We start from the raw sequence: 137858 nt of genomic DNA, 5'->3' as shown, positions 1-137858 counted from the left end.
GTATCATTTTACGGTTATGCCATTTGGGCTATCCAATGCTCCACAGACGATGTCAAAATTGATGGACAAAGTTATTCCACCAGATCTGAGAAATGAAATATTCATTTATCTAGACGATTTGCTGGTAATTTCGGAGTCATTTGACAAACACGTCTCAGTGTTGAGAGCTTTAGCCGATAGGTTAACTCAAGCCGGACTCACCATAAATGTGGAGAAAAGCAAATTCTGTCTGAAAGAGGTTAAATATTTAGGACATGTTATTGGTCATGGTACAATCCAAACGGATCCCGATAAAGTGGCAGCCATTCGTGAGTTTCCTGTTCCGCGATCGTGCAAGCAGGTGCGAAGGTTTTTAGGAACCACTGGGTGGTACCACAAGTTCATAAAAAATTATGCAGAAATTGCTGCTCCAATTTCAGATACCCTTAAGCAGCGAAAATCATTTACTTGGTCCGACGAAGCGCAAAAGGCTTTTGAGAATTTGAAAGAGCAACTTTGTATGGCCCCTGTACTCCATAGTCCTGATTTTGCTACACCATTTGAGATACATTGTGATGCCAGTCACTCAGGTGTTGGTGGAGTATTGATGCAGAAAGATAAGGATGGTAATGACGTTCCAATCGCATTTATGTCTCGTAAATTGAATCGATGTCAGAGAAATTATTCAGTCACTGAGAAGGAGTGTTTGGCAGCGATCATGTGCGTAAAAAAATTTCGAGCATATGTTGAAGGGCATGAATTTGCCATTCATACCGATCATGCTTCATTGAAGTGGCTCATGTCTCAAACAGACTTAAGCTCCAGATTGGCTCGCTGGGCACTCAAGCTGCAAGGTTTTGCTTTTAAGATCGTTCATCGCAAAGGCAGCCAGAACATTGTTCCCGACGCCTTATCACGTGTGCACACTGAAGATTTGTCATCCTTAGGTGTGGATACCTTGATAGATTTACAGTCTGAGCAGTTCGAGTCAAAAGAGTACCAAGAGCTTAAGGACAAAATAAAATCAAACCCGTCTCAGCTACCTGACGTTAAAGTCATCGATAAATATATTTATCGTCGTGCAGAGCACGCGTCCGGCGATCAAGTCGCTGATGATTTGCACTGGAAGTTGTGGGTTCCAAAAGATCTTGTGATAGAGGTATTAAAACAAAGTCATGAGCCTCCTTTAGCGTCTCATTGTGGAATCAATAAAATGTTGGAAAAAATTCGGCGATATTATTATTGGCCAAATTTAGTGTGTGATGTTAAGTCATTTGTAAACGGTTGTGTGGTGTGCAAATGTACCAAACATCCCAATCGTTCGTTACGCCCACCATTAGCTCCAGTAAAAGAAACGCAGCGAATATTTCAAAAGATTTTTATTGATTTCTTGGGACCCTATCCTCGAAGTAAGTCCGGAAATGTTGGTATATTCGTAGTGTTAGATCATTTGTCCAAATACCCATTTTTAAAACCTGTAAAAAAATTCACCACTGATGCTATTATTCGCTTCATGGAAGAGGATTTATTTCATTGTTTTGGTGTACCTGAAACCATTGTATCAGATAACGGTGTCCAATTTAAGTCACATAAGTTCAAGGCTTTGCTCACCAAATACAATGTGCAACATTTTTATACGGCTGTACACGCTCCGCAAGCTAATGCGTCAGAGCGCGTAAATCGATCAGTAATTGCTGCAATCAAGGCTTACGTTAGACCCGATCAAACAAATTGGGATGAGCAACTTAGCCATATCAGTTGCGCATTACGGTCCAGCAGACATTCAGCAATCAATGACAGTCCCTATCGTGTTGCTTTTGGACAACACATGATAGTTAATGGTAATACCTATCCTCTTCTACGAAATTTAGAACTTCTAGAAGACCGTACAGTTAGTTTTGATCGAGAAGATTCCTTTGATATAATAAGGAAAACTGCACAACAGAGTATACAACGGCAGCACGAACAAAACGAAAAACAGTACAATCTTAGAAGTCGAGAAGTAGATTTTAGAGTTGGTCAAGAAGTTTATAGGCGTAATTTTCAGCAAAGTAATTTTGCAAAAGGCTTTAATGCAAAACTGGCCCCAACTTTTGTAAAATCTCGTATTAAGCGTAAGCTTGGCAATAGTTATTACGAGTTAGAAGATACCCAAGGGCGATTCATTGGAAAATATCATGCTAAAGATATAAAACAATAAATCGGGTAGCCAGGAAATTCGTCCAAGCGAGTATCACTCTTTGGAGTGATGACCCCAAAGTGTGATTTTGGCAGGGGGGATTGTAGTGGTCGCTTGGACCGCCAACATTTATTGGTTGGGCCTAAAAGTAGGCAAAGGTTTTTTTTTTTGCCAAGTAGAAAAAAAACATGCCAGCGCCACGGCACTAGTTGTAGAAAATAGTAGTTAATGTAATATATTTATTACAGTTATGTTTATATATGTTAATAATCCAATTTTTGTTAGTTAAATGTTAGATGTATAATAATTGTTTAGTGTTAGTATAAACTTGTAGGATATATGTATTTTGTTAGGAAATATTAAATAGCGCCCTCTGTGTGTGGGGCTTAGCAACATTGCTGAAAGATTTTCGCGATAGATGCATCTTAAGGCAGCGAATGGCAAAGAACGGGGAGATAAGAATGCATCAAAGTTTAATGTCCGTTTTGACAAGGCTTAGATGATTCATTCGTGCTAGTCATTCTCTCGCAAGTCACCTGTTTATTTGTTTTATGGCAGTTCTCAGAAACTAGAGAAAAAAATATATTATACACATATATCGCCAAAAATAAGACAAAAGTGACATACATAAATAAATAGTGAACAGTGCGGGAAAAAGTAAAAAAAAAATATAATATATACATATTTGTGAAATCACCCCCCCATTTCGGCCAGCAGCCAACCGGCGACAGGCGGATAGAATTTTTGGAGTTTTATATGGTGCCGTCCAATAAGGCAGGGTAAATATTACTGACGGCAAATGTAACATTTACAAAAATCATATTAACGCTCTGATTTTTCTCTTAAAATCAGACGGCACGCAGTGTAAAAATTTTCTTTTGGATGTTGTTGGTGTAGGCGTTAATTTAAGCCACCCAAACAATTTACATCCACGCCACATCGTCACCCGGCAGCCAAAAGTTTGGGCGAAAGCTTTGAAAGCTTTCGCACGATCGCTTCGAAAGCTACAGCGGATCAGCTGATAGCTACCAGCGAAAGGCAAGCTCTGCGTCTGGCAGGAATTAGGAGGAGCGTTTTGCAGCGATACTGCGCAGCCGCCACCTGAAATTCCGTTGAGATTTGTCCCTGAGAGGACTAGCAAGGAGGACGCCAGCATCACCACAGATGCTGGATTGGTGCTAGTGACCGTGCGACCACCTGCGAAAGTGTCGTAGCACAACCCAGAGAGAGTTGGCGCAGCTGATGTCCGCGCCTATAGATGTTTTGCTTTGTTAGTTAATATATATCTACGTTATATCTTTTGGGCCTTCTGCCATTTAATTAGTGCGTTTTTTTTTGTATTATATTTTGTTCATTTAATGTATTGGTTGCGTACATGTATATATGTTGAATAACAAACTGTGTTGTAAATTTACTTATGATTACGTGGTATAACATACTATGTATCAGAGGTAAATAAACTTCATGAGTTACAATAAGTTGTCCTACATATATCTTGGCCGTCAATATTTATGTTCTCTGTCAAGATTTGCAATTTTTAAAAATTAAGTCATATTTGTTTATCAAAACAATGGAACATCTGGCATAAAAGCTCAGATCACCATGCTAGCATAAAGCTTTTGTTAGGGCTTTAAACTTTTGCTCCACAGCTGAAACAACAACAACAATAACAACACACACACACATATCACCGGCTGTGAAAGATCTTTCGTCGCTGGAGAATGATGTAAGTGAGCTTTTTCTTATGCATAACTTTTTATTGAAATATTGTACGCATTAGAGCTTTTTGTATTGCATCTGTTGAATGCAGAATTTATAGCCCAAACGAAGTTTATTTTCATTTGTTTTGCTGGCAGCTTCGTTTCGCTGCGCCTGAGAAACCTTAAGTTTCTTAGGGCTGGGCTTTTGCCGATGGTCCATTGCCATATAATGATATGGATTACTAATTAAATAGTTTTTATAGTGCATAAAAACTATCTATTATTAGCGATCCATATAAAAATTGCAATACGAAATATTGGCTAATCATTTCTATTAATCATATTTATTTCTATTTATGTATTTATTTAGTTTTTAAGTATTTATGAAATAGATTTAAATTAGCTTTAATATTTCAACGTCTTTATTTCATATTCCGTCCATGTTATCTTTTGTTTATTTGCCTTTTCTTTATGTTTCTTAATTTAAATAAATTTGTTATAATGTTTAGTATGTGCGAGTAAGTTTGCAAATTTGGAACCATGCAGCATTTGTATGGGGAGGGTTGAGTAACGAGGAGCTTCTCCAAGGGATCCTGTCATCTAAATTGATTTTTACATTGGCCTTGCAGGATCATGGTAGGGTGGGCGTCTGCACCAATGAGTGCACCGTAAAGGAGAAGTGTTCCAAGTCGAAGGTAGATCCCTAACTTGTCTTTCTTCTAGTTTACTTTCAACTCTTTTGTTTACTGTCCTTGTATGTCTCTTCCCCATTTTCCCCCTTCCTTCAGTACGCGAATTTATTAATAATGTAATTAATCTACGGAAGCACGTAACGGAAAGGATTTTTCCCCTTTAGCCCACTCCCAGCCGACCAGACAACAGCCGTAGCGATCGCGTACACCTTTCGTATCGTTACAAGTACACCAGCTTCTAAAACGAACAAGCTTCGTTACCCGTTACAGGCTAATGCCGCTCTCTCTGTTTGGGCTAATTGAAAAAGTTGCAATTGCTGTCAGACGCAGGCAAAATGGAAAATGGCAAAAGTAACAAAAAAAAACATAATATATAGAAAAAAGAATATTGCATAAATAAGCACAAAAATTGCAGATATCAAAAAAAGTCGGTAATGCCATAAATTATTTTAGCTAGTCTATTTAAATCCTCTGCTATACACTTTACAGAGACAATTGACTTTATAGCCTTGGCCAGACCCAACGTCTAGTATCTGCTTAATTCATGCTGTTTACCTTTTTATCGGTGCCGAGCTTACAAATTGTTATTACGGGCCGTACGTAGAGAATAGACTCGAGTCGAGTCGAGTCGAGTCTAGAGTAGACAACAATGCGATATTGTGGTCAAGTTCTCTGAGCCAGACATTTGCATAATAAGCCTGGGCCGTTGGCCAAAACGGACTTTGGCTACTGTGTGTGTTAAGCAGTGCATGAAATTGTTCTCTCTCTACCTACCTAGATTAGACAACTCTCCCCAACTCCCCAACTCTCTGCCTCCCCTGAGAACAAAGTGTGCCGAGTGTAGCTTAAGCCAAAACGGAAAGCATAAATTCTGGTACGATATGAGAACAGCCAACAAACATCCGCACATAAATAAATCATAAATATTAAATGAAAACGAAAATGAAAATGAAAAATGTGCAGCAGCAGCACAAGTTATGGTCTAGGGAAGCGCACAGAACCTGTCAGCGAGTTGTGGCTCCCAACTCCAGCTCCCAGGGAATAATAATGCAGCAGAGGCGATTGCATGATTAGCGGCAGTCCAAAGCAGCAGAATTACTATATATAAGGAAACCTGACTCACCAACTACTGCTGTTGCTGTTGCTGTTGCCTTGGGCAAACGCACGTTATTCTCGCACACAAGCAAAAATTACTAAATTCGATATGCAATTTATAAGCTCACTCTTTGGCTCCTCCTCCTAACTCATTCTCTACACTGTCTGGTTGCCTGGTTGCCAGCATAAAACGTGTCTAGCCCTTTTGGCAATGTTGTCTGCAGTCAGTAGATTTGGTAAGTACTGTTTGTTGATATCTCTAGCCAAAGCTTAAGTGCAGCCAAAGGCAACAAAAGCCAAGCTATCGCAGAGTGGCAACACAACACAACAGAACAGAACACAAGGCACCAAGCACAAGGCATTGGGAAAAACGTTATGCTTTAATGCGATTTAGCCAAGTAGAAAACGGCCAAGTGCTGCCTTGTTATTTGCCAGTTGTCCATAAGCTGCATACAACTAACTCTTCAAAGTGCATCTTATTGTACCCTGTAAAAGTTCTAAGGAAACTAATTTAGGGTAGAGTTAGGTTAGTGTTCCGATATTATACGACTTATGATATTTTTATTTAATCATAAGTATTTTAAAACAACTCTTCAAAGTGCATCTTAATGTACCCTGTAAAAGTTCTAAGCAAACTAATTTAGGATGGGGTTAGTATTCTGATTTTATAGGATTAATTATCTTTTTATTTAATCATACGTATTTTAATAGAACTCTTCAAAGTGCATCCTATTGTATTCTGTAAAAGTTGTATGCAAACTAATTTAAGGAGGGGATAGGTTGATATTCCGATTTTATACGTTTAATTACCCTTCTATTTATTTATAAGTATTTTAATAAAATTGCAATTGTTTGTTTGTTTTAATTCTGTTTATAAAAGTTAGACAAAACAAGTATTCAAAAAAGTATGGTATTTAAAATGTAATTAGACAAAAATTCTTCAGAAATCGGATCCACACCAAATAAAATCGAAAACAGAGAATCGTATTCAAAAATCTTTACAATTTAATTATAATTCTAAGTAGAAAAATATATAACTCATGTTGACATGAAAACTTGTTGAAAACTTTAATACAAAATACGAAAATAAATGGAAAATTTGAATATAATTTAAAAAACATTAGCACATTAGCAGACATATTTGGAGAATAAAATTAACTTTTTGAGTCAATGACACTTGAATTATATTATTATAAATTTAATACCATTCAAAACGTATAGAAAATATACAGTTCATGTACAAAACCTCATGAGTTAGCAAAATCAAAAAGAAAGTTTAAGCATACTCCACAAAAACAAATTAAGCATTAATTTGTTAAGCATAAAACTAAAGCAATGAAATTATTCAAAAACTTTGCAGGGCATCTTCTAGTGATACAACTCCTCCAATTCCTCTCTGTTATTTATCTGTATTCTTTTTAAATATTTTCTATCCGCCTGCCAAGCTGAGCAAAAGATAGCTCTGCTCAGTTTCTACAGCAAATGCAAAAAAAAGTCGGCTTCTGTTTTTTTTCTTCTCTGGCGCTGTTTTAATGCAGTTCCAACTCAATTGAATACTTGTGGTCATATAGTAAAACTTAATTATTTTATTGTTTTTATATTCTTTGCTTTCTTTGCCACTTCCTTATATTATTTTTTTGTGTTGTGTTTCCACCCGCACTCTATTATTTATGATGGCCACAAAAATGCCCTCATCCTGCATTTTAATTTAAAGCCACTGAAACATTCAACAACAACAACAATAAAGTACAAACAAAACTCGGCGCCACGCACAAGATGATTTAAAAAGCGTTAACATATTTTCAAGCGCATATTTCTGCAGATATTGCCTGAAAGCTGTCCTGAGACCAGGTCGCAACACACGCAGCCAAAAACGAAGGAAAAAAAAAATCATAATCATTAATCATTTTTTTAACATGCCCCCAAACGAGAACGACGACGATGGCGATGAAGCTTTGGCTGTCCGTGGTTGCCATTGGTTGTTCCATAAAAGTTTGGAGTTTGTGGGTGGACAAAGAGGAGAAGGGGCGAGGAATGGCTCGCCAGGTCGGGTCATAACGCATTAACTTGGCGGAGCACTTGTAAAATCCGCATGTGGTTCACACTAACTGTGATATTATCAACTTGAAATGCGACCACAGCCACGCCCACTTTTTGGGTGTGTGGGCTCGACCGCGACAAATTTGAAAAATGGCCCAAAGTTTTATGGACCAACTCTCCCCGCTATCCGCACTCCGCTCAACTCCATGTCGTGACATACGAGCTGAAATAAATATTTTTTCGCCTGGCACGTTACAAATGCTTTGCGTCTGTTGTACAAAACTTTCCCGCTCCCCCTGACTCTCTCTCTGTGTGTGTGTGTTTTCAGCCTGGTCATATAAAATGGCCAAAAAAAAATGTAAACCAGGAAAAAAGTTTTTAAGATGCTCTCTCTTGCTCTTGGTCCGTTCGGTTATTTCGCTTTTGAATAATGCAGCGTTTTGCTCAAATTGTTATTTGAAATTTAAATGCACGCAACATGAAAACTTCTCGCAGAAAAATCTCTGAAGAATTTTCCAACTGAATTTTACTGAATGCCATGCATAAAATTTCACATGACATTGCCAGCTTTGTTCGTCGACAGTCTCGAGTCTCCACAAGTCCAACCACCCCACAAGTTGCCAGACTATTATCAGCTGTTTGCTGTGGCCCCCTTACGCTTCGCTGCTTCTGTGGTTTACTGCCACGACTCGGCCAACGGGTCGGATGCTTGATGCGTTTGGCTGCTGCGTTGAGGTAGGCGACTCGACGTTGTCCGTCATTAATTTGCACGTTCGTTGTGTATATGCAATGTAAACACACCAAATACTGGTATAAATCTCAGCACAACATTTCTCTTAACTTTTCTCTCTCTCTCTCTCTCTCTCTCTCTCTCACTCGCTCATTCTCTTTATAAGAGTTATGCGCCTGCGTTAGAAAGCATTGTGCGTTCACAGCAGCTTCCGTTGTTTTCCGGATGTTTTATTTATTATTGTTTATTCTAAGTGAATTTAATTTTGAATGTGTTTGCGGTTTTTTGGCAATAGGAACATGTATACACTGCACAACAGGATTTGGGGCTGCAAAGCAAATGAATCGAGCGCAAACTACGAACGTATTAAAAGTTCTAATTAAACACGAGTGCCGGAAATTGTTTTTTGGATACAAAAAGTTGTATGGTTTCTATTCAGCAAATACTTTAAACTACACGTAAACATAATTTAGAAATTTGTGGCAGAGGTGGAGATAGTTATTAGCAGCTCATCATGAATTTTAAAGGGTTTCAGGTAGCAGAAAAACAACATTTTAATTTTAACTATGCATAAACTTAAATTACAGATTTTCAAATAAGACCATTTTTTTAAAATATTAAAAAAACAGATAACTCATATTTTTAAATTTAATATATACATATATTTTAAAATGTTTCAGTATCATAAAACAAATTTTAATTTTCAATGCACCATTTGTATCTAAAAAGTTTATATATAAAATATAATAAATTAGCAGCTTAAAAACATGTAAAGAAATTCACAATTCCTTTTAAATGAATTAATAAATTTCAATTAATGAATTTAATCTTTAAACATACAAATATTTAAGTATTTAAGTAAACACATAAATACAAAATATTTAAAGTGCTTCACTACTCCTTAAAGAGGCTTAAACTTTTTAAATTTAAACCTTTCTAAGGGCAAGTTTAATCTAACTAATTTTCTTCAACATATTGCCCCCACTCTATTGCTGCCTATTAAAGTAAAATATCCTTCCGCTGTGCTTGATCCTTCCATGGGGTAGCTTTATTCGTCACCATAAAAAACTTCTTTAATGATTTCCTTGCGTTAAATTCAAGAGAGTCCAAAAACTTCGTGCCCAAACATCAAATTCACGCTGATTTTTGTCATTAAAATGAAGCAAAAACTTGAAGAGCAGCAGCAACTGGAGACCGACAAACAAATGACACTTTTGCTACGTCCAATCCACTCGCTGCCCCCGCTTCCCGCTCCTCCACCCGCTCTTCACTGCTTATATATCAAACAGACCAATGGGCACTTAGCCACTGCGCGTTTTTAATGGTCAAAACTTTTATGTTTATTGTTTATGCTTTGAAGCAAAAATTTTCATGAACTTTTCATTGTTCCGGTTTTGCCGGCACAAAAACTTTTCGCACACAATGCACTTTAATTTCGCCAGAGCAGCGAACGTTCCCCCGCCCCACTTCCCCTACTTCCCTTCCCTCTCCCTCGTCGCCAAGAAATGCTGCAAAACAATGCGAAAGCAAATGTTGCAGCTAAACTTTATGCGACAAAAACTTGGGCCAATGACAGTGACATGGTCAGAGGGCAGCGCTAAAATGGCCAGAAATAACGGAGCAACCGAGTAACTGTTGGCTGGCAACAGTTGGCGTAGGTGGAGCAGACAGAACAGACTCTAAACTCAAAAACTTTAACTTCAATTCCAATGTCAATGACTGTTTGGCGCATTTTATGCACATTGCCAACTTTGCTTTATTGGCTGCCAAATGAAAATGCACTAAAAAAAATTACTTAGCATGCTTAACAGAAATTCTCACACAGCAGGCGGTCAAAATCAAGTTCGCTGCTAAGTTAACTTTAGTTGATTTTCTCTAAGGCTCAGCCTCTTTGTTGTTAGCTTCACAATGAAGTCGACTTCAAGCTGGTTTCCTGATCACTGCTTCAGGCTGCTGCTGCTTCTTGTTAACATTTATTTTCTCATGCGCTTTTCGCACTGATTCGCTTTTTATACCAGCATACCTTAAGTTAGAGGGGTATTCTATGTCTGTGCCAGCAGTTAGTGTATATAACAGGCAGAAGAAGGCTTTTCTGACCCCTTAAGGGTATATAGTAATGCCCTTTGAGACTATAAAATATATATCAATAATTTTTAATTATACAATGTAGTATATTTCAGTATTTTTTCGGTGTATTCATTTGGAATATTTAAGTGCTAACACTACAATGTTTTACTATCATTAACAAGTACTACAAAAGATAGATTTGTAATTATAATAATTATACAATTCGGTATATTTCAGTATTTTTTCGGTATATTAATTTGGTATATTTTAATGTTAAAACTGCACTATTTTACTTTTATTAACGGGTACTATGAAATATAGAGCATTGATTTAGAATAACATAATTCAGTATATTTCTGTATTTTCTTTCGGTATTTTAATTTGGTATACTTTAATTTTAAAGCTATAACTTATAATTCTGCAATTCAGTATATTAATTTGGTATATTTAAATAATAATACCGCATTGTTTTAGTTTTATTTATTAAAAATAACGAGCTACATTTTATAATTATACAATTTTGTATATTTTAGTATTTTTTCAATATAATAAATTTGGTATATTTACTGTATTCCCCTATTTTACTTTTACGAGTATTGAGAACAGATACCGCGTAGTCGGACCCACTCAACTGTAGCTTCCTTAGTAGTTTTTTAATTCAAGACGTGCAATAAAAAGTTACCTAAAACTTTTATATTCGTTTTTTCTTTGTGTTCATTGTGCGTTGCAGTTATTCAGCCAATTTTCCAGCACCGCTAAAAATAGAACTGAATTTGTGTAAAATTAAATTTGCGGTAAGATGACTCTTATTTTTTTCTAATACAATTTCTATTTATTCCCCTCCATGATTAATTGTCATCTGAGCATGTGTTCTAACACCTAAGCTCAAAGGTTGTGTAGAGCTTACTAATACATGCACAAACATACATATATATATGTATGTAAGTACGTACATATGTGTGACACAATGTTTGCTCAATCCGGCAGAGAAATCTAGCCTAGAAGGCATGCAACACATTGGCACTTGATATGCCACAGCTGCTGCCAAGGTGCCAACAAATTGGAGTCAGCTATTTGCAAGCAAACCTAAAGCATCGAGTGTGTGCTGGTGTGTGTGTGTTTGTGTTTGCCATGGCATATTTGTGAGAAAACACTTAGCATTAAATGACATAATAAATTGCCAAAAATGTCGACAGGAAAACAATGTTGAGCTACGTCGTATACACAACATGAGATTTTTCGCCTTTTCAAAGTGTTGTTTTTACCATTTTTTTCATTCTTCTTTTTGTTGCGTTTTGTGTTTGCTGTTGTTACATTTGTGAAATATTTTACAGTGGCAAAGTGAAGTGTAAATATGCCCCAAAGTGGTGTGCAACATCTCCTGTCGTCGATGTTGTTGTTGTTGTCGCTGTCAGTCACAGTTGTTGCTGCTGTTGCAGTTTTTGAAGTGAAATGTTTGTCAGCAGCTTAACGGCAAATTGTTGACATTTTTTAGACAAAACTAAAAATATGCAAACAAAACATACAAAATACAAAAATTCTATGTTTAATTTATGACTTAAAGTTTTGCCCAATAATTGAAAATTTGCCGCAGGACTATTGGTAACAATTTTCTAGTACAGCTGGCAGAGGCAGCGGCATCACATATTAGATTGCACATGCGAAATTGGCCCAGCCGAAATTGCATAATAATTCCTTATGGTCGTATCATGTGTGCACATATGAGAGCACCATCAGAGGCATGCGGCAGTGGCAACAAAAATTGTGACACAAAGTTATGACAATGATGAAATGGAAACGACATAGACGAAGGACACACAGACAGCACACGAGGACGTCGACTGCTCCTGCTGCTGCTGCTGATGATGATGATGAGCCGCAGCAGCAGCAGCAACAGCAGCGTCGCATCGCGTTTCCATGGTCGCCAACTGGCAACGTTGAAAATAAGACATTTCTCTCTCCCTTCCTTCACATTTCACTTTTTTTTTTTTTGGTGGCACTTTTTACTTTCGTTTCAGTTTTTTGCGACTCTTTGTTGTTGTCGTCGTGCTCATGCCACAAAGTACAATTTCATTTTATATCCTTTAAATGTGTGTGCACATACACATCATACACACACATACGTGCCTGTGCCCCCGTGTGTGTGCGACGAAATTTTCGCACATTTACATAAAAAAGATGTTGAATATGTGGGCTACAAAAAAGAAAAAAAAAACGAAAACGAAAAGAAGAAACGCCACACGCCAGCAATGCAGTCAAGTTACATGGGCTGAGGCCAAAGCCAAAGCGCTGAATTTCGCATAACATGCTCATGCGCTACACCTGACAACCGCGTTAGGCATATTCATTTTATGAATATGTATATGAATCATTTATATTTATATGTGATACTCATATTGCAAGCTTGTCAAATGGTTTTTGCGATTCTTACATCGCATTTGCATTAGGCAAAAGCATTGTTTTTGTTTTTAGAGTGACTCTAATTCGCAGTGATTTATTTAAATTTATTTTTGTAAACTATACAACTCTTTACATAGATAATTCTGGTTGAAAATGCAATGAAAGTCTTATTAGAATTGGTAATTTCATTAGCAGAAAGTCATTGAGTTCTTTTTTTCTCAGTTAAATTTCAACCAAATTCTTAAATATTTACAAGTAATTTTATTTCAAGAGTTTACAATATTTCAGTTACAATTTGTCCTCTTTTTTAATAGCGAATTCTGTTGAAAATTAAATAAATATTACGGAAATTTTTAAATATTAAAAATTGTTTTTAACATTGCCCTTTTCTTGGCAAACAAAATTATTAAGAAACAAAAATAAAATTGCTAAGATTTACCTAAATATTTATCAATATTTGTAGATGTATAAAATGGAATTTTTTTATATATATTTATTCCATTTAAGGCTATTTTACGAGTATATTTTATTAACCTTAGTACCATAAATTAAATAAATTTATATCGTTGTTAACATACATTTTTTGTTTACTTTGCAAAGACAATCTATTCTTGATAATCTAAATTATTTGCTTAATACATCATTGAAATTGCAAATCCTCAGCTCTTCCTTAACCACAATCAGCATTAAATAAATTAGATGACAATAAATTATGGTATTTCATCTTAGTGTCAAACCACAAATTAATCGTTTGCATATTATATAATGTGGCTTATAAGTTAATGAAACCACAACGAGTATACGCAATGTATGCCACACACACTGCCATTAGATAATAATAATAAAGTATTTCTAATTACAGCAGAAGTCACATGCAGCACATGTGCGAAGTAATAATGCAGCTCATTGACAATTCTTGCAGCTGAAGCCACATGCCAGCAAGACAATTTTCTAAGACATTGGCAAAGGCAGCCAGCAATGTTGCTTCCCCTCCTCCTCCTCCTTCTCCACCTTCTTTCCCTTCTTTCTCTACTGCAAGCACCCGCTGCTGACATTGCATACTTTCACTAAGTTGGCTTGAACCAAGTCGAGTTGAGTTGAGTTGAGTTGAGTCGAAGTCGGAGTCGTCACAAAATTTGCATGCCAATGCAGAAGGAGGTCGCTCAGACATTCCCTCAGTCATTCAGTCAGTCATTCAGTCATATGTGACATTACGATGCGGCAGCTTGCAAAAGAAAGAAGACTAGAGAGCGAGAGAAGGTTAAAGAAAAATATAAAACAAAACTTTACGAGAGCAGCAAATACACTTAAAAAGTAATAAAATATTTTATTGCAGCACACAAAATGCGAAACGAGGAAACTATGAAAATGGCTTTTTCTCTTCCTCACCCTCGCCCTCGCCAAGAAAATATATACTATATGCAAATAAATTCATTTGTGCAACACTTGAAAATTGAAAATAAAAACTCATTTCATTTTATTACAAAATGTGATGATGTCTGGCCCCTTTTTATATATTTTAGTGTGTGTGTGTTTTGCACTTAATAAAATAATCATTAGAGCTGATAATGCCATGTCATGAGGCATGAGGCATGTGGCATGAGGCATCTAATGGCACATCCTTTAGCACATAATGCTGTAATCAATAAATGAGAAAAGCAGCTTTCGCTTCAAGAAGTTAATTTTATGGAAGCCACAAGCGTCACACTCAATGGAGGCAGTCGACATTGTTGTTTGTATAATGCGTGTCATAGCGCTTGTGGTTAGTTGGGGTCGGAGATTGGGTTGGGTTTGAGTTTGGGTTGGGGTGGCACTCATGTTCCATGCTGTCTCGATGCGCAGTTCATCAATCAAATCACTGGCTGTTAGTCAGTCAGGCAGTCATGTGATTTGATTGATTCACGCTAAAAATCCGCACCCACGCAGAGCATCAACTTTACCCAACCCAAACACTACTTACTGTGTATGACAGAAACAGAGAGAGACAGAGACAGAGACAGACAGCAAAGGCGGAAGCTGGCAGCAGAGATCCATTCCACAAGCGCCATCATCATCGCAGTCAGCCAATTCATCCTTGTCGCCGCCATTTCCAGACCGCATTTAGCGACGTTGCCTTCACATTGTTTATGCTCCCCCCACCAACGACAACCAGAACGAGAGAAAGAGATAACGATGCCAGACTGAGAGACTGAGTGCAGCAGCAGCAGTAGCAGTGGTAAACAATGTTTCAAAACCGCAGCTGCCACTTGCCACTTGCATTGATTTCACGCTGCTACCGCTGCCTTCTGCTGCTGTTACTCGGAATCGATAAACTTGCCAGCGACAGGCAGCTAGAGCTACTTAAACAGATCCTTAACCAGCCAACTGAGTGTATTCATTTGTCACACCAAACAGTAAAACTCTAATATATAAATTATTCAAGGCAAACACGACTTTAAAGGTCTTGACATGTAACTTTTGGCTGCCTTCCTGAAAATGGCTCCCCGGTTGCCATTTTTGGGCTTACAAAATTTGTTACGTCCATGTGAAATTGCCCAATTTTATGTTCAATCAATAAATACTCGCAATAGCAATGGCAGCAAATATATATCGATGGCAGCGGCAGCGGCAGAAGCAGCTACTACGTGTTGGCTGCCTCAATTTATTTGATATTCATGCAACATTAACATGGATTTTTATTAGTATCATTTTTTGAAAAGGGTTTTGCACAGCCAGCCCCTTCAACTAATAAAAAACACTCCGACTCTCCGTCTCACACACACATAGACAATAATAAAGCACGATTCCTGAGCCTCAACCTGGACTAAAGCTACTAAAGGCTTAGCACACTGGCTAAGCGTATTTATATTATGCCAACGTGGCGTTGTAGTAAAAATAAGATATGTGCATATAACTAAGGTATTATGCGACCTGTAGATACCACGTGGAAAATGATAAAAATTTTATGTAGTTTAGGAAAAATTTCCCAAGTATTCTCGATTATTGTCACAACTTTAAATGCTATACGTCTAACATAACGTGTACGGCCTGTTGAAATAGCTTATTGTACTATAGATATCACTTACCGAATAAGAATTTGATATACTCTTACTTAACGACTTGAACTGATCAAATACTTCATAACCAACATTACGTATACGTAATGGTTGCCCTTTGGCAAAGCTTACTATCTTCTAAATATCAGTCTACAAATAATCACTTTATATACTTTCTACAATAATTGCTCAGCTATTCACAGCTATTGCTACGACTAAAACTGATCAATTGAATCATAACAAACATTACGTATACGCCCCGTTGAAATCTCATATTAACCTATAGATGTTAGTCTTCAAATAATCATTTAACATGCTTTACGCAACATTTCAAAAGTATTCACAAAAATTGCCAAGACTCCAAATGTTGAAAATTGGAACTTTAAATGCTTCATATCAAATATGACGTATACGCCCTGCTGTCATTGCTTATTGACCTGCATATGTCACATTCAAAATAATAATATGACATGCAGCAATTTCACAGCTATTCACAGCTATTGTCACGATTCAAAACGCTCAAAAACTCCTTTTCACACATAACGCATACGCCCCATTGGAATCGCTTACTTAAGGGTATTTGCAAAAGGTAGACAGGTGATATAAAATGCCAGCTGGGTTGCGACCTCTGCTGTTGCCTCTGCTGTTGCTGCTGTGTCAGGTGTACGTGACTGTTGCCCCTTTTGGGAGCTGCCACAATTACCTGGCGTCGATGTTGCAGCTGTGAGCGAGGCATAAAAACAAATCAATATGCCCCTTTTGATTGGCACTTTGAATTTACAAAATTAAAAGGGAAAAAACTTCAAACCAAGTCTTATTTGATATGGCAAAACTAATCAAAGTATTAAATAAGTAATAACGCAGACCAAAACAGTTGAAGTTCGGCTGGCACAAATTTCGTGTTTGATTTTAAGAGTCTGAATTAATTAAACTTGTAGCCTGTTAAACAGCCAAAGGGCGCGCCAAAGTCCAACACCAGAATCTACCTCAACTTTCAGTTTGTTTCGTTTCATTTCGTTTGTCGGCAGCGACTTTCCGTGTAGGCCAACAAGTGTCTCAAGTTTTTGTGGCTGTCGCTTTGACTAACTTCCTGCGACGACTTCTCCTTCCACCCACAGATATTTAACCATTTGAAGAGTGCGATTATAAGCGCGAGCTGCGACCCTTTTGGCCGGCATTAAATGTCTCACGTTTCAGCCACTTCTCTACCATAATTAGAGCCAAGAGCAATTTGAAAAACACTTGATGCTGGCAATTAAAAAGTTGAACAACATTTTTCTTTTTAGCTAGCCAGCTAGCTAGCTGGCGTTTCTCTTCGCCCCCTCTCTGAACCAATAGCGTCAAGCTACCCACAGTGTGTTTGGCCACGCTGGCACGCTGCTTCCGGGCTGCAAGTGTAATTAATTAGTTTTCAATTTCACTCAGCTAAATATGCATAAATTATGTGATGGTGACTGGGCAGGATAACCAGGAACACGGCAAGCAAGCAGGTTTTAGTAGCAAACATTCAAACAGCGGCGAGCAGCGAGCAGCGAGGCAAAAGCAGGCAACAAGCGAGTCAACCTTCTCATGGTCATAATAAAATTTACTAGCCATTACTGCAGTTAGCTGCTGGCAATTTTATACTTACTTTTTCTGCTGCTGTCGCTTCTCGTGTTGTTGTTGTTTTTGCAAGTATCTCTTCTTGTGCTTCAGTTACACTTCTGCGAGAGCCAATTTGTGCGCCAATTACTTTGTTTGTATGCGAGAGGACAGCGGACACACAAACAGCCAAAGGAGATGCTGCTTGCTTGCACTTGGGTTGCTGACTGCGCTTCCTCTATTTCCGTAGCAAACATTTCCGTTTCGCATTGCAGCAAATTTATTGTTTCCGTGCGGTTTTGCCATCTCCATTGCTAGATAAAAATATAGCATACTTTTCTGCGCTGTTTAAACTAAAACATCTTAGGATATGACTGAGATTATCAAGTGCTGTGACCTGTCACAATACCCCCGAAAATAAATAAAAAAAACAAAATGACAAACGTAACGGATGTGCGACTCACACACACTAAGATATTGCCTCACGCACAATGACGGCGCGCCCTTCCGGCCGGAAATACGCATTTAGTTGCATGTAGAATTGTTACGTTTTTGTCAACAAGCAAATTATACGAGTATTTTCTTATTGCGCTGCGCCTTCGCTGTTGTCGTCTTCGTCGTCGTCTTGACTATGAAAAATGAAACTGTCGTTTCGCATAAATCATTTCGGCAACATTCCAAGTAACTTTTGTGTTTGCTGTCCTCTACTTTTCTGCCGCTGCCATCGTCGTCGCCGTCAACGGTTTGTACTTATTTCCGCTTCCGCTCTGGCAGCTAGCCTGGGCCGAGGACATTTTTGTGAAAAGCTGCCGCTGCCGCTGCCTGTGTATGCAAAAATAGTATGTACGCGAACATTTTCTGCGCCGTCATTTCAACTGGCATAATTAATTACCAGAGCGCGCACATTTCCCAACGGCATCGGCATCGCCATCGTCTCGTTGCGTGCCACACACAGCGGATAGGTCCTAACCTCAATGCCTCACTTGACAATCAACGCCCCGGAAACTGGGCCCCGGACTCAGGTGCGGCTGTTGCTGACAGCTTGGCTGAGAGTTATGCGGAAAACAAAAATAAAAATAATATAAAGAAAACCCAACGGTAATTGGATCATTTTAATTATACGAATTTATGCGATGGCATTCGGCGAATGCCAAATGCCCCCAAGTCATTGTTGTTGTTTCTAATCGAAAAGTTTCGCAGGCCGCCCGCCTACCAGTTGCTTAGCACATCAAATCGCATTATAATATTAATGTATTTAAATTTCTCTTCTCTTCCCTCTTTTTTGTTTTTTTTTTTTGTTTTGGCTTCTCACATTTGCAATTATAATGAGTTGAATCGTTTTCAACTGATTTTTGTTTATTTTGCAGTAAGTGATTACTTACGCTTTAATTTCAGCAAATTTGTCAAATTCTAAATACGTTTTGCATTTCGCATAATTTGAATATAATTCATTGGCAATAAATTCGTATTAATTATGCGAATGTAAGTTGGCAAATTTGTTCAAATGAAATTTGAATAATTACAATAGCTACTCTAAAAATGAAATGCACGCATTATAATTGCATTAAACTTACTCACATATTTAAATGTTTTCAGTAAGTGATTTAAATTAAAAGTGATCAAATTTTGAATGCTGAAAAGCTTATTATTAAAACAAAACAAAAATAATACATTGCAAAAAAACAAACGAAATTTATGATTTTATTTTTTCTTTTTTGTTAAAAGAGTTTTATACTTTAAAGTTTATCATAATTCTACTCTCAAGTATAACAACTGCCGAAAATTAAATACTTACAATATTTCATAGAAGTGCTGCCTTAACAAATATTAATATTATTATGAGACAGTATTTAATTCCTTACATAGTTTTGTGTTATCTATCTATCTTCACAACCATCAACCCATCAACAAATGAAAACAAGTAAGAAAGCTACAGTCGGAAGTGCTCGACTGTGAGATACCCGCTACCCATTTTTAATAAAAGCAAAATATTGCGGTATCATTTTCAAAATATACCGAATATACTGCAAAAATACTAAAAATATACCAAATGGTATATTTGGTATATCGATATAGTACACCATTCAAAATATACCATAGACGGCACAATGTACCAAATTGTCGGCCAAAGCAACTCAGACCCTAGTAAGTAGGCGCTTTTGCCCATACAAAAGTATTTCTTTAATAACTTCCACAATTTTTATCTGATCGTAACCAAATTTTCAGGAATCATAACTACTATAGTTATTATTGTATATACCAAAATTCGTAACTCTAGCTTTAAAATTACGCTTGTTATTAGATTTTTTTGATTCGCGGGGGCGGAAGTGGGCGTGGCAAAAATTTGAAACAAACTTGATCTGCGTGCAATCATAACAAATGCTGCCTCCTTCTACCTGTTACATACATTTCCTGCCGGCACAAAGTTATAATACCCTTCTACCCTATGGGTAGCGGGTATAATTAAGTTTAAATAATATTGTAAAATAACTCAGATACCTTTGCAAACATAATCTTAGTAAGGTTTGCAGGTTAACGCTTTACATATGTTGATCATAATAAATAAATTTAGCTAAAATATACTTGTCATAAATTATTATTATCGATTATGTAAAACTAAGACATTTCGCAACATTTATTTAGGTATAAAATATAAAATATTCGTTAATAATTTTGTGAATTTTGTTGAGAACAAATAATACCAAACGGGGATAGAATAATGTTGACTCAGAAAGATCAGAGCGCAATTGACCAATTAACGGCACTAATATCCGGAAAGAATGGTCAAATAGATGTAGAGCTTCTCTTTTTACAGCTACGGCTGTAACACCAGTTCGACGGAAGTAAGAAACGAATAGTAATCTTCAGTACATTCTTCTAATCGACGATTAATTTCGACAGTTTCTCGTTGTCTGCAAATAAGTGTCTTTTCCCGACTCCTTACGAAAAGACTCCATGAGAAACCAATTTATGGGTTCTATTGATGATGATTTGGATTAGGGTCCGATTCAACTGGATAATGCTTGTCCGGGAAGAACTATAAATAAACAAAATAAAATATTTAAAAAAAATATTTACAAAAATGTTTACAATCGACATACTTGAGAAATTGAGGAGCATTTTACTTAAGTAGTTTTATTTGAACTGACTTTGAGCTCTGCACTCTCTAGACTATACATCTAGTCTATACAATCGTCTAGATAACCTTACTAAGATTATGTTTGCAAAGGTATCTGAGTTATTTTTCAATATTATTTAAACTTCATATCGAGTTGTCATTTAGATCTAGATTCAATGACAACTCGAAATGAAGTTTAAATAATATTGTAAAATAACTCAGATACCTTTGGAATAATTACCTCAATAATTTGGAAGAAACGAAATCATACTCTAGATGCAGGGCACCATGGGCATTCAGCGGTACATCATCCTGTCATCAGGGCTTTCGCAGCCGCTTGTTATTCGATTTTTTTGATTTGCGGGGCGGAAGTGGGCGTGGCAAAAATTTCAAAATAAACTTGATCTGCGTGCAAACATAACAAATGCTGTCGAAAAAAAAATTATAGCTCTATCTCTTATAGTCTCTGAGATCTAGGTGTTCATACGGACAGACACACAGACGGACAGACACACAGACGGACAGACGGACATGGCTATATCGTCTCGGCTGTTGACGCTGATCAAGAATATATATACTTTATAGGGTCGGAGATGCCTCCTGCTACCTGTTACATACATTTCCTGCCGGCACAAAGTTATAATACCCTTCTACCCTATGGGTAGCGGGTATAAAAAAGAAAACGTTTTATTGCGTAAATTTATTTTTTGTTTTGTTACGATCAGATAGAAATTGTAGATGTTATTTAAGAAATACTTTTATATAAAAAAACGCCTATTGCAAAAGGGTTTTAATCTGGTTTATTTTTTAGTCGTTGTTATGTTGTACTATATGGAAATACTAAGAATAGCCCTTTCTATATTTTTTTTATTAATTCGGTATATTGTTAGAATATGGGCTTTTATTCGATTGTAGACTTCTTACATGTTGATTAAACAATTTGGGTATTATGAAGTTAAATTATTACAACTCAAGCTAATTATAGATTTTCAACATTTTATATAGAGAGAAATGGTATTTAGAATTCTGAAAAGCAGATTTTCTTAAACGCTAAACAGCATTTTTTAAAAATTCTTACTTTCTTTCAAAAAAGTATCAACATTTTTTCTGTCAAATTAGCTACGTTTTTGTCTATTTAAAGAACACAAACATGCATTTCTATTGCTTGTCGTGCATTGAGTTTTTTATTTATAAACCAACATAGTACCAAAGGCAAGTGAAAGAGAGTGTGTGTGTGAGTTTTTTATCTTACATGAAGTAGCGCTAACACATGGCTGAAGGCATTTCGCTGATAAGTAGTTGGCAGAAAAAGAAAACTACTGACTGATTGCTTTGCTTTGCTTTTGGCGTTTGACGAACAACACTTTTCAATTAGGCGCCGCACTGCCGCATGGCAAGGCGACTCCCAGTGGCGCAGCCATTGACGCAATGCAATTCAATTAGATGCTGCTGCTGCTGCTGTTGTTGGGTGCAGCTTACCCAAAAGGTCTGAAAAGATGCTGGAATGAAAGCAAGCGGGTGTCATGCTTCGTTGGCAAATGAAATATGCTGGTACCTTAAGCTGGACTCGCCTCGCCTCGCATATGGGAAAACTAAACTACATATATGCTTGTATAGTTCTCTATATACTGATGTGTGGGTACTGTGTGCTTGCCTAGAATTGACACCATGAAATTGAGTGAGCTGCAGTTTTGCAGCCGCCGCAGGACTTTGCCCAAGTTGGACTCCGTTTAGTCGACATCGTCGTCGTCTCGTTTCGTGTCTCTTCAGATGAGTTATCACAACGGTCGCATTGATTTATGCAGTCGCTGTGCAGGCGACCCGCATGGCTGCTGAGATAAGAATTAATTGGCAAGTGCAGTGCGCATATAAATTGCGCATAGCCCGCCAGCCACACCCACACCCACACAGTTACGAGCACTCAGAGGAGACTGCATCCAATGCATTTGCCAGGTCCCATTGCCACTGCCACATTGGCAGTGCATTGCGTTGCTCTTAATGTAAATGTGACAAATGTTTTACGACTGGCTGCGCCTGCATCGACGATGACTCCTGTTGACTCTGGGCAAACACCTGTAAATGGGTTTATGCCACAGCACACACACACACACACACACAGGTACACAAGCAAACACACACCAACACAGAGATGCATATGGGAACTACTAGCAACGTCAGCTTGTTTGCATTTCACGCATATTTTAACCAGCTCTCTCTCTCTTTCTCCTCTGCATTTTTGAAGCACTTTTTGGATTTACAGAGAGACAGAGAGATAAATCCCCTATCTCTACCATGTGTAGCCCACTTACCAAACCTACATTCAGTTAATTAATTGCAGCTCCTATTGCCTTAATTCTAGCTAAACATTTAAAGCTATTTGCACTTCAATATGCACAATGTTGTGCAACTATAATACGCTTCCACTGCCCTGATTGGCATATTATTAACAACATTTTCATTCACGTTTAATATGCGTTATTTGCGTGTAAGTGGGCAATATAACCCGCATCAGTTACATATGTAAATTTCATATTTGTCTTTGAATTAATGAACGTTTATCCACAGCAGCATTTTGTAATGCGAAACTGCTGCATTTTTATACCCGCTACCCATAGGGTAGAAGGGTATTATAACTTTGTGCCGGCAGTAAATGTATGTAACAGGTAGAAGGAGGCATCTCCGACCCTATAAAGTATATATATTCTTGATCAGCGTCAACAGCCGAGACGATATAGCCATGTCCGTCTGTCCGTCTGTCCGTCCGTCCGTCCGTCCGTATGAACACCTAGATCTCGGAGACTATAAGAGATAGAGCTATAATTTTTTTTAGACAGCATTTGTTATGTTTGCACGCAGATCAAGTTTGTTTCAAATTTTTGCCACGCCCACTTCCGCCCCCGCAAATCAAAAAAATCGAATAACAAGTGTAATTTTAAAGCTAGAGTTACGAATTTTGGTATATACAATAATTACTATAGTAGTTATGATTTCTGGTTGCGATCAAATAAAAATTGTCGAAGTTATTTAGGAAATACTTTTGTATGGGAAAAACGCCTACTTACTAGGGGTCTGAGTTGCTTTGGCCGACAATCTGGCACATTGTGCCGTTTATGGTATATTTTGAATGGTGTACTATATCGATATACCAAATATACCATTTGGTATATTTTTAGTATTTTTTAGTATTTTCGGTATATTTTGAAAATGATACCGCAATATTTTGCCTTTATTAAAAATGGGCAGCGGGTATCTCACAGTCGAGTACACTCGACTGTAACTTTCTTACTTGTTAAATTGGCATTTGGGTTAATATTGCAAATTTACTAACAATGAAACCGGATCAAAAAGGTAAATAAGAAAGAAAAACATTTTATATTTACATCAAATAAATTTAAAAAGAATTTCTATATATATATGAAGGTTTACTTTTAAGGAGTTGAGACGCTGAAATTAAAATAATATTTCTAAGAATTAGATAACAACCTTAAGGAATATTTAATTTATTTTCTCTATAAATAAGATGAATTTGGTTTATTCTTTATATTCCCGCTTCGCATAAAACTACGACTCCATAATGTGAAATAAAGTAAAGAAGTGGTATATTTTAGTACTTTAATCATTCCCACAATTATCTTATTCAATATTCCCATACTAGAATCGTCCAAAACAGCACTTTTTAATTAAAAATCTTTTATTTTAAGTCCATAAATTCCACAGCCTATTAAGTACCATTAAGAATATTGCAATATGCATCGATTATATTTGAAATTTTATCAGTGCTATCCGTTGCAGCGACACTTTGATTAACGGACTCAAAGAAGGCCAGAAAAATGTGCAAATAAAAGGGCGATCGACAAAAGGTTTCTCTTAGCTGCCATTGACAGTAATTTCCTGACGTAGCCTGGGCGCTCAAAGCGAAATGCAATTTCCGATTAAACACGCTGGCCCTTTTTTATATGCTCCAAACATTCATGCCGTGGACATCACAAGTAGTGGAAGCATCGGCATCGGCAGCAGCAGCAGCAGCTGCATGTGTCCATGTTTTATGGCCCCGAGTTCATAACTGCAAGCGTAACACTGAGAAGGAGTCAGACACCGAGACACACACACACTCGCAGGTGAAAGGCAAGTTGGGCTCACACATGCCCAGGATATATGCACATAAAAGGATGACAAAGAGCACCACAGCAGCAAAGCCAAAAAGAGCTCGACTGCAACTGCCACTGCGACTGCGACTTCGACAGCGAGTCTTAACCATCTGACCACAGCTGCCAACACGCAAATGGTAATGGTGCATCAAAGGAATACTCAGCATATGCAGAGAGTGAAAAGACTAAAGACTAAAGGACTTCTCACTCCTTCTGCTCCAGCCACGTAAAGCACTCAGTTGCTGCTGCACGTGGTTAGTTGGCTTGACTTGCAACTATGCCATGATTAAATCGTGGCTAGTCTTTGGTTTTCTATTGCATTACTTACACTGAAAGAAATTATAAAAGTTCATAAGTAAATAAACTATTTTGAGAAGCTTCTAAGCTTTTGTGAGATAATGGAATTAAATGCTTAGAAAATATTTAATAGATCAATAGTTTGTTTAACTAAAAATCACAAATTTAACCCAACTAAAATATTGAAATATCTAGATAAGATTGACAATGAGCAATTATATTTTTAAGTATTATTCCTAATAGAACAAAATGTAAATATTAGTCTTAAAAAAAGGTTTGTATTAAAATGCTGATGTTTAACCTCTGTTTTTGATAAAAAACATTCGCAATGCCAGATTATATTTTTTTACTTTGTATTCTTTAGCATAAATTCAACATACTTATTTATAAACATATCAATAATTATTTCTATATATACTTATAAATCTATTTGTATTAATATTTCTAAATTGTTTCCTACTAAACAAATTTGAAGAAAAGTTTAAGCACCATCCCAAAATTTCATTGAAATTTGAATTTTATATAAAGTTTCATTTAAATTCTTTTTCTCTATTTCCACAAACCAACTTTAAATTCGCTAGCAACTTTTTCTATCATTTTATATAAATAACTTTAAATCAAAACAGTGTAGAAAAAAACACGACATTGAATTTAGTATTGAAGAAAGTTGCTTCACTCCCTTCTTCAGAATAGAGATATCAGTTTATTCAATCGTTTATCAGTCTGTTATTGTTATCAATTGATATGAGGGAATTGTACATTTTAGAAAGGTGTACAATTGTGGTATGCTTAAAAGACTAAACAATGCGTGTATGTGTGTGTGCTCTGTGTTTTTATTTCTGGTTAACATCACTTGCATTTGTTGTTTGATGATGTTTTGTAGTTTTAGTTATTTGTTGAAAATACACAATAAACGATCACAGTGCTTGTTGTTTGCACACACACATTTGATGTGTGTAGTATTTATATTTGTGGCCAATTTGTTGTCACCGCTAATTGTTATTAACGCCGGGCTGCAAATTGCAAACTGCAAACTGGAAACTCAGAAATAACTCTCGCACTGCATCTGACGTCGCCAGTGTGGCCAATCCGCACAGCCCACAGACTGTGAAGTTTGGACGAATCCTTTGCCCGGGGCACAATTGAGCAGCAGGGGTGTGGCATTAACACCCGGGCACATGTAGAATTGATTGGGATCCAGCGTTGCCCACGGCTGATGCTGTATTGTTTTCGCTATTTGGCTGCCGCTGCCGCTGTCACAGTCAACAGCCGACGGGGCAGCCGACGTGGCGGTAAAGTTGAGGCTACGACAGGCTGGCCATTGGTCGTAGGGCAGGCAGCCCAGATGGCCGAGGCCATTGAAAAATCCACGTCCCTGCGGACAGTGGAGTTGCAGGGGCATTTGGTCCGCCGCAGTGCATACGTAGAATATGTTGGGATTGGGATCGCCCCACATGTTCGTGGCATGTTTGCATGTTCTGTTCGTGGCCGCAACGGATGCGTTTGCATTCCTCATGCACATCGCCAGCAACAGCAACGGCAACAGCATCGTCATCATCGTTGTCAGCTCCATCATCGTCATTCTTATTGAAATTGTTGTTGCTGCTGCATTTCTCATAAATAATTTCATTGGCACACTCGCACTCACAACACAAAAATTCACTTTATTGTTATTGTTATTCCGTATGTGTTATTATTATTTGATGCGTTCATAAAAAAACATTTATAACTGTATATATGTATATATATGCGAGACCCTTTAACGCCGCTGTTTTTGCACCGTGCAACACAAACACATTGACTGATTGATGCGGCGCCATTGTCATTCATTTTTATACTCTCTCTCTGTGAATTTTATCTTATATTTTATCAGGCACTGTGAAGCTGTGACGTTCGATACTTTTTCTGGTTCTAACAAGTTATCTGATATCTTATCAAATTTAGAGTTTGTTGAAGTTTGGGTTTTTCTATATTTTTGACCAGCCCATAAAAATCAAAATGAAACAATTAACTCTGCGTTTTTAAGGGCATGATTTTTCACATGAGTCACGTTCATTAAAATCGCTTAACGACAGCAGACAAAAGGCGACAATGGCCTTATCAATGCGATAGCATAACATTAATTGCCTTTCAAATGAAGGTAAATTGGAAATTATTGCTGCAGGCAATCAGACGAAATTTAATTACAAAACTCTCGGCTACATGACAGGCCCAAGAAATGCCAAAACACTTGTGCATCTCTCGCACACTCTTTGTGTCTGCCTCGGCTGCATAGCCCAGGCCAGCCCAGCTAGCTGCTGTCAAAAGTTCTAATTGATTTCGCTTACAGCAAAATTCCAGCCACCGAAACGGGCACAACAACAACAACAACAAAACAGCCATTGAACTCTCGACATCAGCGAAGCCCAGCTGACGACGGCGACGATGTCGAAGACCGTGAGTGTAGGCCATAAACCTGGGCAAGAAAAAATAAGAAGCGAAGAGCCAAAAAAAAAATATATATATATATAATAATAGAAGAAGAAGGAAAGTTCCCAACAAACCATTCAAATAGCATCCGGCTTTTGTTCTGCTTTGTTGAGTCACGTTGTCAATTGAACTTTTCTCTCTCTCTCTCTCTCTCTCTCTTCTGCCTCTTGCGCGCACTTTTCGCAGTCTATTTTACGCGAGCCAAGTTTAAATAGAGAAACTTCTATGCCGCGCAGCAAAGTTGACAACATAATCGACATAAATTCCAATAGGCATGTGGCCAGCAAAATTTCTATTAAAACTTTGCTCATGCGCAGCAGCTGCCGATGATGATGATAATGACAATGCCAATGATAATGACGTTGTCAGTGCGCATCAAAATCGACTTGTATATTTCTTTGGAATTCACCCAAACCACTTCATTTCAATTGATAACTAGCCCAAAAAAAACCGAGCACTGACTACCCAAAACAACTAAATAGAATAGATAGTAAACAAATTAAGGCAGTTATCTAGCGATTACGGTGCGTATGAGCAATGTGTAGCATCCGCATAGCAGACACTCAATGGGCTCATTGACAAGGCTACTTATCAAAAGATAAGTCGCCCGATTACAACGCCAATAGGTTATAAATGTCCATCCATTGGACGCACAACAATTTAGTCTATTTTCAAGTGCTCAATAAGAAATAACTTTGAAGAGAAATTCAAGTGTCTTCAACATGCAAAAAGGTAAAGGCAAAAAGGATTTTTAATGGCTACAAAGTGTTTACAAAATGTGTGTGCGTTGTGCTTGCAGTATTCTGGATATTCTTAGGCCTTTTGGCTCTAGGACTGGCGCAGCAGGATTCAACTACGCCTGCTGCCACAACGGAAGCTCCTCAAGTGACTACTGAAATTCCTGCTGCCACTGATGTAACTACGGATGTGACTACTGCTGCTCCTGTTGTAACTACTGAGGTGACTACTGCAGCCACTGATGTGACTACAGCTGCTCCTGTTGTAACTACTGAAGTGACTACTGCTGCCACTGATGTAACTTCTGATGTGACTACAGCTGCTCCCACCACCGCTGCTCCTGTTGTCACTACTGAAGTGACTACAGCAGCTCCTACCACCGCAGCTCCTACTACTGCTGCTCCTACTACCGCTGCTCCTACTACTGTTGCGTCTACCACCGCTGTTCCTACTACCTCTGCCTCTACCACCGCTGCTCCAACTGGCAGCACCACTCCACTCTCCACCACCGTTGCTCCTGGTACCAACACCACTCCGCTCTCCACCACCGCTGCTCCAGGAGGCACCACGGTGACGCCTGAAACTTGCGTCTACGAAACACAAACATGGGGTGTGCCCCAGCTGAATGCGTTCAAGTTCTGTGTGGATGGTGAGGTCAAGACCACCACATGCATTGCCAATCATTACTATGTGAGCAATACCAAAGTATCGGGTTGTATACCCGCTGCCGATGTGGATCCCCTGTGCATTGATACCACGATTACGGCACCTGTTTGCACTGGCAACAATGTGAGGCAGATGCAACGCAGCAGTTCGCTAACTAGCTACTATCTGTGCACTGCCGAAGGTGCTCAGCCCGATTTGCTGCCCTGCCTGAACGGCAAGATCTTTGCCAATAATAACGGTTACCTTGGCTGCTTTGAGTGGCCGCAATGGCGCACAGCGAGTGGCTGCGTCACTTACACTCTGCCTACTACTGAGTAATACAATAATTCACCCGACGACGCATCAATGCGACAGTTCAAATAGATAAGCCAACCAGAAAGTGTCAAGCATTTTAATTACGTTTTTATTTACCTGACTTTATCATGATGCAATATGAAATATATAAATTTCCCAATTTCCCAAAATTGATTATAAAATAATTAAGTCAAGCGCCGTTTGGCAAATTGTTAATAATCAATAGTTTGATAAGATAAACTCAACGAAAAAGGTTTTTCAAAATACATTTATACCATATACAATATTACAATAGTAAAGTGACTCGCAAGTCTTTCTCATTTCGTTATTCCTCTAATGTCAGCGCATGAAGCATATTGCAGTGCTTTAAATAAAAAGTTTTCTGCAGCGAAATTCCCGCAACAAACATGTGTGTGTGTGTGTGTGTGTGACACTCTTAGCTTGCAGCGAAAAAAAAAACACAAAACAATTGTCACCACACAGAAAACAACACGAAATGGCAAATTGCAGAGCACAGAATGGGGGAAAAGGCAACGGGAAACCTGACTCGGTCACCGAGCATATGTATCAAATAAAATACTACAGTCAACTCAAGTATGTGTGACTGTGTGTGTGTGGTTGTGTATGTGTTTGTGTCTCAGTTGTGTCAACTTGCTGCGAGTTCAAAATGAGTTTAAAGTTCGCAGTTAGTTTTTGTATCTTCTGGCGAAATCTAAACTGTGCACAACTCGGCGTATACTTGATTGCCAAACACCAAAGCAGCGACAGTTGATTTATAGATTTTCTTTTAGATTATTGAACGGCAAACGAAATGCCAGCAGCATTGCGAATGCGCCAGTGCACGAAGAAATATATTTGAAAATTCCTAAGTATGTGCAAGTTTTCTCATTTATTCCTTTGGATAGCAGATGCGTTTGAGAAGTTTCACATGTAATTTGTTCAGTTGCTTTGGCTTTAACTTGTAGTGAAAGGAAATATTCTATTACAATACAATCTTCTATTACAATTAAATTAAGTATACGTATAAATGCCCCATTATTTCCCTTTCATTTGCTGCTTGACTTTAATCAGAATTCCAATTAATTTCAGCACTCACAGCTGTTTAATTAGTTTTGCTTTCCAGCTGAATTTACTGATGCAAGCACTTGCTTTTGATAGTTTCATGGATAGTTACGCATTTAGTCAAGCGCTAGCAGACAAAGAACTCATGCCATCCATAGCTAATGCGACTCTATTGCCTAGGTAATAAATGTCTGACTGCAATATACACACATGCCGAGAGAGTGAAGCATGCATGTTGTGCATGAAGTTGGAGTGTCAGTGACACGAAAACTGCTGCAACAATAGACTAGAGAGAGGCGACTGCCACTGCGACTGCGATTGTGATTGCACACTGCTTGCTGGATACCCCCAAATGAGTTAGTCAGGAAATTGCATTATTTGTCTTTTGGATGTTGCGGACAAAAAGCAGAGTCGCGCAAACTGTCCTTTTTACCCCCTCCCAAACCCAACACTCCAACACTTCATGACTGCAGTGTGTGGCGCCTAGTCGTCGTTAGGACGTTCGTCGTTTGTCGTCCCGTGCTGCAGCCACTTTAAAGCGACGCTAGCTATCTCCGATGCGACACTGTTCTGTCACACATGTGCATTTTGAAAACGCTCTCCAAGTCACAGCAATTTTTCTGCTCCATTTCCGCCCTCTGTTCGTTCGTTTCGTATTGCAGCCACATCTCTAGCTACTCCTGCTGCTTTTCCTGCTGCTGCTCCTGCTGTTGCTGCATTTTAATTGCTTGGCTTGGTGTGCCGCTTGGGCCATTAATCCTGCACAAGTTGTGCACTGAAATTACGAAAAGGGATTTTTAAAGTCACAATTGTCGTATGTTATCAACACACACACACTCACACACATAGACATACACAACACAAAACAGTGACAGAGACAGGCGCATAGCCAATGTCCAGTGCAGAAGTAGTCTGTGGCAAAGTCAGAGCACCAGAGAACTTGGCCTGTAGTTTAAGTTAAGGGTCAGTGGCAGGGAAAAGGGCGCTGTCGCAATGGTGCTCAGATTTAATTGAGTTTGCAATTGTTCTGCGGCCTGGTCAACTCCGACTGAGAGAGTTTTGCAAGTTATGCATTTGAATTGCCTTTCGCAACGTGCCTGCAACGTGGCTCAACTTTCAACTCTACTACTCGTACACTACAGCACGAGAAGTTGCAACCGACGTCGGCACAACTTCCGTTTCCGCAAAAAGGAACGTTGATGGACATTGGTCAACGGTGTTGCCACTTTAATTACAGCTGATGAGTACGTGTGCGCTTGTGTTTGTCTGTCTGTCTGTGATAGTTGGCAACAGTTCGTATAAATAAAGTTACCTTAAACTCTGCCGCAATAGCTGAGCTACACCTTAGCTGCATTTACGCATTGAGCGCAAAAGTATGCAACAGATTTTTCCATTGCCTTTCTTTTGCCTGCCTGAAGCCTGAAGCCGTTTTGTGCGACGTTTCCTGTCGAGTAGCCATAATTGGCATTTTTTATACCATACTCTGTCACTACACAAGCCAACTTGAGCGGCACCAGCCACATAAACCGCTTCACCCTCGTGCCGTGCACCCACAACGACAACGACAACGGCAACGCGAACGCATCGCAACCGTCAGCTTGTTGGATGATTTTCTGCGCGCACATTTTTGTAAAGCCCAACAAGACCGAGGCTGAGAGTTGTGGATGGGAAGATGTAGTACTTGCTGTTAAGTTGGCTTAAACTTTTCCACTTGAATGGCAACGGAAGGTTTTATGCGCCTCTGCCGTCGTCGCATCGCATCGTCTCCGTATTGTATTTTCAGCGGCGCATAAAAGTATGCTGCACGAAATTTCTGCACTGCAACAAATAAATATTTGACCTGCCCCCTTTTTGCCTTTTGGTACGTCCCCTCGCAATGCCTAGCATTTGTATTTTATGGCGCCGTTGAATTTATATTTGCACTTAACAAGCGACAACAACTACAACACCAACAACAGCAATAACAACAACTTTGCACTTTCTGCGCAAAGTTTGTTTGGCTTATTTTTTGGTTACAAATCAAATCCGAAATCGCATTAAAATTGCATGCAGCAGCAGCGGCAGCAGCAAGAGCAGAAAGCAGACGCAAAAAAAAAAAAGGAAAATACAAATTGTGTGTGCAAACTGCCACAAAATCGCGTTGCCACAAGCCTTAACACCCTCCCCAAACACTGTACTTCTGTGTGTTGCTGCAATATGTTGCTGAAGGTGTTTGGCTGTTTCGGATTCGAATTCGTATTCGTATTTTATCCCGGCATCTGCCGTCTAACTGCTGTTTGTCAGGCATTTTCGTTCGCTTGGCGTTTTTCGCCATTCCAATTGAATTTTCGTGAGACGAAATCACTTCAACGCCTTCGATTTCAATTTCCGCCCCATTTCCAATTTGAATTCTGTTATTGCATTTGCATTGTTTGTTGTTTGTCCTTTACTTTATTGCCATTTTGCCCGCCATTGCCAGTTGCGGGCTGTGCGCGATTGCAGGTCGACGTCATCAAAGTGTTATCATTTATTTAGGTTCTGCGGGCGAAGTGGCCTACTTAGACACTCTGAAGGATAACACTCATATACTACCACAATTAAGCGGGTTTAGTTTAGTATAGATGATTGTAATCACTCAATTAAGCAGCTCAAGTTTAAAAGCCTTATTTATTATGCGTCCCTAAAAGTATGCAACATTTTTTGTTTGCTTAGTGCAAGTCAGTTTCTTCAAATATAAAATAGTTTTACCTTTTAATTATTTTTTTGTACCAAATATTCATTGAATAAATAATAAAATCTGTTAAATTTAAATGCTGGAATTTTTTAACATTTTATACAGTTATGTTTTATTAGTTACATTTTCTCTTTAAAGTACATTTTAAACACTCATTGCTTAAATTGAATTTACATCAAATTATCGTAGTTATAATAACTTTGAATTTTACACTTTCACAGTTCCTCAACTTTTCATAATAAGTGTGTTTTTTTCCTGTATTTTCTTTTTTGTGTTGCTTTTCTTGTTATTCTTTCTGCTCATTATACAACAGTTTGACAGCGCAACTTTTTCGTTTAGCTTTTAATCCTTACAGCCTGTCAGATTTAGCAAGTTTGTGTTATTTTTAGGTCATCTCCTTCGTCGTTATCTCTGTCGTCTCGCACCTTTTTTTATTTTGCATTTTACTGCTTTTTTTCTTAAACAATTGGACACGCACTTGGCATATCTTTTGTGCTCAGCTGCTCATTTTGCATACCTCAGGGGGCGAGCTCGATTTAATGACCAAGCTTGCAAGCACTTGCCTTCGCATTGTGGAAAGAAGCAATTGTGGCAGCAGCTTAAATAACTCCCCTTCCCCCACCCCGCACTATCGCTCTCTGTTGAGAGGTTTCTCTGCTCCAATTCATTGTAGTTTTGCTGGCGAGAGAGTCGAGAACTCTCATGTCTGGCTTCCAGAAGCTGTCGTTAAGCATGTTTCAGTTGCCAGTTGCTATTGTTGTTGCTGGTTGCCGGTTGCTGGTTGCTGGTTGCCGATTGATGTTGCTGTTGCTGTAGTTGGCGTGGCGATGGGGCATCAATAACGCATTTGTATAACATATATCGTAGTCAATAGGAGACACGTGTCTAAGTATCTAGTCTGCTGTCGAGCCTAAGCTCTGTTGCATGCCATTGTAATGGTATCATGCTGTAACAGATTTCTGTTTACCTTGATTTACATAAGCGCAAATACACACACACACACACTCATACACGAGGTGTGGCAACCACAGAGCAAGCAAACAAAACGACGCTGCTCAATCGCAGTGGCTGCAGTGACAAAGCCCCAAAGTCTCCTCCCCCCCGCTTCCCCTTCTATTCTTCGGTGTAAGTGAAGCACATGGAAACGATACAAATACACTCAAGCATGCACTTAGTCTTTGCGCCTTTCATTTCTCTTCAGTCTCAGTCTCAGTCAGTTTGGTTCGTGTCGATGCCTCGACATTGATGTCGTTGCAAGAGTGTGAATAAGCACATGTGTGTGTCTGTGTGTGTTAAATACATATGTATATGTATTTGTTTGTGTGTGCTACCAACTGCGATCTATGCAAATTTGTTTTGCCTGCTTCCCGTCTTTGCCACATGCGATAGCAACACACAAAAACAACAGCAACAACCACTCCGCCAACGACTTTTTGTTAACAGTTTTCTCCCTTTTGCTTTTTATTTTGCCCACTAAACAAATAAAGTTATTTGCATGCGCAACTAAATCGATTTGTGTGTATCAAATTGTGGCGCTCCCAAAGTAGAAAAAAACACCAGAACACAACACAACAAACTGAATGACTGCCTGAGAGCGCAGCTGTTACAGCAAATCAGCACGGCAGGCAAAGTAGCTCTTGCTCTTCCTTTTGCTTCTACTGTCTTGGGCCTCTTCCTCCCAAATGAGTTGCAACATTAAACTGTATTCAGCGAACAAAAAACACACGAAAGTTTCTTTAAAAAAAAAAAAAGAAAATGGATGCAAAACTTTGCCATTAACTTTACCTGTTTATACTTTCGTAAGCCAACACTTGACTAAAATATGGCACTAAATCATACTTTAAATTGGGTTTTATGGCAATTTTGATTTACAAGCAGATAAAGCAGCTTGTCTAAAAAAAAAATCTCTCTAAATTAGTCATACGACAAAAGTGATTTAAATTCTGTCAAATTCAAAAGAGAACTTTCTGCAAACTTTCTTTAATTTTATCAGGCATTACCATCGTTATAAAACAACAAAAAAAAATAACTTCAAATCATACTTTCATTTTGAAATGTATCACACTAGATAAGTAGTTAAATTTTGCAAACCAAAACAAAAGTTATTAAAAAAGCACAAATTGACTTTTGAGCAAATTGAAGAGAATAAGCCTCAAACTCAAAATGAGCACAGTGCAAAAGTTTCTAGTCATCATCAAGCAGGATTAAGAGCACTTAAATGAACTGGTGCCTAACCACCAGGCTTATGTGGTTAAACAATGGTTAAACTGAGTGAGAGAAAGAGTGCAAGAGAAAGAGAACATTCATTTGATACGCTCTGTCGCCTAACAGCTGCCACCCGCAGTGTCTGATAATTAAAGCCAGACCAGAAAAATTGTCGACAATTTAATTAAAAACAATTTTTGGCCAAAATGTTATTTATAGGCACGAAAGGGGAAAGAGAGAGAGAGAAAGCACGGGTCGCAGCTTTGGCAAACAGCGCAATGGGAAATAAGCCGCTTTGGAGCGCACACATGAATGCCATCAGAAATGCAGCATGCAACATGCAGCGCATGAAGCACATGGAACAGAGCCGTATGGCTGGCAAAGGGTGCTGGCCAAAAGGATTTGCATTTATTTGTTGTGATGTCCCCCATACGCGCAGAACAATTAAGCAGAGTGCGTGGTCAAATGCATTCGGCCATGGCCGATGGGGGTATGAGGGGCGTAACGTGGGCGTGGCGCACAGCAAATTCTGCTGTGGTTCACGTAAATCCTTTCCTCTTTTTTGACGCAACATGAACTCGGTCTATTGTTTGCGTAATTCGGTAAATTGACGGTGGAAGGGACAGCCACCAAAAAGAGGGCAACATGGAGCCGGGGGCATGGCTTTAGCCCTGTTGCCCATTTTAATAATTTTTAATTAGCAGCCGTTGGCTGACATTGTTGTGAGCATGCTCTGCCCAAAATTGCTATTTAATGAAGTTTATTTTGTGTTCCGCGTAATTCCGTTAATTCCAATAATTCGCATGAAATATTTACAAAACATTTATTTAATTGCTTATAATTTGTTGATATTACTTTCAAATATCACCGATTAAAATGATGCAAATGCCGAAGCTAATTAATTCTATTGATCAACTAGTCGTATGGTTAACAAACTTAATATGAACTTTACTTGGAATTATGAGTTTAAGTTTTTTTTTAATTTAAAGTAATAGTTCGTCTTAATAATATGAGAAAATTTATAAAATTCCTTAAATTTAAAAGCAATTTATTTCTTTGGTGCAACTACACGTATACTTAATATATAATTTACTTGGAAGTTTAAGTTTTTTTTTTTTGAAAATTATAACAATAATTCGACTTAATAACATCGGAATATTTGTAAAATTGTTCAAACTTAAACATAAAAAATATTAATTTCTTTGGTGCAACTATACGTATGCTTAATATGCGTATTATGGCACTATCTTCACTCGCTCTTCAGTTTTAAATAAAAATAAAATAATTATATAAATTTATACATTTTATTCAATATTTTTAGAAATATGTATGTCAAACATGCTTAATAAATAAATTTAATTGGTCATTTATTTGATTGCAATTTCCTTAATTGCTTATTTTGTGTTAAGTTTGAATTTCATTATATTAAGAAATTTGACAGAAATCTTAGCACAAGTATTTATTAAATTGTTATTCATTTTCTTATTAATTTTGCTTTGGTCATAATTTTCTTATTGTTTTTTGCTTTTTTGGTGCCATTAGACGTAAGCTTAATTTCTTGTTTAAAGTGCAGGTTGTCATTTTTACGAAATTATATATACATACATATGAAATATTTCTAACACACTTTTTTGATTGTTCAAAACTGTTTTATTTAACTTGAATGCTGAGACTTAAAATGACAAGCATATTTATTAAAGTTATTTCCTTGGTGCAACTAAACGTATGCGTAATACAACGCGTATACGTTATGAGAATTTCGTCACTTTTATTTAATTTTATTTCAATTTGCTAGGCAGTTCCTTGTTGATCCTTTTAGATAGCAGGCAGAGGCTCACTTGGGGGCAACACTGGTGGCGACCAATACCATTCAGCCCAAGGCACACAAGCCTTGGCATCGTTCAGGAATGCCGTGGCAATGGGGCAATAGCCGACGGTAGCAGGTACTCCAAGAGTGGAACAAACCCAGTACTGGTTCTTGATATAAAAATGCGGATAGAACTGCACAGCGATCTCCTCTTCCGTCTGGCAACCTGGCTGTCCAGTTGGTTTGCCAAAGGCAGCGGCGCTGGAGCAGCTGATTAGAGCAAGGCAGCAGGCAAGAAGATACAGATAATTCATGATGTGCTGTAAGAATTAGACTGACCTATGCTAATTTCATGGCGTTGCTTATATAGCACTAGCAAAAAAACACAACTACCTGAATGTAATCTTATCAAAAGTGTGGCACGTAACCAAAGTGAGAGCGAGGTACTATAAAGCCCATAGGGAGAATGTGGGGTTTAAAAGCCCTGTTGCTATTTGGCAGGCAGTTTATGGCGCTGTTTGTTTGCCCAGCGTTTGAAGCTGTGTTAGCTCTTCCGTTCAGCGAGGGAGCTGGACTGCTTGCATATTCATGACATCAACGCCAGCTGTAAATTATTTTCAGAGATAGCCCTGGCAAGCCACAACAAGCGGAACAACAGCTAATTAATTCAAAACACTGCCTTAAAGGCATTTTTGGTGGCGGGCCAACGAAATTTTCACCTGGCAAATGAGTCGCTCTGTCTGCTTCGCCTGCTCAGCCTTGGTGCTCGTTTGTGCTAGTTGTCCAGGACTTGCTTTTGGGCCGCCTTAAGCCATATTAGGTCCTGCACACTTGAGTAATTGCCCTTGCCATTGCAGTGCGGCTGCAGTTGAGCCTCAGCCTTGTGGCTGGATAAAAGGCACTGGCGAGGAGGAGGCTGAGGACGACTCTCTTTGGGGGGCGTCTAAGGGCCGCCTTTATTGCGCACGTTGCGCATTTGGCTTTGTTTGCTTTTGGCCATAAATTAAATCAGGTTATTAATGTCTGCCATTAAATGAAGCTACAGGCACACACCGAGACAAAGACACCAGAAAGAGGGAGAAACCGAGGGGGAAAACAACTACAAGTACGCTGCCTTCCTCTTATCCAGTGACGGTCTCTAGAGCTCGGCTTTTTGGTGATTTATGTTAATTCATGTGGCATTTGTAGCATTTTCAAGTTATTCGCAGATTTTACAAAACAACTACAAAATTTGTATGCACTTTTGCCCAAACACACATTTAAAGCTTGTTTTGTTTTAAGCAATGACGGAAGTCGGAAAACAACAATTGAAGTTGTTCGTGAAGAAAACATTTCATTCTGTAAACATGTTTATTAAATGTAATGAAATGAAAACAAGAATGTTTTATTTTATTGTGAAAGAAAATAGACAACAACTCTTCTAGGAAATCCACAAAATCAAAAGAATATTTATATTTCTTATAAATTTATTTGCTCTTCGAATGCAGTATTTAATCAATGGAAAAAACCGATTTTGTGGCCACATTGCAGCATTGCAATTTAATTATATTCAAATAATTTGTTATGAGTATTTCATAGCCAATTTAATTACATTTTACAATTTGTTGGAACATTGCTGATTCTGTTTCAGGTCCATTCCATTTATGAATTTCTGAAGCGTAGCGAATAAGGAATGTCAGCTGTAAAAAGTGTGAAATATTCTGAAATCATTGTAATAAATATTTAACGTAGATAAAGCAGTTTAACATTGCAAAGAAGGTAAACAAATTAAGGCAAACGCTAAATATAAAACTTACCAAATTTTGAATATATAATAAATAAAAAATGTTTAATTTCAAAAGTCTTCTTTAAGACTACAATACATACAATTTAGATTATATAGTAGAGTATTTATTAGTCCAACAAAATTGCAAACTTTTCACTCGCAATATGCTAGAGAACATGTAAATGTTGATTTTTATTTGCAATATTTTCCATTTCCCACTCGAAACGCGCAAAAAACAGCAGTCGAATAAAGCAATATAAAAAAGTTTCACGACCATCCATTGGAATACATTTTTTCAGCTCGTTTTATTGATGTGCTCGCCTCGCCTTTGGACTGACAAAGGGCTTGACTGATAACTGACAAAAATGAAATAAAACGAAAACGAGCCATAAAATAATCAAAAATTGTGCAACTGAACTGTGGCTTTTTTTTGTTTTTTGTTTTTTCCTTACACTCTTACACTGACGAATGAAATGCAATTGGAACAGTTGGCAAACGGGGCAATATTGATTTATGACAGATGTTTTGGGCCCATCCAACATGGATTTAAATTTCACTGTCAAAAACTATTAGCACTTGACGATTGCCAAAGGCCGCAGAGGCTGAGGATCAATGTGTCCGTTCGTTTAACCAAAAAATTAAAAAAGAGAAAAATAATAAAAGGGTCAGTTCAATTGCTGTCATAAGTCAAGCGCCTGTTGCCAATTGAAATCGAATCAATGTGTGTTTACACTGTGGCAAATCAAGTGGTAATTGCAGTTGACTCACACAGCTCGCAGAATAACACGCCCATCAGCAGATAACTTATCATTCATTCGATAAGAGCTGAATGAAATGACAAACATCTTTTATCTTATGTTGACTTCCACAGAAACTGACTGATAATACAATTAGTGCAGAATCATGGACAAATCTCTTACAGTGTAATACCGGAAATTTGTTTATTATACTCTTAAGAAGAGTATTAAGTTAGAGAAAAACAGGTAAGAAATCTACAGTCGAGTGTACTCGACTATGAGATACCCGTTACCTATTTTCAAATTAAAACAATTTGGTATTATTCTTAAAATTACCGAATAAATATACTAAAAAATAAATAAATAAAAATAAATATTACATTTAAAAAATACCATATAGTACAGAATATACCATATTGTCAACCAAAGCCACTAGACCCGATACAAAATTATAATACCCTTCAGATATAATAATATAATTATTAATATTAACTAATTTGATTTTTGCGCTGATAGAATCTTGAACTTTTTTCTGTAATTAAATCAAATTTAAGCGCTACTAATTAAAGTCAACAAAAAACAATTCAATTAGCTTAAATGCTTAAAAATATTCATAGTTAAGCTCTAATGATTTACAGATCAAGTTGCCGTCACGCATTCGATTAAACAAATTTTACATAGTATATTTTGGTTTACTGTGAAATTTAGAAACCTGTTTGCAAGGTGGGCACGTTCCGTTGTCCACATTATTATTATGTGACTATTGCGGCGGACTGAAAAAATCCCCCAACAACGCTGAAGCCAACTTCGGAAATTTCGGAAATATTATACATTATGACGCCTTTACACAATGGGAATCACAGTTGCGTATGCTATAGGTATATTATATTATGATCTCACTTACATGCATGGAAGTAACTGTTTTTATATTACTCTATATAAGTTTTCAAGTTCAAGGAAAATATTAAAACTTGATGGGAATTTTATTGTAATTTTGGGTGTAAAAGAATAATCTATGAATTGTAGCTATGAAGTCAATTTAAGCACGAAATTGCTACGTTACTGTGATCAACACATCAAAATTGGTAAGTGCTACTTTTGTAAATGTATTATTTATAAAAGTGAAAGTAGTTCCGTTCAATTGGCATCAAGTGCTCTGTCGGGAGCAGCAGACAGTGCATGTTAATGCAATGCTGTGACAGCGTCTGCCAGCAGCGCTGCATCTGCCGGCAGCGCTGTATGCTCTCTGTTAGCGATCGCTTGCAGTTCGATCGGCTAATTGTTTGTTACTCTTGTTTGACTATTGATTCGTAATCTGTTGTTATCGCGTCGGTGGCGAAGCTTGAAAGTATTCAAGTCACAGCCAAATAATCCAAAGTGGTGGTTACATATACGAACATATGTGCCATTGAATAAACAATTAATTTGAACTTTGCGTGTTTTATTTATTAACAATAGACGTGCAAATAAAGCTACTAAAAAAGCTTAGTAGCTCAACATTTGGAGGCCCCGGCGAGATACATATTCTCGCTTAGTGTTGTGAATGCAATTGATTTTTCATAAATAATTGTTGAAAGTAACTAAACATAAATAAAAATAGCAATAACAATTGTTGAAACATTGAAAGTGCAAGTGCTGAAGAGTGCAAAGTGCTAGAGTTGGATTTGATTTATATATGCACATATGCATATATATTTAACAAGCGGTGCATTTCTGTTCTTGCATTCTCCGTTGTTTGCGCATGTTCGCCGTTGCTCCGTGGCTTGCGCACCTTCTCCGCTCTCCGTCGCTTGTCTATGCTCTCCGCTACTCCGCTGTCGCAGCTGCGTACATTGCCCTTGCTGCTCTCTCTTATGCTCTCGGTTTGTGTGATCTAAATCAGCTAATCAACTGATTAACTTTAAACAGCTGCTGTGCGTAAGCAACTCGCGCGCGTTTGTGATTGCGGTTTTGACGCGTTTTCCGTGGTGCGCTTCACTTTAAGCTACTGCTGTGCTTAAGCAACTAGCGCGCGGTTGTGATCGCGAGTTTGACGCGTTTTGTCTTACTTTGAACTGCTGCTGTGCTTAAGCAAACCGCGCGCGTTTGTAATCGCGGTTTGACGCGTTTTTCTTGCTGCGCTGCACAGTAAGTTTGCCATACAAAGTGAGCAATTGCCAGTTAGCAAAAGTGCGGTCAACTGCTAACAATGGAAAACTCGATGAACGAGCAAGCGACTACTGTCGAAAATCGCGCGCGGTTTTTCAAGCGGAAGGTTTTATCGCTTTATGATAGCCTTGTGAGACTCGATGCGTCACTTTCTGAAGTTAAGCTAGCTACATTTAATTCATCGGAATTAGCAGTACGGTTGGAGCTATTAGAACGTGCTCAAGCTTCGTTTGACTTAGCTCAGAATGCGCTGGAGGAGATTGACTATAATGAGATCGGTAGTGAAACGCGAGACAATTTCGATGAACGGTTTCTTGAAGTGAAATCGCGTGTTCGGGCGCATTTTGACAGTCGTGAGCGCCAGTTGATTCGGTCTTCCACATTGCGGCGTGATGAGACCATCGATCCTTCGGCTAATGGCCTCGGTGCTCGCTCTAATAGACGTCGTCTACCCGAGCTCAAACTTCCCACGTTCGGTGGAGGTTATACGGAGTACGCGAGTTTTTGGTCAATGTTCGAGTCTGTCATTGACAAGGACAACGACTTAGATGATGTTGAAAAGTTTCAGCATCTGCTATCGTGTTTAACTGGTCCAGCGCTGGATGCAGTTCGGTCGTTGGAGATATCGCGGCCCAATTATCGTGTGGCTCTGGAGATATTGGATAATCGGTTCAACAACAACCGGCTTGTGTTCCAGTCGCACATCAAGGATCTGTTGGGTACCAAGAAGGTGGAGGCAGGAGCATCCGTGGCCACTAAACTTCGTGAGTTTAGCGATAAGGTAAATGTTCACATGGGGGCATTAAAGACTCTGGGCCGTCCAGAGGAAATCGCGAACAGCATTCTTATTTACGTGCTGCTGCAAAAGCTGGATGTGGAAACCCAGGCTGCGTGGGAGGATAGCAGGGCATTGGACAACCCTGCCGCCGATAAAGTGCCGACAGCCAATGAGTTCTTCACGTTTCTGGATGAAAGATGTCGGAAGCTCGAGACTCTGCAATACGCTATGGGTAGTCACACAGCAGGCTCACAGGTGGGAAGGAGCTTTAGCCATAACGGCAGCAGGAAGGCGTTTGTGGCCCAATCTAGCCCCAGCAGAGCAAATGTTTGTGGGTTTTGTGACGCGCCTGGTCACGGCATATACTCCTGTCCCATCTTCGCAAATTTGTCTCCCTTCTTGAGACAGAGAGAAGTGAAGAAGCTCGCTCTCTGCTTTAACTGTCTAAAGAAAGGACACCAAACTCGATCCTGCACATCTGGCGCTTGCCGTAACTGTGGTGGGCGGCATCATTCTTTGCTACATTTTGAGACATCGCAACGAGCCTCGTCAGCTGATGCGTCTGCCGCTTTACAGCCTCAAGCGTCCACCTCTCTTGCTGGTCAATGTCTTCGTTCTGATGCTGCACTCTTGGGTACTGTTGGTGTTTTGCTTAAGAGTCGTGCTGGGTCGTTCATTCATTGTCGTGCTCTGTTGGATTCTGGTTCGCAAATCCACATGATGACGTCCCATTTAGCCCAGCAGTTGCAATTAAAACGGACGCGATCAGATGCTACGGTTTCTGGCCTCGGGGACACAGACGTTTCTGTTGAAGGATGCACAGTCAATGTTTGTATGCGTTCTTGCATCTCCGACTATTCTGTCAATCTTCAAGCTGTTGTGACGTCTACAATCACTAACAGCCATCCGAATTTTGACATTGACATCGACGGTTGGGCGATTCCATCTAACATTCCGTTAGCTGATCCAGCCTTCAATTGTCCGCAGCGCGTGGACCTGCTGATTGGTGCAAGTCTATTCTACGGTTTGTTATGTGACGGACAGATTGACCTTGGAGATGGATTGCCTATCCTTCAGAAGACCCGCCTTGGTTGGATCGTTGCTGGTGGTGGAGACAGCAGACAGCAGACAGCATTGATGGCAGCGGAAAAGGTTTTTGATGATAGTGACGAACAGCAGCAATGCCAACGGATGGGAGTCGCCAATGGTGTACAGTGCATGTCCAAGCAGATGGACAAGTTGAGCTGTCAGGAGAAGTCACAGACAACGCTTGCCGAGACAAATGCCGTGCTGCAGCAGATGCAGCGCAGTTACGAAGAGCTGCAACAGCAGTTGCACGACAGCGATGTGGAATGGACGCAGCGTCAGCAGGAGTTGGAGCATCATTTGCGTCACAAGCAGGATCAGCTGAATGCCGCCGAGCAGCAAGTGCTGCAGCTGCAGACACGCATTCGCGATCAGGAAGCGCAGGAGCGGATAAAGGAGCTGGGCAAGGAACTGCAAGCGCTGCGCACCAGCACCGAGATGAAGGAGCGTGATCTGCGCGATCGTCTGGCGTTGTTTCAGGATGAGGTCAGCGCGATGCGCACTTCGTCGCAGCTTCGCAGTCCCAGCAACCACTGCAATAGCAATGGCAACCACAGCAACAGTCTCAACGATAGCAGCGGTGAGCTGTGCCGTTTGACCAACGATATGGAGAGTTTGCGCTGTGTGCTGGAGCTGAAACAGGCAGATATCCCGACGCTGTCCAAGCAGAACGCAGAGCTGCAGTGTGAGAACGACGAGCAGCGCAGATTGAGCAATCGTGTCACTCTGCTGCACCATCTGTATCGCTCTGTTGGTCGCTTCGTTCTCAATTACGATGAGCTTCGCACGTTGATTTGCCAAATAGCGGCAATACTTAATAATCGTTCATTGCTATCAGTTTCAGAGAATCCTGACGATTTGGATGCGCTGGCTCCCGCTCATCTACTGTTTGGTGGTCCTCCAACCGTGATTCTTGAGCCCGACCTAACTACGTTGGACTACAATCGGCTGGATGGTTGGCAGCGTATCACTCAACTGCAGCAGGTCTTCTGGAATAGATGGCGGGAGGAGTATGTGACTCTTCTCCAGCAAAGATCCAAGTGGCGCATTCCTGATTGTCGTCTCCAAGTCAACGACGTGGTCTTGGTGAAGGACGAAAATTTGCCTCCTCTTCGGTGGCCGCTAGCCCGTGTCATGGCGCTCATCCCTGGCAAGGATGACGAGTATCGAGTTGCCGAGTTAAAGACGACGTGTGGTAGCACCCGGAGAGCCATAAGCAAACTCTGTCCACTGCCCCTGAAAGATGATGTTGAAAGATAGGCTTTCAACGGCGGGAGTATGTCGGGAGCAGCAGACAGTGCATGTTAATGCAATGCTGTGACAGCGTCTGCCAGCAGCGCTGCATCTGCCGGCAGCGCTGTATGCTCTCTGTTAGCGATCGCTTGCAGTTCGATCGGCTAATTGTTTGTTACTCTTGTTTGACTATTGATTCGTAATCTGTTGTTATCGCGTCGGTGGCGAAGCTTGAAAGTATTCAAGTCACAGCCAAATAATCCAAAGTGGTGGTTACATATACGAACATATGTGCCATTGAATAAACAATTAATTTGAACTTTGCGTGTTTTATTTATTAACAATAGACGTGCAAATAAAGCTACTAAAAAAGCTTAGTAGCTCAACATGCTCTACTGATTATGGAAATTATTCTGATTCTTTACATTAAAACAACTTCATGCCTTGATAATACCTTAAATAAATAAATTTGCAAGTATATTTTATAAATCTGGTTGTATAGATATGCAAAGAAAAAGAAATCACTTGATCAACAACTTCAATTAAAGACCGGTTGTCCAATTTATATCAGCAATTGGTATAAAACTGTGAACTGCGAGTTGAAGCTAATAAATTCAATTAAAAGACTCAAACGATAAAGATGAAACTCTGCTTGGCTGTGATCAGTTTGCTGCTTTGCTGTAGCCTCATAGTGGCTGAACGGGAATGTCCTTTAATATGTCCTGCCAATTACGCTCCTGTGTGTGGCGAAGCCAACGTTCGAGGTAAAAAATTGCGCTGCGAATTTCCAAATTCTTGTGCCATGGATAGCAGTGCTTGTCGCGACAACATCGGTAAGTTAATCTATCAAACTTATGATTTGTAAAGATATTTAAAAACACATTATTTACAGATTGGCGTTCTTCAAGCTGTCACAATCTTTCACCGCAATGTTCGAAGCTCATGTGAAATGACAAATTTATAACAATCAATAAACGAATTATTACGTACGAATAAAAATTATATTTTTAGTTGCCGTCTGATTTCATGCGGTAAATAATTTATTTATACACGACAGCGAAAAAACATTTATGGCTCTATCAAGATCTTTTACAAATTTTAATTTAAATGGTCAGCAATGAGTATAAATAAGCCTGATCTGTGAACTCCGTTTATAGTACATTGAATTTGTTGCAATAAAGTTCTGTGTTGCTTTAATTAGTTTGCTACTCTAATGCAGCCTCGTAGGTGTCAATTGTCCGAAATGTGATAACAACAGGTAGCCAACTTGAGGAGAGATCTTCATTGAGATCAAGTTCTGCAAATTTTTTAAACTATTGTACAATGGAAGCCAACGGTAGTTGCAACAAAGTATGCAAGTTTGCAGTTTACTGTTTGATTTATTGAACAGGTAAATAAATCATTATTTTCTCTTATTGGCGTGAAACATTGTGCCCCAGCACAGAGACAAATTCTACATATTTATCGACTCTAGTTTAATATGAACTTGACTTGTCCCACAATTTGTTAAATAAACCACTTGCAACAATGTGATATTCTCGACTATTTGCATTCTCTCAATTCCAAGATGCAAAATCTATCAAATTCATAACAATCCCTCGACCATAATTACATACACTACACAAATATTATTAATTGCGTTGAACAAATGCTTCCGGGAATCACAAACCGGCTTTGGGAAAAACTGCACCTCCCACAAAAGCAATTTGTGGTATAAATAGTCTAGCTAGTGAATAGAAACTATTAATTGAATTTAGTGATTCTAGCTGTCATCATGAAAATCTACTTTGCGTTGATCGGTCTGCTGCTTTGCTGCACTTTGACACTCGCTCAAAGGAGGAATTGTCCTTCCGTCTGCACTTTGGAATATAATCCTGTCTGCGGAGAGGCCAATGTTCGAGGACAACAAGTTCGCTGCCAGTTCTCCAATCCATGTGTTATGACTAGCAGTGGTTGTCGCAACGGCATCAGTACGTGAAATTTGTGTAACCTATTTCATAATAATTTATTAATATTTTGTATATATATTTTTCAACAGACTGGCGATCAACTAGCTGTGGAATTACTTCACCCCAATGCTCGAGCCTTGTTTAATAATAAGAGTTCAAAGAACAACCTATTAAAAAAAAAAACAAATCTAAAAGAAATTTTCATATTCATTTGGCTATTTGTTATGAGAGGTTTTTATTAAGCAACTTCCGTTGCTAATGCACTTCGATATAGATTATATAGTTTATAAACTGTCATTATACCATGAAATTTGAATTTTCTCAGAAATATATAAATAGAAATGCATTTTGACTTTTAAAATTAGTTCAAATTCGATATCTTAACTATCAACATGAAAATCTTCTTTGCATTGTTCGCTCTCCTAATTTGTTGCAATTTAAAAACAGCTATTGGTAGCAATTGCTACCAGAAAGCCTGTCTCCCTGACAACCCCCCCGCATGTCGTTGTAATCCGAGAAACGAATAGGTATGTGAAATCCATTAATCTCATTTCCTATTATATAATAATTTTTTTTCTATTTATAAAGGATTATACTACATTCCTTGCAAAGATTAACCAACGGCCTATTTACTTAAAATGTGCACCACGAATTATAATTATAATTATAAAACTTATATAACATAGGCTATTTTATTTTTCTTACTTCCGATCGATATAAATTCTGTAATTGATAAATTGCGTTGTACCAAGTAATATCAATATCACACTGAAATTCAACAACTGCAATAAACAAAAATGTAAATAAAACAAAACGTATTCGATCTTGTAACTATCAACATAAAAGTCTGCTTTGCCATCGATCGTTTTACAAATTTGTTAGTTAATGAAAATAAAAAGAATTTTATGTATACTTAGATTATTCCGCTTTTCGTTTGCTTTTCATTTTCGCAATACTCTCTGATACAGTTGAAATATAGTTTTCATGCAGAATATCACAAATAATTCACAATATCAGCAAAGTAACTGAATTATTCTCTGATATGAGTTTCCCAGAAATGTATAACTCTACACTATAAGTTCGCTGCTGATTGAATAATTTCCTATTAAACTTCCGTTGCTAATGCACTTCGATATTGATATAATATATATATATTACACCATGAAATTTGAATATTTACGGAAATATATAAATATAAATACATATTGGCATTTCAAATTAGTTGCAATTCGATCGCTTAACTATCATCATGAAAATCTACTTTGCATTGATCGGTCTGCTGCTTTGCTGCACTTTGACACTAGCTCAAAAGAAGATCTGTTTCCCCTGCACTTTGGAATCGAATCCTGTCTGCGGAGAAGCCAATGTTCGAGGACAACAAGTTCGCTGCCGGTTCTCCAATCCATGTTTTATGGCTAGCAGTGGTTGTCGCAACGACATCAGTACGTGAAATTTGTGTAACCTATATCATAATAATTTATTAATATTTTGCATATATGTTTTCAACAGACTGGCGATCAACTAGCTGTGGAATTACTTCACTCCAATGCTCGAGCCTTGTTTAACAATAAGAGTTCAAAGAACAACCTATTAAAAAAAAAACAAATCTAAAAGAAATTTTCATATTCATTTGGCTATTTGTTATGAGAGGTTTTTATTAAGCAACTTCCGTTGCTAATGCACTTCGATATATATTATATAGTTTATAAATTGCTATTATACCATGAAATTTGAATTTTCTCAAAAATATATAAATAGAAATGCATATTGACTTTTAATAATAGTTCATATTCGATATTTTAACTATCAACATGAAAATCTTCTTTGCGTTCTTCGCTCTCTTAATTTGTTGCAATTTAACAACAGCTGCAGTGAAGAAATGCGCACAAAGTCGCTGTACCTTTAGCGACCCTCCCATATGTCAATGTGTTCGATATGAATGATGTCTCCTCCGAGAAACGAATAGGTATGTGAAGTCCGTTGATTTTATTTTCTATTATACAATTAATTTTATATACTTTTAATACAGGATTATACTACATTCCTTGCAAACATTAACCATCGCCCTATTTACTGAAAATGTGCACCACGAATTATAATACATTCAATAAAACTTATACAAAATATGGCTATTTTATTTTCTAACTTCCGTTCGATATAAATTATATAGTTTATAAGTTGCATTTTACCAAGTAATATCAATATCACACTGAAAATCAACAACTGCTACAAAAAAAAATATAAATAAAACAAAAACGTATTTGATCTTGTAACTATCAACATAAAAGTCTGCTTTGCAAACGATCGTTATATCAATTTGTTAATTAATGAAAATAAAAAGAATTGTATGTATACCTAGATTATTCCGCTTTTCATTTTTGCAATATATCACAGTGCAGTATATCACAAATAATTCACAATATCAGCCAAGAAACAGAATTATTCTCTGATCTGTGTTTCCCAGAAATGTGTAACTCTACATAATAAGTTCGCTGCTGATTGAATAGTTTCATATTAAACTTCCGTTGCTAATGCACTTCGATATAGATTATAGAGTATATAAATTGCCATTATGCCATGAAATTTGAATTTTCTCAGAAATATATAAATATAAATGCATATTGGTATTTAAAATTAGTTCAAATTCGGTCTTTTAAATATCAACATGAAAATCTACTTTGCATTGATCGGTCTGCTGCTTTGCTGCACTTTGACACTAGCTCAAAAGAAGATTTGTTTCCCCTGCACAAAGGAGTATAATCCTGTCTGCGGAGAGGCCAATGTTCAAGGACAACAACTGCACTGCAAGTTCTCCAATCCATGTTTTATGGCTAGGAGTGGTTGTCTCTACGACATCAGTACGTGAAATTTGTGTAACCTATTTCATAATAATTTATTAATATTTTGTATATATATTTTTCAACAGACTGGCGATCAACTAGCTGTGGAATTACTTCACCCCAATGCTCGAGCCTTGTTTAATAATAAGAGTTCAAAGAACAACCAGCTAATAAATAAACAAATTTAAAAGAAATTTTCATATTCATGTGGCTATTTGTTATGAGAGGTTTTTATTAAGCAACTTCCGTTGCTAATGCACTTCGATATAGATTATATAGTTTATAAACTGTCATTATACCATGAAATTTGAATTTTCTCAGAAATATATAAATAGAAATGCATATTGACTTTTAATAATAGTTCATATTCGATATTTTAACTATCAACATGAAAATCTTCTTTGCGTTCTTCGCTCTCTTAATTTGTTGCAATTTAACAACAGCTGCAGTGAAGAAATGCGCACAAAGTCGCTGTACCTTTAGCGACCCTCCCATATGTCAATGTGTTCGATATGAATGATGTCTCCTCCGAGAAACGAATAGGTATGTGAAATCCGTTGATTTTATTTTCTATTATACAATTAATTTTATATACTTTTAATACAGGATTATACTACATTCCTTGCAAAGATTAACCATCACGAATTATAATCCATTCAATAAAACTTATATAAAATATGGTTATTTTATTTTGTAACTGCTGTTCGATATGAATTATATAGTTAATAAGTTGCATTTTACCAAGTAATATTAATTTTCAACTGAAATTAAACAAAAACGTATTCGAACTTGTAACTAACTTGTCTGCATTGCCATCGATCGTTTTACCAGTTTGTTAGTTAATGAAAATAAAAAGAATTGTATGTATTGTATTATTCCGCTTTTCGTTTGCTTTTCATTTTCGCAATACTCTCTGATACAATTGAAATATTGTTTTCATGCAGAATATCACAAATAATTCACAATATCAGCAAAGTAACTGAATTATTCTCTAATATGAGTTTCCCAGAAATGTAAATTTCTACATAATAAGTTCGCTGCTGATTGAATAGTTTTCTATTAAACTTCCGTTGCTAATGCACTTCGATATAGATTATATAGTATATAAATTGCCATTATGCCATGAAATTTGAATTTTCTCAGAAATATATAAATAGAAATGCACATTGATATTTAAAACTAGTTCAAATTCGATCTTTTAACTGTCGCCATGGTAATCTACTTTGCATTGATTGCCTTTCCAATTTTTAGCAGTTGGACAGACGCTAAAGACTGCAAAATAACACGATGCAATTTGGCGTATCCTGGGGAATGTTATTGCGATTAACTTTAAAGAAGCACTACCAATTATAATACACTGAAAAAACTTATGTTAATATGGGTATTTTCTTAATAAACTTCTGTAGACGATGAATTTTGAAATAGTTTATAAATTTCCGTATACCATATCATATTAATTTTCCAAGGAAATTAAACAACTGCTTTATATAGAAATATGAATGTTTATATAGAAAATCATATAGACATTTCGTATTAGTTTAAATTCAATCATCTATCAGCATGAAAGTCTGCTTATCATCAATCAGTATAATAATTTATTGCACTTTAGAGTTAACTTCGGTATGTAGGATGGAGCCTATTAAGGGTGAATTAGTGCAAGGACTCGATGATAACTGTTTATTGGACTTTATCGCCTGCAAGAGAGGAAAGTGAAAGTGTGAATGCCGATAAATCAGTTTTGTAAATATATATTATTATTTTTTCTATACATTTTATACAGGCTCATCTCACTGTAAACCATCGCTCAAGTGCGCAGCTCTTTTGACTTAAAAATTATATAAATTGTAAATTGCATTATCCCAAGTAATATTATCTTCCCACTGAAATATACCGACGCATCTACCCTGAAATATACAAAAATAGCAAAAAAAAAAAAAAAAAAAAAAATCACATATTTGATCTTCTATCAACATGAAAGTCAGCTTTGTACCGATCGTTTTACTAATGTGTTGCAATTTGGCAGTGACTGAAAAGAATTGCGTTGTTTCCTGCCGCTTAACGTTGCGGATTCGAAGATAATTGTTTAATAAAGAGCATCGGCTGGAACACAGTATTCAGGATGTGAATTTCGGTAAACCTACTTTGTAATCATTATTTGTTTTATTCGGTATATGCGCACTTAGCACGAACTCCTTGCATGATTAATCCATCGCCCAAATGCTTGACCCTTTAAAGTTAAAGAAGCTCCATGAATTTAAATTTATTGTCTAACAATAAAAGGTATTTTAAGATTATTCTGCTTTTCATTTTTGCAACTGAATTATTCTCTGATCTGTGTTTCTCAGAAATGTATAACTCTACACAATAAGTTCACTGCTGATTGAATAGTTTCCTATTAAATTTCCGTTACTAATGCACTTCGATATAGATTATATAGTTTATAAATTGCCATTATGCCATGAAATTTGAATTTTCTCTGAAATATATAAATATAAATGCATATTGTTATTTAAAATTAGTTCAAATTTGATCTTTTAAATATCAATATGAAAATCTACTTTGCATTGATGGCTCTCTTAATTTGTTGCAATTTAACAACAGCAGCAGAGAAGAAATGCGCACTAGAATTGTGTACCCTTAGCATCCCTCCCCAATGTCATTGTGCTCGATATGAATGATGTCTCCTCCGAGAAACGAATAGGTATGTAAAATCTGTTAATCTTATTTCCTATTATATAATTGATGTTTTCTACTTTTTATACAAGATTATACTACATTCCTTGCAAAGATGAATTATCGCTCTATTCACTTAAAATATGCACCAAGAATTATAATTCATACAATAAAACTTATATAAAATATGGGTTTTTTAATTTTTACCTTTCGTTCATTATAGATTATTTAATTTATAAATTGCAGTATAACATGGACTTTTGATTTCCCATCAAAATTGTACAGAACTACTGTACACAGAAATATAAAATATAAATATTATAGAAATAGTTATTTCAAAATAATTCAAATTTGACCTTTTTACAATCAACATGAAAATCTTCTTTGATCGTTCTGCTTATCTGTTGTAATTTTGTAAAAGTAAATGCCAAAGATTTTGAACATTAGACTTAGCTCCTTAGTGAACAAGTGTTTTGCAGTTTTGGCTAAGGAAACCATCGCCTGCAAAACAACAAAAGCATCTTTATTCCAATAAACGCATTTTCTAGGTATTTAATTATTTCTTTTATACATTTTACGCAGTTTTACAATCCGTTCCTCGTGAGGGTAAAGAATCTTCACCCAAATGTCCAGCTCTAATCACATAAAAGAAGATCCTCGAATTCCAATTTATGGCATAAAGCATGTCAAATAATAAACAATATCAGCCATGAAATCCACGAAATTTTCACTGATTTGAATTCCCAACAAAAATGTATTATTATATATAGGAATTAGCTTGCTGGTGCTTTAATATTTTAGGTGTTCATAGATTACACGGCTTACAAATTTAATTATACCAGTAAATTTTAATTTTCATAGAAAAATATAAATAGAAATGCATATTGGCATTTAAAATTAGTTCAAATTCGATCTTTTTACAATTGACATGAAAATCTATTTTGCTGTGATCGCTATGCTAATTTGTTGCAATTTAACAGTGGGCAAAAAGGAATGCGAATATGCGTGCATATTATTAGATTCTCCTGTTTGTGGAACAGGGGCTTTGAAGGATGAAATATTGTTTTGTGAATTCGAGAATGAGTGTGAAATGAAACGCATAGCCTGCAAGAACGATATAAGTATGTTTAATCCAATTAACTTATTCTCTAATCATATAATATTTTATATATTTTACGCAGATTTACGCCCCATTCCTTGCAGAGGTATTGGAGTGTCGAACAATTGTGGATACATTAAGCGTATGGCAAATTTAAAATAACAATAAAGGCGAAGCAATTGAATTTTATTTATTATGTACAATTATACATATTAAGATGGTTGCTGTTTGCATAATTTCCTATTCATTTACTGTTACTGCTAATCCACTTCGATATAGATTATATAGTTTATAAATTGCATGAAGTTTGAATTTTCGCAGAAATGTATAAATAGAAATGGATATTGACGTTTAACATTAGTTCAAAGTCAGTCTATTTTCAATCAACATGAAAATCTACATTGCATTATTCGCTCTGCTTGTCTGTTGTAATTTGACAATGGCTAAAAACAATTGCGGAATAGGATGCCCGAGAATCTACCGTCCTGTCTGTGCTTTGGCACATTTTGAGGGTGAACAAGTGTTTTGCAAATTTTCTAATGATTGTGCTAGGGAAAACAGAGCCTGTTGGACAGAAATACGCAAGTTTAATTCGATAAAATTTTTTCCTAATTATATAATTTTTCGTTTTACATTTTACGCAGATTTACAACCCGTTCCTTGTGATGGTAAACAATCTTCACCAAAATGCGATGCTTTACGCAAAATCCATCTCGAAAAGAAATTATCAGCCAAGAAAATCAATTTTCTCTGATCTGACTTTCCCAGAAATTCGTAATTCTATAATTTGATTAAAAAAGTCTACAAATTAAAAAAATATTTATTTTTTTGTCTATTTGCTGTATTTCAATTCAGACTTTGTTTAAAATTTGTTTCAATAAAAATAGAACATTATTAAAACTTTAAATTGTAAATTTCAATAAATATGCATATTTGTAATTAATTTACTCAGTTAATTAATTTGAACAATTTTGTAATAATACATCACGAACTGGATTATCCACGTAGTTATTGGAGTATCGAACAATTGTGTATACCTAAAGCATATGGCAAATACAAGATAACAAAATAAGCCAAGTAATTGAATTATTTTACGGAATTTTCTCTGAATTAAATTTACAAAAATATGTATAATTCTACATAATAAGCAACTACTGTTACTAATTCAATTCCATATAGATTATATAGTTTATAAATTGCATGAAATTTGAATTTTTGCAGAAATGTATAAATAGAAATGGATATTGATGTTTAAAATTAGTTTAAATTCGATCTTTTTACAATCAACATGAAAATCTATTTTACATTATTCGCTCTGCTTATCTGTTGTAATTTGACAGTGGCTAAAAAGAATTGCCAAATAGGATGCCCGAGAATCTATGATCCTGTCTGTGCATCGGCACTTTTTAACGATGAACGACTGTTTTGCAAATTTTCTAATTATTGTGTTAGGGACAGCGTCGCCTGCTGGACAGAAATACGCAAGTTTAATTCCATAAAGTTATTTCCTAATTACAGAATTATTTCTTTTATCCAGATTTACAATCCGTTCCTTGTGCTGGTAAACAATCTTCACCCAAATGCGCTGCTCTTTTCAAAATACGTCACGAAAAGATATCAGCCAATAAAATCAATTTTCAACTGATATGACTTTCCCAGAAATTCGTAATTCTATACATATAATTTGATGAAAAAAGTTTACTTTTCAATGTAACGATTTACTAAAAAAAATACAAATTAAATAAATGTTTATTTATTTGCCTATTTGCTTTATTTCAATTCAGACTTTGTTTAAAATTAGTTTCAATAAAAATAGAACAATTATTAAAACTTTCAATTGTAAATTAAAATAAATATGCAACCTTTCAATTTTTGTAATTAATTTACGCAGTAAATTTGAACAATTTTCTAATAATACATCACGAACTGGATTAATCGCGTCGCTTGGAGAAACGATAAAGTATGTTTAATCCGATTAGCTTGTTTTATAATCACGTAATATTATACATTTTTCACAGATATACGCTCCACTCCTTGCAGAGGTATTGAAGTATCAAACAATTGCATATACTTAAAGCAATATAAAATAACAAAATAGGCAAAGTAATTGTATTATTTTACAAAATTTTCTCTGATCTTTGATCTCTGCAATTACGAAAAATAATAATAATAATAATAATAATAATAATAATAATAATATAATATTTCATAATAAGATGGCTGCTGTTTGAATATTTTCCTATTTAACTACTGTTGCCAATTCACTTCGATATAGATCAGATAATTTATAAATTGCATGAAATTTGAATTTTTGCAGAAATGTTTAAATATAAATGGATATTGACGTTTAAAATTAGTTAAAATTCAAACTTTTTAAAATCAACATGAAAATCTATTTTCCATTATTCGCTCTGCTTATCTGTTGTTACTTCACAGTGGCTAAAAAGAATTGCCGAATAGCACACTATGCAATCTACCGTCCTGTCTGTGCATTCGCACATATTGAGGGTGAACGAGTGTTTTGCGAATTTGATAATGATTCGGTTAGGATCAACATCGCCTGCTGGACAGAAACACGCAAGTTTAATTCGATAAAATTATTTCCTAATTATATAATTATTTCTTTTTTATATTTTTTGCAGTTTTACAACCCGTTCATTGTTATAAAAAACAATCTTCACCCAAATGCGATGCTCTAAACAAAATCTATACCGAATCAGTGGCATCAGCCATTTCGTTGAGAAATAAACGCTTAGGAATATAACTATCGATAACTAATGTTAGCAGTGCATTAACATTAACATCTGCACTGGACGCAATTATGTAAACTAACATCAACAACCAAAGCAGAATGTGTTTTATATTACGCTTCCGCCAAGACTCTTCTAACGAACCAATTCGTCCAATACAATAAAATGAGTTTTCTCTGATCTGACTTTCCCAGAAATTCATTATTCTATATATTTAATTCGATTCAAAAAATCTACTTCTCAATGTAACGATTTACTTGACAAAATACACATTAAATTAATATTTATTTAACTGTCTATTTGCTTTATTTCAATTCAATTAATTTCACTAAAAACTAAACAATTATTAAAACTTTCAATTATAAATTACAATAAATATGCAATCTTCCAATTTTTGTAATTTTACGCAGCTAATTAATTTGAACAATTTTTTAATAAATAAAGTATGTTTAATCCGATTAACATTTTATAATCATGTAATATTTTATACATTTTTCGCAGATTTACACTTCATTCCTTGCAAGGGTATTGGAGTATCGAACAATTGCATATACTTAAAGCATATGGCAATATAAAATAACAAAATAGGCAAAGAAATTGAATTATTTTACAAAATTTTCTCTGATCTGCAATTACAAAAAAAGTTTATAATTCCTCATAATAAGATGGCTGCTGTTTGAATATTTTCCTATTCAACTCCTGTTGCTAATTCAATTCGATATATATTAAATAGTTTATAAATTGCATGAAATTGGAATTTTTGCGGAAATGTATAAATAGAAAAGGATATTGACGTTTAACATTAGTTCAAAGTCAATCTATTTTCAATCAACATGAAAATCTACATTGCATTATTCGCTCTACTTGTCTGTTGTAATTTCTCAATGGCTAAAAAGAATTGCGGAATAGGATGCCCGAGAATCTATGATCCTGTCTGTGCATTGGCACATATTGAGGGTCAACGAGTGTTTTGCAAATTTGCTAATTATTGTGTTAGGGACAACATCGCCTGTTGGACAGAAATACGCAAGTTTAATTCGATAAAGTTATTTCCTAATTATATAATTATTTCTTTTATGCAGATTTACAATCCGTTCCATGTGATGGTAAACAACATTCACCCAAATGCGGGACTCTATTCAAAATGCTTCAGGAATCGAGATCCTCAGCCAAGAAAATTAATTTTCACTGATCTGACTTTCCCAGAAATTCGTAATTCTATACATATAATTTCATTAAAAAAGTTTACTTTTCAATGTGACAATTTACTAAAAAAAAATACAAATTAAATAGATATTTATTTATTTGCTTTATTTCAATTCAGACGTTGTTTAAAATAAGTTTCAATAAAAATTAAAAAATTATTAAAACTTTCAATTGTAAATTAAAATAAATATGCAAACTTCCATTTTTGTAATTAATTTACGCAGTAAATTTGAACAATTTTATAAAAATACATCACGAACTGTTTAATCGCGTCGTTATTGGAGTATCGAACAATTGTGTATACCTAAAGCATATGGCAAATATAAGATAACAAAATAAGCCAAGTAATTGAATTATTTTACGGAATTTTCTCTGAATTATATTTCCAAAAAAAAAAATTATAATTCTACATAATAAGCAACTACTGTTGCTAATTCAATTCGATATAGATTATATAGTTTATAAATTGCATGAAATTTGAATTTTCGCAGAAATGTATAAATAGAAATGGATATTGATGTTTCAAATTAGTTAAAACTCCATATTTTTACAATCAAAATGAAAATCTGGTTTGCATTCATCGCTCTGCTTATCTGTTGTAATTTGACAGCGGCCAAAAAGAATTGCAGTACAATAGAGCCATTAATCTATGCTCCTGTCTGCGCATTCGCACATATTGAGGGTGAACGAGTGTTTTGCAGATTTGGGAATAAATGGAATAGAGACAACATCGCCTGCTGGACAGAAACACGCAAGTTTAATTAGATCAAATTATTTCCTAATTATATAATTATTTCTTTTTCATATTATTTGCAGTTTTACAACCCGTTCATTGTTATAAAAAACAATCTTCACCCAAATGCGATGCTCTATTCAAAATCTATAAGGAAGCGATAACCTCAGAATTTCCAAGAAATTCGTAATTCTATTTGATTAAAAAAATCTACTTTTCAATGTGACGATTTACTAAAAAAAAAAAACAATTTAAATAAATATTTATTTATTTGTCTATTTGCTGTATTTCAATTCAGACTTTGTTTAAAATTAGTTTCAATAAAAATTAAAAAATTATTAAAACTTGAAATTGTAAATTACAATAAATATGCATATTTGTAATTAATTTACTCAGTTAATTAATTTGAACAATTTTGCAATAATACATCACGAACTGGATTAATCGCGTCGTTATTGGAGTATCGAACAATTGTGTATACCTAAAGCATATGGCAAATATAAAATAATAAAATAAGCCAAGTAATTGAATTATTTTACTGAATTTTCTCTGAATTATATTTATAAAAAAAATGCATAATTCTACATAATAAGCAACTACTGTTGCTAATTCAATTCGATATAGATAGTTTAAAAATTACATGAAATTTGAATTTTTGCAGAAATGTATAAATAGAAATGGATATTGATGTTTAAAATTAGTAAAAAATTCAAACTTTTTAAAATCAACATGAAAATCTATTTTACATTATTCGCTCTGCTTATCTGTTGTAATTTGACAATGGCTAAAAAGAATTGCGGAACAACATGCATATTAATCTACCGTCCTGTCTGTGCAGTGGCACATATTGAGGGTGAAGGAGTGTTTTGCGAATTTGCTAATGACTGTGTTAGGAACAACATCGCCTGTTGGACAGAAAAAGGCAAATTTAATTCGATAAAGTTATTTTCTAATTATATAATTATTTCTTTTATGCAGATTTACAATCCGTTCCTTGTGCTGATAAACAATATTCACCCAAATGCTCTGCTCTATTCAAAATCTATGAGGAAGCGATAGCCTCAGAATTTCCCAGAAATTCGTAATTCTATACATATATTTTGATTAAAAAAGTCTACTTTTCAATGTGACGATTTACTAAAAAAAAAAAAAAAAATTAAATAAATATTTATTTATTTGTCTATTTGCTGTATTTCAATTCAGACTTTGTTGAAAATTAGTTTAAATAAAAATAAACAATTATTAAAACTTTTAATTGTAAATTACAATAAATATGCATATTTGTAATTAATTTACTCAGTTAATTAATTTGAAAATTTTTGTAATAATACATCACGAACTGGATTAATCGCGTCGTTATTGGAGTATCGAATAATTGTGTAAACCTAAAGCATATAGCAAATATAAGATAACAAAATAAGCCAAGTATTGAATTATTTTACTGAATTACAAAAAAAAAACAAAAGTATAATTCCTCATAATAAGATGGCTGCTGCTTGAATATTTTCCTATTTAACTACTGTTGCTAATTAACTTCGATATAGATTAGATAATTTATAAATTGCATGAAATTTGAATTTTTGCAGAAATGTATAAGTAGAAATGGATATTGATGTTTAAAATTAGTTTAAATTCGATATTTTTACAATCAACATGAAAATCTGTTTTGCATTCATCGCTCTGCTTATCTGTTGTAATTTGACAATGGCTAAAAAGAATTGCGGAAGAATATGCCCGGGAATCTACGATCCTGTCTGTGCAGTGGCACGTATTGAGGGTGAACAAGTGTTTTGCAGATTTGATAATTATTGTGTTAGGAACCAAATCGCCTGTTGGACAGAAACACGCAAGTTTAATTCGATAAAATTATTTCCTAATTATATAAATATTTCTTTTTACATTTTACGCAGATTTACAACTTGTTCCTTGTTATAATAGACAAGAATCACCAAAATGCGATGCTTTACACAAACTCCATCTCGAAAAGATATTATCAGACAATTAAATAAGCTTACTCTGATCTGTCTTTCCCAAATTGTTTATTCTATATATACAATTCGATTCAAAAAATCTACTCTCAATGTGACGATTTACTTAAAAATAAAGACTTTTTTCAAAATTAGTTTCAATAAAAAATTGAACAATTATTCAAACTTTAAATTGTAAATTACAATAAATATGCAACCTTCAAATTTTTGTAATTGATTTACGCAGGTAATTAATTTGAACAATTTTGTAATAATACATCACGAACTGGATTAAGTTCACCCAAAACTCCACAATACAAAATCAAGTTAACTGATTCACGTTTTAAGGACGCTAAAACCTGACATTTAGTGCATTGTAAAGTGAAGTCAGTCATAAGTGTTTTGCACATTTTATTAATTGCATTATTCACAATTTGCAAGTACTCGAACCGGTTACGAAATTTCAGCCAACACTCAGTATATAAGTCGCTGAGTTGAATCGAATTCAATTATTTAATTTTCATATTCAAAACTGTGACAATGAAGTTCTGTGTTGCATTAATAAGTCTGCTGCTCTGCTTCAGTTTTATTTTGGCCACACGAAGGGAATGTCCTACTGTCTGCACAGCGGACTTTAGTCCTGTTTGTGCCGAAGGATATTACAAAGGAAATTTGTTGCGTTGCCAATTCTCCAACTCTTGCAGAGCGACAGTCAGTGGCTGTCTTAACAGAATCGGTGAGTTTAACGTACTTATCTTAATTATTTAAAATTTAAATACATACAATCAAAAATCACTTCTCAAATTTTAAGAAAATTATCCCCAAATTAATATTTATTTGATATCTCCTCTTTTAGACTGGCGTCCATCGGCTTGCTATAAACTTTCCAATTGTGATGGTCTCGTTTAATTCTCTGACACACAAAGTCAGCCAAAAGCAGTTTATTAAATAATATTAATTAAAAAATAGTATGAAATTAAATTTGCAATTTAATCTATAACTCAAACCCGATTGATCTTCAATGATTAACCTGATTTCAGTTCAATGACTTCAGCAATAAAAACAGATGTGCGAATGAACTAATTAAATGAAACGTAATAAAGAATATGACTTCATTTTTATAGTAGTTTAACCTTATCCGGTTTTATGGGAACTGAATTAATAGCAAATTATTGTCATTAACTATCGCTTCAAGATCTGAGTTTTCCGAGAATACTACAACTTAATTCAGTATATCAGTACTTAAGTCAATGCACTTAAAATTACTTAATTGTATTAACTTTTCTGACGGACTTCAATTAATTTGCAAGGTTACTTACTTCACTCCAAGTTCAAATTCATTTGCAAAACATTTTGAATAAAGTATATATGTATTGCAATGAAGAGGTTTTACTATTGTTATTAAAACAGCTGAGTAAACTGAATTCACATCAATAACAAATTTTTCATTATTTTCTGCTTCAAAAAGAAATATTAATTAAAAGCCATTTGCATATTTCTATCAAATTCGTCGAATTTATAAGGAAACTAAGTTTAAAGTTCACTTCAAAGCTTTGCATATTTTAAACAAATGTTTACCATAATCTTCGAATATATTTAACTTAGTAACAAAAAAATACATTTCGGTGATTTCCCATTATCGCCATAAACATCGAATGAGCATGACGTCAGGTTAATTTGTAATCAATTTGCATCTTGAAATTGAGAGAATATCACATAAGCAAATAGTTGAGAATATAATAATTAGAATAGAATATAATAATATAAAAAAAGTTTCAAGTTATTTATTTAACAAATTATAAATTACTCATTTATTATCATCAATTTGTCTTGATTGTTTAATGAAACTCGAACATTTCGATGTAAAAACTGGTTTCACAAATATTTTTGCAAAATCATACAGTTATAAAGCTAACTTACATATTCTCTTAATTTCCCTTTAATATTATATCATATTTATAATATGAGCGTCACGTGTCGCTTTCAACAAAATACTCGTTTTCTTGTTCGTTTTCTATTGTTTTTTTAAGTTGCTGATAAGGCAAATATAATACACACACGTCATTCGGCCAAGCCCACAAAGTGTATAAATTTGCTTGTGTATTTGTGTTTGCTATTAAACCAATACAGAAGTCAAATATTATTTAAACGTTTGAATGAGCGTCAGCTAACAACAGTCGATACTCAGCTGCCGATCGAGCAACAATACTATTTACAATGAAATTCATTCTGGCTATTTCTTTGCTGCTCTGCCTCAGCTTGAGCTACGAAGTTAATGCAAGTTGTTCCGGGGATTGCCCCGAGACTGAGGATGTTGTTTGGGCTCTCGGCGGAGGTTGCAGCGTTTTCCGCAACAAGTGCTTCTTCGATAAGGCAAATTGCACACGCCGGCCAGGTAAATACTTTTGAAATATAAATATCTATATTCGTAAAGCGGTAACTTTGGCACTCTATGGTATATTTTGAAATCTATGGTATACTTTGCACTCTATGGTATATTTTGCTCTCTATGGTATACTTTGCACTCTATTGTATTTTTTGCACACTCTGGTATATTTTGCACTCTATGGTATATTTTGCACTCTATGGTATCTTTTGCTCACTATGGTATACTTTGAACTCTGTGGTATATTTTGCACTCTATGGTATACTTTGCACTATATGGTATATTTTGCAGTCTATGGTATATTTTGCACTCTATGGTATATTTTGCACTCTATGGTATACTTTGCACACTATGGTAAACTTTGAACTCTGTGGTATATTTTGCACTCTGTGGTATATTTTGCACTCTATGGTATATTTTACACTCTATGGTATATTTTTGACTCTATGGTATACTTTGCACTCTATGGTATATTTAAAATGTAGTACTGACTACTTAAAATATTCTTTGATGTATTTTAGTATTTTCGTGGTATATTTTCGGCATATTTGATTTCTTACTTTCTATTATTATTACAGCTCTCCAAATTGTCACTAAAGAGGAATGCCAAAAACATTGCGCCTCTGCTTGCCCACAAAATTATGATCCTGTTTCTGGTGACTACAAAGGACAAATTCGCCACTTTGGCAATGCCTGCGAAAAGATTGTGCACAGCTGCCAAACTGGTGAAAGTAAGTTGAAGCATATGTTAATTTAATTAAATCAGTATTAATCTACATATATATTTCCCTTTTTTAGCTTTCCTAAACTAAACTACTATACAATGTCTGACAACAACTGCATTTCAAATTGTAACGAGTCTTTGAACCAATTCGCTGTAACTGAATTCGCCGCATTTGCTTTGAATGAAATTCGCCATCTCTCTTTTCTATGCAATGCAATTCTTTGGATTTCGTATATAAGCCTGATTTATTTACAAACGATAACAAAGCTTTACGACTGTGCATTGTGTGAAGGTCTAGACAAACTAAGAATAAACTTGAATTATTAGAAAAGTCTGTCAAGTGATTAATAAACATTTCAAATCGTTATTAACTTGCAAATTTAATTAGAATGAAAATCGTGGTTTTCCTTTATATACTACATCTTAATTTGGCACCCGGAATGAATGTTCCTCTCTGCACCGCCGGATGTAGTGAGGCTCCCGAGGAACCAGTTTGGGCTCTTGACATTTACTGTAAAGTCTTTCGCAACAAATGCTACTTTCATGCCGCCAATTGCTTTCGATCTATGGGTAAGTATTGATATATTAATTTTTTATGGAAAATAAAAAAGTAAAAATAAATTATTTAGTATTTGTGAAACCCATGAAAATCATACCCAAAGAAGAGTGTCAAAAGTATTGCAAAGCAGATTGTGAGGATGAATTAGAATTTCCATTTGTTGTATACTACAAAAACGAAGTCAAGCATTTTAATAGTCTATGCGAAAGTGAACTACACACCTGCCGAACAGGCGAAAGTAAGTGGATTCAATTATATAATCAACAGGCATTTAAAAAAACTTTTATTTTACTTCTACAGTTGCGATCGAACTCTCTCTGAGTAAAGACGTACCTGAATTCTGCGCAAAAGCTACGCTTGAGCTATCAAAAACAGTAACGCGAATTTCGAACACAAAACAAAACGAAAACATAACGGTGTTAGCTGACAGGCACCAAAAGTGTTGTTGTCAACATGAGCGACGAAGAAGACGAAATATCGCCTTGGAGCTGGCAAAGAATAAAACCTAAGCCAAAGGGAATTAAGAGACAAAACCAAGTTTCTCCGATTCTTCTAAAGAAAAAATTTGCCCTGGACACCGGACCCAGCACTAGCAGCAATAAATTCTCTATCTTATCGGAACGCTCATCGACTGAAAAAGGTAATAATGCAGACGAAATCGAAACTCTGGACTTGACAACTGAAGAAAAAATTGATGAACCTGCCAGACCGCCACCTATCTTCTTATCGGATGTTAGTGATATAAGAAGTATGCTAGACTACCTCGAAAGGAAAATTAAAAAAGAAAATTTCCTTTATAAAACTCAACGAGATGGCCAAGTGAGAGTTATGGTTAAGTCTGTTGATGAATATAGATCCCTCGTTAAAACTCTTTCTAATGATTTTGTCAAGTTCCACACATACCAGCTTAAACACGAAAGAGCATTTAGAGTCGTTATAAAGAATTTGCACTTCTCCACGGATATTGCAGTAATTAAACAAGATGTGGAGTCCAAAGGTCACTCTGTTAGGAACATAAATAACATTAAAAGTCGTGCAACTAAAGAGCCACTAAATCTATTCTTCCTGGACATTGAGCCCAACAAAAATAACAAGGACATATATGAAATTAAGCACATTGGTAACGCAATTGTTAAAATAGAACCTCCTCACAAAGTTAAAGACATTGTCCAGTGCCACCGTTGTCAGGAATTTGGGCACACAAAATCCTACTGCTCCAAAACTCATAGGTGCGTAAAATGCTCTCGCAGGCATCCCAGCGATCTATGCCCAAAAGATAGAGAACAACCGGCAAAATGTGCGAATTGCAACGAAGATCATGCTGCCAGCTACAAAGGATGTAGAGTTTATAAGGAGCTCATATCTAAAAAATTAGCTACTGGTCGAAAACAGGTGCATTACAAGGACCATACTAAAAATGATTCTGCAATTTTTCAATCACCTATTGTGTCAACCCAACAACCAAAAGACTATCAATCATACGCCCAAGTTGCTGCAGAAAATAATAATTCGAATACCTCTCTTGAAAGAATTGAACATCTCTTAGAAAAACAATTTGAACTCACCAATAACTTACTTAACATGATAATGTTACTGGTCAATAAACTATGCAAATAAGTCTAAACTTAGGAATCTGGAACGCCAATGGGCTTTCCAACCATGTTAATGAGATATCACTATTTTTAAAAACAAATTCAATTGACATCATGCTTGTTTCTGAAACACACTTCACCAGTAAATCCTTTTTTAGAGTAGTTGGATATGACATAATAAGAGCTGATCATCCGTCTGATAGAGCTCATGGAGGCGCAGCAATTCTTGTTAAGAAGGGTCTGAAATTTAAAATCATGGACAGCACTAGAGAAAATGCTATGCAGGCTGCCACAATTGAGATTAAATGCATGCATGCAGATGTCTCAATCTCAGCAATATATCTCCCACCAAGATATTCATTAAAAGAGCTCGATTTTAAGAACTTCTTTCAAGGACTGGGGACAAAGTTTATTGTTGGAGGCGACTTTAATGCCAAACACCCATGGTGGGGCTCCAGATTAATTAACCCTAAGGGATCCGAATTATATAAATGCATACGAAACAATAATATAACAACTCTCTCAACTGGTAAGCCTACATACTGGCCTACAGATACTCGTAAAACTCCAGACTTGATTGACTTCGTAGCATTCTCTGGTATCCCTCAAACACATATGCGCGTAATGGAAAGTTTCGATCTTAATTCAGATCACTCTCCGATAATAGCAACCTATAGCACTATAGCTCATATGCTCGACAAGCCCTATAAAGTCATCTCTGCTTCCACAGACATTAACGCGTTTAAAAACTACCTTGAAGAAGCCATTACTCTAGACATTTCGTTGAAAACAGGAGAGGAAATAGACTATGCTGTGGAGCATTTCACAAATACAATTCACAGAGCGAGCTACATAAATACAAATCATACCCACAGAAACCAACAACCAAACCAATTATACCTTTCCACTGAAATTCGAGAAAAGATTCAACACAAAAGGAACCTGAGAAAACGTTGGCAAGAAACTCACTATCCTGCAGACAAAAGACTATACAACAAAGCTACATCTGAGCTTAGACAATTACTGTCCAACTTACGAAATGAATCTCTATCTGCATATTTGAGAAATTTAGAACCAAATTCTAGCAACAAAGAGTATAACCTGTGGAGAGCAACTAAGTATCTAAAGAGACCAGCAAAAAGAAACTTAATTATCCGTAAAAACAATGGAAACTGGTGTAGATCTGACGAAGAACAAGCTGAGGCATTTGCACAACACCTGCACTCTGTGTTCCAGCCAAATGACATTGACAATCCTATGACAGAAGCTGAAATAGAAAACTTTCTTGGGTCACCTTGTCAAATGAGCTTGCCTATTAAAAGAATTCACTTTGACGAAGTCGTGTCCGAAATTAAATGCTTAAACAATAAAAAATCTCCAGGCCCGGATAAAATAGACGGCATCACTCTTAAAACTCTACCATTAAAATGCATACGATTTCTCACGCTAGTATTTAACGCTATTCTCAGGCTAGACCATTTCCCAAGTCAATGGAAATGTGCAGAAATCATTATGATCCTTAAGCCAAACAAGCCAGAAGCTGAACTATCATCCTACCGTCCCATTAGTCTGTTGACAATATTCTCGAAAGTATTTGAAAAAATACTACTTAAGAGGATGTTGCCAATTTTGGACGAACTTGCCATCATTCCAGAATATCAATTCGGATTTAGAAGAGGCCACGGCACCACTGAACAATGTCACAGGGTTATTAATGAAATTGTATATGCACTTGAGAACAAAAAATACTGTACTGCTACGTTTCTCGATGTTCAACAAGCGTTTGATCGTGTTTGGCACAATGGATTGCTCTTCAAGATAAAGAAGTGGCTACCTGCCCCATACTATCTATTAATGAGATCCTACTTGTCGAAAAGATGCTTCTACGTTCAGCAGAGAAATGATACGTCAACACTATTTCTCATAAACGCAGGCGTTCCTCAAGGGAGTGTACTGGGACCAGTCCTCTACACTCTATACACGGCAGATATGCCAGCAACAAACAACTGCACCATTGCAACATATGCTGACGATACAGCCATTCTGGCAACAAGCTCTTCTCGAGACGAAGCATCTCAGCTGTTGCAAAGTGAGCTCAGTCTGATTGAAGCCTGGTTTCTTCGCTGGAAAATTAAAATAAATTCCCTGAAGTCTGTCCAAATAACTTTTGCACTAAGACCAGGAAGATGCCCAAATGTAACACTATACGGCTCAGCAATTCCAGAAGATACCTGTGTGAAGTATCTTGGCATGCACCTCGACCGCAGACTAACATGGAAACCGCACTTAAAAGCGAAATGTCAACAACTTAAAACAAAAACACTGAAAATGTCCTGGTTACTAAGTAGAAAATCAGCGGTTACTTTGGAAAACAAAATTCTCCTCTACAAAGCCATTTTGAAGCCTGTTTGGACATACGCTATTCAGCTCTGGGGAACAACTAGCAATTCAAATATTGAAATACTTCAGCGCTACCAATCAAAAACATTGCGACAAATTGTCAACGCTCCATTTTATGTAACCAATGCAAATATTCACAGAGATTTAAATATTCCAACTATAAAAGAAGAGATTAAGAAATATAGTAAAAAATACACAGACAGACTTCACAATCATGAAAATAATTTAGCCCTAGCTCTTTTAGACAATAGCTCAACTGTTAGAAGACTTAAAAGATTTCACATTCTTGATCTCCCTGATAGGTAAATTTTAAGTAAACAAGATGTTATATTTAATAGCAGGTTTCACTGGAAATCTGCTATTCCTGTTATGTAAATATTAGTCATAAAATTTTCTTATTGTCTTAAGACAGATTGTAAATAAAAAATTAAACGAAAAAAAAAATTTTACTTCTACAGTATTCTCATATAGTTGGGAAGACACCTTAAAAATCTAGCCTAGGACAGCTGCAGAAAATTGTCTCAATTCGCCGTAACTGAATTCGCCGCACTTACACAGTTATTCAACGCAATTGCATTTAATTTGTTTTATCTATGTTTTCGCATATAAGCTTGAGTTAGTTCTCAATTGGTGACAAAGCATTACAGATGGCATTGTGAGAAGGTCGCCAACAAATGAAAATAAACTTGAATATAACGGAAGTCTATTTTTATTATTAACCGTCTATATTTTGTATTAAGAAGTGATTATTACAGATTTTAAATATCACTTAAAAGTGCATTCTTTATCATAATGAAAGTCGTAATTTTGGTGTGTTTACTTCCTCTGATCTTGGGAGCTAGCCTGGATATATCTAATTGTCCTATGTTTTGTCCCAACACCAACGAAACTGTTTGGGTCTTGATTCCATATTGCTATGCCTTTCGCAACAAATGTCAGTTTGACGTCATTCAATGTCTTCTTGGGCCAAGTAAGTTTGATATCAATTAATCATTTGTGAAACGAAGCTAAGCAAAGATACAAATACAGTATTCTCCCAAAATGTGAGAGTTGTTTCCCACGAAGAGTGTAAAGAACATTGCAACACTACTTGTTTGGAACTTATGGATACCGATGCTGATGAAAGTTTGAAGCAAAAATGCAAAGACTTTCTGCACACATGTCGAAGTGGAGAGGGTAAGACAATTTATTAATTTACTTTGCAAATGCGAATTATTTGTATTTTTATAGGTTATTTTCACTGGTAAATGGAACTACGCATTTGCATTGCATTCAACACGACATCTTTATTAAATTCAATTGCATTAAATTTAATTTATCTATGTTACGATTCTGCATATAAGCGTGAGATAGTTATCAATTGAAGGCAAAGCTTTATGGATGGCATTGTGTAAAGATCGTGAAAAAACGGAAATAAACTTGAAAATTATAAGCTATAAAATATTTGTTAAAAAGTGATTATATTTCTTTTGTGTTTATCTTCTACCGATCATAATGAAAATAGTGATTTTTCTGTGTTTGCTTTCACTGAGTTTGTCAGCAAATACATATATGAATATTGCCCAATGTTCGGATTTGGATTGTCCCGATACTATTGAAACAGTCTGGGCCATGACCAAATATTGCACTGCCTTCCGCAACAAATGCTACTTCGACATGGCCAATTGCTTTTCTGGATTTTGTAAGTTTCTTAGAAATTATGAATATTTGAATAATAGTATGTATTAAAACAAAAAACAACAACTATAGTGTACGGTCGACAGTTCAGAGCTGTTTCCCACGAAGAATGCAAAGAACATTGCAACACAAATTGTTTGGATTTGGATTATAAAAGAACCGTCGACAATTATACTATAGATTTACAAAAATCTTGCATAGATATTCTGATCGGTTGCAAAACTGGCCAAAGTAAGTCAATCCACTAATTTTCATAAATAACTTTGCAAACACGAATTATTTTTATTTTTACAGTAACGTGGTAGTTGAAGCCACAAGATGTTCGAATACAATTATTATTTTTACTCTCAATATTATTATACTTCCATAAATAAATTATATTATATGCAATATTATAAAGGCGTTTAAGTAAGTTTAAATTTGTATCTTATTAATAGTTTTCAAATTGTAACGATTTTTCCTAATTCGCCCAAACTAAATTCGCCGCATATGCATCACATGCAATTTGTCATTTCTATTTTTAGTCAACGCAATTGCATTTAATTTAATTTATCCACGCTTTCGTATATAAGCTTGAGTTTGTTATCAATTGTGGACAAAGCATAACGGATGGCATTGTGTGAAGGTTGGCAGAAAACAGAAATAAACTTGAAGATTAAAAAGTTTACTTTGATTTTAAAAAGAAGTAAATAAGTAAATAAAAATATAGTCCACCGATCATAATGAAAATTGTGATATTTGTGTGTTTACTTCCTCTGAGTTTGGGAGCAAGGTGGCATATAAGTAATTGTCCTTCGGAGTGTCCCGATACTGAGGATATAGTCTGGGCCATGGGTCAATACTGCAATGTGTTTCGCAACAAATGCTTCTTTGATGGCGTCAATTGCTTTCGATGGTCAAGTAAGTAGTGATGAAAGGAACGCATAAAGAACTAAACAATAAATAAAATAAACTTTAGTATTTATGCGACCCATGAGAATAGTCGACAAAGTAGAGTGTCAAAAGCATTGCGACTCAGATTGCTCGAAAAAAGGTCCTCCAGTAGTTGAATACTACAAAACCGAAGTGAAACATTTCAGAAATATATGCGAAAGTATTTTGCACACCTGTCGAACTGGACAAAGTAAGTGGATTGACTTATTTACTGAAATAGTTTTTAAATTACTAATTTACTTTATTTCTACAGTATTCGAGTAACATGGAAATGGATTTCCTTTAAATATACTTTAAGTATTTTAGTTGTATTCATTTTTTTTATTTCTCAATATTTTATTTACCATAATATACAAGTATGTACACTTAGGTAAGAAAATTTATAATAATCATTCCCTTTCAGTTTGAAATATTCAATTTTATTTAGTCGAAAAATACTATGTAATATAAGTTAAACATCGAGTAAATTATAAAGATTTTTAGAAAATTTGTTTGTCTTGTAATAATAAGAAGCCTTAATAGCTAAAATCCAAGCCTCTGTGTAGCGCATAATATAAACATGCATATTCACTATTGATGCTATTAAGAGTCAAAACGTTTTAAACAAATGATTAGCATAACATTTGCATTAATATGTTAATAAAACAAATTGACTGCGTTTAAACTTACTCTTTTAACCTTTTTTTGTTCATCTGCTGATAATGCAAATAAAATATCAACGTCACTATTTTGGAGACTTTTTGAAATGCGGTTTTAAAGCCATACGACACTGAACTCATAGAAAATTCAAGTTTTAAATATTTAAACGCATCTACGAGAGCAGCCAAAAACAGTCGAAATTCAGCTGCCGATCGAGATAAACCCAAATAAAAACATTTATTTGCAATGAAATTCGTTTTGGTCATTTGTTTGCTGCTCTGTCTGGGATTTAGTTGCACTGTCAATTGCTTGGACTGTCCAGAGAAATGTCCAGATACTCAGGAACTTGTTTGGGCTCTTGGAGGACGCTGCTATCTGTATCTTAACAAGTGTGAATACGATAAGGAGAACTGCAATCGGGAGACACGTAAATAATTATTAATTAATCAATTAAATTGAATATAATATTAATATTTTATTACTTTAACAGCTCTGAAGATTGTCACCAGGGAAGAGTGTCAACCTTATTGCGCTTCTTTCTGTCCCGAAAGCTATAAACCCGTCGAGGGAGATCTTCGCTACTTTGGACATGCTTGTGAAAAGATTGCTCATGTTTGCAGAACTGGCGAATGTAAGTAAAATATTTAAAACTTACTAATTATTAAATATTATTAATTTAATAATTTATTTACTTTTTTATTCAGTATTGAAGCTATAATTGCATTTTAAATGGTAACTATTCTTGGATCCATTTGCTTGCAATTCCAAACTAAAGGAAATAAAAACTATTGCTGCACAGATTGGAATAGAAAAACTTATTCTAATTAATTACTTCAATAGTTTAAACAAATTTAATTTATTATTTAAATTATTTGTCTGTGTGTAATATTCTCTGAAACTGGTTAATGTGTGCATTCTTAGGAATTGATTGTTTTGCTTTAGGTTTGACAAGTTTTATAATTAACACATTTAAAAACAAGTTTAAGATTATTATCGTTATAAAATGTGATTTAATTTGTTGAAGCTTAAATTTGTTGTGCGTGTATTGTACAAGTATTTTAGAACTATATAAATAAATAATGTTATATGCAATCTAAAAAGTTATAAAGTTTGTCGACTTATTGCATTAACCCAAATATTTATTGCAAAGGAATTCATCGTTGATTAAACCATTTTTTATATATTTCAGTATGCAAATATGGCATTTAAAATACAACAAATATATATTTAAAATAATAAATATATATTCATAATAATAGCATTTAAAATTTAACAAATACATGTTTAACATAATAAATATATATTCATAATAATAAAGTCGTATATAGTCTAAAAATATTTATAACATAGTTGAGGAAATCTGCTTTGAATGCTTAAAATCTATTTCCTTAGCGTAATTTGCTGTTTTTCATGCAATTTATTTACGTGTTATGTTTGATGGATTTCTTATGAATAAAATTGTGTTGTGCACTGAACATTTAACATTTATTTAATAACAGATAATTAAGAAATAAAGCCTCACATAAGTCAAGTTTATATATCTGCAATATAAAGTAACTTTTTGCAACCTCATTATGAATATGTGTTCGATTTTACACAATTTTACACTACAAGTAACAGATGGAATAACATAAAAAAAGGCAAAGATATATTTTAAAATTTTGCAACTGAGCTCTGCAAACATTTCTCAAAAAAAACTGAAGTGAAATGCAATTGTTACCAAACTGCAATATTTTGATGCATGACAGTTGGATTTTTGGGGCAGTTCAGCATGGATTTAAATTGCAGTGTCAAATGTTATCAACACTTTGTGACTACAATGGGCGTGCCAGTTTAATTGATGTCATAAGTCAAAGGTTGCCACAGACATTGATGTGCAAATGCACTGCAAGAAATTGGGATATTAGTTAGCAGACAAATTGAACTATGGAAGTTGAACTTTTAATCATTTAATATAGTAAACTCTCAGCTCATATTTATTATTTTTGTTCACACACTTAATTTGGATTTTCGAATCTTAAATAATTTATTTGAAATTGTAAATTGAGGTAGCACAGATGTTGAATTAATATTATTTTTACTATTATTAAAACTATGAACTCCATTTTTTTAAATTTGATGAACTATTAAATTCAGCTTTGATCACTTTACTTTTATTTACTTTTTTATAATGAAATAGCATTGGTTTTTATTTAATTTAAATTTCACAGTTCATCTCTGCTTATTATTTTAAGGATTTTTAATCTGCTTCAAATTTTTTAATTATTTTTGTATCATTATTTTATTTTATTAGATTTTTACTGTCGAATCAATAATGTTAAGATCTATCTCTAGACTTTCAGCGCATTTTTCCCTCTATTTATTTTCATTATTGTCACAAATATCCATTAATTCTCCATTATTAATATTTTTATTTGGGGGTTAACAACTTGTCCAGCCCGCTGGTCGACTTGGTGGCTCAATGCATGGCTTCCACACCCAATCAATCCAGGGAATACAAGCCTCCTTGATCTGATCGAAACCAGTGTTGGGCATACACTTGTTGAGCTGTGCCTTGGCATTCAATTGATGGCACATCCAGTACTTGGTAGGATCAATACAATGCCTTTGAGCCCGTCCAATCTCCACTGACAACTTGCAGCCCGGTTCGTAGTTATCAATGCATTGAGCTCGCAGCAGGCAGAAACAGCCGCAAAAAATCAGAATAAAGGCTGCAAAAGAAGAGTAAATCGTATAAAATCAGTTAATTCCAATTCAAATTGTCTTATGCTTGTTACCAGAGAGTTGCATGATGAGTCGGGGAAAATCACTTGGCTGGAACTGTGAATGCAACTTCAGTCATTATGTGTCTTTTATATAGAATGCTCAAGTGCAGGGTGAATTGTTGGCCAGTTCAGTGTCCCATTGAGCAGCACTCGCCATCAATGTAAGATATCTCAAGTGCTCGACAAGGTCACGGATTGTCTTGTTTAGTCTTGTCTCTCTGATTGTTTGTCCCCATTGAGTGACTTTAATGCTCGATTCTCGAGATTGTGTCCAACACATACACATAAAATGCCACACACGCATTTCCAATTGCTAAAACAACAAAAAAAGAAGACAAGGAAAGTGTAAGAGAAAGCTTAGCAATTGAAATGGCAGCCAATTTGCTCGTACTTGAGAAAACCTTTTTTATCTTTAGTCTGAATTGTTATTCATTCAAAAACATTGAAAATAAAGTATATGATAATACTTATTTACATTTATTTTTTTTATAGAAAAAGATGAATACTTAATTTAAATACATATATACCATAAATCAAAGATATAACATAAAATCATTGGAATCTATTTAACTCTCCAAATATTTCTAACATTAATTTTTTTCCATGCTAAACTATATTATTACTATCTTAATTATTATTAAGTGTTAAATTTAACAACTTTCTTTGTGCATTCTTGCTCTCAATATCTCACGTATTGATTCATTGGCTGTTGTGATTTATTTTCGTTGTACAAATTACTTTAGAGCTTCGTCTGGAAAATTGCATGCCACTCACGCGTTTCTGAAATGGTCAAGCGAAAAGAGAATTTCAACTAACAACAGCTGCCAGCACAAGGCTTTGCCACAATATCCCCTCACATTCACAAAGGCAGCAAATAGCCAACAACCAAAAAGACGTATGCCCGACTGCATTGGAAAAGAGCTTTAGAGCTGACCATTTGGGGTGCTGGCGAACAAAGCTATGCCTTTGGCCAATTGTGAAAGACGTGTGAATTGCATTTTCGTTTTGAGTTTGAGGGAAGCCAATGCAAGCACAATTGGATGAAGACGTCACTGAAATAACGCAAGTCACTCAAACGAACATTTTTCCAATAAAGAAATAATTTCTCTTAAACTTTCCAATAATAATTTCGTTTTTCTGTTAGAATTTGTATAATGCTAATAACTAAATAAATAACAAATTAATTGTTTAGAAACTCAACGCGCCAAATGTTTAAATATAAGCAGTATTGCCAGACTGCTCAAAAATGGTCAGTACAATGTAAACAAAACATAAGCGTTACCATATTACGCATTCAACAAGGGCTGCAGTGTATGCCACTGCCAACATCTGTGTTGCCCTGACGCAAATTTTCGACTCACTTGAAGTTAGCGGCGCGTTGAAGTTTATATCGCCTATCGACATCAATGTGATTTCGCGCAATGTGACCGTTTAATACATTGGAGAGAAAGATTGTGTTATTAATAATAATTCCATTAATAAAGAACACCCCAAGTTATTATTTCAAACCTAAACAATAAAGAAAATAAACAATCACTTGCACCATTGAAAAATAATTTGTGAAAACTACTCCCATCTCTAGTAACTGTAATCAAGCGAATGAGTCTGAATTTAGTATATTTGATATTTTCATCGTAGCAAATTAGTATATTTTGTGCATGAAAGTTGCGGTCACGCTGGCAGCGAGAGAAAAATAAAAATTCCGCAACAACACAGAAATTAGAAGAAGTGTAGTGAAGAATTAAATCTAATTATAACAAGCGACGCGCAAGCATTAAGCACATACACAATACACACATATACGCATACTGGTCAGCATAGAAGGCCAGTTAATTAGTAGCAAAATACACAAAACTTAACGATTTTTGAAACAACACAAAAGCAAAACGGGCAGGGCAGCGACAGCGACATCAGCAGCAGCAGCGGCAGTGACAGAAGCAGCGACAGCGGCAGGTAGCAGGCAGCCCAAAACAGTTGCGTATGTGTGTGTGTTAAGTAAGGGGAGCGCGCGCGCGGTATGGGTTGAGGTGTATGTGCTACGTGTGTGTGTGTGAGTGTGTGTGCGCGTGTTGTGTTGTGTGTGTGCGAGTGTGTGATGCAAAGAACAACAACCACAACAACAACAAAGAGCGGGGTGTGTAACTAAAAGCAAAGAAGAATTACAGCACACAACAACGACAACAAAACACACTCGCCTACGTAATGGCCAATCAACTGGATGCCAATGTCAAGGACGATCTGAAAACGCAATTTGTAACGCGCGAGGGAACTTATCGCCTGTTAACGCTATCGGAGTACTCGCGTCCCAATCGTGTCGGCTACAGCAGCAATCAAAGCTCACCTCAGGTGCGCGTCTCGTTTGTAACGCTGCCCAATCCCAGCAGCGGCAGCAACAGCAAAACAAACAGCGAACATGCCGCAACGCCAGCAGCAACAACAACAGCAAACACAACAACCGGAACAACAACAACGAGTGATAAGCGATTGCAGTCAAATGGCGCAGCGACAACAACAGCAGCAACATCATCAACAACAACTACAACACCTGCTACACCAACATCAACAACAACAACAGCAGCAATCACATTAAATGGAGGCGGTGGCGGCGGAGATAGCTACAATGGCACCAGCACTGTGGACGCTCGCTTAGGCGGCGGCATCTCGATGCACTCGATGACCAACGGCGGCGTCCTCGATCAGAATGGCATGCTGACCAATCAGATCTATGGCGGCGATCGCATCTGCTTCAATTTCGGACGCGATCTTTACGTCTATGCGTTCCGTGGCATCAAAAAGGTAAGCTGCAAGAGAACAACTACTACTGGTTTGTGTCTTCGCTAAGCACTGGTTAATATGCTCGCTATTCCTTTTGATTAACTGTTTTCGACACAAATTTGTATTAATCTGGCTTGAGCCTTAGCTTTTCTCCTTTTTAAATAGTGTTAAATGATCGACTATCGTAAGAAATTGCATAAGAATTATGTATGTATAAAGTCTTTAATTTGTTGTTTATAACGAAGTCATAGTTTGACTTGCAGGCTAAACTGGTTTGTGTCTTCACTAAGCACTGGTTAAAATCCTCGCTATTCCATTTAATTAGCTGTTTTCGTCACAAAATTGTATAGACCCGGCTTAAGCCTCAGCCTTTCTCATCATAGTAAATCATCGACTATCCTAAAAAATTCCACAACATTTATGTATTAATGTCTGCGAGTTAGACTCGCAAGCTACAACTGGTTTATTTCTCCGTTAAGCACTGATTGATATGCATTATTTGTGCCTTGAGAGAAAAATACGCATTGTTGGCTCCATTCCTAGAACATTTAATCATTTTAAATAAGTTGTAGGAGAATTCCAGTTTCGTACCACTTTTCATTTGTTGTGTTCGTAGTTGTAGTTCTGGTTAAGTGAGTACAAAGGATTTTTATATAATTTTATATTTTTATTCATTTATTGTTATATATTGATACATATTGTCCTTTGTTTTCATATTATATTATATGATACATTCCTTAATACCTATAATAGAGAAAAATTAAAATACATATAACTATTCAGAGATTAACGATAGCTTTTTAACTGCATAGATTCGGGTATTTCAGAGCTGAGTACACCTGACTTCTTTCCTCTGTTGTTTTATCAGCTTGTTTGCTTGATAAGAGCGCCGCCATTCGCCATTCAAAATTGCAATTGCATTACAACAACATCATAATCATCATCGTCATCATCATCATGCCCACTGTTATCATTGTGCTCTTCACCCCCGCTTGGCAATTGTCAATTGCTCTAGTTAGTTAGTCTAACTAGAGAACTAGACATCTCCGATGTCTCAGCAGTATCCAGTTTTGCCCCTTTTTTTGCGCACATGCTGCTGTCCAAACACACAATCGCTTAATTTGTTCCAATTCTCGCAGTTGTTATTCTTTTTGTTGTTGTTGTTACTGTTGTTGATCAATTCGCTTGCTTAGCTTTTATTTAAATGTGTGTTTATTGCGCTCGAAGGCAGCTTTTTTCCACTGGAAATCATCCAGCGGCGTGATATACACTTTTTCTCAATACCCTTTCTTAAAGAAATTAAACTTTAATAAACAAACAAGATGAACAACAATCTTCATTAATATTCTGTTCTTCAAATAGTTTCAAATCTTTTTAACAATTAATCTTTTATAATATAAGAACCCGCACTAAACTGAATTTTAAGCAGAAATTTCCTTGATAAACATACTTTTATAAATACCCTTAGAGTATCTTTAAGTCATTGTTACACTGTGACATTAAGTTTCATGTTATCTATCCATCTATTTTCGTCTTTAGTTTGCTCCAGATAAAATGATGTTCATATTAATAAAATGACTAATCATTATATCTAGTTTTGCTAAATTCGTATGCGAAATGATAGTCTAATTAAATTAGATTCACCCGCAAGGGGTTTCACCTAAAAGCCGAGGTTATTCAGCGTATTCAAACTTCACTGCGATTGGATTTCCTATATTGTTTAATTATTAAAGTTTGACGCACAGATGTTTTGAATTGTTTTTCATTTGCACTAATCTTTTATGCATTTGTTTCGCGAATACAAAAACTGAAATAAGCCTTGAAAGTCTTGGCCAAAGCTGGCATAATTCGTGCTACAAGCTATTGGCATCATTCGCAGATCAGCTGCTCAGCAGAAATGTTCATGAACAAGCCGCTAATTTGCACAATGATGCCACAAGCAGTGTTAATTTGTTTGCATACCCTGTGCTCTAGAAAAGACGAACAAAGGGTAGACTAAACTGAGACCACATTAGAGCATTGGCAATGCTGACTGATTGGTAAGAGCTAGAAGGCTACAAACTTGAGTCAACATTGCGACTATGACTTAGCGTTGTAATAAAATATTTATTTTACTGCAAGTGACTCAAATCCAGACTTAAACTTGGCTATTTATATTGTTTTCATTGTTTACACTTTAATGACTAACAATTGTGTGGTATTGTGTGCATTTTTGCAGGGCACCGAGATGAGCAAGCCAATCGATAAGAAGTTCTACAAGGGCACAAATCCCAGCTGCCATGATTTCAATGCGAATGCCGCCACGCCCACCGGAGCACCGCTGCTGGTTGGCTTCACAACGGGACAAATTCAACTGGTCTCACCGCAGCAAGGGCCACGTGAGCTGCGCAAGCTGTTCAACGAGGAGGTAAAGTCACATCTCTAGTATATTCAATTTACTTGATATTAATGGTTCTTAAACTCCTTGACAGCGCCTGATCGACAAGACCAAAGTGACCTGCCTGAAATGGCTGCCGAATTCACCGCATTTGTTTCTCGCCTCGCACGCCTCCGGTCATCTCTATCTGTACAACGAGGAGTTGCCCTGTGCGGCCACAGCGCCCAGCTATCAACCGTTCAAGGTGGGCGATGGCTATACGATACTCACCTGCAAGTCCAAGTCGACACGTAATCCGCTCTACAAGTGGGTCTTTAGCACCGACAATTGTTGCATCAATGAGCTGTGCTTCTCGCCCTGCGGCTCCAATCTGGCGCTGGTCTCACAGGATGGCTTTCTCCGTGTCTTTCACTACGATACCATGGAGCTGCTGGGCATTGCTCGTTCCTATTTCGGTGGCTTCCTCTGCGTCTGCTGGTCGCCCGATGGCAAATACATTGTCGTTGGCGGCGAGGATGATCTGGTCACCGTGTGGTCACTGCACGAACGTCGTGTTGTCGCCCGGGGTCAAGGACATCGTTCGTGGGTCTCAGTGGTCGCTTTCGATCCGTACACAACGTCCTATACGAATTGGGATGGCGGTGATTTCAGCGATGATGAGAATCAACTCAACGAGTACACGGCATCGCGTGAGGAACGTTTCTCCGGCGACTCCACGGCCAATGGCGGTTTCGAGGGTTTCGACAAGAACTCGACGCCGTTGCATGCAACGCGAGCGCGTCCGCATTCGGCCTCATTTCGATCGGATGCCTCGTCGGCGGCGCTGGCGCCGGATAAGCTGGCCATCAGCTATCGCCTCGGTTCGGTGAGTCAGGATACGCAAATCTGCCTGTGGGACATCACGGAGGATGTGCTGCGACATCCGTTGGCGGCGATGCGACAGCGTGTGAACAGCACACAGCTGAACGATAGCAGTTTTCTCAATGGCGGCGTTGTCGATGCCGATGGCATCAAAGTGATACGACCCGTGGCCATGGGTCAGGCCAACAATTTCGCCGACTCGGGCAGCTGTAGTCCGATACGCGAGGCGGCGGGAGGCGTGGCGGCTGGCACAACCGCCGAGCACAGCAATAGCAGCTCGAGCAAATTCTCAACGGCCAACTGCACGATATCCTCGCAATCATCCAATGCCAATACACCGCCCGATGAATGCTGTGAAACGCAGGCGACGGACGGTGCAGTGAATACAGCGAACACAGCAGCAGCTGCGACGACAACAACAGCCAAAACGAATAGCAAAGCGGCGAGCAGCAATTCGTTAAAGTTTCCCAATTGCATGGTGGCCACCAAATCGGATAGCATCGATAGCAACAGCGGACAACAGCAGCAACAGCAGCGTGCGATGAGCAACTCGTATAACTCAACGTCCGGCTATAATAGCAAGAATTCCAATAGTTCCAACAAATCGAATTCGAATTCACATTCGGGCAGCGGCGGCAGCTTTAGCGCCTTCAATAGTCTCACACAACGGCTGTCGAACTTTAGTTTTCTGAGCAATTCGGAGAAGCGTTCGTCTGGTAGCATTGGCTACGATGGAACGACGGCGACAAATCATCGACAGCATCGCAAAGCCATGAGCATGCTAAAGAGCTATAATCAACATAATCACAACAACAGCAGCAGCAATCACAATAACAATCGCAGCAGCAACACCACCAATAACTTTGCACACTCCACCACCGTGGAGTCATCGACATCGGGCACAGGGACCGGGATGGGAAGCAGTGCGACAGCGAATAGTTTTGGCTCCTTGAAGCTGAGCAAATCGTCGCACAATTCATCGCTGGCCACGGCGGGACAATCGTCGACCAGTGTCGGAAGCTATGATCCCATGAAGCTCATAGGGACACCAGCGTGTCCGCGTTTCGAGGAATGTCCGCTGCTGGAGCCGCTGGTGTGCAAGAAGATTGCTCATGAGCGTCTAACGGCGTTGATATTTCGTGAGGATTGCTTTTTGACGGCATGCCAGGATGGCTTTATCTACACATGGGCGCGACCTGGCCACACAACGGTGAGTCTGTGAAATATGCTTCCATTTAATGGGTACATTCTAAAAGTTGTTTCTCTTTTTATTTATAGCACGTTGCTCAGCACTTGTCGCCCAGTCAAACAGCGCCTCCGGGCGGCACGGTAATATAGTTCGATAAAATGAATGCGGTCAACTATCAGCGTAATCTTGTCAAGCAGCAGGAGGCGGCGCAGTCGGTGATTTAGGTTAGAATGCTAGCGATTGATTTCTTAAATAATTTCCTGTTTTAGAGACAACACAATACACGATGTTTTCTTTTTGATTGATTATTGTTTTCCCCTCTCTCTCTGTTTGTTGCGACCTTTTTGTAATTCCACTCGTAAATGAAAGAAAAAGAATATTCATAAAGCAAAAGAAAATAAAAACAAAAAATCAACATAAATTATATAAATAACAAGAAAATATTATACGAGATATAGTTGTGTAAAACATAACTACGATTTATATATATGTATATGCAACAACAGCAACAGGCAACAGAACAAACATTTATATATGAATACAATTGAAAAGATATATATATATATATAAATTGATCTATATATATATACATGAATATATATTTAAATTTGGATTATTATTAGTTGTAAATGTATTATTTTTAATACGTGGAATTTGTTGAAAACAAAGCAAAGCATGTTTATAACTATTTACTAAGCGCTAGCATAATACACACAGAATACACACATTATAATTATAATAATAAAAAGCAAAAAACAACAACAACAACTACACACACCACACACATTTTGCATTAGTCAACAATGATGAAATTAAAATTGATGAAACGACAAACCCGACAAACAAACAAAAAAAATAATGAAATTGAAGCTAAGCTAGCGAAAGAAATATTTGTATGCGAAACTTTTTCACACATTTGTGCTATAGTACTGAGTTGCAATTGAGGCCCCCAAACAAAAAAACTAAACGAACTACTTATACTAACTATATAAACTAATTAGTATTGCATTATGACTAAATAAAGAAGAAGGAAACGCAAAGAAAAGAATAGAAACGAGCGAATAACGTAAACGAAAACTAATACCTAAAATGTAGGGCAACTGTTATCGTTATTATCATTATGGATTATGATTATTATTATGGATTATTCTTATTACTACTTATTATGATTATTTTTCACGCTATATTTCGAGAGAGAAGAACTCTCTCTCAGCCTCACACACAAGCATAATAAAAACACACACACACACATCCGATACACCCAACAAATTAGACTAAAATGCAAAACAGGAAACAAACAAATATAAATTAAATATTTCATACCGAACCTATATTTTATAAAATGCAAGTCGGTTACGTGCGTGCGAAAGAAACTAGTGACAAATTTGAAGAAAGATCGAATGAGAAACGTAGCCAATAAGTTGAAATAAAACAAAAAAAAAAGGAAAAGGCATGCAAACAAAACAAACAACCAACCAAACAAACAACACGTTACAGTAATGAGACTAAAACAAATTTCAATAAAAACTATATACTATTTGAAAAAAGACAAAAAATCAATGAAAAAAAAAACATACACAAAGCTTGTTTTACTGCCCGCTGAATTTATACAATTTATAGTTTTTTATTTCTCAAGCCTTTGTTTTATTTATAAAATGTGTGTTTCTTATTAAGTTTTTTTTTTTCTTTTTAACAAAAATATTTTATGCTTCATTTCCGCGTAATCTCACAATTGGAATTCGTATTTTTGACCACTAAGATTTAACATTTTTTGGAAATGGGTTTTGGAAACATTTAACACATCGATTTTGGGAAGTATATCGCTAAATATATATATATTTACGGATTAGCTGTTTATATGTAACATATATCATTTGCCCCAGCGGTTGTTAATTCAATGAGTTTCGCCAAAAAAATATTACACTAAGGATTTCGTTTTCTTGTTTTCTTAGAGCGCCTTCAGCGCCGCCAATGCATCCGCCGCAATGGGCAGATACAAGTGCTTGGAGAGCAGGAAGGTAAACAGTACTTGGCCGGCAACCACAATGAATAGGAAATACAGCTTTCGCTTCCGTCCGCCGCTATAATCGAATTGCTGCGGATTCCCATAAGGATCGTAGTTGATGCCACCGCTGGGAGCTGCTGGCGAATTGTCCTGCAACAGCTTTGTGCGTAGCGTGCGCAGCTGCAAATAAACATGAATTTAAAAACGATATTCTAAACATATGGTTCATCAAATGCTCACCAGAAAGAAGCCAAAGGCGATGCTGGTATACGCTAATGCTATATAATAACCAGATCTGAAGAAGAGCGTGCTCAGCAGCAGACAGACAACGATATTGACGTATTTATAGCCCGTAAATGCAATCAAATCCAATGTCTTAAGACTCGTCTTCACATTCATCACATACAACGATATCGAGTAGACGACAAGTTCAAAAATGCTGTAGGCCAAAGCACTGGAGGCCTGGATGCCCAACTGTTCGGGTGAGAAGCGATTCTGCATGCCCAACAGCAGACCGGCAACAATGACATAAGTAATATAGCCCATCGTCGGTATATAGAGATCGGGTGCATTAATATCATAGCGTGGCTGCACTGGATGCTCCTGATCATACTTCAAAGACCAGTCCTGTAAAAGAATTGTACATAAACTGTTAATATGGAGCGAGATTTCAAAAAGCTGTTAGCTTAACAGCACTGTGTAAGTGAACATTTCGTTAACCCTGAGTCCAATCAGACAATTGTTTATATGGTTGGAAAAGTACATATGCTGTTAACTTAACAGCGACATTCCAATTAGATACTCATTGTCACTTTTGGTACATTTTGTACTGCAATGGGTACATTTTCGGTTACCCGGTACTTTTGTGTTACAACTGGTACATTTCTGATTACTTCTGGTACATTGTACCATTTAAGAAAAATGTACCCAGTGCTGACTATCTTCTATGTTTATCTCTTTATGCTCACCCTGTGTATAAAGGGAAAGAAGAGCAATCGCAGCTTCCGACCCACATAAGCATTGTCCACAGCAAAATAGTACTTTAGCTTTGCCACTGGAACCCATTTCTCGAACTGATTCTCCACCAGTTGCTTGCCTTGATCCGCCAGCCGTTGACCATATTGCATGGCCATGTCCTGCACAATTGGCTGCTGCAACATGGCAAACTGTGGATATTGACCAGGAGCTGCTGCTCCAGCAGCGTTTGGTGGTGCTACTCCATAAGGTGTTGGCTGCTGAGGAACACCGTACGAAGCTGATGGTTGCGCTCCTGGAACTTGTGCCTGCGGCGCTGCTGTGTAGCCAAAGTTTTGTGGCTGTGTTGGGGCAGCTGCTGCTTGTGGTGCCATCGTAGGAACAGCATTATAGCCACCATAGCTGTTGGTTTGAGGCGCCGGTCCGCCGTACAAATTGGGATCGAACATTGTGGGTGCAGCTGTGGGTTGCATGAAAGCGGAACCGGTGGGCATCGGTGCAGATGGCCCCATGGCATTGACATCGCTGACACGCTTAATGGGACGCGCTCGGCCGCCGCCTTGTGCTATTTTTATTGAAATAAATAAATTATAGAAAAGTTTGCAAGGCAAACAAGAAGCAAAAAGACTGCGGGAAGGGGAAAAGTGTTAGGAAAGCTACAGACGCAAACGAAACGATAACATATAACGCAAAACATACATACAATTAAGAGAGTAGGGCTATAAAGAAACAAATTGAATGAACTTAAAACAGCTGCAGCCGCTTTCTGAGTTTTCCAGCAATGGCGGCAACAACAAAAATCGGAAGACTGCAGAAGCTGCCTTCGTGGTTAAAAGAAAATACTTGCGTTGCCCGTAGCTTTGTCCTTACAATTTTCCCACTTACGATTCCTCATACCCGCGTTTGGATTGTAGTTCATCTTGGCCTTGTCTTCGCTCCGCTTTTTTCTTTCTTAGTGGTTTATTTTAATCGAATTTAGCCCTGTGTTATTCTATTTTAAATATCAGCAACACTTTGGTTTATTACACATCACCATTGCCGATCCCAGTGTGACCGCCAGTTCACTTTTCAAAATTTACAATTTTAACGTGACAAATATACTACAGTCATGTTTGTGTTTTCGCAATTCCGTGTCACGAAATAGCTATTGTGAAATAATATGATAAGCGTGTTATTTTTATATTATTTGTATTTATTTAAATTAATTAATATTAATAGTTAACGATGTCATGTCATCACCATTAAAAAAAAATATTTTGGCAACCCTATACATGAGCCGCTGACAACTATTATTGCCTATCGCGTTGCCAATTATGTTTGTATTTTGATTCAAAATTTCTGAATAATAATCATTTTTTATAGCCTATTAAAACTAAGAGTTGTTCGTCTTCGACCAAGTCCAATAGGGGTCTTACAGCACGGGTTTTTATTATTACTATTTTTTTTAAATTTCTTAATTATGCAGTATATTAGCATATTCTCAGTTGTAAGCTACGGTCACACCGCGCGGCTTGCACATATCGGTGGCTTGATATTTATTTTTGTTGAAGTTTGTGTGCTTAGTTTTTGTTTTTATTTAATTCAACCATAAGTTTAAAGTGCGTAATTACTGTTTAATACACAACTGGTTAGTAGTGTTCCATAATTACTTTGGATTTTAATTGAAGACTGTGTGTTTAAAGCCAAATGAGAACTGAAAAATTCGAGGCTCTAAATTTAAGGTGTGGTTTGATGTTAGGTGTTTGACTAAGCGCAGCTTTTTTTCCAATTGGGCGCTGGTCAAGTGTAATTAATATGTGAATTATAATTAATTGATACATAAATGAAACGGTTATTAAGAAATTGAATCCAATATAAAGGGTAGTTTGTTTAATTTAAATAAGTGCATTGTTTAAATTGCGCTTTAGACCACGCCTAGTGTAGCACACACACACATACACATACTCAGTTCCACACGTACGCAAACACATAGCACACCTTCACATTAATCTGTGTATGTGTGGGTCTGCTGACTAACCGACTCATCTTTAAGATTTGTTTATGCTAAACATTTTTAAACAACTAAATCACATATTAGCAAAATAAACATTCTACGGTATTGTGCTTTATTTATAGATTTTCCATCCACAAGCAGAAAATGTGCCTTTAGTCATCATCAAGCAGTCAAACATGAAACTAAACCAAGTCACGATGTCAGCTCATCATCACTATGGGTTAATGATCGTTACATTGCTGTTGTTGTTGGCAACCGCGACCAAAGCACAACTTCCTTTAAACGACCTGCAACAACAACAACTACAGCAACAACAACAGCAAGCAGGGTTGCCACAGCCACAGGTGCAAGACCCACAAACATATCAACCCAGTTACAATAAGGACTACTCGCCACGCTATAACCCTTTGTACACGGGACAACAACAGAATCCCGAAAACGTTTTATACGATAATCCTCTGCAGGATTACAATAATCAACCGGGGAGTCCCAATTATGTAGGAGGCAGCAACATTGGCGGCGTTAATCAACAAAATTATAACAATAATAATTTCAATAACTTGGGCGTTGGCGGCGCCAATGTGGCCGGACCAGGCAACTTGGGTGGCAATCTGGGTCCCCAATACGATCCCTTCAATCGCAACACCATCACCAACAGCAACAACAATAATGCCGGACTCGGATATCGTGATATCTTCACCGATGAGGATAACTTTTGTCCCGAATATTGGGTGTCGCATCGTCAGACTTGCTATCGCTTTATACGTTCCCCCAAACGCAACTGGGCGGAGGCCAGGAAGATTTGCAAAGCGTACACGGCGGACTTGATCAATGTGGACAATGTGGAGAAGCATGCGTTCATCTTAAAGAATCTCATATTGCAGAATCAGCGTCAGAATCGCTTTTTCATCTCGGCGCGTCAAACGGGACCGCAGAATTGGGTGAATGATGACAACACTCAGTTGGTGCACATCGAGGATTCGTTTGCCTTTGATGAGCAACAGGCACTGGAGAATGAGGATCTGATTGACAATCGTTTTTTGGTCCAGAGCAATCGCAACTTTAATCCTAACGCCGCCAATCAATACTACAACACAATGACGGGCACAACTAACATCAATCAGCGCAATCAGAACAATTTGCGGGGATATTTCGGTAAGTATTTCAGGAGCTCTAATGAAAAGCCCGTTAAGGAACAGTTTTGCAGTTTAACCTTCTTAGCTTTTAAAGTTTTTTTTTACAATATAACCAATATTTTTATAATATTCATATTTCTTACTAAATTCTTTTTTTCTGCAGGACCCAATCAACCTTATGGCGACAATGGCTATGTGCGCGATCGTGTTGTTTACGCTTACTCACGCAAAAACGATCGCTGGATGTTTATGCCTGCCTATGAAATCGAATTGAATCTTTTCATCTGCGAATCCAAGGCTCTATACAATCCCGACAATGTGCACATCAAGCTGGACGACAAGCGACCCTATGACTATGGCATGGATATACGTGACTATGAGCGTGTTCCACGTGGACCGTTCTTTGTCCGACAGCCCAATGACACCACCTATGATGTGAACAAGAATCGATTGATCGATGATGTCTCGCTGCGTTGTTTGGCTGGTGGTTTTCCAACGCCCACTTACGAATGGTATCGCGAGGTTTATATCAACGACACACTCGAATATCATCGCATCGATCCGCTAACGAATGATCGTTATACCATCTCGGGAGGCAATCTCATCATCTACAAACCCAGTCAGGCTCTTGATCAGGGTTCGTATCATTGTGTGGCTGCAAACAAATTTGGAAGTGTGCGTTCGGAGAGCGCAAATCTCAATTTCGGCTTCATTATGGAGTTTAATCTGAAGCGTTCAGCGGAGACCAGCGAAATGAACTGGGGCAAGGCGATCTTCTGTGATCCTCCACAACATTATCCTGCCATTAAATTCTACTGGGCACGCGACTATTTCCCTAACTTTGTGGAGGAGGATCAACGTGTTTTCGTCTCATACGATGGTGCGCTATACTTCTCGTTCATTGAGACCGTAGACCGTGCCAATTATTCGTGTACTGTGCAAACAATTGTCTCGGATACGGGCCGCAATGGACCATTCTTCCCGTTGCGTGTCACACCCAACAGCAACTATCAAGCGCTGATCTTTGCCAACACCTTCCCCAAGGTCTTCCCCGAGGCCCCGGTTGCTGGCGAAGATATACGCTTGGAGTGCATGGCTTTTGGCTATCCGATACCATCGTATAATTGGACTCGAAATGGACAAACACTGCAGCGGAATGCTTACATAACGAGCTACGGTCGTGTGCTGGTCATCAGGAATGCTACAACCAATGATAATGGTCAATATACTTGCAGCATCACAAATCCACGCACCTCGCTCTCGAAATCGGTGTTTATCAATATACAAATGAAACCCGAGTTTACCATTCCACTAAAGGATATGATTAAGGATTACAATAGCGATGTGACATTCATTTGCGAATCGTTTGCCATTCCCGATGCCAATTATACGTGGTATAAGAACGCCGAGCGTTTGGATCCTTTAACAGTCAATCGAGATCGTTATGTAATACAAGACAATGTGTTGACGATAAAGTTCCTAGAGAAGGACAAGGATGAAGGCATGTATCAATGCGGTGCACAGAATCAATTGAAGACATCCTTCTCCTCGGCCCAGCTACGTGTGCTCTCCATGAAGCCATCGTTCAAGAAGTATCCACTCGAATCAGAAATCTATGGTGTGTACAATGGCAATACAACTATTGTGTGCAATCCAGAGGCAGCGCCTCGTCCCAAGTTCCAATGGAAGAAGGATGGTCAGGTGATAGGTTCCGGCGGACATCGTCGCATCCTCCCCAGTGGCACTTTAATCATCGCTCCTACTTCTCGAGATGATGAGGGATTGTATTCATGCATTGCGTCCAATCAGGCGGGTACCGATGAATCTCATGCTCGTGTTATTGTGCTGCGTAAGTCAAGAAATCAATTTTACTTAAGTACACTCCTTTAATGTATAATTTTTTACAGAGGAAATTCGCTTTGTACGTACGCCACCGCAGCGCATCGTATCCCGAGAGCACGATATCATTTATCTGCACTGCGAAGCCGCCTTTGATGAGCTGCTGGACATTGCCTACGTTTGGAAGCACAATGGCGCAAAACTGCGCAACGATCACGATGGCACTCAGCGCATTGTAAGCTCAACAAATACACCAAAATCAATATGAAACTATAGCATATGTTCTCTTTACAGATCGTGGACTGGAACAGCTTGACGGTGCACAACATAACGATGCGCGATGCTGGAGATTACGAGTGCGTTGTGCAGTCGGCTGTTAATGAGATTAGCACCAAGACCAATGTGATTATTGAGGGTGCGCCTGGTGCACCGGGAGGTGTGCAAGTGATTGAGATTGGCAAGACTAAAGCCATCATTGAGTGGGTAGATGGCGTCAACAACGGACGTCCCATACGCTATTACAACATCTTGGGACGCACCAATTGGAATCGCACCTGGGTGAATGTTTCCACGCATGTGCAGGCACGTGAAGTGGATCGTTATACATCTCGCCAGCAGGCTGAGGTCACCAATTTGACTCCCTGGTCATCATATGAGTTTAGCGTGACTGCTGTTAATGATCTGGGCATCGGCACGCCATCAGCACCATCACCTATCTACAGTACCCACTCTGATAAGCCGTATATTGCACCACGTAATGTGGGTGGTGGCGGTGGCAAGATTGGCGATCTGACGATTACATGGCAACCGCTATTGCCTGAGCAACAGCACAGTCATGGCATACATTACAAGGTGTTCTGGAAGCTCAAAGGCAGCTTGGAATGGGCAAGCGATATCATTAAAAAGCAGGAGAACATTGGCATTGCCGTCGTCAATATTCCGCTCAACAATTACTACACCGAGTACGAGGTGAAAGTGCAGGCGATCAATGACATTGGAAAGGGACCGGAAAGCGAAACGGTTGTTATACACTCGGCAGAGGATATGCCACAGGTGGCCCCACAGAAACCCTTCGCATTGGCCTACAATTCCACCTGCTTCAATGTCACTTGGAATCCCATTGACATGTCACGCGAGAATATTCGCGGCAAGCTGATTGGACATAGGGTAAATAATTTAGATTATCCAATCCTCAATGAATCATTAATTTATTTATTTTCTATTTTAGTTGAAGTACTGGAAGACGGAGCATCAGGAGGAAGATGCCGTCTACTATCTATCGCGTACCACACGCAATTGGGCGTTGATTGTGGGTCTGCAGCCGGACACATATTACTTTGTTAAGGTCATGGCATACAATGCAGCCGGCGAAGGTCCCGAAAGCGAACGTTTCGAAGGTAATAACAATATACAAAGTAAATTGAAATGAGACAGACTTTTAACATTGCCGATACTCATTGCAGAACGCACATATCGCAAGGCGCCACAGAAGCCGCCGTCTTCCGTGCATGTCTATGGCATCAATCCATCCACTGTGCGTGTCGTGTGGCGTTACGTTTCCCCCGCACAGGATGAGGAGCCCATTGAGGGCTATAAGGTAAGTCACTATTTTACTTTAAAAGTTAAGCAGCTCGATCAACTTCAATCATTCGTTTTAGGTACGCATTTGGGAGACGGATCAGAATATGATCACTGCCAACAACACCATTGTGCCCATTGGCGAGAAACTCGAGAAATACATCAACACTTTAACGCCCGGCAAAAGCTACAACATGCGTGTACTGGCCTTCAGCAATGGTGGTGATGGTCGCATGTCCAGTCCAACGTTACGCTTCCAAATGGGTAGGACAGCTCGCAATGCAGCTAATACACGATACGCCCATAACATCAACACAGCGCTGATATTGAGTGTCTTGTTGTTTATCACCACCTTTTTATATACCAACAATTAGACAACTGCAAAAATAGCCATTTAAGATTATAACAAACCGTCCGAGAGAGTTGCAAAGCGCACACGCTTTACAAATCATAAACACACAAACTTAAGAGTCTCGTTTAGATTTAAATCAACAAACATTCCGTCTATATATGTATACTAGTACAGTAACCTCAGCGAATTGAGCATATGCAATACAATTTAAAGAAAAGAAACAAAAATCAGAGATAAGAAAGTGACCTTATATACATCTAAGTAGAGCATATGAATTTTGATAGAAATGAAATCACAATTTTTTATAGATATTTTTCGACCATTATATATACATGATATATGTTTTTTCTTTTGATTTAACAACGAACGAATATTGTATATTAGCATAAGCAAAAAAAGTGAGCAGCTACCTATTGCATATAACATTTTCAGTTGTCTTTCGTCCTAATTTTATGCGTCTTTCTGTAAGTACATACCAAAAATGTACAATGTATTAAATGTTTAATTTGTAAACTTATACAAATCTTTTAAAATTTACTCTTAAATAAAAGACGACAAAAAATTATTGAAAAATTATTATTATTAAGTTGCATTGCATTTTCATTTACCGGCACATTGAATATGTAGAATGGGTGGAGTCCCCTTAAATCGTTAGAATTTCAAATATTTAAATGCGCAGTGCTGCTAGCCGTTGTGTTATCGATAACTTATCGAGCGAAGCAACACTAAAAGCTTAAACAGCTGTTTGCATACGGCTGCCATATGTACTTATGCATGTATATACGACATTCATTGTACATAAGTGTATGCGGAGAAACGAAATTGGAGGATGGCTCATAAGGAAAATTGAGTGAAAACGAAAAGTAGCAAGTGATTAGAATATACAAATAGTAGATAACCCACCCAAGCCCCAAGCACACGGCAAACGCTTGGAGCAGTCGCTACAACAACGCACACAAACAAACCAAAACAATAGCGAACGCTGCTCTCTGCTGCTTTGCTGCTGCTGGGGAATGGAAATGGCTGAGTCAAACGGTCCAACGACATCAACAACAACCAGTAACATCAACAATCATTCAAAATATACGCGATACACGGAACTACGACGCGTGGAGGACAACGACATCTACAAATTGGCCACCATACTCGATCGACACGATTGCTGGCGCAAGTTAATGTCCAAAATACCCAAACAATTGGATGCCACCGAATGTAGTGCCCCTGGAGTTTTAAATTTCAAGGAAATTGCCACTCGAGTGGGTTACAAATACAACGAACATCAGATCAATTTGATTGCGTCGGAGCATGTGGATCGTGGACAGAGTATATCACAGATTATGATCGATGAGTGGAAGACATCGGGCAAACAATGGGAACGACCCACAGTGGGAGTGTTATTGCAATTGCTAATACACGCCGAAATCTACAGTGCAGCTGACTATGTGGCCAACAATTTCCTAAGCGGTAAGCTTGTCAGATATCTATCGAACTTCCAATTAAACCTTTTCTTGTCTCTTGCAGAGCTAAACCCAGAACGTCCCGCTGACGGTCCTGCGGCATTTGTGCAATTCAACACCGAGTTGAGCGAGGAGATGGATGTGGATGAGAGCAGCAGCTTTCAGCCAGACACCTCCGAGCTAAATGCGGGACAAGCTCAGGCGCGTGGCACGCACATGAATGTGGATTTCTATGAGAAGCATATGGTGCGACGTGATAAAAGTATGCCACAGCCAGAGCAGGCGATTGCTGTTGCTGCTGCTGCTGAAACGCGACCACAGCGTCCACCGCGCGGACGTCAACGTACAACGACAACCAACAGCAATGCCACCAGCAACAACACCACCAGCAATGCCGCAACTAGCCAAGCAATCGAGTCCAATATACCCTTTCTATCAATGCTTAATGCAAGCAGCAACGATGAAACGTCTACTCCGCACAGTTCGGCACAAATTGCCGCATTGCCTCAAAGTAATATACCCAATCTATCGCTTCTTAATGGCAGCTCCGAGACATTGTCAACTGAGTTGGCGACCAGCACAAACTCAACGACATCCACCACAGCCTCAGCAAGAACGGAGACTGGGGCGATGAATGGCAGCTCAAATGTACCAATGATAACGCTTCTACTAGAACATCAAAGAGGGGAGATAAGCTCTACAATTAATGCGAGCACAACAGCAATAGGAACAGCAACAGCAACAACATCAGCAACTGTTGCTGATTTGAGCTACAACAATTTGCCAGCAATAAGTGCGTTGAATTTGAATGCTGCCAGTGGCAGCAGCAGCAGCAGCAAAAACATTCCAAACGGAACAGTATCGCATAATGATGATGATAACAGCAGCGGCACGAGCAGTTTAAGCAATGATGACGACGACGACGATGATGATAATGACGAGGATGTTGATGTGGATGACGAAGAGGCGGATGTGTCATTGCCCAATTTGAGTAATTCAGAGCATCAGACATCGAACAATGATTCGAGTCTGACAACGGTTACTGGGACAAGCGGTGACAATAGCTTTGAGATGATCAACGATTCCAGTTCAGCGTCCAACGATGATGACAACGCCCACAACATTCCAAATGTGAGTGAACTGCAGAAAAAGTAAAAAATATGATCGACCGTCCATGACTTTCTGCAAATCACATGAAATATATAACATACATTCCATAATGTGTGTTTGGTTTGTAATATTGAACTAAACTATATATACTATATATAGAGCAACATGTACATACACATATAAGATATACAAAAAAAATGAAAACGAAAAAAAAACAGAACTTAACGCAAGTTGTTAACAGACTTAATTTAACATATCAAGCTAACTCACGACAACACTCAGATATACATATATATATAGCGTATATATGTGTAGCTTCCATGACAGCCAATTGAAATATGTATTTTTTTCATTTGAGGCAAGAGATTATATGTTTTTTTATTTGTATAGTTTTTTGTTTGGTTTCAGGTATTCTTTTTGTAATCAATCCATAGCACAAATCAAAGCAACCAATTTTTGTATTAAAAGAAAACTATTTTACAAAACAAATACAGATTTAATACGTGAACAACGAAAATGGATTTTTTTGACAATTTTATCAATTGCGTACTGAATGTGGCAATTGTTGTGCTGGGTATTAAGTTAAGTAAGTACATTAAAAAACTGTGTAAGGATAAACTGATCGCTGAGAGAGAATTAGAAAAGGATATTGTTCGATTATACCACTTGCGGGAATTAATACTATTTGAAAGTCGCGCCAATCGATCACACGAAGCTATCGATTAATCGCAACACTTGCGACACTGCGTGAATGCTGTGGTGACTGCGACACATCAACAAAACAAGTTGCGCATCACTAATTCTCAAAGCCCTTGGAACACACATCAATACAATAATAAGACATAATTTCGTAGTTCTTTGGTTGAATTTCTTTCAAAATTTTTCGCAACATGGACGAGTCGGAACTGCTCTTCAATTTGTTCTACTTCCTGCTGTGTATGTGCGTCATCTATCCACCCGAGGAATTCCAACGTTTGGGCTTCACCATCGAGCAGCTGTTCTCGCGGTTTCTGGGCGAAGAATATCTCGATTTTGTCGGCTATCACATACGCCGCACTTCTCTGAATCTCTTCGTTCACAGCTGCCTGCCCGTCACATATTTCCTCATCCATCGCCTCAAGTTCTCAGTGTTTGCCACACAACAACCACTCGAATACAATGAACTTGATCCCGATTTTCCAATGCCACAGGAAGCTGTGGCCTTCAAGACGCTCACTTGGAAAATGGCACAACGCTTCAGTGTTCTGGCTGTGCTCGCTGTGCCCGCCTTGATCTTTAATTGGCATCAGCACAATTGGCGGCGTCATCCTATTAATAAAACCTTGGCAAAATACTCAAATACTCCTGATAGTTATAGCGCGGTGTCCAGCGATATTGGCACCGAATTCCGGCGTCAGGATGTTTATAAGCGGAAACTGAACTCCATTAGCACTGTGATTGCCACTGAAAACTGGATCATCAAGACGACCATGTACAATGTGAATTTCGCTCATCAGAGCAACACAACACTCAGCGTGGCCAAGGTATGAAAGTGCTATTTATATTTACTTTTAAATCCCTTAAACTGGGATGTTTTTAACATCGCCCACTCTTTAATTACTTTCCATCGGTCCGTCCACCAATATTATTTCATTTTCTTGTGAAGCATCTTATCTAGCTTGTTGTTATACTACTTACAATATATTAGTTACCCGAACGTTTTCTAAATAAAGAACTATTCTTTTTGCTTACAGGCGGAAACGTACAACATTTCGCAGCACGACCAGAACGATACGCTGCAAATGATAAGCATCATTGTTCGTCCAATGCGTCAGGGGGTCTCTGATTTTCACATTCGCATCAATGCCCTCGAGTTTCGTAGTCTGGAGGATCGTGTGCGTCGCCCGATTGCCATACCCTCAAATATACAATTCCATCGCAGCGTTATCGATCGTTTTGTGGATGTGTTTCGAGCACAAGTGGCGCTCAATCCCATCTTCAACTCGGAACCCATTACGGACAAATGTTTCGCCTGCATGCTGGCCGAGCCGAATATCAAAATCAACAAGCAATGTGCCGATTTAAATCGGGCCGGAGCACCGCTAACCGATGAGGCTTGCTGCTCCAATTGCTATTGTCGTCCCATGTGGTGTGTGGAGTGTTTGGCTCGTTGGTTTGCGGCACGACAAAGCGATGTGGATCGAGAAGTTTGGCTGGAACAGAAATGCACCTGTCCGATGTGTCGTGCCAAATTCTGTGTTCTCGATGTTAGCTATATAAGGCCATCGATGGCAACCAATGCTAATAACGCTGAGACCTCATGATTTGGCAGCGGCAAAAGCAAGAAACTCAAAACAAACAACACACAGTTGATGAATTCAAAAAGAAACCTTATGCTTTATTGTTAAGATTGATGAATTGAATTTCTTACTAAAAAATTAAGACAATTATATAAGTACTATGTAAATGTAAATGTAGCATAGTTAAAGATATATATGCATATGCATATGCAATGCAATTTAGTGCAATTATCACGTTTTAATACTTGTACAATCTAAGCATGAAAGAGATAATAATGTTCATAACTTTACTTTATATATACTAAGTAAGTACAATCGATCTATAATATATATTGTATTGTATATATATATATATTTAGCGAGTGCCTATATTAGACCCACAATCTGTTCTCTATATTACAACTAAAAACAACACACAAAAAGCACAAAAAGGCAAAAACAAATAATACGAACTATATAGTTAGTCTTCCCATTGCGTTCGGTTTTTCTGTTTTGCTCTCTTTTTTGTGTTGCCAATTTTTTTTGCACATTTATATAGTCCACACAACGTTGTGCAATAAACTCTTAGGTTGATTTAATAAAGCGTAATACAAATGTTATATATAACTTTATATATATATATATATATATATAGTATGCTATAGTATACACACATATGATGTATAGAGCCCCCAAACACTATCTATAAATTTGTTTCGTAAAAGCTTTTATAGCTCTCCGTTTTGTCACGTTGACTTCGCACTGACGTCGTCGTCGTTCCTGTTGCTGTTGGAGCTATCGATGTGTTGTTGTTGCTGGTTCCAATTGTTGGAGTTGCTGAATAGGAGGATGATTTCGCTGTGTTTCGCGCAGAGATCTGTAAAGAACATAAAGAGGGAAGAACATTGTTTAAACTTCCAAGTACATGTGTTTGCTTATTCTTCTGATAAGAATATCATTCAGTTGCTTTTTTTTGGAGGGGGGTCAGCAATCAGAGAAAAAAGTAATCAAACGGCATGTTCCAAAAGTTATATATACATAAAAGTTTTTTTTTTTTTTTTTTTTGATTTAGCACCTGATTTTAATCAAACACAAGCTATCGACATGCACACAAGTATAATTCTCTCGCTCTCTTTTTGTTATTGTTTTTGTTTCTGTTTTTTGACAAGTGGCAAGAAACAACAGTAACAACAATAACAATAACTAGAAGAACAGCAAAAGCCCCCGTCAAGTAGTCGAGGCGTGCACAAGCACTTACCTATATTATTATTATAGACAGACATACACACCTGATATACTACCTACATTTATATACAATAACAAAAAGGTTTGTCTTTGTTATTGCGCTCTTTCTCTCTCACTCTCACACTCTTGATAAGGTTTTTTGCACTGTTAAAACGCAAAAAAAAAAAGAAAATTTTGCAATATCTGATATTGGTGGTATAGCGGTGTAGACATGTACTTATTGTTTGAGTGCTTTTAGTTGATAAAACCTTGGTCATAATTCATGTCTTACTATCGGAGTTTCCTCTATCTATACAAAATCTATACTATACTATAATCAGATATATAACCCATATATGGTTTTCCAAAATTTCGAGGGCAGCACCAAGGCGGCCATAAAACGCTTTGATTTCTTTGATTGTTAAGTTTTCATATCAAGGAAATGGTATAACTAGCGATATTGATATTTACTTAAAGATATTTGTAGGTGAGGCGAAAACTTAAAAGTACTTTTGCTATGAAGCACGTACTTCCTTAAAAAGTATCTAGGGAAAACCAAAACCTTTTTTTTATTTACTTTTTAAAAACCCTTGTGCTTTGGTTTGCTTTCAGTACTTCAAAATCTAACCGGTATTGATAAGTACGTCTATAAAAAAAGCCCCAATTAAATAGAGCACCTAAAGTACCTTTGAAGTAGAATAAAAGAATTGTTTATACTTTGTCTTAGAATCTGTGTAATCTTAAGTGCATGCTCGATGTGTTATACTTTTATAACATTAACCAAGTTCAATGCACAGCCCCGACAATGACGCAGCGAGAACGTTGCCGGCAATCGATCGGTCACTGCATTTATTGCGCAAGACAACACACACACACACTCATAAACTCTTCCACCACCCACCTGGGAACTGGTCCGGCACTGGTCTGTAATGACTCCCCGCGGTACTCTCCTCACTGACCGACCTCACTGACTGTATCACTCCTTGAAAGTTCCCCTTTTGCCAAAAATTAAGAAAACAAAATTCGCGTGCCCGTCGAGTTAAGAGTTGGGCGGGTTTTTGTTAATTTTTATGGCGCCCCTTTCTTTGTAAAAATGCACACACTTATATGTGTGTTATATATACAATGTATGCAAGTTGACTATATATAGATGAAATACGAATTCGTATTATATGACAAAGTGGCGAATTTTCGTCGTTTTACTCATCTTACAACGTCGCAAACAAATACAGATGTATAAAGTTTCCAGAAAGGTGTGTTTGTCGGTCGCTTCTCATGATACAAACGTACATACATTTGTACCTTGTATAAAAAAAAAAAAACCCATTGATCTTGCTTATTTGGGCTTGAACACGGCTAAGTTCTGTTTTTTGTTTACTTTGTGTACTTATTTTTATTTCATTATATTTATTTTCGTTGAGCCAACATAAAAAGTGTGCAATATTCGTGTTCTTTTTTATGGTAGCTTTTTGTTTAAAAATATATACAACCCTTTTTTTACGAGCTGCAAATTAAGCCACAATAAAGGATTTTACTTTGTTGGCCAGGTTACGAAATGTCTTTGTTCGTTTCTTCCGTTGATTTGCGTCGTAAGATAGAAAATAAAATTGCAGTCAAGGCTAAAAAGAGTTCTTTTTTTTTGTTGTGTTTTTTAATGATAGCAAGAAAAGTACCCTTCTGCTGCAATCTAATCTTTTCCTATACGAAATCATTGCAAAAATTGTGTGTTTTAAGTGACACGTTTAGTTATACACCAAATATAGATGTGATATATAATTTTTAGAGTGTGTCGGTTAATTATCATAAGCACTTTAATGTTGTCAACCTTTCTAACGAGTGAGTTAGAGTTAATTTATGCGATTCAACTTCGCCATCTAATTATTATAATTACAATAAACTCAAGATGACTCAAGTTGAGTAATATTTATCATCAATTTTTAATATCTTGAAGTGAGTTATTATTACACTTCCATCGAGTATTCTTGGAAATTTTCGATTTCACTCGACTTGCAAATGGCATTGAGTGCTATATATACATATATAGTATAGGAGATCTTTGCTGCTCTCGAGAGTGATCGTAATAGTGTTTATATTATTATGTTGACTGTGGATGGGATGCATTGGGAGTTGTTATCACAATAAAACAACTTCCGTTTTCTTATTAATGAGCATTTCCGTTTATTGTTGTTGTTTTCGGTTGTTGTTGTTGTATTTGTGTTATTGTTCGCTTCACACGAAAATAATAAAACACGAAAGTGACGTGCGGACTTTCGAACCACAGAGACCCTTAAGACCCCTTTTCTAGATTAGTTTCTACCCAGTTATAAATACACATAAAAGCCCAGACACACAACCAAAACGTTATACCAATATATGAAATCACGTTAGCGTTGACGCACACACAATTTACACTATTTAGATCGCGATATTGTCATTGATATATAATATTTTTTATACTTTTTTATAGAGCACCCAGTCTGATAACGAATAACTAATGAAATGAAATTGAAAATGAGAATGGAATAACACCAAAAGCTCTCAGTTTCGTTTAACCCCATTACCATTTCAGAAATCGGTAATGAAAAACGCACCTTATCATTGTTTTCCTTGGCATTACTGCCATCGAAAAGTTTGCCATCAACCACATCCCGTTTCTTGTTCTTCGACCTGAAGCGACCTGAACGAGAAATTGTGAAATTGCGCCATTGATGCGAATATTGATCGCCGCAACGTTTCTCCTCCTCGTTCAAAATGCTGTCCAAATAATGCATGGTCGGCTCATGTGCTGCAGTCATCGTGTTGCTCATTTTGATTTAATCAGGATCAGTATTGATTTGTCTTTATGGAGATCGAACGTTACGTTTTTTGTTTACAATTAATTTTGCAATTCGGTAGCACTTGTTGCACTTCAGTTCATAGTTCGATAACGATTTAAAACGCGTTTCGATAATCTTTTCGTATTTTAAATATCGTTTTTTTTACTACATAAGTATGCTTGTTTTCTTTTTGTGCTTCACAGCTTTTGAGTTGGATCAGAAGCGCGAGAGAAAGAGATGCCGCGATGCGTGTTGGTAGCCGGTGACCGTTTGACTGCGAAGTTGCCGCTGCCGACACAACGCTGTTATTAACCGTAGTAGTAGTCGCAGTCGCAGTTGCTGTCGCTGACGTCGTCGTCGTCGTCGTCGACGCAAGTGACAAGCGCGACAACAACAATACGACAAGAGCCGACAAGCAACACGATTCGTTACGTTATGGTGTTGCGAGTGTGTTGTGTATGTGTGTGTGTGTGTATGCCCGCCTTTGGCCCCCAACGGACGTTCAGTCACAAAGAACAAACGCAACCCGTTGGAGTTGTTATTGTTGTAGTTGTTACTGCTGCTTCTTTTCTTAATGCCGTTGTTGTTGTTGGTGGTTTGGCTGGCAGCGAAAGAAAGCAGCAAGAAATCTTTCAACTGCTGTGAATCCAAGAGCGTGTGATTGCTCCTGAAAAGCCAAACAGGTGGGCCATATACACTCACACTCACACAATTGCAATTCACACATAAATCACCTGGCGGCTGGCTGTGCGTAGTGTGTGTGCGAATATTGCGCGTGTATTTGTAGTGCTTGAGTTGACGTCAAAGGGGTGCAGCTAGGCAGACAAACCCAATGCGCTGCAATTCGATTTGTGTTGATTAGATACAACACTTGAGTGTAGTAGATTATAGCTGTCATCTCAAAGAGAGAGCGGGAGAGAACAACATAGCTTAATGAGTATTCTCAACACCCCGCTCTCGCTCTTTGCACGTTCAACTGCACTCTCTGCCTTGCTACGTTCAAAGCTCTCTTTAAGCTGCGTTTTCTTAGCGCATTCATCGAGTCGTTGTGGCTCAACAAGAAGTCTACGTTTTGGCTACATTTGTATTTTCTATATGTACACACACAGACACACTCATACCTAGATATATTGTAGATATCATCTAGCAGCAGAGAGCTCGTGTGTTGTCGATGATAAGCGCAAATAGACAAAACAAACACTCGAGAGTCGCTAACAATTATAAATGATTAGATCGCTTTTTGGAGCATTCACTTTGTCCGGGGTCTTTAACTGTATCTTTTGTGTGTGTCTGTGTATACGATACGATGGGATGATGATGATGATGGTGCTGCTCTCCTCCTCCTCTTCCTACTTCTCAATCATCTTCAAGAAGGGTTCAAGTACAATTGCAAAGCGGGTTCATTATCTTGATGACTCATCCAATGGTTTAGCCCAAGTCCAAGTTGCGATATTATATATGTATTTAAATAAACAAATTATTCACACATTTTCATGGAGCTTATCTAATCTGAAAATTTGCACCTTGCAGCCACAACAACAAAAAAAGTTAATTAAATTTCGAGTCGAGAATCGCTGGTGGATTAAATTTCATTTATAAACCCACCCACAGCCACAGGGTTTGTTGTTGGTTTTATTTACATAGGCAATTTTGTAGTAGAGTTTTAGAGTGTTTACAAAAAGATGTGATCAACATAAATTCAAAGTTTTGTGTGGAAGCATAATATAAGTATATCAAGTGATGTCTATATATAGTTAGTTATATATATATATAATCGTATTGTATTTAGCATAGCTTTTTTTTGTTTAGCATATTATAATAGTTATACATATATTTTTATTATTAGCTAAATGGACAGTGCAATTTGATTTCTCTTGTGTGTATTGTTAACAAACAATTTTGGCCAAGCAACGTGCAACAGCTGCTGCCCATTGTACATCATCATTCATAGTCATCGTCGTCAAAATATTTAACATTGAATTTTGGGTTTTTTTTCAGAGTTTCCAGCTGAAGAAATGTGTGGATTTGTTTTTTCAGTTTTGGTTTTGTTTTTTTTTTTGTTTTGGGGATTCTAAACAAATTTGAACTTAAAGCAAAAACGAAACTATTTTGAACAAGAAGTATTTGTCATACATATATGAATTATCAATTGCTGCAATTCAATTGAGTGTGTCCATTTTGCAAATTCAAACAACGCTGTCACCATTCACCTCCAATTCCCGTTCCCGTTCACGTTCTCGTTCACGATCACGTTCCCGTTCACGAGCAGCGGCTGCAGCAGCGGCCAGCCGCGACATTGGCAGCACTGGCTGCTGCTGCTGCTGTTGATGATGATGATGACGTGCGCCAGCCGCAAGTCCTGTGGCGCCACCGCCGCCACCAGCAGCAGCATTGCTATTGTTATTGCTGCGATGCATAAAATTCCGTATATTCTCCTCTGTATAATCGACAATACGACGCTTCTTGCGACGCGCATATTGCTTCTGTTTCAGATAGATCTTCAGCATCCCTTTGACCGTAATGAACGTGAGGCCGCCGAGCAGTGTGCGATGCAATGTATTCTCAACCGAATCGAAAAGGATGCGACCCACAATGCACGAGATTGTGGGCAACAGCAGAGCACCGCAAAAGATGCGAGTGGCTGATACGGGATCGGATAACGCAGGCGTTGCCGGGTTCGATGATGTGGGCGGTTCCTCTTCCTGATTACTGCAAATTCAAAAAGGAATACTATTTATGAAGTGGATTTTTCGATTACTGATCTACTTACAGATTCGGGTAGATGAAGTTGACGAAGGGAAATTTGCGCATGACGGTTCCACGATTGCGTATCAAACGCAACAACGCATCCTCCCAGCGGATGAGTCTACCCAGAATAAGGCCAACTGGTATGGCAGGCAGACCGATGAGCAGAATAAGCGGATCACCCGCTTCCATAATAGACATGCCATGCTCATGGCCCACAATCTGCAGGGAATATAAAATATTAATAATATACATACTAGACTAAAAGTTCAATAAGAAAACAAAATTCAAATATATGTCTGGCATATTGTCTTAGATGTTGCCTTTCACAATTGTTCACATTTCTTGTAGCTACTCTATATGTAGGTAAGCGGGTCTAAAAATACATGCTAGTTCTTTTCTTCTAATAAAATTATTAGATTATAATTTTATTTTAATTTATATAAGCTAGTGTATAAGCTGCTCTAATTTCAGAGGACGAAAAAGGGCGTGGTCGAAATCTTAAGAATACCTTACTTGCATTGAAGTTGTACGAGAGTTATCATCATTTTTATAGGACTAGCTCTTCTAGTCCCTTACAATGAGATGTTCAAGCGGATGGACAGACAGACAGACATATATTTGATGCACTTGACACCCACCTGAAGAAAAGTAACAGCACCATAGGTGACTGCCGTCCAGTACAACGAGCCCACGAAGAATCCCGCAGCCAGAAACGGACTCAATCGCTTCACCACATTGTCCATGGCCTCCAAGGCGCCGCCCAGTCTGCCCATTTGCGGGAACACAATGATGTACTCCGTTTGACATTGTGGACAGGACACGGAACGCAACGCATTGCCCTTTTGTGTCTTCTCATCGATCCAGCGATAGAGGCAACTCTGATGCACCCACTTGGTGGTGCCGCGACATTGGCAGGGTTGCACCCAAGCGGCCAGACGATTATCCTCATCGGTGGCAAAGCAGATCCAACAACACCGTTCCGTATCCACTGAGGCATCCACTGCAATAGCACCGCTACTGCTTGTGTCTAGCACATCCGTTTTGAGGTTTTGCTGATGAGGCAACTTGGAGGTCGTTGGCAAGGGCTCCACGGTGACTGTTGTGTGTGCGGCGGTAGCGGCGACGGCGGCGGCGGTGACTGATGAAATTTCATTATTGCCGGCCTCTGTTGCTAATTCTGTCTCTTTCTCGGTCTCGGTCGCGGCGTCTGCAGTGGGCGCTGCTGTTGCTTTATCATCCATAATAATAATAGTGCTGCTGCTGCTGCTGCCGCTGCTGTTGCTGCTTCTGTCAATAACACGCCATTTACACGAATTCTTATGCATTCTTGGTTTGGTCAATTAACAAGTTACGAATCGTATCAACTTACTCGCTAATTTATTTGTAAACTTATGTTTTGTTTCACCACAGCCTACTCGATTTCATATATTTATTTTTAATTTTTTCTTTCCAACTTTTTCCATTCGAGGAGAGCGTAGAGGTGGAGAAACGTCGATGGCACTATCGATGCATCGATGTTTTTATAATTTTGAAAAACATCGATTTCTTTATAGCAAACATCGATGTTTTGTTGCAGCCAACATCTGTTAAAAATTCATTTATTATTGAAAAATTATTCTTTTAATTTAATTTTAGACTTTTTGTTTCTTAAAAAAGAGCTTTCTTAAAGCTGTTTTACTTTTCAGGGTGTGACCACAAGTGAAAAATTAAAAAATATTACGTTTTAACGCAAATGAGATTTACCAAAATGAAAAGCACGCGATTATAACTTTTATGCTAACTCATTCATAAAAATTGCGAGTTTTTCAAAAAAAAGGTTTTGGGAAAATTACGGTTTGAAAAACTCGTAACGGAATTTGTTTGCGTACGAATGGGAGGTGAAGCAAACATTGCAAATTTCGGCACCATGATGCTAAAAAAATACCGAAAAAAAATATACACCACATTCCAATAGATATGAGTAATGTTAGTATCGTTATCGACAGCCAAATATACGAGCGGCACTGCAATCGATACCTAGTCTGTAACCAGTGCTGCCAAGAGAGTAGAGCAAACTCAAATTTACCTTGACATTTTGAAACTTCAAATACAACTCTTTAAAAACGGGTTTTCAGTTCAAATTTCACTTTTAGTTATTTTTTAATTTTACAATTTATGGACCAATCGACTTGAAGCACTATTAATTTAGTTTTGTTACCTTACAGTAAAATGTTAAAAATCAATTAATTATTCAACACAATCACAATACAATTATTTTTTTTCTTCATACGCCTTTTGAGGCATTTTAAGGAAACTTTTGAAGCGACAGCCACCCACACCATTAAAAATGATATGTGCGTTGCACAGTTTCTATTAAAGTTTAGATTTTAGCAAATATATATATGTATGTGGTTTATATGATAACATTATAAAGAAAGCCCGTTGTATAAGTAGCAAAAAATTTTAATTGAATTTGCCGCTAATCGAGCTCATTGCTTGCATTTTGTTGTCGTTGTCTCTGCTGCTGTCCAGGTCTGCTGCTTTGATGCTGTTGCTGCTGTTCATCATCATCATCATCGAAACCCTGCATCAAACGATTGAATATATCGCCAAACATACCGCCAAGTCCGGCGGGTCCAGTGTGCACATGTTCCGGCTGCTCATCAAAGTATATGACACCGATTTTCGTCAGATATTTGTGAAATGATGTATCGCGCTTCAGGGAGGGATCGTAAAGTTTTCGCAGAGCACGAAAACCCGTCACACTCTTCGTTTCGATGAGACGAAACAGAAAGTAGAGGAAATTCACCAGCGGTTCCTTGTAGGGAAACGCATGTCGCAACAATTTCGGATGATAACGTGTGTACTCGATGAATGTCTCCTCCGCGGTCTTGCGATCCTTCAACGATAATTGTTGCAACACAGCTTGCACCACAAACAAATCCACTTCGCTTTGGAAGCCCTTGTTTTGACTGATCTCGATGAGGACGCGACCACAGAGACTGCCATCCTGGGCGAGCAAGTAATGATGACGTGCTGACTCAATGTTGCCTTCGGCCCAAAAGACGTGCGCAATCAGTTTATGCAACAATGGATGACCAAATTGTCCATGCAATGCCGTACTCCACTTGACAACGCGTTGCTAATTTCGTAGAAAAATCAATTGCAAAGTGGTAACAACTATGGTTTCAGTTCTACTTACAATAAGCGTTTCACGTTCCACTGTCGTGGCGCTGAGGCCACGTATTAAGGCGCCCAGTCGTGGCACCCACTGAAAGTTATCAACATCTTCGGCAATGGCACCACGCTTTTCCAGTGTGTCCAATAGCAATAAACACAAATCGGCAGCACTGCTCTCCTGCTCTTTTTCGATGAGCTTTTGTGCACCATCGTACAACAATTCTAAGCAGTCCTCGTAACGTTTTTGGGCAGTATATCGAAAATATAATGTTCGATACATCATGTGGGCCTCGTAATATTCTCCTTCGGCCAACGAATGCGACAATTTGGCAAGTACGCGGCTGACACCGCGCTGATTGGCGGCCGTGTTGGATGAGGAGCTTGTGGTGGTGCTGCTACCGCTGCCGCTGGCAGCAGGACGTTCGGCTTCGGCCGTGGGCATGTTCTTTTGTAATAGTAATAGTAGTTGTAATATCACTTTTTCCAAATAATTATTTACACTTATGTTGTGTTATGTTATGTTGTGACCTATGAGTGATTGTGAATTTTTCTCAATAATATAAAGATTATTTATGGATACTTTATCGCTAGCACATATCGATTATGATTGCGTGTACATATCGATGGCTGTGCATAAGGCGTTGCCACCACAACGATAGCGATTGCTGTCGAACAGTGCTGCCACCCCAATGCATTTTCGCACGGACAAACAAACAAAACGCAAGAGGCAACTCAAAGAAAATTTGCAGCAACAAAAAACGCGAAACAAAGTGAGCACAACAAAACAAGAATACGCAAAATTTAAAGAAGAAAACAAATGGAAAGCGATGGAACGCCAGAAAGTACATGTAATGCTGTTGTTCCAGCCGTCGCAACACACAACAATTTTTCAACAAATAAATGGATAAAACTGAATGTTGGTGGTAAAATTTATACAACAACAATTGATACGCTTGTGGGCCGCGAACCGGATTCAATGTTGGCTCGAATGTTTCTGCAGGATGCTGGCGGCATGATGCCCAGTGAACGTGATGAGCAGGGAGCTTATTTAATCGATCGCAGTGCTCGGTATTTTGAGCCTATAATTAATTACCTGCGTCACGGCGAATTCGTGTGTGAAAGTCATATCAGCATTAAAGGTGTTTTGGAGGAGGCGCGTTTCTTTGGCATATACTCGCTGGTCACGCACCTTGAGGAAAAGTTAGGCGAGCAGGAGCAATTGGTCGATGACAGACCTTTGACTCGCATGGAGGTGATAAAAGCCATCATTCAGACTCCCTCAATCACAGAGCTGCGTTTCCAGGGTGTTAATCTGGCTGGCGCCGATCTACGCAAGCTCGACTTTCGCAACATTAACTTTAAGGTGGGTAACCAAGATAAAAATTAACTTTTACTATATGTATCTTATATTCTAATAGTACGCCAATATGTCGCGCTGCAATTTGTCACACACAAATCTCAATTATTGTTGTTTGGAACGCGCAGATCTTCAGAATGCGAATCTGGAATGCGCTCAGTTGGTGTCAGTGCGCGGACTCTGCGCTAATATGGTAACGTCGTAACAATAACGATGATTAATCGGCACCGATAACTAACATTTCTCTCTTAAAGGAGGGCGCCAACTTAAGAGGCTGCAACTTTGAAGATCCCACAGGAGTTCGCTCCAATCTGGAGGGCGTAAATCTTAAGGGCGCCTGCCTGGAGGGCAGCAACATGGCGGGCGTTAATTTACGCGTGGCCAACCTCAAGAATGCCAACATGAAGAATTGCAATCTAAGAGCAGCAGTTTTGGCTGGCGCTGATTTAGAGCGTTGCAATTTGTCGGGCAGCGACTTACAGGAGGCCAATTTACGTGGTGCCAATCTGAAAGATGCCGAGCTGGCGCTGATGGTGACGCCACTACACATGTCACAGGCCATACGTTGATTTAGAAATCAAAACTCGAAAACAACTCGAAAGGACATCACAATGTGCAATTATTATTATTATCTTCATTGGGGTTATGCGAATTATGTATGTGAGCGTAGCTGAAATTGCGGTCTTAACTTAATATTTGTAAATACCGAATTGTATATATCAACTTAGAACGATTAATAAAACAGTATTAAATACGCCTATATATATGGTTTGAATTTAAATTGACGCGCCGGCTGTAGAGCAAAAGCAACTCTGCTTTAAACAGAGTCGATTTGCATATCGATAACGAAGTATCAATGTGGCAGCGCTATAAATTGTATGGCCACACTACGCTGGAGACTTGTTGCGAGACGAGCTTCTCAGTGGAGGAGGAAGAACAGCTAGCTGGAAGATTTGATCGGTTTTTTTTTGCTACAGAAGAATTATGACGAAAACGTGTCACTTGTCTATTGTGGCACTTGTGGCCTTTTGCATTTTAATTGCAACGCAATGTGCAAATGCCGACAAGAAACAGAGCAAAAAATATAGCAAAGAGGCAAATGACCCGCATTTCAAACAAGTCATCAACGAGAAATATGAGCCGGAAATTCGGAATCTCCAGCGACCATTTCGGATGGCCAAATTGAATCTCGTCTGGGCCAAGGCGCAAAATGTAAGTGCAAATTATTAAAGTAAGATGTTTTATTTACACTGTTGCTCATTTAGCGCTTGACTGAGAGCAAAATCAAATCGCTGTACATGGAGTTAAAGATACATGATAAGGAGGAGATTACGTGGAAGCAAATTAGTAGCCAAGTGAAGGATAAAGATGGTATCAAAGAAAACGAATTGCGGCAAAAGTTAATTGGCATCATGAGTAGCTACGATTTGCTGGAACACTTTGACGACACACAGGATGTGGAGAAAATAAAGCCCTATAAGGTAGGCCACCAAACAAAAAATTACAATACCCGGTAGAGAGATCTTAGAAGGGATTTTGAGATTACTGTCGAGTGCATTTTTCTTAACTCTCTTGTTATACCTATAGAAATTCCACGATCCCGAGGAGCGTCACAAGAACAAAAGTCTTTTCAAAGATAAGAAACTGAATAGGCTATGGGAAAAGGCAGAGCTCTCTGGCTTCACGGCTGACGAATTGAAATCGTTGAAGCAAGAGTTTGACCATCATCAAGACAAGGTGGATGTCTACTATAGTTTGCTAGAACAAGTTGGCACCATGGACACTGACAAACATGAAAGTAAGCTTAAACTAAACTTACAATAAAAAACAAAGTCCTAATTTCATTAAAATCGCTATTTAGATGCCATTAACACTGAGGATTTGGATAATTATAATCTCATATCGAATGATCCCAACGAGAATGAAATAAACTCACATCAGCAAAATGTGCAGAAATTCCAGAATGATTTGAATTCTCTGCGCGGTCATCATACAGGTATTAAGGATCATTATGATCGCTTGGAACGTCTAGTATCATCTGGACCACACAGCCAGGACTTTATTGAACCCAAGGTTCAGGGTTTGTGGCGTGTGGCACAAGCAAGTAATTTTACGGATAAGGAACTGGCTTCCATTAAGACCGAGCTGCATCATTTCGAGAGTCGTTTGCTAAAATTGCGTCATTTGCATGCTGAGCACGCGTTGCACAAAGAGAAATACAAGGTGATGAGCGTTAAAAATACCTCTCTATTTTAAGCTTAATAATGTTTGTGTCATTTTAGGATGAGAAGCACAAGGATAAGAGCAATCGTTTTGAAGACATGGAGGATCAGCTGAAGAAACAAACGCGCAAAGTTGAAAAACTTCAGGAGAATATTGAGAAAACCATCTTCAAGCACACAGAACTCTAATTTTTAGAGTCGAAAGATTGATATTGAAACCATGACATGGTCAAGCGAGCAAATTAGATTTTAAGTGCAATTAATCTCTGAAGCAATTGTTTAGTTTAGCACAAACTAATTTAGCTTACTATTTTTTATACCAAAATAGGCAGCTCTCAAGCAGCATTTATATTAATGTTTAACCCAAAAAATTGAATTAAAATGAGAATGAAGTAGAATTTCCGAATTTGTTGTCTTTTTTATTTCAAAATAAAATGTATGATCAAAAAGAATCAAATTAAATAGATGAAGGAAAATTAAAATAAATTAAATAAAAAATGCTATAAAATATTTTTTGCAGTGCACTGAGTGCGTTTCAGCGCTGCCACCCAGTTGTGTTTTTCTTGCTGCCTGCTTGCCAGCGTGTGCACATTCTGGGTGAATGGCATTCAAAAATGGAATGGAAAAATCGTAAATAACATTGCAATCTACTGCAACAAGAAAGTAGCGAAATACACAAAATAAAAATCAAAATAAAAAACAATGTAAAACAGTTGCTAAGTGTTTGCGAATACGTAAAGTGCAATGGCTAAACGATCAGTAGATATGTGCTAAGCTAATATACAAATAACAATAACAAATAGTGCGTAGAGAGTACAAAACAAATTGTAGGCATGGTTGAGACACCAAAATTTGGCAATTTGGAAGCCTATACTTATCTGCTTGTGACCCTCAATCTGACGCTAACATTGATTGTAATGTTTTTCAATTGTCTGTGCTGCAAGAAAAGCATACCCAAGTGAGTACAGACACACAGCACATAGACCGCTTTCTGCCCCAGTGGGGCGTAGTGAAAGTTTCCACATCGTTGCACTCGCGCCAAAAGAAGCATAAAACTTTAACTAATTTCTATGCATTTTGCAGAAATGATTTGCTGGGTCTCGAGGGCATGGTCAAGCTGAAGAATCCCGACGAAATCATTGTGCTCAACAGCGGCCACAATGGTGCAACAGCGGTGTCTGCAACAGCTGTGGCAACCAGTAATAGTTTGGTGCACAACAGCGAATCACAAGCGGAGCTCAATGCTTCCACGGTGTCCAATGCAGACTCCGAGAAACGGTGCGTAGAAAACTGTATTTCAACTTTTGAGCAAAGTATGATTCATGACTTCATACGACTTCCCTCCACGATAATAAAAATTCCATGCCATAAGCAATATATATAAAGCAACCCGCATAGCTATATTAATGGAATTTCTTTTTGCAGTTCCAGCACGGCAGCGCATCGCAGTTTGCCGGACATTCCAGTGGCGGAGCAGCAGGACAATGGCTCGGAACTGTACGAAACAGTGGCCGACAAACAGCTGGCCAATGCGCATAATCAGAGTCGTTAGTAGCTTGAAATATTCCTTGCTTAGAATCAGTTTTTAAATGCAATTCTGTACTTTCAGCTCAACCCAGTCTGAAGAAACAGACGAGCGTCTCGCAGCATAGTTCGATCAGTCAGGCGGACGATGTTAGCTCACCGTATTCACGTGTTAAAGGCATACCGCATGATTATGCCAAAGTGCGTGCCACCGAGCATCCTTATGCGCAACTCAATGCACCGTCCACTTCCAGCGCGGCAGCTGCGGCTGTGGCAGCCACCGCAGCAACAGCAGCAACTTCCAGCACTCAAGAGCATGGCACCGATTCAGTGCAACGCGGTTCGCAATTGAGTGCGGGTTCCACCCAGCATTTGAATGATGATGCGACGCCACAGGTGGAGATTCCAGCTGCTTCAGCTATAGCAGGCATGATCTCGGCCAGCCAGGATCTGCCTTATATGACGCCACCGATAGCCAACCAGCATTTTAGCGGCGACTCGCAGGATTCGTCCAGTAAGTGCAGTGAAAAGTCTTAATATTGTCACTTATAATATTGTAACTAACTTATTTGTCATCCACAGAGGGTTATACAAGCATCAGCGTGCGCGAACCTTTGGCGAATATATTGGCACAGCAGCCAGCGAGCAAACTGACGGCCAGAAATGCAACTTTAACGCGCGATGTCAATGATTCTCATTATGCTACAGTCTCCGATGATTCGGGTAAGCTAGAACAAACTTGGAATGTATTTGCCAGGCAGAAGAAAGCGTCTCTAACTCCATAGAGTACTTTCATATATTCCTAGTCAGTTCCGACACCAAGCTTGCCTTTTTACTCACTTTAAACTTCTTACAGATGAAACCTATGCGGCCATTGAGGATCCCAACAATCGTCACATTCCAAATGCCACCGATATCTATACCAGCGGCTCCGAGACCTACGCACAAATCCAGCCGATGCAATTGAATCCCATTGTGGTCGCCGTTGAGATCAACAACAGTAGCAACTTGTCAGCGGGCAATAATTCATCGCTGTCAAGCAGTGGACAACAGTTGTCAACGTTGAATCACAGCGCTGGCAATGCATCAACGCATCGGATGAGCAGCAGCAGCATGGAGCACGCGGGTCCAGTGCCACCGCATGTGGACAGTTTACGCGCACAAATGCATTCGCGACAAGCGTCCTCATCCTCTTCCGTGTGCAATCTTGGCTCACCGAAGCCAGAGAAACGTCAGGCCAACTCACCACTGCCGCCGACACCAAAAGCAAGTCTCAGTCAATCGGGACAACATCATTTGCATTCTGCAGCAAGTAGCAGCAATTTAACATCGGGTCGCAGTTCGGTGATATCGGTAATTGAAGCTGGCGGCGATGGCAGCTCAAATGATGCCAATGAAGCAAGCGATGCATCGCCGCAGCGCAAGCATAGCAAGAGTCTCAGTCCCTCCAAGGATGTGGAGGGCAGCCGCAACATCGAAGGCATGTATGCCAAGGTAAGTTAATGCTTTAAATCGAAATGAATTTCATTTAATATTCAATTACTTTTAGGTGATGAAAAAGCACAAATTCTCCTCGCATCAACCGGAGGCGCTTGGCGTTAGTCCCTTGGACAGCGCGGCGGCAGCGTTGTTAACTTCATCTTCAGCCGGCGACAAAAGTCGCGTGCGCAGCAACAGTTATACGGCAAAGGATCATGGCTATGAAACGATACCAGCCGATGGTCAGAATCTGGCTCAGCACCATCAACATCATCAGCTGCCGCATGAGAATCGCAAATCGGATTGTTATGCCGCCAATATGCTGCAGAAGGAGCGACAACAGGAAGCAGGTAACCATCTAGCAGTCAATTGAGTTAAGCTTCTTTGTCTCCCAGTGTGTAACCAAACCAAACCAATCTATCTGTCTCCTCTCTCTCTGCTTTGTGTCTTGCTTTCCACAACTATATTTCACTCAAATTCCTCCCAAAAAAAATCATTTAGTTGATTTGCCCAAATGAGAAATTAACGCGACAATGAAATTAACGCGACAATTTCGTCAGGTTTTGTCTGGTTAGTATGCAAATTAAATGTGCGCTTTTGTTAGCTGATTTTTATTTCGTTTTCACACAATTTACTGCTGCGCCTTTTTAAATTAGTCATAAAAATTATAATTATAATTGGGTTTTTAATGCCAAAAGTCAGTTTAATATAAGTTGAATGCAATTTTTGTTGCGTAACTTATTAATTTATTAAAAAATCATTGTAAAATAAGGCAACAATCAATTTAACATATCAGTTTAAACCAGTTTACAAAAATTTATTGAATATGATTATTGTCAACATATTTTATTGTTTGGTAAAATCTTCATACTTCAAGTTTTCTCTGTTGCCATTGTTGCAATTCTTCTAAATTTATTGAAATTATAAATTCTATTGAAATGAAATAATTTCATAGCTTGATTTATTTCCTTTTTTAGTATTAACTCCAAAGAAAGTTTACTTTTTAATTTTCTAATTTAACCAAGTGAACTTTATTCTTTTCATTGAAAACTAAATTTTCTTGGTGAGTTCCATTTTATTTTTCTACGTATTTTCTTTATATTCAAAATATGTTTCCAATATTGTTTTGAATGGGATCTTCGAAGAAAAATTAAGTTTATCTGTGTTTCCTTTTTTAAATTTATTTATATTTTACTTTTCCAACCTATTCCATCGACTTTTTGAATAGCTTCTTTTACGACATTCTTTTACTTTGTTTATTATCTTCATAACTGCGTTTAATATGATTTAAAATTAGCTTCAAACTGCTTGCTTTAAACGACAACTAATCGATTTTCTTATTCCCGTTTAGCCGCTTCAAGTCAGACGATTCACAATCCCAGCAGCAGCATTAGCAGCGGCAGCAGCAGCGTCCAATTGACTTCCATTACGCCCAGCACCAGCAGCACAAAGCACTATGAGACTATTAACTGCCCACCGTGTCAGCCCCCAAACAACAACAACAACAGCAGTAGTAAGACTAGCAACACCAACAACGATCCTGGCTATGAGCAACTGCATTCAACGCCCCACAACAACGATGATGATGCCAAAAAGTCCGACTATGATCCCAACTACGAGGTGCTCAAGAGTCGTGCCCATTCCGACGATGGCTATGCTAAAGTGCTGGAGAAGAAGCGGCCACCTGGTGGCGGCGATGCTGTCGACAGCAGCGGTGGCTATAGCACGATACCGGGTGCCGATGCCAATCATAATTATGCCAGCATATTGGAGACAAAGGCAGCGAGTGAAACGGATCATTATGCGCGCATTGCGGAGAATGCGGCCACGTTGGCATCGCCCAGTTCAATCAATTCCTCGTCGATGGCCACGAGTTTGTCGATGATTACGGTGACCACAAGCACCACTAGCAATGTGAGCTCAACGCCGGTTTCATCGCAATACGAATCGTTGACGGGCACGGGCAGTGAAACGGATCCCAATTACGAGTCGGTATGCTATCTGAATGCCACAGCAACAACAACGACGGCTAACAACAGCAGCAACAATAGCAGCAGCAACAACAGCAGCAACACCAACAGCAGCAGCAGTCATGCCTATGAGCGTCTGGAATCGGATAACAATACGCAGGCGAACAGCCCGTTGAGTCCAGAGTTGAGCACGCCCAGCGATCAGTTGCTGGTCGATGATTACTTTCAAGTGTAGCATTTAAGAGGAGAGCTGGATCTCGTTTGCAATACAACAACAACAACAACAGCAACACAAACATAGGAAGCAGCCACACAAATTGTTTTTGTTTTTATTTTGCTTAGCAATTTTTATGCACATATCATAAATTGGAATGCACAGCACTCGACGCAGTTCATAGACCTTTTGCACACAACAACACACAAACAACTCTCTCATGCTTCATATCGTTTTTGCTCTTTAGACTCTTTAGCTAGTTGCTAGACTAAGTAATAGATAACAACACCAGACAACACAAGAAAATGTTTAAGGAAAGCAAAGAAAAACTCCATGTACAAAGTATTTGTATGTTTACTTCGATAATTAACTTTGCTCCCCTTCCCTAACACATATGTATTTAAAGCGATAGCGCAACGCTTGACACCACACATATAAATATATTTATAAGTACTATCTATATCTACACGAAAACAACAAAAACCACAAAGAGTTTTGCCCAGTGTGCGTCCTAATTTAGTTCAATTTAAAAATGGCACGAACAAAGCGCGCAGTTTAAATAAGAGATTTGTTTTATTCTTGAAAATTGATTAGATTCGCAGCAAGAACGAAGAACGAAGGAAGTTGTAGATTATAAAATACATATACATAATATACATATATATATATTTTTATATGTTGGCATTTTGTGCTGCTCCGTTTTTTTAAACTTTTAACTTGCAAGTATTCGAGCAACAGAAACAAAAGAATTACACTTAAGCTACCGAGTTGAATAAATTATTGATGACTTTCACAATGTTTGCATACGTATTTTATTTAGTTTTTGTTGCCTTTACAGATTACGCATTACTCATTACTCATTACGATTTTATGAATTACAATTACGATTATGTTTACGGTTTACTTTATACTTTTTTACGGGTCTTACAATAGCACACACAGACATGATAATAACATGACGCGCATCAAATTGCATTTCGCAACCACATCGAGCACAATAATAATAATAATAGTAATAGTATAATGTAGTATATATGTATAATGGGAGATTATTTCATTTTACGTGTAAATGCCGGCTGCCGGATGCAGTCAGTTTAAAAAGTCAACCATCATCTCCCTGTTGCGCCTCGTCTCCCACTTTGTGTGCCCCATCCGCCGCAGCACTTAATGACGATGAGGCAGAGACGGAGACGGAGGCGGAGGAGGCACGTGAGCGCATTACACAAATGTAGATGATGGCGCAGAGCACAAACTGCAGGAATATGAATTGATAATCAAAGATCAAGCTGCAACGCTGCAGTGTAAACGATGAAACGCGCCCGACAAGCGCCGAAAACGCCGCTTCCACGTTTCATTCATTCTCGCCCGGTTGCGCTGCCACACCAGCTGCCAATGCTGCCACAGCAGGTTGCACTTGCGGCTGTTGCTGTTGTTGTGGCATGACAACAACAGGCATTGCTGCCTGTGCCACCTGAGGCAACTGCGCTCCTGCTGGTGGTTGCGCTTGCAGTGGTTGCTGCTGCTGCTGTTGTGATTCACGATTGAGCAGCGCTATGTTGCTGGCTTTCATTCGGGCAATGGGATTATGGATGGCCATGCCGCCGCCGTTGGCTCCTCCCCCCATAAGAGACGAGAGACACGGCGACATACAAGGTGTTGAGCATGATGAATTGCTGATTTCACACTGGTCAAGTAGGCGGAGAAGCTCGTTGGTGTCGGGTCCGCCCGAGGTTTTCTGCTGCGGCTCATCCTTGGCCGCCAGCGCCAGCGCCGTTGTCAAATCCCACATCTGTATCGCCCCATTACAATGTCCGGTTAATATGAATCTCGAGCCCATTCGCGACGAGACTTCGCATTCGTGCACACAGAATGCCGAGATTGTGGAGCCATCAACGGAGCGCACAACACAAACACGATCGCCATTCGAAGCCAAACGCACGTAGAGTTGATTCGTTTCGGGCACAACTTTCTGCACAAAGATCATGTCATCATAGTCGCCATAGGGACCGAAATCATTGCCAGCCGCATAGCTGTAATTGCTGTCGGTGGCTTCTAGGGAAACGATCTTGAAGCTGGCCTCCGGCGTGGAGCCCGGTTGCGTGGACAACATGCCGCGGAAACGTGTCAAACTCCAGGTGCGCACGTGATGATACTCGCTGCAAACGGAGACCAAATACTTCTCTGATAACATGACCTGCAAACAAATAGTTTGGGTTGAAAGTAAGTGCTTTAAACTAAGGGATTAACTAGTTTTTACCTTTGTAATGGGACTCTGATGCACAAAGAATGTCTCGAAGAGATGTGGCCCATGTCCCGCCGTCTCCGGATGTTGCACTATAATGCGCACCGCTCCCGACTTGGTGCCATAAGCAATCTCAATCCAATTACCACTAATACTCGATGTCTTGGGTGTTAGATACACAGAGATAGCAGTAATGGGATCCATGTTGGCATCCTTGTACAGTTCAGTGACCAGCAAATCGTTGTCCTTCATGCGCAATGGAAACTTTTGCATATCAATGTAATATATCGAGCCATTGTTGCATCCGAGCAGTAGAAACGAACCCGCCGAATCAAAGGATAAAACAGGCACCAAATCCTGGATTTGCCAGTGTTGTGTCATGGCGTGCCAGACGCCAATCTTGCCCGAGGAGGACAACGCCACCAGCTGGCTGCCAATGAAGAATAAATACTCCACACGCACATGCAGATTAAAGGTGCCAATGTCCGTCTTGTTGCCGCCTTCTTGGATGCTCCACAATCGTATCTGGCTGCCATAGGAGATGGCAATCATTTTGCTGGGCAACGGTTCAGCTGTCGATGTGTTCACCTTCGAGTTGATGGCAATGCGTTCGATTGCCGCATCGATGTGCGGTGAGGTGAACACTTGTTGCCAGCCATTGGAATCCTTGACTCGATAACAGGTCACAAAATGCGCATACGCCACAGCAATCCAATTCTGATGTGCTTTAATAAGTTGCACTCGCAATGGTGGCGTCCAGTTGGAGCTCTGAGTGGGACTGAAGACAAGTCCCACTTCGTTGCGTATAACTTTGTTTAGATCCGCGCTGGAGTTGCGTGAATGCCGCATAAAATCGAGTGAAGCATTGCGGGAATGGCTCGCGCCTCCGTTGGCATTCCAGCCTCCGGTATTGGAGCTGGAGGCGCCACTTGAGTTGTTGGCGCGACCGCAGCGCAAATCCCACGACGAGTTGCGCGAATGTGTTGATGAATGACGCGATGCCGAGGCGGACGATGTTTCGGGCACACGCACCATGGAACCAGGACGCGATTCCATGGCAGCTTCCTGCTGCTGTTGTTGTTGCTGCAGTGCATCATTGGGCGGCATAGCAGGCGCTGCCAGGAAGCCATAGAACAAAACATCGCCGCATGAGGAATGATTGAGATCCTCGCAGAGCGCCAAACGTTTAGTCAACGGAGTGATGCCATAATACTCCGCCTCATGACGCAGCGCGCGAATTTCACAATGCTTTATGTCGATGTCCTTAGTGCGTAAGTAGTTGAGAATAATGGAAAAGAGCGTCGGATCGCGATCAATGAAGATGGCATTGTGTTCATCACGCAGACTTGAGATGCGACCGCTTAGGAGCGCTGTAAAGAATGTGTCCGGTATCCACGTAAGCGTTTGTCTGGAAGTTGAGAAGCTGCAACCGCACGGGGGTAGGGGAAGGGGGGATTATCAGTCTTTGTCTCACATTATGCGTCATCAACAAAAAATAAAGTTCAAATGCACTCTTCAAAAACTCACCGTTGACCGCCCACATTGAGATTAACTAAATCGCTGCTGGCGCTGTGCATAAAGTAGGACATGCCAACTAATCACAGCTGCAACAGCAGCAACAGTCACAGCAACGACAACAGCAACAAATGCACAACACAAAACTATCAACGTCGTCTTCAATATTTTCCTTGTGTGGCTTCGAATTATTGTTGGGCTCACTAATTTTTATGTTGTTGGCCCGCTGACGACTGCGAGTGCAGTGAGTAGAGCCCTCTACTTAATTTCGTTACACTTTATTTTTGGAATTACGTTTTCTTTTTATTTGCTGCACTGCAACACAAATATACAAATGCCCCACATACACAAACTGCCTTCACATCACCATATGCATATGTTTGTAAACTGTGCGAGGCAAGTGAGTGTGTTTTTGTTGACGTTGGTTTTCGTTGTACTGTGAATGGCAGTCACAAGTGGCTTGATGCGTCTGGCAACGCTGTTTGGCGCGAGCGAGTCATTTGAAATGTAGCTGATTGCAGAAATGTGAGTTTAAACTGTAATTTTATATTGAACTGTTTTAATGTTGTTATTTATTTCAATAAAGATTGATCTATTTTTTCATTGTGCATATGTTTGTGAATTGTGAGGTAGTATGTGCTTTTATTCCTTCGCAGTGTATGATTTTTTAAAGTAGTAGTTCGTTGCGTCTGGCAACATTGCGCAGGCTGACATTGTAAATTATAACGTCAAATAACTTTTTAAATTGTAAGCTAATAGTTGAATTTTATGTACAACTACTTCTACTAATTAACAAGTTCTCTCTTTTAAGAATATCATGCTCGATATATTTTTGAGCTATCGATCAACAGCTCAGCTCAGAGCAATGTGACCAAATTATAACGGAAAATATATTGTCGGTATATTTTGAAAGCCTACTTGCGATCATTACAGTTTTTTGCGCGCCATAAAAGTTTTTGCTACCGCGTTAAAATAGCTGTTAAACGAACCACAAATTGTAATAAATAATAAAAAGTAAGTAACACAAGAGCATATATATAACTATTGTGGTTAATACACAATTGCAAAGGGGACCTACTAACCTTTCGTAAGTGGTTTTACAGGGCACTTGGGCAGCCGACGCGATGGACGACGAAGGATGGACAGTGAAGATGGCGTGCTAATTCAGCACCTTTTTACGTAGTATATATTGTGTTGTTTGAGTATGTCTGTGTGTGGATCGCAGGGCATTAGGGCACCCAATGGAGCAGAGCGCATAAACCGCAGTGGCTGTACTGCCTGAGGTGGAGTGCTTTTGCCATGGACACATATGGCGAAAATAAACCGACAAATGATAACGGCACTCGAGCAAACAACAATAAAGGAAAATTCGAGTAAATGAAAGAAATAATGGCGGCAAAAATGTGTAACAAGTAACAAAAACACGCACGCACACACACACGTAATCATATTCTCCGCCGTCCTGCTCCACCATCTCCTATTCAGTCACACTCGTTACACTCGGCTGGTTGTGTTTATCCTAACCTCAACCCGGTTACAGTTACAGCGCCATCGCGAGCAGGCGAGTAACCAAATTCGAACAAATGCTTTACAAGTACACAGTCACACACACATGTTCGCGGGCGTAGTTGTGTGTGTGTGTGTGTGCACAGCATATTAAAGTGAGCCAATTTTGGCGCGTGTTGTGTGCTAATACAGCCTCGTCTGCCTCGGTTTAGCGTTCGCGTGTGTGTATGTGCGTCAATGCGCGTGTATACGTGTGTATGTGTGTGTGTATGCAAAGGATGTGCGTTTGCTATTTCTGGGATTCGTACGCAGAGTTAACTCAAATCATAAATAATATACAACAAGCACACCACACTTGACGAAATAAAAGTCCACTGACGGTTGGATGACTACAACCAAATTTAAACATACATATATTGGTAAGTACAACATATGCAAATCGATATGTTTTCCTCCCCTCCCTTTCCTCCCGCCCCCACTTCTTGTTCATTGAGCTTGTCAACGAAACGTTGACCAACCATAAATATTATTATTATTTTTATACAGAAGCAGCAGGAGCTCTTGCGATAAAAGTCACTTAATTGTGCACTTTCAGGCAAGCGCAAAAGCTTTTATACCGTTAGCTATGCACTTTGAAGCCTTAATGCAAACAGCTTTGGCTTTAAATGAGCTATTTAATACAGGCTTCGAAAATTAATTAATTATATTACAAGATTCAAATCTTTTACATGCGTTGGATATTTTTCACATATGAGAATTACTGGAGCTCAGAGAAGCTGGGTCCTGTGATTTGAGATATTCAAAAAAAAATTGGTGCCCATTGTTTTAAATCGTTTGCCCATGTTTGCACAGGAAAAATTTTTTTTTGCCCACCCTTAGTTTCGAAATTATGAAAAAATTTTTTTTTTCGAAAATTCAAAAATTTTTTTTTTCAAAATTTTTTTGAGGAAATCGCTTTAAAATCGTTTGCCCATGTTTGCCCATCTTTTAGTTTTTCGAAAAAAATTTTCGTTTTCGAAATTTTGAATTTTGAAAAATGTTGACATTTTTTCGGCATGAATGACTCAAACTCGATAGCCCACACCTCGAAATTATGAAAACTAAAGCTCTACAACGGTCGCCTTAAGTGTTTTCAAGTCTGCCCATATCTCAGAATTTCAAAATTTTGAAAAATTTGAAGGTTTTCAACTTTTTTGATTGCCCATACAAATTCATCGTTTGCCCAATTTTCAAAGTCTCAAAATTTTGCCAAATTTCAAAATTTTTCAAATTTTTTTGACTTTTTCAGACTGCCCATTCGCTATTTTCGTTTGCCCACCCTTTAGAATTTCAAAATTTTGCCGAATTCTAAAAATTTTCATACTTTTTTGATTTCAGCCTATGGCCCATACAAATTCATCGTTTGCCCAATTTTCAAAGTCTCAAATTTTTGCCAAATTTCAAAATTTTTCAAATTTTTTTGACTTTTTCAAACTGCCCATTCGCTATTTTCGTTTGCCCACCCTTTAGAATTTCAAAATTTTGTCGAATTCCAAAAATTTTCATACTTTTTTGATTTCAGCCTATGGCCCATACAAATTCATCGTTTGCCCAATATTTAAAGTCTCAAATTTTTGCAAATTTCAAAATTTTTCAAATTTTTTTGACTTTTTCAGACTGCCCATTCGCTATTTTCGTTTGCCCACCCTTTAGAATTTCAAAATTTTGCCGAATTCCAAAAATTTTCATACTTTTTTGATTTCAGCCTATGGCCCATACAAATTCATCGTTTGACCAATTTTCAAAGTCTCAAATTTTTGCCAAATTTCAAAATTTTTCAAATTTTTTTGACTTTTTCAGACTGCCCATTCGCTATTTTCGTTTGCCCACCCTTTAGAATTTCAAAATTTTGCCGAATTCCAAAAATTTTCATACTTTTTTGATTTCAGCCTATGGCCCATACAAATTCATCGTTTGCCCAATTTTCAAAGTCTCAAATTTTTGCCAAATTTCAAATTTTTTCAAATTTTTTTGACTTTTTCAGACTGCCCATTCGCTCTTTTCGTTTGCCCACCCTTTAGAATTTCAAAATTTTTCCGAATTCCAAAAATTTTCATACTTTTTTGATTTCAGCCTATGGCTCATACAAATTCATCGTTTGCCCAATTTTCAAAGTCTCAAATTTTTGCCAAATTTCAAAATTTTTCAAATTTTTTTGACTTTTTCAGACTGCCCATTCGCTATTTTCGTTTGCCCACCCTTTAGAATTTCAAAATTTTGCCGAATTCCAAAAATTTTCATACTTTTTTGATTTCAGCCTATGGCCCATACAAATTCATCGTTTGCCCAATTTTCAAAGTCTCAAATTTTTGCCAAATTTCAAAATTTTTCAAATTTTTTTGACTTTTTCAGACTGCCCATTCGCTATTTTCGTTTGCCCACCCTTTAAAATTTCAAAATTTTGCCGAATTCCAAAAATGTTCATACTTTTTTGATTTCAGCCTATGGCCCATACAAATTCATCGTTTGCCCAATTTTCAAAGTCTCAAATTTTTGCCAAATTTCAAAATTCAAATATTTTAAAAATATAACATAAGTTGTGTTTTCAAACATTTTCTCGCCCCGCGATTTATTCGCGCGCGATTATTCGCTCGCGATTTATTCGTTTTTTTATTTATTATTTAAAAAATGTTTGAAATATTCAAAATATGTTAAAAACATAACAAAAGTTGTGTTTTCAAAGCAACTTAAAATAAGGGACATTTTTCTTGGTCAAAAGAATATCATATACGCACTTGGATTCGCTCGCGATTATTAGTTATTTAATAATACTTCAATTATAATATTCAAATATTTTAAAAATATAACATAACAAAGTTCATATGCAAAAACCTTAGTTATTTAATAAATACTTCAATTATTATATTCAAATATTTTAAAAATATAACATAAGTTGTGTTTTCAAACATTTTCGCAGGCGAATCGCGATTCGTCTGCGATTCGCCCGCGATCCGCCTGCGATTCGCTTGCGATCCGCCTGCGATCCGCCTGCGATTCGCTTGCGATCCGCCTGCGATTCGCTTGCGATTCGCTTGCGATCCGCCTGCGATTCGCTTGCGATCCGCTTGCGATTCGCCTGCGATTCGCTTGCGATCCGCCTGCGATTCGCCTGCGATTCGCTTGCGATCCGGCTGCGATTCGCTTGCGATCCGCCTGCGATTCGCTTGCGATCCGCCTGCGATTCGCTTGCGATCCGCTTGCGATTCGCCTGCGATCCGCCTGCGATCCGCCTGCGATCCGCCTGCGATTTGCTTGCGATTCGCTAGCGATCCGCCTGCGATCCGCCTGCGATTCGCCTGCGATTCGCTTGCGATTCGCTTGCGATCCGCTTGCGATTCGCTTGCGATCCGCTTGCGATTCGCTTGCGATCCGCTTGCGATTCGCTTGAGATCCGCCTGCGATCCGCCTGCGATTCGCCTGAGATCCGCCTGCGATCCGCCTGCGATTCGCCTGCGATCCGCCTGCGATCCGCCTGCGATCCGCCTGCGATTCGCCTGCGATTCGCCTGCGATCCGCTTGCGATTCGTCTGCGATCCGCTTGCGATCCGCCTGCGATTCGCTTGCGATTCGCTTGCGATCCGCTTGCGATTCGCCTGCGATCCGCCTGCGATCCGCCTGCGATTTGCTTGCGATTCGCCTGCGATTCGGTTGCGATTCGGTTGCGATTTTTGAAAAAAAGTTCAAACCTTAGTTATTTAATAATACTTCAATTATTATATTCAAATATTTAAAAAATATAACATAAGTTGTGTTTTCAGACATTTTCTCGCCCTGCGATTCGCCTGCGATTCGCATGCGGTTCGGTTGCGATTCGCATGCGATTCGGTTGCGATTCGCATGTGATTCGGTTGCGATTCGCATGCGATTCGCTTGCGATTCGGTTGCGATTCGCCTGCGATTCGGTTGCGATTCGCCTGAGATCCGCCTGCGATTCGCCTGCGATCCGCCTGCGATCCGCCTGCGATCCGCCTGCGATTCGCCTGCGATCCGCTTGCGATCCGTCTGCGATCCGCTTGCGATCCGCCTGCGATTCGGTTCCGATTCGCCTGCGATTCGGTTGCGATTCGGTTGCGATTTTTGAAAAAAAGTTCAAACCTTAGTTATTTAATAATACTTCAATTATTATATTCAAATATTTAAAAAATATAACATAAGTTGTGTTTTCAGACATTTTCTCGCCCTGCGATTCGCATGCGATTCGCCTGCGATTCGGTTGCGATTCGCATGCGATTCGGTTGCGATTCGCATGCGATTCGGTTGCGATTCGCCTGCGATTCGGTTGCGATTCGCATGCGATTCGCCTGCGATTCGGTTGCGATTCGCCTGCGATTCGGTTGCGATTCTCATGCGATTCGCCTGCGATTCGCCTGCGATCCGCTTGCGATCCGCCTGCGATTCGCCTGCGATCCGCCTGCGATTCGCTTGCGATCCGCTTGCGATTCGCATGCGATTCGGTTGCGATTCGCCTGCGATTCGGTTGCGATTCGGTTGCGATTTTTGAAAAAAAGTTCAAACCTTAGTTATTTAATAATACTTCAATTATTATATTCAAATATTTAAAAAATATAACATAAGTTGTGTTTTCAGACATTTTCTCGCCCTGCGATTCGCATGCGATTCGCCTGCGATTCGGTTGCGATTCGCATGCGATTCGGTTGCGATTCGGTTGCGATTCGGTTGCGATTCGCCTGCGATTCGCATGCGATTCGGTTGCGATTCGCCTGCGATTCGGTTGCGATTCTCATGCGATTCGCCTGCGATTCGCCTGCGATCCGCTTGCGATCCGCCTGCGATCCGCTTGCGATCCGCCTGCGATCCGCTTGCGATCCGCCTGCGATTCGGTTGCGATTCGCCTGCGATTCGGTTGCGATCCGCCTGCGATCCGCCTGCGATTCGCCTGCGATTCGCCTGCGATCCGCTTGCGATCCGTCTGCGATCCGCTTGCGATCCGCCAGCGATTCGGTTCCGATTCGCCTGCGATTCGGTTGCGATTCGGTTGCGATTTTTGAAAAAAAGTTCAAACCTTAGTTATTTAATAATACTTCAATTATTATATTCAAATATTTAAAAAATATAACATAAGTTGTGTTTTCAGACATTTTCTCGCCCTGCGATTCGGTTGCGATTCGCATGCGATTCGCCTGCGATTCGGTTGCGATTCGCATGCGATTCGGTTGCGATTCGGTTGCGATTCGCATGCGATTCGCATGCGATTCGCATGCGATCCGTCTGCGATCCGCTTGCGATCCGCCTGCGATTCGGTTCCGATTCGCATGCGATTCGGTTGCGATTCGGTTGCGATTTTTGAAAAAAAGTTCAAACCTTAGTTATTTAATAATACTTCAATTATTATATTCAAATATTTAAAAAATATAACATAAGTTGTGTTTTCAGACATTTTCTCGCCCTGCGATTCGGTTGCGATTCGCATGCGATTCGCCTGCGATTCGGTTGCGATTCGCATGCGATTCGGTTGCGATTCGGTTGCGATTCGCATGCGATTCGGTTGCGATTCGCCTGCGATTCGGTTGCGATTCGCCTGCGATTCGGTTGCGATTCGCATGTGATTCGGTTGCGATTCGCATGCGATTCGCTTGCGATTCGGTTGCGATTTTTGAAAAAAAGTTCAAACCTTAGTTATTTAATAATACTTCAATTATTATATTCAAATATTTAAAAAATATAACATAAGTTGTGTTTTCAGACATTTTCTCGCCCTGCGATTCGCCTGCGATTCGGTTGCGATTCGCATGCGATTCGCATGCGATTCGGTTGCGATTCGGTTGCGATTCGCATGCGATTCGCATGCGATTCGGTTGCGATTCGGTTGCGATTCGCATGCGATTCGGTTGCGATTCGCCTGCGATTCGGTTGCGATTCGCCTGCGATTCGGTTGCGATTCGCATGCGATTCGGTTGCGATTCGCATGCGATTCGGTTGCGATTCGCATGCGATTCGGTTTGCGATTCGGTTGCGATTCGGTTGCGATTCGCATGCGATTCGCCTGCGATTCGGTTGCGATTCGCATGCGATTCGGTTGCGATTCGGTTGCGATTCGGTTGCGATTCGGTTGCGATTCGCATGCGATTCGGTTGCGATTCGCCTGCGATTCGCCTGCGATTCGGTTGCGATTCTCATGCGATTCGCCTGCGATTCGCCTGCGATTCGCCTGCGATCCGCTTGCGATCCGCCTGCGATCCGCTTGCGATCCGCCTGCGATCCGCTTGCGATCCGCCTGCGATTCGGTTGCGATTCGCATGCGATTCGCCTGCGATTCGGTTGCGATTCGCATGCGATTCGGTTGCGATTCGCCTGCGATTCGGTTGCGATCCGCCTGCGATCCGCCTGCGATTCGCCTGCGATTCGCCTGCGATCCGCTTGCGATCCGTCTGCGATCCGCTTGCGATCCGCTTGCGATTCGGTTCCGATTCGCCTGCGATTCGGTTGCGATTCGGTTGCTATTTTTGAAAAAAAGTTCAAACCTTAGTTATTTAATAAAACTTCAATTATTATATTCAAATATTTAAAAAATATAACATAAGTTGTGTTTTCAGACATTTTCTCGCCCTGCGATTCGCCTGCGATTCGGTTGCGATTCGCATGCGATTCGCCTGCGATTCGGTTGCGATTCGCATGCGATTCGGTTGCGATTCGGTTGCGATTCGCATGCGATTTGGTTGCGATTCGCCTGCGATTCGGTTGCGATTCGCATGCGATTCGCCTGCGATTCGGTTGCGATTCGCATGCGATTCGGTTGCGATTCGGTTGCGATTCGCATGCGATTCGCATGCGATTCGGTTGCGATTCGCATGCGATTCGGTTGCGATTCGCATGTGATTCGGTTGCGATTCGCATGCGATTCGCTTGCGATTCGGTTGCGATTTTTGAAAAAAAGTTCAAACCTTAGTTATTTAATAATACTTCAATTATTATATTCAAATATTTAAAAAATATAACATAAGTTGTGTTTTCAGACATTTTCTCGCCCTGCGATTCGCCTGCGATTCGCATGCGGTTCGGTTGCGATTCGCATGCGATTCGGTTGCGATTCGCATGTGATTCGGTTGCGATTCGCATGCGATTCGCTTGCGATTCGGTTGCGATTCGCCTGCGATTCGCATGCGATTCGCTTGCGATTCGGTTGCGATTCGCCTGCGATTCGCATGCGATTCGCTTGCGATTCGCCTGCGGTTCGGTTGCGATTCGCATGCGATTCGCCTGCGATTCGGTTGCGATTCGCATGCGATTCGCCTGCGATTCGGTTGCGATTCTCATGCGATTCGCCTGCGATTCGGTTGCGATTCGCATGCGATTCGGTTGCGATTCGCATGCGGTTCGGTTGCGATTCGCATGCGATTCGCCTGCGATTCGGTTGCGATTCGGTTGCGATTCGCCTGCGATTCGGTTGCGATTCTTCTGCGATTCGGTTGCGATTCGCCTGCGATTCGCTTGCGATTCGCCTGCGATTCGCTTGCGATTCGCCTGCGATTCGGTTCCGATTCGCCTGCGATTCGGTTGCGATTTTTGAAAAAAAGTTCAAACCTTAGTTATTTAATAATACTTCAATTATTATATTCAAATATTTAAAAAATATAACATAAGTTGTGTTTTCAGACATTTTCTCGCCCTGCGATTCGCATGCGATTCGCCTGCGATTCGGTTGCGATTCGCATGCGATTCGGTTGCGATTCGGTTGCGATTCGCATGCGATTCGCATGCGATTCGGTTGCGATTTGGTTGCGATTCGCATGCGATTCGGTTGCGATTCGCCTGCGATTCGGTTGCGATTCGCCTGCGATTCGGTTGCGATTCGCATGCGATTCGGTTGCGATTCGCATGCGATTCGGTTGCGATTCGCATGCGATTCGGTTGCGATTCGGTTGCGATTCGCATGCGATTCGCTTGCGATTCGGTTGCGATTTTTGAAAAAAAGTTCAAACCTTAGTTATTTCATAATACTTCAATTATTATATTCAAATATTTAAAAAATATAACATAAGTTGTGTTTTCAGACATTTTCTCGCCCTGCGATTCGCCTGCGGTTCGGTTGCGATTCGCATGCGATTCGGTTGCGATTCGGTTGCGATTCGGTTGCGATTCGCCTGCGGTTCGGTTGCGATTCGCATGCGATTCGCATGCGATTCGGTTGCGATTCGCATGTGATTCGGTTGCGATTCGGTTGCGATTCGCATGCGGTTCGGTTGCGATTCGCATGCGATTCGCCTGCGATTCGGTTGCGATTCGCCTGCGAGTCGGTTGCGATTCGCATGCGATTCGGTTGCGATTTTTGAAAAATAGTTCAAACCTTAGTTATTTAATAATACTTCAATTATTATATTCAAATATTTAAAAAATATAACATAAGTTGTGTTTTCAGACATTTTCTCGCCCTGCGATCCGCCTGTGATCCGCCTGCGATCCGCTTGCGATTCGCCTGCGATCCGCCTGTGATCCGACTGCGATCCGCCTGCGATCCGCCTGCGATCCGCTTGCGATCCGCCTGCGATTCGCTTGCGATTCGCCTGCGATCCGCCTGCGATTCTCCCACGATTTATTCGCATTATTATTTAAAAAAATTTTGAAAAAAAGTTCATATGCAAAAACCTTAGTTATTTAATAATACTTCAATTATTATATTCAAATATTTTTAAAATATAACATAAGTTGTGTTTTCAAACATTTTCTCGCCCCGCGATTTATTCGCGCGCGATTATTCGCTCGCGATTTATTCGTTTTTTTATTTATTATTTAAAATTTTTTTGAAATATTCAAAATATGTTAAAAACATAACATAAGTTGTGTTTTCAAACATTTTCTTCAAGCAACTTAAAATAAGGGACATTTTACTTGGTCAAAAGAATATCATATACGCACTTGGATTCGCTCGCGATTCGCCTGCGATTTATTCGCGCGATTCGCCTGCGATTTATTCGCGCGATTCGCCTGCGATTTATTCGCGCGATTCGCTCGCGATTATTAGTTATTTAATAATACTTCAATTATAATATTCAAATATTTTAAAAATATAATATAACAAAGATCATATGCAAAAACCTTAGTTATTTAATAATACTTCAATTATTATATTCAAATATTTTAAAAATATCACATAAGTTGTGTTCGCCTGCGATCCGCCTGCGATTCGCCTGCGATTCGCTTGCGATTCGCTTGCGATCCGCTTGCGATTCGCCTGAGATCCGCCTGCGATCCGCCTGCGATTCGCCTGAGATCCGCCTGCGATTCGCCTGCGATCCGCCTGCGATCCGCCTGCGATTCGCCTGCGATCCGTCTGCGATCCGTCTGCGATCCGCTTGCGATCCGCCTGTGATCCGACTGCGATTCGCCTGCGATCCGCTTGCGATCCGCTTGCGATCCGCCTGCGATCCGCCTGCGATTCGCCTGCGATCCGCCTGTGATCCGACTGCGATCCGCTTGCGATTCGCCTGCAATCCGCCTGCGATCCGCCTGCGATTCGCCTGCGATCCGCTTGCGATCCGCCTGCGATTCGCTTGCGATTTGCCTGCGATCCGCTTGCGATCCGCCTGCGATTCGCTTGCGATCCGCCTGCGATTCGCCTGTGATCCGACTGCGATCCGCTTGCGATTCGCCTGTGATCCGACTGTGATCCGACTGCGATTCGCCTGCGATCCGCTTGCGATCCGCCTGCGATCCGCCTGCGATCCGCCTGCGATCCGCCTGCGATTTGCTTGCGATTCGCTAGCGATCCGCCTGCGATTCGCCTGCGATTCGCTTGCGATCCGCCTGCGATTCGCCTGCGATCCGCTTGCGATCCGCCTGTGATCCGACTGCGATTCGCCTGCGATCCGCTTGCGATCCGCTTGCGATCCGACTGCGATCCGCTTGCGATTCGCCTGCGATCCGCCTGTGATCCGACTGCGATCCGCCTGCGATCCGCCTGCGATCCGCCTGCGATTCGCCTGCGATTCGCCTGCGATCCGCTTGCGATCCGTCTGCGATCCGCCTGTGATCCGACTGCGATTCGTTTGCGATTCGCAAGCGGATCGCAGGCGAATCGCAATCAATACAATAATTGAAGTATTATTAAATAACTAAGGTTTTTGCATATGAACTTTTTTTCAAAAATTATTTAAATAATAATGCGGATAAATCGTGGGAGAATCGCAGGCGAATCGCAGGGGGATCGCGGGCGCAAGTGAATCGCAGGAGGTTTTTGCATATGAACTTTGTTATGTTATATTTTGAATATTTCAAACATTTTTTAAATAATAAATAAAAAAACGAATAAATCGCGAGCGAATAATCGCTCGCGAATAAATCTCGGGGCGAGAAAATGTTTGAAAACACAACTTATGTTATATTTTTAAAATATTTGAATATAATAATTGAAGTATTATTAAATAACTAAGGTTTTTGCATATGAACTTTGTTATGTTATATTTAGAATATTTCAAAAAATTTTTAAATAATAAATAAAAAAATGAATAAATCGCGAGCGAATAATCGCGCGCGAATAAATCGCGGGGCGAGAAAATGTTTGAAAACACAACTTATGTTATATTTTTAAAATATTTGAATTTTGAAATTTGGCAAAAATTTGAGACTTTGAAAATTGGGCAAACGATGAATTTGTATGGGCCATAGGCTGAAATCAAAAAAGTATGAAAATTTTTGGAATTCGGCAAAATTTTGAAATTCTAAAGGGTGTGCAAACGAAAATAGCGAATGGGCAGTCTGAAAAAGTCAAAAAAATTTGAAAAATTTTGAAATTTGGCAAAAATTTGAGACTTTGAAAATTGGGCAAACGATGAATTTGTATGGGCCATAGGCTGAAATCAAAAAAGTATGAAAATTTTTGGAATTCGGCAAAATTTTGAAATTCTAAAGGGTGGGCAAACGAAAATAGCGAATGGGCAGTCTGAAAAAGTCAAAAAAATTTGAAAAATTTTGAAATTTGGCAAAATTTTGAGACTTTGAAAATTGGGCAAACGATGAATTTGTATGGGCAATCAAAAAAGTTGAAAACCTTAAAATTTTTCAAAATTTTGAAATTCTGAGATATGGGCAGACTTGAAAACACTTGAGGCTACCGTTGTAGAGCTTTAGTTTTCATAATTTCGAGGTGTGGGCTATCGAGTTTGAGTCATTCATGCCGAAAAAATGTCAACATTTTTCAAAATTCAAAATTTCGAAAACGAAAAATTTTTTCGAAAAACTAAAAGATGGGCAAACATGGGCAAACGATTCTAAAGCGATTTCCGCAAAAAAATGTTGAAAAAAAAAATTTTTGAATTTTCGAAAAAAAAATTTTTTTCATAATTTCGAAACTAAGGGTCGGCAAAAAAAAATTTTTCCTGGGCAAACATGGGCAAACGATTTAAAGCAATGAGCACCAATTTTTTTTTGAATATCTCAAATCACTGGACCCAGCTACTCTGAGCTAATTACTGGAATAAAAAATAAATCTTTGGATATTGAAAATAAATGTAGCTAAGACAAAAGCTGGTTCGACATTTTTAACAATGCTCTTTATATTAATGCAAGCTTTTTAAAAAGGCGTTCTCTAATATAAATGGCTCAAGGGTTTTTTTTATTAAAAAGAACACTTTAGAGATTTGAAAAAAATTAAAATATTTGTTACATAAAACGCAATTGGCGCTTCACACTAAAGTAACTTTAATGTAAAGCCAAAAAAGATTCTTGCAGAAATTCCTTTAGCTCCACCCTAGTATAATTAATGTTTACACATACTTAAGAGCAGGGAAAAAGCTCCAAAGGTTCATTAAATATGCACTTTTATAAGCGAAATGGGAGGCGCTCAAAAAAGTTTGATAACTCTGCCGCCTCACACAATTTTTACAGCATTTAAAAAACCACAAAGTAGTTAATCAATTAACTATACTTTCAAGTACTAGCGAAAGCACTTTGGCTAAAAGTTAATTAAAGTATTTGCGAGTAAAGCATTTTCTTATGCATATTAACTACAAATAGTTGAGTTAATTTAGGTCAATTCTTGAGATACAATTAAAGCTTTTCTTCGCTCAAAGCAAGAAATTATAGGACAAGCAGCTGAAGTTTCCCAAGCTCAGTTGAGTTGGCAAATTCAATTGAATTATTGAATGGTCAGTCAAGTGTTAAGTTCTGTGCCCGAAGTACAACGCTTATTTTATTCATAACGCGGGAAAACAGTGAAAAGCACACATTTAATTAATAATTCTAAAAACTTGATAACCCAAAAAGTCAAGCCATCATTTTGATTGCAGCACACAATGAAAATTTTCTATATGGGGAGAGCCATAAAAAATGAATGCAATTAATTTGTGTATGTTGTTTTGATGTATTTACATATGAGTGTGGCGAGTGTTACCTTTTTTTATTTTGCGCTTTCGGTGTTAATTGTTAATCCTTGTTGACACCGCTTTTTTGTTTTGTTGCCGGCTGCAAACATACAGATATATATACATATTTATTTTGTTTTGTTTTGCTGGCTGGTTGGCAGCCTTAATTTCTTAAATGCCCTGTCGCTTTTATCTGGCCTCTTGTGCGTTTTGTAATTAATTGGCTGTATATTTTACTGCAGGGAGCAGCAGACAACGTTGTCATAGGCCGCTCTCAGCACGTGCTGCCTCCATTGTGGAGCAGCCTAATGATTAATTACAATTTAATTTGTTTGCCATTTCGCTGGGCTTCGTCAGCTTCGCCACCGTCTCCGTCCCGGTCTCTGTCTCCACCTCCACCTCTTCCTGCCCACCGCACAGTGATCCATTGCTCTTTAAAAGCGTTGCCATAAAAAAAGAAAAATTGTGTGGAAAGAGTAGATTGTGATATTTGTTGGCAGTGGCAGAAGAAGCAGCAGCATTTCCGCTTCGAGTTCAAGCGAATTTTGGTCGAATTAATTGTTTTTGCATTTGATAGCGCTTTGTTTGCATAGCAAGCCAGAATATGCTAATGACTTGAGGAGGCCTTTTTGGCTTATGAAGCCGCGTAATGAGTCGGCATCACAATATTGCTCATTTGTTTTGTATTTTTTTCTCTTTAATATACATATTTTTTATACCCTGCGTGATTGGAAGCGTATTTTATGTCGAACATGAGAAATGAAGGGAATAAAAAATAGAACCACTTATATATATCGAATCTAAAGATTAAAAAAAATACAAAAATATTTATTTAGTTATAATAGTAAAATTTATTTCTATACCAAAACTATGATTAAATCTTGAAGATAATTGTATATATAAAATATACTTATACTTTACCTTACACTTTTCAAATCAATTGAGGAACTTCTTACAAAATTAAAGAATTCAAAAATTATTTAGAATGAAAAAGAAATATTGTCTGTAAGCTTAAAGTCGAGTAGAGTGAGGGGAATTACTTTACTGTTAGGGTATCCTTTATATTTATCTGTTTCCTTATAAAAAGGGTGATCTAAAAAAAAGGTACTTTAAACTTAAATTTGACGCTTGCTTTCAATTATATGCTGAAAATGGTTGTTCATTTATCGTCTTTTGGAACAAAACAACATGAGAAATGAGCTTTACTTTGGGCTTGGTCTAACATGAAATTAACTCATTCGTTGCGGCATGAAATAACAAAAGGCGCAAACTAACACACACACACCAAAAGAGTACACAGGGATGAAGGCATTCAAGTCTGAGGTCAAGCGACGCCATTTTTCAGGCGGCCAAACAAAAACTTTGCTTCAAGTGCTCCACACAATGGTTACATATGTGTGTCGTTGTCGTCTATCCTTGTTGTCTGTGTGTGTGGGTGTATGCGTGTGTGTGAGTGTGCGAGTTTGTCTGTGGCTCAAGCACATGCTTTGCTGGCAGCAGCGAGAAGAAAACATAAACAAACGCCCACATACAGCGTGGCGTAAAAGCTTCTAAAGTGCGCTAACACAAAACTATGTCACGAAAGCTTTTACGCGTAATATAATGAACATTGTGTCTCCCAACAGGCGCAACAGTTTTTGAGCTTGCGCGCAGCACGGCAACACTGTTTTGTACTCGCTCTCCCAAACACAGAAAAAAGAATAACACTTTGCTCTCTCTCACACTCGCGCTCTCTGTGTGCTCACTCTTGGGCTCTCTCTCTCTCTCTACGTTGTGGAGCAACAGTTATAAGCTCACGCTGTTGCTTTTGCTCTGCTCACCCTTCGCGCGGCCCAGACAAAGCCAATGCCTGCTTTACCTGCAAATTGTTGCTGCTCCTGTTACTGGGAGTTGCAGTAGCAGCAGCGCAGTTAGCGTCATAGCTACGTGGATGTATGTGTGTTGGTGTGTTTGTGTGTGCTTGGGGCACCCAGGACTTAGCTGCTGCTGTGCTGGCTGTGAAAGATGTTTTCAGTGCCTGGATTGTTGTTGGCGAGTGCACAACGTGTGGGCCAAGCGGAGTGCGCGACTTTTCGACCAGTGTTGTCGCGAAACTGTATAGTAACGTTTATTATTTTATAACAAAAACCGAGTGTGTCCGTGTGTGAGTGAGTGAGAGTGTGTGTGCGTGCTCGTGAGTGTGTGTGTGTGTGCGAGAGCTTTTTGTAGCCAGATCCACGTGCGCTTATTAAAAAAATGTTTGAAAATCCAGAAGAGATGAGATTTTTACGTTTTAGTGCCGTGTAGTATAAAACATATACTCGTATATAGTATGTTATATATTATATATTTGACAGCAGCAGAAGCAACAACAACAATAACAACAAAAAAGTGATGAACATGTTTATGGCGCAATAAACACTACGAATATTTTGGGGTAGGCATGCAACAAGCGTATCAAATTAAAACTAAACTAACACATTAACATAGCCTGACACACATACACATTTGTCCTATATTTAAGGACAGAAACTTAAACATTGAAATTCAATTATGCGTGCCCTTGCACATTTTTCCCATTTTCCACGCCGTCGAACACTGTGGGCTCTTCACTTTTCCCTAGTTCCTTCCCTGCCTGACTGACTGACTGACTGGTTTTGTCTGGTTTCTGGTTGCAAGGCATCTGTTGTTGTTGTGTTTGTTTTTTTTTTTAGGGAGTACGCATCCTTTAAGGTGTTTTGTGTCTGCTATGTGCCGTATCTGTTTTGCTTTCATCTTCAATTTCCGCTGCGCACTCGCGCGTTGTCGTCGACGTCGTCGTCGTCGTCGTCGTCATCGTCTTGGCACATAAAACACCAAGAAAATTACAACTTATTGAGTTGCAAAGCGCGCACACGGACAACAGAGAGACACTCACACACACACACACACACACATACAGAGAGACAGACATTGCACCCTGGGGAGTATGCTACACTTTTAGCCAGCTTCTATCTGCGTATGGGCATGCGAATATGTCTTGAGGTTACCAGGGTCTCCATTTGCATGCTTTGCAAGCGTCTACCTCTGTCTGAGTCCGAGAGTGTGTCCTGTTTCTGCCTCTGTCTGTGTGTGTGTGTGTGCGTGTGTGTGTCTGTCTGTATATCTTACATATGTTCGTCGCTATAATTTCATCTGTTGGCATTTTTTTACGACTGCCCGGTCCGATAACAGCAGCAGACAAGCGTAGGTAAAAGCTGCAGACGCGGTCAGGACAACAACACTTTTTTTTTTCGTTCTTTCGTTGGTGTTTTTTGGGATGTGTTGAGGTCCTTGACTTTTACTGTTTATTGCTAAGCAATAACAAATTTGGTACTGAAGCAGAAAAGGTAGTCGCTGATAACGTCCCAAAAACTTGTGACAGCCATGCGAATATATTTATTCATCTCCAGGCAAATTGGATATGTTTTTTTTTATTGGGATGCGAGATAGAGAAGTGTACACAAGAAAAATGAGTAAATAAGTTTAATATTTAATGAGTCTTAAATTTATTGAAAAACTAGAAAGATGTTAAAGAAAAAAAAACATAAAAACTAAGTACAAACATAAAATAAAAATGGGAGTATAATTTGAGTATTCATTATAAATTAAGTATACGTTCATAAAAATGCAATATTTAATGTGTATTAAGTGTATTGGAAAGTATAAAGTAGAGCACAAAAGGAAAATATCGGAAATCATAAAAATAGACATCAAAATCAAATGAGAAATAAGATATGAGATAATCGACTAAATCTTAGCTATACGTGAATGAGAATATAAAAATATAGAAAGTTCAAATTCAATATTTAATAAATATTAAATTTATTGAGTCGATGGCCTTAGTTGCTAGCACTCCCTTTCTTTTAGTTATTATATTATTCTGTATAATAATTAACTTGTAAATAATAAATAAATTTATTGAATTTATAAAAAAATATGAATATTCAGTTTTATTATTCTTATATTTTAAATATTGCATTTCAACTTTTGATATTTTTCCTACCTATAAAATTAATATAATATTATAAATAATATTATAAATATATTGAAAACTTCAGATTAGTACTATAAGAATAATAATATAAAGTATACGTTCACAAAATGATTAGAAAATGATTAGTTTAACAACTGCTTAACAGAATAGAACATGATTAAAAAAAATTCTTTACTTTACCTGACAGATAATTTACCTGGTCAATATCTCATCTCTTAACTGTCTGGCAACGCTGCGTTGCCGCAGGTCATTAGCGCAATTGTGTTACTACTATTTATGTGCGTTTTGTCTACTACAATTTGCAGTCGCATTAGTAGTAGTGAGTACGCTTTTTGGCGTGCTGCCTTTTTTCGCCTGGCTTTTGCAACACGTTGCCATTAATACGTACTTCCCTTGACACTTGTGAGCCAATAAACTTGAAAAAGAGCAACAGTTGCCGCACACTGACACACTAACACACACACGAACACACATACACATACACATTTATATGAACGACACGAGGACACACAGAAATATGTGAGCCGAGGGTTGTGAGCCGAACAGCTTTTTTTTTTGTCGGTCGAGCTCGAGAACTGGCAACGTTTGCTGTGTTGCTGTTGCTGTCGCTGTAGCCGCAACATAACGCAGATGTCCTTTGCCGTGGCCGCCTCGCAAGTAGCTCCTGTTTTAGCGCCGGCAAACAGTCGAATAGCAAACGAACGTACGCACGTAATATTAACACGCGGCTGAAACAAGTTTCAACTTATTTTGTGGGCTGTGCGGATTGCGAGTTTCCGAGTTGTGTGTGTCTTCGAGTGTTGAGTGTGTGTGAGTGTGGCGGGTAACGGGGCATGAAACACGTTCGCATCATCATCATCGACTGTTGCACGCATGCTGTGTGTATGCTGTGATATGTTAATTTTGTCTTTGGCAACACTTAGTAAACAATTAGTGTGCTAGTTGCTTGTGACACACGGTTGCCTACAACAGAAAAGTCAAGTCAAGCTAACAATTGGAGACGTGCCGCAGGCTTCGCGATGCTGTGAGGCAAGTGAAAAGTTTTAATTGTCTGCGTTTATTCATTGAGAAACTTGGCTCCGTTCGATGTGTGTGTGTGTGCGTAGGTTTTTACTTAATATTCATGCTTGGCACGACACAGTTTTATGTGAAGTTATGGACCCTCAACTGTCATTCAGCAGCCTCAGCATCAGCTCCATAATAATAACTTGTTTGCCTTTTGTATTTGCATAGCATTTACGTTCGCTGTTTTTCTCTGCTTTGCGCTGTCTTTCTCTTTCTTTCACTTTGCCTGCTGCTGCTGCTGCTTATTATTATTTATCATCTGTGCTTTCATTCGTTCTGATTAAAATCATTTGATGGCTGCAATTCTGGCAAATTGTTAGCATTGTGCTGAATGAATTCAGCTTTTGTTTATTTGTATTACATTTCGTTTATGGCCATGAAACATTTTTCATTTACAGACTCGCCCTCACACTCACACTCTTGCAATCGCCACTCACACGTTTTCTCATTTGCGTACTCATTTTGTACATTTTTTATGAACTACAGTTAAAAGATTTTGCCTGGACTTTTCACTCGCTTTCTCTTTCTATCTCTCTCTCTTTCTCTGGTCTGCCCCATTTGTTATTGTTACATTTGCCAGCCCCTGTGTTTGAATTGCCTTGCACAGAATTGCCTTTAAATGCTACTTTAAAAGGTTGTTGTCCCTGCTGTGGTGCACCCAAAACGAGGGAGGCGGGGGAATAAGCGTAAAAGTTGCCAGCCAGCAAAAAATATATAAACAGTTGCATACTTTATGGGGCCCTTTTCTGAGAATTACGTTTTCATTTTTTTGGGTGGCAATGCGGCGTATTTTACATTCGAACAAGCCATTAATTTTGTGGATATTGTATACACAAACTTAGACGGAATTTCTGAACAAAAAGTAAATATTATTTTGCATACAATTTATTGCTTATTTTGCTAACAAC

At 38.4% G+C, this 137858-nt stretch overlaps 25 protein-coding genes and 3 long non-coding RNA genes across 36 annotated transcripts; 19 read left to right on the top strand and 9 right to left on the bottom strand.

Annotated features, from left to right (window-relative positions):
* Positions 1-20104: 20104 nt before the first annotated feature.
* LOC127566098 (uncharacterized) lies at positions 20105-20935 on the bottom strand. Its single transcript, XR_007955390.1, has 2 exons — positions 20600-20935; positions 20105-20535 (listed from the first exon to the last, which is right to left on the bottom strand). It is a non-coding gene; the product is annotated as an uncharacterized LOC127566098 (long non-coding RNA).
* Positions 20936-25736: 4801 nt separating this feature from the next.
* LOC117574892 (uncharacterized) lies at positions 25737-26851 on the bottom strand. Its single transcript, XM_034258930.2, has one exon. It carries the CDS (start codon positions 26689-26691, stop codon positions 26104-26106), a length of 588 nt encoding a protein of 195 aa, XP_034114821.1. The 5' UTR covers positions 26692-26851; the 3' UTR covers positions 25737-26103.
* Positions 26852-28197: 1346 nt separating this feature from the next.
* Positions 28198-29540, top strand: LOC117574898 (salivary glue protein Sgs-3). The gene is made up of 2 exons (XM_052006902.1): positions 28198-28262; positions 28330-29540. The coding sequence occupies exons 1-2, from the start codon at positions 28253-28255 to the stop codon at positions 29250-29252; spliced, it is 933 nt and encodes a 310-aa protein (XP_051862862.1). The 5' UTR covers positions 28198-28252; the 3' UTR covers positions 29253-29540.
* A 7341-nt stretch (positions 29541-36881) lies between these two features.
* On the bottom strand, positions 36882-37340 carry LOC117574868 (uncharacterized). Its single transcript, XM_034258886.2, has one exon. The coding sequence runs from the start codon at positions 37327-37329 to the stop codon at positions 37024-37026; it is 306 nt and encodes a 101-aa protein (XP_034114777.1). The 5' UTR covers positions 37330-37340; the 3' UTR covers positions 36882-37023.
* A 4365-nt stretch (positions 37341-41705) lies between these two features.
* On the top strand, positions 41706-43164 carry LOC127565942 (uncharacterized). The gene is made up of 2 exons (XM_052006901.1): positions 41706-42736; positions 42894-43164. Exons 1-2 carry the CDS (start codon positions 41706-41708, stop codon positions 43162-43164), a joined length of 1302 nt encoding a protein of 433 aa, XP_051862861.1.
* Positions 43165-45364: 2200 nt separating this feature from the next.
* Positions 45365-45744, top strand: LOC127566096 (vasotab-TY2-like). Its single transcript, XM_052007646.1, has 2 exons — positions 45365-45595; positions 45655-45744. Exons 1-2 carry the CDS (start codon positions 45403-45405, stop codon positions 45708-45710), a joined length of 249 nt encoding a protein of 82 aa, XP_051863606.1. The 5' UTR covers positions 45365-45402; the 3' UTR covers positions 45711-45744.
* Positions 45745-46495: 751 nt separating this feature from the next.
* On the top strand, positions 46496-50350 carry LOC117575210 (vasotab-TY2-like). Of its 6 annotated transcripts, XR_007955386.1 has the most exons (4): positions 47945-48153; positions 48221-48361; positions 49779-50094; positions 50158-50350. XR_007955386.1 is itself a non-coding variant. In XM_052007645.1 (2 exons), the coding sequence occupies exons 1-2, from the start codon at positions 46537-46539 to the stop codon at positions 48274-48276; spliced, it is 252 nt and encodes an 83-aa protein (XP_051863605.1). In that variant the 5' UTR covers positions 46496-46536; the 3' UTR covers positions 48277-48374. The 6 variants fall into 6 exon arrangements, 2 of the variants coding, with proteins under 2 accessions (XP_051863605.1, XP_034115226.1); XR_007955384.1 differs by lacking the exons at positions 47945-48153; positions 48221-48361; positions 49779-50094; positions 50158-50350 and adding exons at positions 46500-46732; positions 46801-47238; positions 48741-49068; XR_007955383.1 differs by lacking the exons at positions 47945-48153; positions 48221-48361; positions 49779-50094; positions 50158-50350 and adding exons at positions 46502-46732; positions 46801-47238; positions 47300-47632.
* Positions 50351-52083: 1733 nt separating this feature from the next.
* LOC117575393 (uncharacterized) lies at positions 52084-52469 on the top strand. Its single transcript, XR_004572863.2, has 2 exons — positions 52084-52252; positions 52317-52469. It is a non-coding gene; the product is annotated as an uncharacterized LOC117575393 (long non-coding RNA).
* Positions 52470-53136: 667 nt separating this feature from the next.
* On the top strand, positions 53137-53512 carry LOC117575438 (uncharacterized). The gene is made up of 2 exons (XR_004572866.2): positions 53137-53345; positions 53406-53512. It is a non-coding gene; the product is annotated as an uncharacterized LOC117575438 (long non-coding RNA).
* Positions 53513-60483: 6971 nt separating this feature from the next.
* Positions 60484-61094, top strand: LOC117574653 (vasotab-like). The gene is made up of 2 exons (XM_034258558.2): positions 60484-60715; positions 60836-61094. The coding sequence occupies exons 1-2, from the start codon at positions 60520-60522 to the stop codon at positions 60886-60888; spliced, it is 249 nt and encodes an 82-aa protein (XP_034114449.1). The 5' UTR covers positions 60484-60519; the 3' UTR covers positions 60889-61094.
* An 838-nt stretch (positions 61095-61932) lies between these two features.
* LOC117574651 (uncharacterized) lies at positions 61933-63356 on the top strand. The gene is made up of 3 exons (XM_034258555.2): positions 61933-62374; positions 62944-63096; positions 63164-63356. Exons 1-3 carry the CDS (start codon positions 62197-62199, stop codon positions 63175-63177), a joined length of 345 nt encoding a protein of 114 aa, XP_034114446.1. The 5' UTR covers positions 61933-62196; the 3' UTR covers positions 63178-63356.
* A 131-nt stretch (positions 63357-63487) lies between these two features.
* LOC127566095 (uncharacterized) lies at positions 63488-68314 on the top strand. Its single transcript, XM_052007643.1, has 3 exons — positions 63488-63659; positions 63719-63886; positions 68099-68314. Exons 1-3 carry the CDS (start codon positions 63530-63532, stop codon positions 68134-68136), a joined length of 336 nt encoding a protein of 111 aa, XP_051863603.1. The 5' UTR covers positions 63488-63529; the 3' UTR covers positions 68137-68314.
* Positions 68315-68370: 56 nt separating this feature from the next.
* Positions 68371-69338, top strand: LOC127566094 (uncharacterized). Its single transcript, XM_052007642.1, has 3 exons — positions 68371-68610; positions 68670-68816; positions 68871-69338. The coding sequence occupies exons 1-3, from the start codon at positions 68433-68435 to the stop codon at positions 68885-68887; spliced, it is 342 nt and encodes a 113-aa protein (XP_051863602.1). The 5' UTR covers positions 68371-68432; the 3' UTR covers positions 68888-69338.
* Positions 69339-69370: 32 nt separating this feature from the next.
* On the top strand, positions 69371-70930 carry LOC117574650 (uncharacterized). Its single transcript, XM_034258554.2, has 4 exons — positions 69371-69548; positions 69612-70217; positions 70276-70440; positions 70504-70930. Exons 2-4 carry the CDS (start codon positions 70040-70042, stop codon positions 70512-70514), a joined length of 354 nt encoding a protein of 117 aa, XP_034114445.1. The 5' UTR covers positions 69371-69548; positions 69612-70039; the 3' UTR covers positions 70515-70930.
* A 190-nt stretch (positions 70931-71120) lies between these two features.
* LOC117574652 (uncharacterized) lies at positions 71121-71607 on the top strand. Its single transcript, XM_034258557.2, has 3 exons — positions 71121-71316; positions 71380-71520; positions 71594-71607. Exons 1-3 carry the CDS (start codon positions 71136-71138, stop codon positions 71605-71607), a joined length of 336 nt encoding a protein of 111 aa, XP_034114448.1. The 5' UTR covers positions 71121-71135.
* A 1432-nt stretch (positions 71608-73039) lies between these two features.
* Positions 73040-73679, bottom strand: LOC117574654 (uncharacterized). The gene is made up of 2 exons (XM_034258559.2): positions 73667-73679; positions 73040-73600 (listed from the first exon to the last, which is right to left on the bottom strand). Exons 1-2 carry the CDS (start codon positions 73677-73679, stop codon positions 73311-73313), a joined length of 303 nt encoding a protein of 100 aa, XP_034114450.2. The 3' UTR covers positions 73040-73310.
* Positions 73680-75329: 1650 nt separating this feature from the next.
* LOC117574676 (WD repeat-containing protein 20) lies at positions 75330-81692 on the top strand. Its single transcript, XM_034258582.2, has 4 exons — positions 75330-76450; positions 78648-78836; positions 78901-80877; positions 80946-81692. Exons 1-4 carry the CDS (start codon positions 75857-75859, stop codon positions 81003-81005), a joined length of 2820 nt encoding a protein of 939 aa, XP_034114473.1. The 5' UTR covers positions 75330-75856; the 3' UTR covers positions 81006-81692.
* Positions 81693-82460: 768 nt separating this feature from the next.
* Positions 82461-84904, bottom strand: LOC117575386 (protein YIF1B-A). 3 transcript variants are annotated; one of them, XM_034259560.2, is made up of 4 exons: positions 84707-84904; positions 83830-84401; positions 83102-83488; positions 82461-83041 (listed from the first exon to the last, which is right to left on the bottom strand). In XM_034259560.2, the coding sequence occupies exons 1-4, from the start codon at positions 84753-84755 to the stop codon at positions 82805-82807; spliced, it is 1245 nt and encodes a 414-aa protein (XP_034115451.1). In that variant the 5' UTR covers positions 84756-84904; the 3' UTR covers positions 82461-82804. The 3 variants fall into 3 exon arrangements, with proteins under 3 accessions (XP_034115451.1, XP_034115452.1, XP_034115453.1); XM_034259561.2 differs by having other exon boundaries at positions 84722-84904; XM_034259562.2 differs by having other exon boundaries at positions 84734-84903.
* A 428-nt stretch (positions 84905-85332) lies between these two features.
* LOC117574122 (contactin) lies at positions 85333-91320 on the top strand. Its single transcript, XM_034257775.2, has 8 exons — positions 85333-85463; positions 85952-86984; positions 87129-88814; positions 88873-89039; positions 89099-89971; positions 90033-90201; positions 90268-90401; positions 90463-91320. Exons 2-8 carry the CDS (start codon positions 86006-86008, stop codon positions 90754-90756), a joined length of 4302 nt encoding a protein of 1433 aa, XP_034113666.1. The 5' UTR covers positions 85333-85463; positions 85952-86005; the 3' UTR covers positions 90757-91320.
* Positions 91321-91483: 163 nt separating this feature from the next.
* On the top strand, positions 91484-93376 carry LOC117573487 (protein Tube). Its single transcript, XM_034256714.2, has 2 exons — positions 91484-92198; positions 92256-93376. Exons 1-2 carry the CDS (start codon positions 91748-91750, stop codon positions 93344-93346), a joined length of 1542 nt encoding a protein of 513 aa, XP_034112605.1. The 5' UTR covers positions 91484-91747; the 3' UTR covers positions 93347-93376.
* A 798-nt stretch (positions 93377-94174) lies between these two features.
* LOC117573489 (E3 ubiquitin-protein ligase TM129) lies at positions 94175-95964 on the top strand. The gene is made up of 2 exons (XM_034256717.2): positions 94175-94824; positions 95035-95964. Exons 1-2 carry the CDS (start codon positions 94192-94194, stop codon positions 95602-95604), a joined length of 1203 nt encoding a protein of 400 aa, XP_034112608.1. The 5' UTR covers positions 94175-94191; the 3' UTR covers positions 95605-95964.
* A 164-nt stretch (positions 95965-96128) lies between these two features.
* Positions 96129-99602, bottom strand: LOC117573490 (uncharacterized). The gene is made up of 2 exons (XM_034256718.2): positions 99375-99602; positions 96129-96436 (listed from the first exon to the last, which is right to left on the bottom strand). The coding sequence occupies exons 1-2, from the start codon at positions 99588-99590 to the stop codon at positions 96263-96265; spliced, it is 390 nt and encodes a 129-aa protein (XP_034112609.1). The 5' UTR covers positions 99591-99602; the 3' UTR covers positions 96129-96262.
* Positions 99603-101181: 1579 nt separating this feature from the next.
* On the bottom strand, positions 101182-103879 carry LOC117573488 (E3 ubiquitin-protein ligase MARCHF5). Of its 2 annotated transcripts, XM_034256716.2 has the most exons (4): positions 103717-103879; positions 102986-103634; positions 102370-102566; positions 101182-102308 (listed from the first exon to the last, which is right to left on the bottom strand). In XM_034256716.2, the coding sequence occupies exons 2-4, from the start codon at positions 103586-103588 to the stop codon at positions 101786-101788; spliced, it is 1323 nt and encodes a 440-aa protein (XP_034112607.1). In that variant the 5' UTR covers positions 103589-103634; positions 103717-103879; the 3' UTR covers positions 101182-101785. The 2 variants fall into 2 exon arrangements, with proteins under 2 accessions (XP_034112607.1, XP_034112606.1); XM_034256715.2 differs by having other exon boundaries at positions 102986-103843.
* Positions 103880-104484: 605 nt separating this feature from the next.
* LOC117575223 (Golgi to ER traffic protein 4 homolog) lies at positions 104485-106092 on the bottom strand. Its single transcript, XM_034259350.2, has 2 exons — positions 105529-106092; positions 104485-105468 (listed from the first exon to the last, which is right to left on the bottom strand). The coding sequence occupies exons 1-2, from the start codon at positions 105946-105948 to the stop codon at positions 104806-104808; spliced, it is 1083 nt and encodes a 360-aa protein (XP_034115241.1). The 5' UTR covers positions 105949-106092; the 3' UTR covers positions 104485-104805.
* Positions 106093-106160: 68 nt separating this feature from the next.
* On the top strand, positions 106161-107615 carry LOC117575224 (BTB/POZ domain-containing protein KCTD9). The gene is made up of 3 exons (XM_034259351.2): positions 106161-106869; positions 106925-107056; positions 107118-107615. Exons 1-3 carry the CDS (start codon positions 106324-106326, stop codon positions 107430-107432), a joined length of 993 nt encoding a protein of 330 aa, XP_034115242.1. The 5' UTR covers positions 106161-106323; the 3' UTR covers positions 107433-107615.
* Positions 107616-107754: 139 nt separating this feature from the next.
* LOC117575715 (alpha-2-macroglobulin receptor-associated protein) lies at positions 107755-109483 on the top strand. The gene is made up of 5 exons (XM_034260052.2): positions 107755-108075; positions 108129-108344; positions 108451-108661; positions 108725-109086; positions 109146-109483. Exons 1-5 carry the CDS (start codon positions 107848-107850, stop codon positions 109272-109274), a joined length of 1146 nt encoding a protein of 381 aa, XP_034115943.1. The 5' UTR covers positions 107755-107847; the 3' UTR covers positions 109275-109483.
* A 48-nt stretch (positions 109484-109531) lies between these two features.
* On the top strand, positions 109532-115068 carry LOC117573690 (bromodomain-containing protein DDB_G0270170). The gene is made up of 8 exons (XM_034257051.2): positions 109532-110043; positions 110169-110363; positions 110511-110632; positions 110695-111123; positions 111192-111332; positions 111466-112103; positions 112159-112438; positions 113440-115068. Exons 1-8 carry the CDS (start codon positions 109919-109921, stop codon positions 114291-114293), a joined length of 2784 nt encoding a protein of 927 aa, XP_034112942.1. The 5' UTR covers positions 109532-109918; the 3' UTR covers positions 114294-115068.
* Positions 115061-118548, bottom strand: LOC117573691 (BTB/POZ domain-containing protein KCTD3). Its single transcript, XM_034257052.2, has 3 exons — positions 118042-118548; positions 116530-117937; positions 115061-116466 (listed from the first exon to the last, which is right to left on the bottom strand). Exons 1-3 carry the CDS (start codon positions 118101-118103, stop codon positions 115624-115626), a joined length of 2313 nt encoding a protein of 770 aa, XP_034112943.1. The 5' UTR covers positions 118104-118548; the 3' UTR covers positions 115061-115623.
* Between the last annotated feature and the right edge of the window lie 19310 nt (positions 118549-137858).

This window comes from Drosophila albomicans, chromosome 2R, assembly GCF_009650485.2.
Source record: "Drosophila albomicans strain 15112-1751.03 chromosome 2R, ASM965048v2, whole genome shotgun sequence".
In the NCBI taxonomy this organism is placed as follows: Eukaryota; Metazoa; Arthropoda; class Insecta; order Diptera; family Drosophilidae; genus Drosophila; species Drosophila albomicans.
The sequence above is the reverse complement of the archived record's forward strand: the minus strand, read 5'-3'. Positions and strand labels throughout refer to the sequence as shown.

Bases quoted from the DNA above. Each gene is read 5' to 3' on its own strand.
- LOC117574892 (XM_034258930.2), bottom strand. From the start codon at position 26,691: ATGAAATTATTTATGAGAAATGCAGCAGCAACAACAATTTCAATAAGA.
- LOC117574868 (XM_034258886.2), bottom strand. From the start codon at position 37,329: ATGAATTATCTGTATCTTCTTGCCTGCTGCCTTGCTCTAATCAGCTGC.
- LOC127565942 (XM_052006901.1), top strand. From the start codon at position 41,706: ATGGAAAACTCGATGAACGAGCAAGCGACTACTGTCGAAAATCGCGCG. The intron at 42,737-42,893 runs GTTTGTGGCCCA...AACTGTCTAAAG, and splicing joins CATAACGGCAGCAGGAAGGC to AAAGGACACCAAACTCGATC.
- LOC127566096 (XM_052007646.1), top strand. From the start codon at position 45,403: ATGAAACTCTGCTTGGCTGTGATCAGTTTGCTGCTTTGCTGTAGCCTC. The intron at 45,596-45,654 runs GTAAGTTAATCT...CATTATTTACAG, and splicing joins TGCTTGTCGCGACAACATCG to ATTGGCGTTCTTCAAGCTGT.
- LOC117575210 (XM_052007645.1), top strand. From the start codon at position 46,537: ATGAAAATCTACTTTGCGTTGATCGGTCTGCTGCTTTGCTGCACTTTG. The intron at 46,733-48,220 runs GTACGTGAAATT...TGTTTTCAACAG, and splicing joins TGGTTGTCGCAACGGCATCA to ACTGGCGATCAACTAGCTGT.
- LOC117574653 (XM_034258558.2), top strand. From the start codon at position 60,520: ATGAAGTTCTGTGTTGCATTAATAAGTCTGCTGCTCTGCTTCAGTTTT. The intron at 60,716-60,835 runs GTGAGTTTAACG...CTCCTCTTTTAG, and splicing joins TGGCTGTCTTAACAGAATCG to ACTGGCGTCCATCGGCTTGC.
- LOC117574651 (XM_034258555.2), top strand. From the start codon at position 62,197: ATGAAATTCATTCTGGCTATTTCTTTGCTGCTCTGCCTCAGCTTGAGC. The intron at 62,375-62,943 runs GTAAATACTTTT...TTATTATTACAG, and splicing joins AAATTGCACACGCCGGCCAG to CTCTCCAAATTGTCACTAAA.
- LOC127566095 (XM_052007643.1), top strand. From the start codon at position 63,530: ATGAATGTTCCTCTCTGCACCGCCGGATGTAGTGAGGCTCCCGAGGAA. The intron at 63,660-63,718 runs GTAAGTATTGAT...TAAATTATTTAG, and splicing joins CAATTGCTTTCGATCTATGG to TATTTGTGAAACCCATGAAA. The intron at 63,887-68,098 runs GTAAGTGGATTC...TTACTTCTACAG, and splicing joins CACCTGCCGAACAGGCGAAA to TATTCTCATATAGTTGGGAA.
- LOC127566094 (XM_052007642.1), top strand. From the start codon at position 68,433: ATGAAAGTCGTAATTTTGGTGTGTTTACTTCCTCTGATCTTGGGAGCT. The intron at 68,611-68,669 runs GTAAGTTTGATA...ATACAAATACAG, and splicing joins TCAATGTCTTCTTGGGCCAA to TATTCTCCCAAAATGTGAGA.
- LOC117574650 (XM_034258554.2), top strand. From the start codon at position 70,040: ATGAAAATTGTGATATTTGTGTGTTTACTTCCTCTGAGTTTGGGAGCA. The intron at 70,218-70,275 runs GTAAGTAGTGAT...AATAAACTTTAG, and splicing joins CAATTGCTTTCGATGGTCAA to TATTTATGCGACCCATGAGA.
- LOC117574652 (XM_034258557.2), top strand. From the start codon at position 71,136: ATGAAATTCGTTTTGGTCATTTGTTTGCTGCTCTGTCTGGGATTTAGT. The intron at 71,317-71,379 runs GTAAATAATTAT...TTACTTTAACAG, and splicing joins GAACTGCAATCGGGAGACAC to CTCTGAAGATTGTCACCAGG.
- LOC117574676 (XM_034258582.2), top strand. From the start codon at position 75,857: ATGGCCAATCAACTGGATGCCAATGTCAAGGACGATCTGAAAACGCAA. The intron at 78,837-78,900 runs GTAAAGTCACAT...ACTCCTTGACAG, and splicing joins GCAAGCTGTTCAACGAGGAG to CGCCTGATCGACAAGACCAA. The intron at 80,878-80,945 runs GTGAGTCTGTGA...TTTTATTTATAG, and splicing joins CGCGACCTGGCCACACAACG to CACGTTGCTCAGCACTTGTC.
- LOC117575386 (XM_034259560.2), bottom strand. From the start codon at position 84,755: ATGAACTACAATCCAAACGCGGGTATGAGGAATCGTAAGTGGGAAAAT. The intron at 84,402-84,706 runs GTAAGGACAAAG...CAATAAAAATAG, and splicing joins GAATCGTAAGTGGGAAAATT to CACAAGGCGGCGGCCGAGCG. The intron at 83,489-83,829 runs GTGAGCATAAAG...ATTCTTTTACAG, and splicing joins TCTTTCCCTTTATACACAGG to GACTGGTCTTTGAAGTATGA.
- LOC117574122 (XM_034257775.2), top strand. From the start codon at position 86,006: ATGAAACTAAACCAAGTCACGATGTCAGCTCATCATCACTATGGGTTA. The intron at 89,040-89,098 runs GTAAGCTCAACA...TTCTCTTTACAG, and splicing joins ACGATGGCACTCAGCGCATT to ATCGTGGACTGGAACAGCTT. The intron at 90,202-90,267 runs GTAATAACAATA...TACTCATTGCAG, and splicing joins CGAAAGCGAACGTTTCGAAG to AACGCACATATCGCAAGGCG.
- LOC117573487 (XM_034256714.2), top strand. From the start codon at position 91,748: ATGGAAATGGCTGAGTCAAACGGTCCAACGACATCAACAACAACCAGT. The intron at 92,199-92,255 runs GTAAGCTTGTCA...TGTCTCTTGCAG, and splicing joins GGCCAACAATTTCCTAAGCG to AGCTAAACCCAGAACGTCCC.
- LOC117573489 (XM_034256717.2), top strand. From the start codon at position 94,192: ATGGACGAGTCGGAACTGCTCTTCAATTTGTTCTACTTCCTGCTGTGT. The intron at 94,825-95,034 runs GTATGAAAGTGC...TTTTGCTTACAG, and splicing joins CAACACTCAGCGTGGCCAAG to GCGGAAACGTACAACATTTC.
- LOC117573490 (XM_034256718.2), bottom strand. From the start codon at position 99,590: ATGAGCAACACGATGACTGCAGCACATGAGCCGACCATGCATTATTTG. The intron at 96,437-99,374 runs GTGCGTTTTTCA...TGTTCTTTACAG, and splicing joins CCAAGGAAAACAATGATAAG to ATCTCTGCGCGAAACACAGC.
- LOC117573488 (XM_034256715.2), bottom strand. From the start codon at position 103,672: ATGCATAAGAATTCGTGTAAATGGCGTGTTATTGACAGAAGCAGCAAC. The intron at 102,567-102,985 runs GTGGGTGTCAAG...TATTCCCTGCAG, and splicing joins GTGCTGTTACTTTTCTTCAG to ATTGTGGGCCATGAGCATGG. The intron at 102,309-102,369 runs GTAAGTAGATCA...TTGAATTTGCAG, and splicing joins AACTTCATCTACCCGAATCT to TAATCAGGAAGAGGAACCGC.
- LOC117575223 (XM_034259350.2), bottom strand. From the start codon at position 105,948: ATGCCCACGGCCGAAGCCGAACGTCCTGCTGCCAGCGGCAGCGGTAGC. The intron at 105,469-105,528 runs GTAAGTAGAACT...CTACGAAATTAG, and splicing joins TGGAACGTGAAACGCTTATT to CAACGCGTTGTCAAGTGGAG.
- LOC117575224 (XM_034259351.2), top strand. From the start codon at position 106,324: ATGGAAAGCGATGGAACGCCAGAAAGTACATGTAATGCTGTTGTTCCA. The intron at 106,870-106,924 runs GTGGGTAACCAA...ATATTCTAATAG, and splicing joins TTCGCAACATTAACTTTAAG to TACGCCAATATGTCGCGCTG. The intron at 107,057-107,117 runs GTAACGTCGTAA...TCTCTCTTAAAG, and splicing joins GCGGACTCTGCGCTAATATG to GAGGGCGCCAACTTAAGAGG.
- LOC117575715 (XM_034260052.2), top strand. From the start codon at position 107,848: ATGACGAAAACGTGTCACTTGTCTATTGTGGCACTTGTGGCCTTTTGC. The intron at 108,076-108,128 runs GTAAGTGCAAAT...TTGCTCATTTAG, and splicing joins TCTGGGCCAAGGCGCAAAAT to CGCTTGACTGAGAGCAAAAT. The intron at 109,087-109,145 runs GTGATGAGCGTT...GTGTCATTTTAG, and splicing joins TGCACAAAGAGAAATACAAG to GATGAGAAGCACAAGGATAA.
- LOC117573690 (XM_034257051.2), top strand. From the start codon at position 109,919: ATGGTTGAGACACCAAAATTTGGCAATTTGGAAGCCTATACTTATCTG. The intron at 110,044-110,168 runs GTGAGTACAGAC...TGCATTTTGCAG, and splicing joins TGCAAGAAAAGCATACCCAA to AAATGATTTGCTGGGTCTCG. The intron at 111,333-111,465 runs GTAAGCTAGAAC...AACTTCTTACAG, and splicing joins TACAGTCTCCGATGATTCGG to ATGAAACCTATGCGGCCATT.
- LOC117573691 (XM_034257052.2), bottom strand. From the start codon at position 118,103: ATGTCCTACTTTATGCACAGCGCCAGCAGCGATTTAGTTAATCTCAAT. The intron at 117,938-118,041 runs GTGAGTTTTTGA...GTGCGGTTGCAG, and splicing joins CTCAATGTGGGCGGTCAACG to CTTCTCAACTTCCAGACAAA. The intron at 116,467-116,529 runs GTAAAAACTAGT...ATTTGTTTGCAG, and splicing joins ATCAGAGTCCCATTACAAAG to GTCATGTTATCAGAGAAGTA.